Source organism: Vanessa cardui, chromosome 27 (genome assembly GCF_905220365.1).
Source record: "Vanessa cardui chromosome 27, ilVanCard2.1, whole genome shotgun sequence".
NCBI lineage: Eukaryota > Metazoa > Arthropoda > Insecta > Lepidoptera > Nymphalidae > Vanessa > Vanessa cardui.
In genome coordinates, this window is record NC_061149.1 from 6873913 (window position 1) to 6995808 (window position 121896).

General features: G+C 33.9%; 3 protein-coding genes and 11 non-coding genes across 20 annotated transcripts in view; 6 read left to right on the forward strand and 8 right to left on the reverse strand.

Moving 5' to 3' along the window:
• The window catches only part of LOC124541248 (U-scoloptoxin(01)-Cw1a-like), a 23852-nt gene extending 23626 nt beyond the window's left edge, over positions 1-226 (forward strand). Inside the window, exon 5 of the mRNA XM_047119133.1 lies at positions 1-226. This exon is cut by the window's left edge and continues 1186 nt beyond it. The gene's annotated coding sequence lies outside the window, so the exon portion shown is untranslated.
• A 7911-nt stretch (positions 227-8137) lies between these two features.
• LOC124541038 (serine/arginine repetitive matrix protein 1) lies at positions 8138-69604 on the forward strand. 6 transcript variants are annotated; one of them, XM_047118829.1, is made up of 9 exons: positions 8138-8268; positions 33529-33624; positions 56832-56885; positions 59769-59905; positions 62258-62479; positions 62917-63050; positions 64584-64748; positions 65917-65982; positions 66247-69604. In XM_047118829.1, exons 3-9 carry the CDS (start codon positions 56843-56845, stop codon positions 68591-68593), a joined length of 3114 nt encoding a protein of 1037 aa, XP_046974785.1. In that variant the 5' UTR covers positions 8138-8268; positions 33529-33624; positions 56832-56842; the 3' UTR covers positions 68594-69604. The 6 variants fall into 6 exon arrangements, with proteins under 6 accessions (XP_046974785.1, XP_046974788.1, XP_046974783.1 ...); XM_047118827.1 differs by lacking the exon at positions 8138-8268 and adding an exon at positions 30079-30231; XM_047118828.1 differs by lacking the exon at positions 8138-8268 and adding an exon at positions 30112-30151.
• Positions 69605-71980: 2376 nt separating this feature from the next.
• LOC124541200 (androgen-dependent TFPI-regulating protein-like) lies at positions 71981-118950 on the reverse strand. Of its 2 annotated transcripts, none has more exons than XM_047119070.1 (4): positions 118662-118950; positions 76321-76461; positions 73452-73672; positions 71981-72853 (listed from the first exon to the last, which is right to left on the reverse strand). In XM_047119070.1, the coding sequence occupies exons 1-4, from the start codon at positions 118884-118886 to the stop codon at positions 72481-72483; spliced, it is 960 nt and encodes a 319-aa protein (XP_046975026.1). In that variant the 5' UTR covers positions 118887-118950; the 3' UTR covers positions 71981-72480. The 2 variants fall into 2 exon arrangements, with proteins under 2 accessions (XP_046975026.1, XP_046975025.1); XM_047119069.1 differs by lacking the exon at positions 118662-118950 and adding an exon at positions 81687-81961.
• LOC124541315 lies at positions 93526-93687 on the reverse strand. The gene has a single exon (XR_006967228.1). It is a non-coding gene; the product is annotated as a U1 spliceosomal RNA (small nuclear RNA).
• On the forward strand, positions 94660-94778 carry LOC124541288. The gene has a single exon (XR_006967204.1). It is a non-coding gene; the product is annotated as a 5S ribosomal RNA (ribosomal RNA).
• LOC124541290 lies at positions 96032-96150 on the reverse strand. Its single transcript, XR_006967206.1, has one exon. It is a non-coding gene; the product is annotated as a 5S ribosomal RNA (ribosomal RNA).
• LOC124541314 lies at positions 96831-96992 on the reverse strand. Its single transcript, XR_006967227.1, has one exon. It is a non-coding gene; the product is annotated as a U1 spliceosomal RNA (small nuclear RNA).
• Positions 97965-98083, forward strand: LOC124541289. The gene has a single exon (XR_006967205.1). It is a non-coding gene; the product is annotated as a 5S ribosomal RNA (ribosomal RNA).
• Positions 99337-99455, reverse strand: LOC124541291. Its single transcript, XR_006967207.1, has one exon. It is a non-coding gene; the product is annotated as a 5S ribosomal RNA (ribosomal RNA).
• LOC124541308 lies at positions 100609-100770 on the reverse strand. The gene has a single exon (XR_006967221.1). It is a non-coding gene; the product is annotated as a U1 spliceosomal RNA (small nuclear RNA).
• On the forward strand, positions 101694-101812 carry LOC124541287. Its single transcript, XR_006967203.1, has one exon. It is a non-coding gene; the product is annotated as a 5S ribosomal RNA (ribosomal RNA).
• On the reverse strand, positions 102785-102946 carry LOC124541310. The gene has a single exon (XR_006967223.1). It is a non-coding gene; the product is annotated as a U1 spliceosomal RNA (small nuclear RNA).
• LOC124541309 lies at positions 103599-103717 on the forward strand. Its single transcript, XR_006967222.1, has one exon. It is a non-coding gene; the product is annotated as a 5S ribosomal RNA (ribosomal RNA).
• LOC124541311 lies at positions 109382-109543 on the reverse strand. Its single transcript, XR_006967224.1, has one exon. It is a non-coding gene; the product is annotated as a U1 spliceosomal RNA (small nuclear RNA).
• Positions 118951-121896: the final 2946 nt, after the last annotated feature.

Below are 121896 nucleotides of genomic sequence, written 5' to 3' on the forward strand. Positions count from 1 at the left end.
TCGTAAAATATAATGCCAGGTATTTCAACGATTATATCTCTGAATTTTTTGAAATAATTAATTGCCATTTATTTGCCAAATCATTGGTCATTTATTTAGAATAAGTTAGTGAAACATTTTTCTTTATTTTTTTATTAGTTAAGACGAACTGTTTCTCATTCTTAAATCTGTAAATAAAAACTGTTTTTTATATTTCTATTTGTATAAATAAAATAATTTCAATGCATTTTTGTGTATTTATTTAATTGTGTATTTCCATCATCACCACCAGGATTGAATAGATATATTTAACTCAAAAATTTGTAAATTTAAAATTAGTTTTATTAAACATGAACTGTTTTACTTTTTATTAACTTTATATATATATATATACTTTATTTTATTTTTGATCAGAGTTGTCATTTGTGCTCATATACTATATGACTAGATATACTATATGGTTTTCTTGGTTGACATCGGCTCCAATATAACAATAGTCTAATATTTTTCATGTCATTTTACTTAGGAGCACCCTATAAATAAAATTTTAACAAAAAGAAAAACCGACTTCAAACAAAACACTATTTTAAAACAAATGAATATGCACGAAAAAGTAATAAAAATAATTGCGTATTCAACATATTTTTTAGAGTCTTCCTAAGTTAAATGAAATGAAAAATATTAGACTACTTAAAAGTCGATTAACGATTATATCATGTAGTTATAGTTATTGGTGTATTTGGAGCCGGTGTCAGCCACGGTGCCCTTGCCCCAACAATCAAAAGAAAGAAGCGATACGAGCCCCTTGATTGATCCAGTATATTATTGTGTAAAAGGTAATTTGTAAAAAACATATTTGTTAAAGTATTCTCGTATTGTTTTTTGATAGATATACTGTAGGGTTTTATTGGCTGACACCGACTCCAAATATAACAATAATTATAACTACATGATATAATCGTTAATCGACTTTTAAGTAGTCTAATATTTTTCATTTCATTTAACTTAGGAAGACTCTAAAAAATATGTTGAATACGCAATTATTTTTATTACTTTTTCGTGCATATTCATTTGTTTTAAAATAGTGTTTTGTTTGAAGTCGGTTTTTCTTTTTGTTAAAATTTTATTTATTTTTTGATTTTAAGTGAAGCTGATGTTGACTAACTAATTTTTTTTAATATGGATAGATTAAGCGTTCCGTTTATATGAGTCAGAAACTACTTCGAGGACAATTTCAAAGGAAACTTGCGAATAAAGCAAAAATAGACTTTCGAAAATGCGGATTTAATACGTCACGCGGCGTAAACTACAAGGATCCCTCGAAAGAGCTGTAATCGAACTCAGCAAAAAAACTTTGAAAAAGACCAACTATATTTCGTACATCATATGACATCACATCACATACACAAAATTTGATTAAAGATAGTAAGAAATTCTGCCCCATATCGCACCCTAACTGCGAGCCGTATAGGAGTTCCATCACTACATAGTATAAAACAAAGTCGCTTTCTCTGTCCCTATATCGTTAAATCTACGCAACGGATTTTGATGCAGTTTTTTTTAAAAGATAGTGTGATTCAAGGGGAAGGTTTGTGTATATAATACATGAACAATATAGTAAAGAAACACTGATAATTTTAGAAGTTTGCGATGTGATGTCGTATATAAACAAATTCTGTAGTATATTTAGTATCAGTATTGCACCCGTGCGAAGCCGGGGTGGGTAGCTAGTTGATTATAATATTCGACTATGATAATTACATAAACATAACCACATTAGGGAAGGTGACTCAAATATCCAAATAACCTATAAATAAAAGATTCGACCGAGTATCGCTAACGTGCTCCTCAGAATTGTTCCGTTCCCTACCGTTCCGTTACTTTGTCATGGATCATGTGCTCAGAACCTTACCAAACTTTCACCAAATTACCCTTGAAGTATATATTTTATAATAAAATATATATATATAAGAATTATCAAAATTGGTTAACGTGATTTTCAGTTATTCACCTATTTGTCGCGCATATACGTAATGCAAATTTAAGACTTATGTCGTTTTCACATGGATACCATCATCGGAAAAAAAAATAAAAAAAATGGGACCCCACGGGAAGCACTACCTTTCAAACAAAAAAAAAATTATCAAAATCGGTCCACTCAGTGAAAAGTTATGAGGTAACAAACATAAAAAAAAAAAAAAAAAAAAAATACAGACGAATTGATAACCTCCTCCTTTTGGAAGTCGGTTGAAAAAGTATGCTGAATACGCAATTATTTTTATTATTTTTTAGTGTATATTTGTTTTGAAAGTCTTGTTTGATGTCGGTTTTTCATTTTGTTAAAATTTTTATTTATTATAAGTTTAATTATAATTGTTTGTTTCCCAAATAAATAAATAATTTTATTGGTACTGGGTTTCATCACGATGTTCAATACATATGTAAATATGACAATGTTTTGAGGAAAACCACATTATATATACACTGAAATACCTAAATCACAATCAACGACTATATGTTACAAGTAATACTAGGAAATACATGATTATAATATTTTTGAAATGTCAGAGGTAAGGATGATATTTTTAAAACTGGTTTCAACCAGTTATAATCTGTTTGATGGTAAAGGTTTTTCAAGAGATAGATTTAATGAAGAGAAGAGATTCTCCCGCCTTCTACAAACATTTACAAGAAATTTTCGTCTGTCTATGTGTGTTAAGCTTTTATCATTCTCAACGAATGAATGAACGAGGGCAAGCACAGATAAAAAGTTATTAATCGCTTTTTATAATCTATTCTAATATTTAAGAAAAAAAATTTGTTTGTTTAAAAATAAACTTCTGAAAAAATAAATACAGACTAGTCTGTTACTGAGAATTGAAGTAAACGCCATTTTTTTATCTGTTTGTTACGGAGTTTGCGTCTTTATATCTAGCTACAGGATTCTATTTAAAAAAAAGAGAATAGTAGCAGTGCATAATTACATTAAGGAATTACTAATATTATTAACTATTACCTTCTTTTTAAACTTATCACTTATGTTAGACATAGGCCCAAAAGGTTCTGGATCGATCCCGAACTTGTTACAATTGGACTAATGACGCATCGAATAAACAAAAATAAGTTAAGTTACATTAAGTTTCCTGTCACAAGTCGAATAAAGATCCTCACATCCTTAAACATAAAGGGAGAACTTTTAATATACAATTGTATTTTATTAATTAGACACAACTTACAATCAAAATATATTTACTTCAAGTATGCTTTTACAAGCACTTTTGAATCGTCATTTAAAAATCTATATTAAGTGAAGCTACCGATCGAATGGAGATTCCATCGAGAAGAACCGGCAAGAAACTATAATGTAATAATATATCCTGTCTAGAAGTCAAGGTCAAGGTCGGGACAATAATTATGCCAAAGCATTGGCAACTGAATGACCTATGTGTTATGACATACTCTGGCTGACTTGCTGCTACAACACTGGTTGGTCTGGTTTGGTATTAGGAAACCAGACAACATGGACAGCTAGTTAGTAGCAGTTAGTAATAGTTATAGAACCGCGATAGCCGATTGGATTGGATTGGATTGACCAAATTAGTTGTATTGCAATAATTATCATTACATAGTATAAAGCCACGTTGCTTACTGCTGTCTGTCCCTATGTATGCTTAGATCTTTAAAACTACGCGACGGATTTTGATGCGGTATTTTTTAATCGATAGACTGTTTCGAGAAGAAGAAGTTTTTGTATATAATATATGGGCAATATATCAAAGAAACATTGATAATTTTAGAAGTTTGTAATGCATTGTCGTAACATCGTAAAGTAAATTTGTTATCAGCATTTTACCCGTGCGCAGTCGGGGTGTGTACATAGTAGGGGAAGTCCGGGCATAGCGAACAGGCCAGGCAAAGCGAATACTCCCCACTACTAGCAAACTTCGGCCGCGATTCTGTCCGCCATGCGCAGGGACACCCACCCGGTACCCCTCAGTCCTGTACCAATCGAACTAACGAGCGGCCGCGTCTAATTTCGCATTAAATTTAAAAAATCGAAAAAGTGCACAATTGTTACAACATTTCATGGTAAGTAATTTGTTTATAACTATTAGTATATGTTTAGAATGATTATGAGTCGATTGTGTCCTTGAAGTGAATGTATTCAAGTAAAAATACTGAATGATTCGTTCGGTAATTCTTACTGTGTTCGGTTTTAGGTTAGATTCTGTTCAAAAAGTACATGCCGGGCAAAGTGATTTGGGCATAGCGGATACTATATTCGCTTTGCCCGTTGCCTATTCGATTTGCCCTAGTAGAAGTTGAGTGTGACTAAGTAGTATTTATATCTTCAATTGTTTCAGATGGTTTATAAATATAAACGAAAAACAGATCAAGCTCAGTGGAGTGAAGATACAATGATGATTGCTGTGGCAGAATGCAAGTCTGGGGCTCCAGTGAAAACGACAGCTACAAAATATGGCTTACCTTATGCTACACTTTATCGGCATGTGAAAAGTGGTAGTTCATCTGCTCAGCTTGGCCGATTTCGCAAAGTATTTACTGACGCACAAGAAGCCGATCTTCAAGAATATTTAAGAGAGATGGACAGTGTTTTTTATGGATTGACTCGTGAAGATTTCAAAAAATTAGTCTATGTTTACGCAAAGAAAAATAATCTTGCACGTCCACCAAGTTGGGACAAAAATGAGAAAGCAGGAGATGACTGGTTAGCTGGTTTTTTGGGTAGCAATCCATCCATTTGCCTCAGAGTTCCAGAAGCGACTTCAGTTGCCAGGGTTAAAGGCTTTAATCGTCCTCAAGTCGAACGGTTCTACGAGCTGCTGTCGGAACAGGTAGAAAAACACAAGATCGATGGTAGCAGGATATACAATGTCGATGAAACCGGGATACAAACGTCAACAAATAAGCCACCTAAGGTTCTTTCTACTAAGGGTAAGAAGCAGGTAGGGGTCATTGCTAGCACGGAACGAGGACAAACCACAACAATTGTGTGTTGCTGCAATGCATCTGGATCATTTATACCACCATTCATGATATTTGCACATATATGGATGCAAGATCGCCTGTTGGATGGTTCTCCTCCAGAAACACAAGGAACTTGCTCTCCATCTGGGTGGATTAATGGAGAAATATTTTTGGAATGGATCAGGTTTTTTACTTACCATGTACGACCCACTGCAGAGAGTAAGGTTTTACTAATATTGGATAATCATGAAAGCCACAAATTTTATCCTGCCCTGGAGTATGCAAGTCAAAACCATGTAATTCCCTTGTCCCTACCCCCTCACACATCAAACAAGTTACAACCTTTGGATGTTGCCGTATATGGCCCCCTAAAAATATTCTTTGAACAAGAAATAAACCGATTCCAAAAGGCGCATCCAGGAAGGATTGTCAACCAATATGACGTGGCGAGATTGTTCACTCCTGCATATCTGAAATGTGCTACTGCCAACAATGCTGTCAAAGGTTTTCAAACACCCGGTTTATGGCCAATAAATAAAGATGTGTTCGGAGAAGAAGACTACGCACCGTCTTCAACAAGCCTCTGTGATCGTAATGTCGCTAATCAAGATGATGGTCTTCAAACGTTAGCTAATCAAGATAATTCCGAACTCCCTTCGACATCTAGAAAAAGAGCTCAACACGAGGCGGTTGAAACCAACCAATCTGTGACTTTACATGAGGTGGATGATGAAACATCAACTGAAGTTGATAAATCTTCAGGTCCAAACAGTGAGCCGCCAGCTCGTCAGGAAGTAAGTTTGGAATCAAACATTCAAGGATCATCAAGAGGTCCTTCCACATCAAACTTGGTAGCGTTCGAAATGGCTGTTGATGCAGAAAGATCCTCAACACTAAGTCTTAGAAAGTTTAGAAAAGAAAATAAGACTTCAAACAGTTCTAAAGTGTCTATGCCAGAATTAGACAAAGCAACTTTGGTTCCTTCAACGCCTGAAAAAATTGGACCTGAAAAAGATGATTCTACTAAAGATGAAGATGTGGTTTTGAAACGGGACTGTGCCTTGCCTACAGAGATCATATCTTTGCCTGAATTTATTGATTCTACCACAACGTCAATTGTAGATCTCAATGAGCTAGACCCACTTCAAAGCATGATGGATGAAGAAAATGATTCCTGCATGGAAAAAGGTCCAGAACCATCTGCTTCTGCAATTTATTTCAGCCCCAAAGAGATTAAACCCCTTCCAACACCATGTGTGCCAATGAGTACCCGCAAGCGAAAGATACAAAAGTCAGAAGTTCTTACGAGCACTCCAGTGAAAGAGGAACAAAAAGTTAAGTTTACAAAAATGAATACAACTGTATTAAAAAATTTAAACAAAGATTTAGATAAAAAACCAAAAACCAAAAATATAACAAAGAAAAATACCAAAAATTATAAAGTTAAGAAAGCTCAGAAAGAAGATACTAATATAAAATATACTTGTTATTTTTGTGGAGAAGATTATACAGAAATAAACGGACAACCAATAGATGATTGGATCCAATGTAGCTCCTGTAGCCAATGGAGTCATGAAAAATGTACGGCTTATGAAGGAATAGGCTTATTTATTTGTGACAACTGTACTGATTAGTTTTATTGTAGAAAAATTACTTGTGTTCACTTTGCCCTATCATCTTATCCACTTTACCCGGTGGGTTGGGCAAAGCGGATAGATCTCCTAATTTCATATTATTAATAATTTTGACTAAAGTATTAATGTTACGTATTTCTGTTGATTATATTGAAAACTTTAATAAATACTGATTTCTATAAACAAATAATTTTATTTCTATGTCAACTATTTCTGTTTCTACAACACTTCAAACATTAAGGTGTTCACTTTGCCCGGACTTCCCCTAAATATGTAAGGTAGGTAGGTTGGCAAATGGGGCAGCTGATGGTCAACATCGTCAACTATTTTTTCTTTTATTGCCCGTACCTTTTTTACATTATACTTTAATATATTTTGGCATTTTATATCTGGATCTAAGATATTACATATTCTGTTCTCATTTCAAATAAAAGTATTGCATTTTGGCGGGAGAATATTTTGCGATTAGAGGGTACCTACCCAGACGGGATTGAACAAACTACCGTGAAATATATAATCAAAGAAATATTGAATTAACACGCCAGACAATCATGTTACAGATTATATCTAATTAGTAAACGAATAAATTCGATAGAAATTTATATATTTGAAAATATTCCATCAAGACGTCACGTAAAAACATTTCCTTTTTTTTTAATTTATTACTTACTACGATTCGTCAAGACAGCCGTGGTGTTACGTTGCTCTGTCGCATCTCACTATTGTAAGGACGCGTTCAGTATAGTGTAAATATTTAACACCAAAAAGTTTTAATATGACACAATTTGGTTTATAAATATTTAAAAAAAAAAAATTTTGATTCAATATTATTTTCGAACCGGTGTTGCAAAAATTAAATTTATAATGTAAGTTTTCCTATATAATATACTTTTCGTATTGGTGTTTCTTCAACATAATTAAGATATATTTAAAATGTAAATTAAAAAGGGCTTGTAATGGAAAATTTATTTTTTTGGCTTTATTTGTGCTAAGAAGGCATAGATAATGTCGCCAATGTCACGTGCGATGGAAAGGACACTATAAAGATTGAACGGTACGGTCAAGATTACCGTCTAATTCTTTGAAAAATCACTCAATATTATAATTATTGAGGTTTAAGAATTCATACTCAAAAAGACAGATTCACTTACCTGAAAACAGTGATAAATGTAACATGAAAAAATATTTGTCTCGAGATACTTAGTCAACGGAGTATAATATAAAGAAATCGCTGTGTTTTATTCGGTTAAAAATAAATATTCTCTACAATTACCATTTAAACGTTACAGACATCGTACAAATGTCAGGTACTCACTAAATACTCTTTTCAGGAAAGCTAATATGTAATTTAATTAGTCTATTAAATCTGTCAAAATGAAGCACTAGATTAAGGGTTAATTTTTAATGATGTTTTGCATTTTTTTATATTTATAATTAGTTATATTTAATATAAAATTCAAATAATTAAAGTCGCTTTAAATAGCTACCAAATTGAACACGACTTTACAGCAACACTATACCAGTACTGACGACTAAGCAGTCAGTGATTCCAACAGCGCTGAGACGCTTGATCGCGTTACATCACAAGTGTTAAATAAAAACTTTTTCGTTTACAAATTTATAAGTGACATTTCGTGTCGTGTTGACATTTTAGTTTTTTAATTCGGTAAATATATACAGCCTAATTTTAATTACGAATAAATAATTATAGATTAATAAATAAGATATAATTACATTAGAAATTTTATCGTTTATTATATCTTTCTCTTAATTGCAAACGTTTTGCAGTTTTTTATTACAATTTCACTCATGAAATATAGATAAAAAATGTGTTTGGAAAGATTTTTAAATATAAAATGGCTATTATAAAATACTTAAGCTATATCATTATATGTTTAAAGAGTATATATATCTTTTGTATAATTTATATTACCGTTGCATAATACTTTTATGTGTTTTTTTTTTGGTAGTGCAGTATGGACCTGTTCCTTTTTAATGGGGTCGTTGATTTGCATTCTTTTATGGATCTTATTGTTTGGAGAGGTCTTCGTTCGAATTTTAAATTATTTAAATGTTTCTTGGATATACTGTTATGTTTTTTTTTTTTAATTTTAATGAAACGTTTTATTCAATTATGTACGAATATAAACCTCGAAAAGGTCCTCGTTCGAATTTTAACTTATTGAGAAGTCAATTGTTCTTTTTTTTTTAATTTATTCTTAAATCTTATCGGTAGGTTTGTCGTTCGATTTTTAACTTTTATTTATTTGTGTACGAATATAAATCTCGGAAGGTTCTCGTTCGTTTGAGTTACCTTTTTAATTCTGTGTATCTGTGAAATTTATTATAGCTTTATTTTTAATACGTGAAAAGGAGGAGGTTCACAATATCGTATGTGTATAATTATTTTGTTTATGGTCCAATTTTGATAATTCTTGCATTTGATTCAGTACAACTTCTACGAGATTATGTATCATCTCTTCGTGGATTTAATTTATGATTAATATTCTTTTCTTATTTGATCGTTGAGTTATATGCTATAATATATACTATCTATTGTTAAATATGATTTTGAAAGGTTCTAATTTTAAATTTAATAAATCCATTAATAATTCTATATTTTCGTAACTATTGTTATTTTATATAATCTATACTAATATTATAAATACGAGCAACTGTAACTTTTCATGCTTAAACCGCTGAACCGATTTGGATGAAATTTGGTATGAAGATAGTTTAAGTTCCGGGCACGGCAATTACATTTTTTAACAACACAAGAAAACTGTAAGTTCATATTTATTATATGAAATGAAAATAGATTTTCTATTTTCTGTGATTGCAGACTTTCCAATTCGCCGAAAGGCTCTTTCTCGTATAATTGTCAATAATCATTCAAAACTGTACTTGTTTTCATAAAATAAAAACCTAAAATATATACTTCGACGTTTAACGACGTTTTTACTTGGTGGTAGGGCTTTGTGCAAGCCCGTCTGGGTAGGTACCTACCACTCATCAGTTATTCTACCGCCAAATAACAGTACTCAGTATTGTTGTGTTCCGGTTTGAAAGGTTGAGTGAGCCAGTGTAACTACAGGCACAAGGGACATAACATCTTAGTTCCGAAGGTTGGTGGCACATTGACGATGTAAGGTAATATATCTTACAGCGTCATTGTCTATGGGTGATGGTGACCACTTTCCATCAGGTGGCCCATATGCTCGTCCGCCAACCTATAACATAAAAAAAAAAACGAGTAGTGTGTACACAGTTTCATGGTTACGCCACTCCGAGGTCCCGGGTTCGATCGGCCGATGTAGGAAAAGTTCATTAGTTTTCTATGTTGTCTTGGGTCTGCGTGTTTGTACCGTCGTTACATCTGATTTCCATAACTCAAGTGCTTTAGCTACTTACATTGGGATCAGAGTAATGTATGTGATATCCTATATGTAATATATGCTTAGTGGTTATCGTAACAAGCTCCTTACCTATACCTTAATGAATAATTAAAAGTAAGTAAAGTAACTGTAAATTACCCACTGCTGGGCTAAGTCCTCCTCTCCGATTGAGGAGAGGATTGTAGAACGTGCAAGCACATGTGGCAGAATTTCGATGAAATTAGACACATGCAGGTTTCCTCACGTGTTTTCCTTCACCGCCGAGCACGAGATGAATTATAAACACAAATTAAGCACATATATATAGTGGCACTTGCCTGGGTTAAAACCCGAATCGGTTAAGATGCAAGCGTTCTAACCACTGAAAAAGAAAAGATTCGTTAAGATGTAAATTTAAATAAATTAAACTAATGACTGTCACTTCTCAATTTGTTTGTGATAACGTATGTATGCACGCAAAAATATAAATGATTTTCCCAAAAATTGTGACGTACATTCCATTAATACTTGTTATTACATTATTATTATAAAAAGAATAAACTTGTTACGCCTAGTATCCGATTACACAGGGTTAGTAACTCTTTTTTGGGGCAATATATACGTTTTTACAGCAGGATCCCAGAAAACGTTCAACAATATTTAATCATAATATTCAAAAAAATCGTTATAGAGCGTTTGTGTGCTAAAGGATATAACAGCACTAATGACTTTCTAGTTGACTGCACACCTTGGGAATGAGATGATCGCCTCCAGGCTGTTTCAAATAACAAGAATATGTTTATTGCTGTAAATTATACATTGTCATTATAAAAAAAAAAAACCCGCTGAGTTTCTTTCACCGGTTTTTCTCAGGTCTGAGGTATTTAGTCCGAACCGGTGGTAGATTATCGACAATCAATAAGAAAGTGTACACATCTATTTTGAATGAAGGTTTTTGACTTTGACTTTGACTTTGACTGGGCCATCTCAGTTCTCATACTTACAATCAATAATTACAAACTAATAATCCAATTTACATAAAAAATATACGAGAAAACGCATCACGCCCTGTTTCCGCACGGGTGCAATAGTGATACTAGATATATTCTACAGAATTTGTTTATTTACGACATCGCATTAGAAACTTCTAAAATTATCACTGTTTCTTTACTATACTGTCCATGTATTATAAACAAAGTCCTTCCTCTCGAATCACTATCTATTAACAAAACTTACAAATTTTATTTCAAATACTAATAATATGAGCTTTATAATAATGACGAAATGTTTTACTATTTCGCTGTTTTATAACAACGAATTATTACAAAACTAAAATGTTCATTTTTGCAAGCATTTCATTTCCCAATTTATAAATAATTCATTAATTATTTACAACGTCACTTATGTATATATAATTATATATCATAATCTATATAAATAAGTATACTCTATTCCAATCATGACAGGAAAAAGACTAATAGTCAGCATTTGACAGCTAACTGAGGAGATGTTATTGGTCGAGAGCTTGATTGATCTGTGATATTCACTATGGATTTACAAAAAAATGGCGTCTTTTTAAAACTTGTATCAAAATTTTGGAAGTAAAATAAAAGATGGAAATAAGTGGTCAAGTGTAATACCTGTTGACTTCCAAGCAGGATATATTAATATAAATAATTGTATTTAACTAACTTGACTTTGTATTTTTTGTTTTCTGAGTTTCTTGTCGGTTTTTCTCGATAACTACTTTCCGAACCGGTGGTAGCTTCGCTTAATTATAAAATGACGATACAAAAGTGCTTGTAAAAGCCTACTTGAATAAAGTTTATTTTGATTTTTCGATTTTGAGTGTTGTATTATAAATAATGGTATATTAATCATAAGCTCTTACTAGTGCACAATATAGCTGAGTTATTAAAGTTATTAATTTCGGGATATTTACCATGTTTTTTATTTTTGTTCGGTGGAGCTCGATATTTCGACATTGTCTACGAATGTCTTGTTCACGAGACTGAAGTGTGCGGGTAGATGCTGATAATGTTAGAGGTGTCCGTATCGAACTACCTCCTTTCTTGTACGTTTGCTACGTAAACACCGGTCACCACTACTATTGTCACTTTCACCCCTACCATTGTCACTAGTCGAATTTATTTTATGTACACTCGACACTCGATCCCGTGTTTTGCAGACGAAACTCACCGTATCAATTCGCGAATTTTTTATTTTATTTTTATTTTGCGGGGGTTTGCATAATTTTATTATTGGATTCGAACAAAAATAAAAACATGGTAAATATCCCGAAATTAATAACTTTAATAATAAATATAACCATGTTAGTTTAAAATCCTATATAGCTGAGTTATTTTCAAATATCGCGTGTAATACGTTAATCTAAGTTTTGTCTATATTCATCCCTTCTGCGATTGTAGTAGTCTATAGATGTTTTCCTTCCCTCAACCTAGGTACCCATACATCAGATATTCTTTCGTCAAACGGTAGCATCCAGTATTGTTGTCTTTCAGTTCGAAGGGTGAGTGAGCCAGTGTAACAGACACAAGGGACATAACATCACACTGTGCACACGCATTGCTCTTGTAATGGATAATACTTCTTGTGCGCTATTGTCTACGGACGGCGGTCACCACTTACCATCCACCGTATATAATTAAAAATCACATTATTTCTGTATGCACGGGTGAAGCCGGTAGGTTAATTGTAAACGCTGACAGACATAACCACGCGATTGTCAATCTACCTAACGTAATTGATAACCAATGTCTGTCTGTTTGACAGATGTCAAATCAATTATGTCAGAAAGAAAACGGACGTTTAATCATCGTTTATAATTAAAGCGACAGTTTACGACGTCTTCCTACTTAACTGTTTGTTATCCTATAAATTACTAAGTATACTTTTAAATCATCTTTAAATACGTTAATTTAATTGATTATATCATATATAAGGAGTGGCGGATTATATAAATCATTATAATTATATATAAAGCAACCATTTTAAAATGAAACACACTTACAAACATTTATAACTATTATAGAATCCAATAATCATTGGACGTATTATAATATTATGACAGGTATAAAATGAACCGTCGTTCGGTTGATTGTTATTTATGATACAGTTCATGTTATACTGGACATATACACACAAGTTTACTTTCACTGTGGAAGGCCATTTGATATGTTCGCGGTAAAACAAATAGCTTCACGCTATGTTTTTAAATTGATATAAAAAAAATGAAACAGCTCTTTATAAATAGTTCATATTATTCTAGATCTTTCGACATAATCTTCGTATATATAGTGGTTTTAATTGAAATTCTTGATTGCACCACACATCCGCCATGTTGGTTTTATGATTACGAAATAAATACATATATAATTAAATATATATTATTTTATGTATATATATTTGTTTTTCGAAACATTTCTACTTTATAGTAAATTATACTATTTAAAAAAAATCGATAATCTGTTACCTACGCATAGGTACAGCTGGGTCGTTGCTCAGTATTAAATACTAAGGCCATTCGCAAAGGACTAGGAAATTGCCTATAATATTATATTAAAATAGGAGCATAAGAGTACTCTCCATTTCACTCTCTCATACAACCAAATGAACGAGGCTCGATGCTGTAAACACCACGGTACTAAGCGCACCTTATCATATGTCTTAGTTCCCTAAACAGTTTAATAGGTCTGGAGGCCCTAGAGCCACAAAGATCTGGAATCTCTACACTAACCGAGGCGTGGAAACCAAGTAAGCGATCATTTATTTATTTGTATCGGTAACTTTTAAAATATAATAATTCGTAGCATTATTAAAATTTGACTACAAATATATACTTATAAACTCATCGCAATCACTTTTGTTCAAGACACTTGTCCCGGTTAATAAATCCGGCTTTGGCCTTGAGATATATTAACTATTTATTATCTATCTAAAAATTTCACTATCAAAAAATACATTGGTAGAAAAAGCATATTATTCGATACAAGATTTTGTAGATGATAAAAAAGTGTGGAGTTAATACCTGTTGACTTCGAAGCAGGATATATTAATCTAAATAATTGTGTTAACTAACATGACTTTGTATTTTTTAAATGTTGAAAAAGAGTAACTACTGAGTTTCTTGTCGGTCCTTCTCGGTAGAATCTACTTTCCGAACCGGTGGTAGCTTCACTTAATTGTAAAATGACGATTCAAAAGTGCTTGTAAAAGCCCACTTGAATAAAGTTTATTTTGATTTTGATTAACTATTCCTTAAATAACTCTAATCCCAAAGAAAACATATTATTTAAAAAAAATTAAAACTTAACCCAAATAAAATTAAGATACATGTAATATGTATAGAATTAGTAACATATTAATGAACTATCACATTTTATCGGATAATAATTACCTATATAAAAATGTATTAAATGCTCGGCAATACTGGTTAACCCAATAAATGATATTGTAACGCCCTTGAGTTACCGGTTACGGACGCATTTCAAAATTCGTTACACAAGTATCTTACGTAAGCTATAAAACCTATTTATAAGCTGTGGTTTTATAATCTGTGCCAATAATCTTGTAACATGGCGCCTGTCAAATTTTTTTATGTTATTCTGACAGGTAGCCATTCGATTAGGTATATTTCAGTGAAAAGAGATGTATGATACATATCATTATATACAAAAACGATCTCTTCCGGCCGCGTCTGTCAGTATGTTCGATAAACTCCAAAACTACTGAATGGATTTTCATGCGGTTTTCACTGATTGATAGAAGGATTCGTGAAAAAGGTTTAGGTATATAATTTACTAAGTTTTTTGTGTAAATAAGTTGAAATACAACTACAATTGTTAAATATGTCGGAAAAATCAAGCCGTCAGGGAGTTTTCGTATGTCGATTTGACGCGATATCATTGGTCGGTATCATACATATTAAAAAATCTGTTAGACGTAGGCAAACTTTCAATAGGAACTTTGCAAGTGCGCATAAGTCTTTAATTATCTTATTATTTTGTTCTAACTATAACAGGAAAAAAGCTAAATAAACATCATTTGAAAGTAAATTGACGCTAAATCATTGAGAGGTGATTAGTCTATGATATTCACTATGGATTTGCGAAAATTGGCGTTTTGAATGTCGACGAAACTGTTATCGGAATTTTGTAAAAATTAAACTGCAAATAAGTAGTTTTGTTGTTGTATTTGTTGTGTTGCTGTGTTATTGTATTATAAATATAGACATATTAATCACATACTCTTCGTAGTGCACAATATAACTGAGTTATTAGCGAATCGCGTGAAATCGTGAATCTAAGATTTGTTTATATTATTTCCTACTTCCATTAGAATTACCTATAATTATTATTTTGGCAATATAGGTAGGCGGGTTATATATGTATAGAGTTGAGATAGCCCAATATTTAGAACGCGTGCATCTTAAAAGATGATTGCGGGTTCAAATCCAGGCAAGCACCTATGTTTCATGTGCTTAATTTGTCTTTATAATTCATCTCGTGCTCAGCGGTGAAGGAAAACATCGTGAGGAAATCTGCATGTGACAAATTTCATAGAAATTCTGCCACATGTGTATTCCACCAACCCGCATTGAAACAGCGTAGTGGAATATGTTCCAACCTTCTTCTCAAAGGGAGAGGAGGCCTTTAGCCCAGCAGTGGGAAATTTACAGGCTGCTGTTGTTGTTGGGTTTTATGCGCCATCTGATGGTAAGTACCACTCCTCATAAACATTGGCACCAAAAGAACTTTTAATTACTTCTTCCATAGTCAATGCATCAACAACTTCGGAAACAGACTATCCCTTATTACCAATATTTATTTCTTATGTGAATATGATCTTTACACATACGTAATAACTTGTAATATCATATGACCTAATATGTCCCTCAATTTGACACGTCGATTTACATGCACTCGCTTTCTCGGGTTGAACTGACGCGAGAATCTATAGCGATGAATGCTGTCGAACAGCGCGATAGGGAGCTATTTCTATTGGTTGTGTAAATCGGCAGTAATCGGTTTTATTGAATTCGCCGATGCTACATCTAAGTTGTGTCGTATTGTACTTGTTTACGTATAATTAAAACATGCATTTTGTAATTCCCTTAACTAATTATTATGCCTCGTAGCCGAGTGAAAATGTGAAACGGTTCAATCATAACAATATTTATAACTTTGTAATTTCACAAAACAAACAATTTCGTTTATTATATATATCACTAGCGGCCGGCTTCGCACGTTTACGGGTTATCTTTAAGAGATAGACATATCCCATTATTACGATGCATCTAGAGATGACCCAGTGGTTAGAATGCGTGCATCTTAACCGATGATTAAGAAGTAAAACATCATAAGGAAACCTGCTTGTGTCTAATTACATCGAAATTCTGCCACATGTTCATTCCACCAAACCGCATTGGAACAGTGTGGTGGAGTATGTTCCAAGCCCTCTTAATGGAAGAGGAGACCTTAGCCCAGCAGTGAGTAATTTACAGGCTGTTACTTAGTAGGGTTCAGCTAGCGTTTGCAATGTAAGCGAAAAAAGCTTGTTTTTTAACGATATCACATTAGAAACTTCCCAAATTATCACTGTCTTTTACTATATTGTCCATGTATTGTACACAAAAACCTTCCTCTCGAATCACTCTATTACAAAAAAAAACCGCATCAAAATCAGTTGCGTATTTCTAAAGATCTAAGCATACATAGGGACAGACAGCGGTAAGCGACTTTGTTTTATACTGTGTAATTATAATTATACGTAGTTAATTAATATATAATGTTATATAAAAATATAAAAGTGTAGTAATTAAGGTTATTTTTGCTAGACTATATCTTGATGTAGTATCATATAAAAACTAGTTATTTGAAAGAATATAGTTTACTTTTTGAAAATAATAAGTAATAATAAATGTATATATGTGTCATATGGAATCTTATTGCACAATTGGAAACGATTCCAAGGTATGGAATCTTGAAATATTTCTTATAGAGCTACGTGATAGTATTCACATATTTACCTATATTGAATAACTTTTCAATTTGCATGTGTAGGTAGGAAATCAGTCAGGTGCCCTACCTACACAAGCGAATGATGCTGTTGTTGTTGGATGCAAATATTTTTTAAGACATATACATACACATATACAATGTATTATGTTCCTGAAATCATATGGACCACCTGATGGTCACCACAGCCTTAGATAATGGTGCGGTAAGAAATATTAACCATTTACATTACCAATGTAAGCAACCTTGGGAACTAAGGTGTTATATCCCTTGTGCTTGTAGTTAAAGTCACTCACTTTTTACGTGAGCTGAGATGGCCCAGTGGTTAGAACGCGTGCATCTTAACCAATGATTGCGGGTTCAAACCCAGGCAAGCACCACTATACATATGTACTTAATTTGTGTTTATAATTCATCTCGTGCTCGGCGGTGAAGCAAAACATCGTGTAGGAACCTACATGTGTCTAATTTCGCCGAAATTCTACCACATGTGGATTCCACCAACTCGCGTTGGAAAAGCGTGGTGGTATATATTCCTAACCCTCTCCTTAATGGAAGAGGAGGCCTTATCCCAGCAGTGGGAAGTTTACAGGCTGTTACTTTACTTTTTACACAATAATTCTGAGTATTGTTTGACGGCAGAATATCTTAAAAGTAGGTGGTACCTAAACACTACCACGAATGTAACAATGGAAAGAATTTTTTTTTACTGGTGGTAGGACTTCTGGGTAGGTACCACCCGTCTGGGTTGGTACCACCCACTCATCAGTTATTCTACCGCCAAATAACAGTACTCAGTATTTTTGTGTTCCGGTTTGAAGGGTGAGTGAGCCAGTGTAACTACAGGCACAAGGGACATAACATCTTACAGCGTCATTGTCTATGGGTGAAAATAAAACAGGAAATTCAGTAGTGCATCTAGTGATTTTATTTACAAAACCATTTGATTCGATTACTCCACAGTGTTTTGCTCCACTGATCATTGAAGCCGCTATATACAATATCTTCCGTATTGAAATACAAATCTTGTTTAATTTTGTAACGACTCCGATATTCTGTAATAGAACCTTATTAATGATTAATTTTGAAGTAGGCACAATATCTTTGTTCCAAGGTTCTATATATATTATAAATGTGAAAGTAACTCTGTCTGTCTGTCGCTCTTTCACTATCAAACCGCTGTACCGAATTTGATGAAACCTTTTTTTTTGTTTTACGAGGAGGAAAGGCATTTACGCCTCCCGCCCGGCCGGGGGACTGGGACGGGTATGTCCGCGGACTCAGGCCCCGGTTTAGTCCCAAACCGGGGCCTGAGTCCAGGGCTCCGTGCTAGGGCAGAAGGCCCAGTCCTACCCACTAAAACCTCCTCGGGTTTCCACGGGACCGCAAGATGGTGTGACTACGGGAACGCTATAGCTTACTACCGCGGCCCCGCCTGCGGCCGTCTTTCCGACCAATGGCCAAATACTTTGAATGCGTACCTAAGAGCGTGCCTTCCTCCGTTGCCTTAATGCTGGTGGTGTAGCTGATACTAAATTAAACGTAGACTTTATTTATTTGCGACATCATATTATAAACTCATAAAATATTAGTGTTTCTTCATGATATTGTTTATGAATTACATACAAAAACCTTCCTCTCAAATCACTCTATCTATTAAAAAAAAACTCTATCTATTAAATCAAAATCCGTTGCGAAGTTTTAAAAATTTAATATAGGGATATAGGGACAGGGAAAGCGACTTTGTTTTATACTATGTAGGCAGTGATTGATGTTGATTTCGTTTATATTCGTATATATCGTTATAATTATCTGTACTATTTTAATTAAATAGATTTCATTTGTTATAATATATTTTATATTTTTTATCAGCTCCGTGTCGACATATCAAGGGCGCAATTTATTACTAAAGAAAATTATTAGATATAAATTTAATTTATACCCAAGAACAAGCAAGGATAATGACTGTCTATCAGTTTTTTTCAATTAGATCATTATTTGCGGGAATCAACGCCTACTTACAACTTTTGTATCTTTATAATTTTAATATCATTTCTTAGTATAAAACAAAGTTGCTTTCTCTGTGCCTATATCCCTATGTATGCTTAGATCTTTAAAACAACGCAACGGATTTTGATGCGGTTTTTTTAGATAGAACGATTCGAGAGGAAGGTTTTTGTACATAATACATGGACAATAAAGTAAAGTAACACTCATAATTTTAGAAGTTTCTAATGTGATGTCTTAAATAAACAAATTCTATAGTAAATTTAGTATCAGCATTGCTCCCGTGCGAAGCCGGGTCGGGTCACTGGTTGATTATATTTGAGTCTGCCTTATTTTTAGTTTGACATCAATACAATGCAAAAAATGTACTAAAGTTTTCAAAAAACTTCTCAATCTTTTACTATGAGATTCTCGGCTTTCCTTTACTATGACATACATGTATTATACATATAAACCTACCTCTTGTATCATTCTGTTTATTAATGAAAACCGCAAAAAAAATCGAACAATAACTCTTTATATACCTGTACCACCAATAGATTTATGGTTTTTTATGCTATAGGTTTGCGAACGAACATATGTGTCACTGATGGTATGTGGTCAACACCACCTGCCATTGGCGCTGCTAGAAACATTAACCATTACTTACATCATCAATGCGCCACAAATCTTGGGGACTAAGATAAGTTGTGCCTGTAGCTACACTGGCTCACTCGCTCTTCAAACCGGAACACAAAAATACTGAGTACTGTTGTTTGGCGGTAGAATATCTGATGAGAGGGTGGTTCCTACCCAGAGGGTATTGCACAAAGCCCTACCTGCTAGTAAAATATGTATTTGTTTTCGATGGAAGACGAATTTGATAACTAGTTAACAAATAAAATTCCAAATAACATCGGTATTTGAATAGAAAATCAAATAATTACATAATATTAACGACATATGTGTATTTATGTCCGTCGTATAACACTTCGAATACCCGTGACGCAATGTTACTAATGTGCCAAAGATCTTAAACATTTCACAATTTTATTAAAACGACATTTTCTTTTAAAGGTATAAAATCGAAATCATATAGCGAGCACTTTTGAATCGTCATTTAACAATATTAAGTGAAGCTACCGCCAGTTCGGAATGTAGATTTTAAAGAGAGGAACCGTCGAGAAAATCAGTAATTTTTTTCTACATTTAAAAATATAGTCATGTTAGTTAAATACAATTATATATGTATGTAATAATACATATCCTGGCTGTAAGTCAACAAGTAACTCCACGCTTTTTTATGATCTGTATTTTCTGTGTTGAATAATATGCCTTCTTTACCGATGTATTTTTTACAATGAATTTATGAAACGGCAAAGTTAAAAATGTCTGTGGAATTTTAGTATAGAAACGAATACCTTGTCCCAAGGATTTTTATGTGTATTTGTAACCGTGTTATCCCGTCTTTTGATTGGTCGAATTATTAAGATGATTTCGAACGTGCTGTTTGACGTCTTCTGATTGGTAATTTGATTTGATCTTTATTTTATTATTGGAAATATTATCTCTCTATAAAAAAATTGAACGAATAAAAATGGGTTACGTTTGTTTGTTATAAATGAAGCAGAAGTAGTAGTAGCATCCTGTAAATTACACACTCAGGCCTCCTCTTCCATTAAGGAGAGGGTTTGGAACATATTCCAACAAGCTGTTCCAATGTGGGTTGGTGCAATACACATGTGGCAGAAACTCATTGAAATTAGTCTCATGTAAGTTTATTGTTTTTCAACACAAATAAAACACATGAAATATCAACAGTACTGAACTAGAGACAATTTTTTCATTTTATTGTGGGACTTTACGAAGAAGTTTTTACTGATTTTGTGTCTGTGGACTTCCTTGAATGGCTCTTAATTGGTCGTGGAGTTCTTGATTCCTTAGCCAGTCTAAATAGTATTTGACTACTTCATGATAATAATACCATGCTACTTCTAATATGGATTATTACGTAGAATAGGAATACTAATAATAATTAAGCTATTGTGAAATTTCATAGAAATTCTGCCACATGTGCATTCCACCAACCCACATTGGAACAGCGTGATGTTCCAAACCTTCTCCTCAAAGGGAGAGGAGGCCTTTAGCCCAGCAGTGGGAATTTACAGGCTGTTGTTGTTGTCGTTGTAAGCTTTTGAAATATTATAAATGCGAAAGTAACTTTGTTGAACTGACTTTAGTGAAAAAAACTTCAAGCAAGGATATATTTAGTATGGCTGACTCCGTAAAAGCCAGCGAGGTCTTGGCTGATAAATAGTTTTGCACATAAATCTTGTAATGTTCAGTCATAGTAAGAAAACCTTCGTCAGTTTTCAAATTCATTCCTTTATCAAGTCTCTAACTCTTAGTACCTTTTGAATCTAAACGTCAAATCATTGCGACGCAATACGTCATTCTCGATCGGTAAAGCAGATTATCGCTCACACTGAGCACACGAAAATAGATCTTAAGATGACGAACCTTTTCTCACCCCGACTGTACGTTACTGTCTTTGTAGAAATCCAAGATTTCTTAAAGGTTTTTCACGACAATCATTTCAGTTACTCGTGACTTAACAAACAAACAGACTTTGCAATAGTTACATTAATAACTCAATACAAAAACATCCATTTAGTTAGAAAGGATTTTAAGCAAAACGCCAAGGAATTAAATATTGTTTGAAATTGGATCTTATGTGACGTTTAATTTAGTGTGGGACGCGTTCTCGTGTGGTGGATGAGTGTACCACCGTACCTCGTGGTAACGAACCCTTCATTACTTAGTTTGAGAGTTGAGATGACCAGTGGTTAGAACGCGTGCATCTTAATAGATGATTGCGGATTAAATCAATCAAGCACCACTGAATTGAATTCATGTGCTTAATTTGTGTTTATATTTCATCTTGTGCTCGGCGGTGAAGGAAAACATCGCGACGAAATATGTGTGTGTCTAATTTCATATAAATTCTGCCACACGCGTATTCCACCAACCCGCATTGGAACAGCGTGATGGAATATGTTCCAAAACCTTCTTTTAAAAAGCCTTAACCCAGCAGTGGGATTTTACAGGCTGTTTTTGTTATTGTATAAGCTAGTTAACAACTCTATTTACACAATAGCCTTAGTTTTTAAATCTTAACTTAAATTCAAACGTTACTTTAAATTCACTTTCACTGATTACGCAAAAGTAAGGCAGGCTCGCACACCGCATGCTAAGCACTTTGAAATCTAATAATATAACTATTGCTTACTGATCAGGCACGATCTAAGTCTGAAGGCATAAGTGGTTTAATACATGACCAGTCCGAGGATAATAGGCATTTGTTTTAGTTTCATTTTGTTACCGCTAGATGGCGTTATCGGTAGTACTATCGCGCCATCCGACGCTATTCGTCGCTATAGATTCTCACGTCAGATCAACCCGAGAAAGCAAGTGTACGTAAATCGACGTTTCAAATTGACGAATATAATATAATAAATTAATAAAAATATAAATATGAGACAACATCACATACATTACTCTGATCCCAATGTAAGTAGTTAGCACTTGTGTTATGGAAAATCATAAGTAACGACGGTACCACAAACACCCAGACCCAAGACAACATAGAAAACTAATGATAATCTACATCGACTCGAGAATCGAAAACGAGACCTCGGAGTGGCGTACCCAGGAAAACCGGTGTACACACCACTCGACCAAGGAGGATGTCTATAATTGAATTAACGAAATGTTTATACAGGTATATAAGTGGGCAAAACTCTATATGATAAATATGAGTTAGGTATATGTGCCAGGCTTTTATATATTTATATATCCCTTTTTGAGGTTCAAATTCAGTTAGATCCATACAAAAACAATTCAAATTGAGTTCAGTGGTTTGTCCGTAAAAGCGTAACATAAATTACTTTCACATCTATAATATTAGTATAGGTAACAAAGAAACGAACGAACAAAAATAACATTATATAATAAAATATGTCTGTTCGTATGTTCGGAATAAACTCCAAAACTATTAAACATTCTCATGGCGGTTTCACAAATAGATAGAGAGATTCATAAGGAAGGATTAAGTATATAATTTATGAAGGTTTTTGTGTAAATAAGTTTAAACAGAACGTTTTTAAACATGGCGGAAAAAATATGTCCACCCGTCCGAAGCCGGGAGTGGCCGCTTGTATAAATATAACTACGTAATTACGTCACACGCGTAAAGCCTTATAATGTTATTGTCGAAGTGAATTTGTCGTGATAAACGTACAATTGTATACATTTTCCTTTTCTGGTTAATTCAGACACATAGAGTTACACGTACGGACATAATTGTCTATGTAATTTAATATATACGTATTGTTTTTATAATTGTATTGTTTTGTACGAGTTCAATCACCGAACGAAATAATTATAATTTTATAATTATCTTTATATTTGCTTTGTGGTGAGGCTTTGTACGTACCAATTTAACATCAGATATTCTACTACTTAGGAGTATTACTTATTGTTGTGTTCCTGTTTGAAGGGTGAGCCAGTGTAACTACAGGCACAAGGGTCATCTTAGTTCTCAAGGTTGTTGGTGCATTTGATATGCAAGGTATTAATAATATTCCTCCAATTTTTGATTGGTTTGACGTCGGCTTAACGGCCTTACTGGTAAATGTTTGTGTAGTCGCAAGTAGACTTGCTTATTGTTTCTCTTTCTTTCATCAGGAATTTGATATACCATAGAAGAAGACAAAAGTATTATCACATTACGCCTTATAACTGATACTGGCACAATAATATAATTCCAAGATATATCTTTGTGTTGTTGTTTGTTGAATTAAGTACGCTATCCAAAATTATCAATATTTATTTCTTATGTGAATATGATCTTTACACAAACGTACCGTGTAATATCATATGACCTGATATATTCGTCAATTTGACGCGTCGATTTACATGCACTTGCTTTCTCGAGTTGATCTGACGCGAGAATCTATAGCGACGAACAGCGTCAAATCCCGCGGGAGCTATTTCTATTGGTTGTGTAAATCGGCAGTAATCGGTTTTATTGAATTTGCCGATGCTACATCTAAGTTGTGTCGTACTATAATTATTTAACAATTTCTAACTTAATCTGTCAAACGCATCTGTGTTTCTGCACAGTCATGTGTATTATAATTTATCTTACACAGATTTCCTGACTGAAATCTGTCATAACATATCATTATCATAGTTATTTAATCTCATTATTACACACAGGAAAATTCGAGTTAAAAATAACGTTTTAATTAAAACAATTTACATAAGAAAGCTATGTCGTCATAAGACCTTTAACAATGAACAATAAAACTTACAAAATTATATAATGCTGTTTAATTGATGTTAACATTTTTTAACGCCAGTCTTTCAAGGGTTGTACAGTCGGACATAATAATTCATCTTCACCAGTCTTGGGTTTGATACTTTAGACATAAACAACAGTACGCAGTATTGTTGTGTTCCGGTTTGAAGGCTGAGTGAGCCAGTGTAACTACAGGCACAAGGGACATAACATATAATTTCCCAAGGATGGTGGCACATTGACGCTGTAAGGAATGGTTAATATTTCTTACAGCGTCATTGTCTATGGGTGATGGTGACCACTAACCATCAGGTGGCCCATATGCTCGTCCGCCAACCTATTGCATAAAAAAAAATTAGGCGTATCAGTCGATATCTTTGTAGATTTTAAATGGATATAAGTGACTCTATTATTAAGTATGATACTGTACACTGAGGGTAATCTTATATTAATAACTTGAAATCTTCTGCAACACTAAGTTGTAACTAAGCAATACGTTTGGAACATTTAAAAGTAATAATAGAAAATAAATTACTCGTATCACTAATAAATGTCGAGATGTTTTTTATAAGAAAACTAATCAAATGATCTCAAAATAGCCCAAAGTACAGGGTAATTTTATTGGTAATTTGCAAATTATTTTTCTTTAATAAAACATAAATACCCGTTCGTCACAATTATATTTTGGTTTAAATAAATAGTAACACTTGTTTAGACGACATAGGATTCAAATTTCAAGGTCGAACTTGTGTAACGTTAGCAAATGTAACCTTTTCAAACTAAACATTGCCGTCACATACATGAGCACTTGTCATGTCTTTATACCATTATCATTAATAATGATATTAAATTATATATGTATATTAATATAGGCTTAGTAATCATCTGAGATGCAACGGATTGGCAACGTTATACATGCAATATATGTTTAGTCATAGCTGATAATATATATATGTTTATTATACACTAAAAAAATTAATTAACTATAACCTTTTTTTGTAGAGTTGCTAAAATTATATTCAAATACAGCAATGAAAAAATACTCAACAGAAGACATCAACGCGCACGCGGCACATCCAATAAATATTTTTTTATATTGCATAATATATATGTACTTATTAAGTTTTAACATAGTAATAACTGATATATATTAACAATATACAGGTAAAAGCCGGTTCATTGTAAGAAAAAAAATTAAAATTATGTGTCCATCTGTATATCAGTAGAAAGTGCAGCGCTCTACTGAGCACGAATGTCTTCGTCACGTTGTCACGCGACGTGTTTGTATGTTTGTGTATGTTATAATCATTATCTTGGTATGATATAGTGTTCGATCGGACCCCGCTTTACTTTACATATTAGCAGTTAGAACTCTATCATAATAAAGTCACTTTAGGATTTGTAGAGATTTCGTAGTCTTATTTAAAACTGCGGTCTATCTATTTATTTACGGTCGCAAATACTAAAAGTAACATTTGTATGGTAAAGCCTCCCTTTGTTTAATTCCGGTTTAAAGGGTGACTGAACCAGTGTAGCTACACGCACAAGGTACATCATAGTTTCAAGGTCGGTGGCGCCTTGGTAGTGTACCATAGAGTATATTTATATTTTAGCTATTGTCTATGTGTTGTGATAACCACTTTTTTTTAAATATGTATATGTTGGACATCATCACATTACTCTGAACCCAATGTGAGCTAAAGCACTTGTGTTAACTCAACTAACTTTATTGAATAACTTGATTTAAAAAGCATTGCACTTTTTATTAATGGTCAAATTAAACAGTACCACCAGTTCGGAAAAAAACACCCTGACCTGAGAAGAACGACGGTACCAAAAACACCCAAACACGATAACATAGAAAATTAATGAACTTTTTCTACATCGAATCGGCCGGGAATCGAACCTGGGATCTTGGAGTGGCGCACCCAAGAAAGCTTGCGTACACACCTCTATATCAGATATCCCATTCCCTATCAATAGCCTAAAAAGTTGTTACTTAAAGTTTATCTGTTAAAATAAGCTGGATTTATTAATATTCTTAAAATGTTTTACGAATCTGACAAAACTCCAGATAACTTATAAAAAAAAATGAAAGAACAATGAAATGAATAAGAAAATTGTATTCGTGTTCGAAAAAGGAACTAGAAAAACAAGTTCCGTTCAATCAAGGAAATTCAATAGGAAATCACTTATGTAAACTTATAATTAGTTAACATAGGAAATACAGCCTAACACGGCATCATTAAGTGTGTTTATAGGCCAGACTCTAATACACAAACACGCTTCAACGAACATGATTATTTCGTTAATTCTATATTTGATAGTCTTCCTTGATCTTACTTATTTACTGTGTTTTATTATTGACATTTGTAGCTCTATCTTTATTATAAAATAGGCTTTGAGTTTCTTGGTTAAATCCTTGGAATCTCTAATTATTGATAGAGATAGCTGTAGGAGATAAAGTTATCTATCATGTTCTATACTACTTTGTTTTAGTATCGCTTCTGTGTATATATATGTTTATAGAAGATAAAAAGCGTGGAGTTAATACCTGTTGACTTCCAAGCAGGATATAATAATACAATTATGTATTAACTAACATGACATTGTATTTTTTAAATGTTTAAAAAGAGTAACTATTGAGAATCTTGCCGGTTCTTCTCGGTAGATTCTACTCTCCGAACCGGTGGTAGCTTTAATTAATTGTTAAATGGCGATTCAAAAGTGTTTATATAAAATGAATATATAATTACTACATATTATTTTAAAGTCTCGATAAGCCATCATCAAATCGGTTCAGCGGTTTGGTCATGCAGAGGACAGACAGACAGACAGAGCTACTTTCACATTTACAATATTAATATAGATTGAATGATATATCATCAAAAAACGAAGCTAATCTCAGATTGCCTTTAAATCCTGATGCAACAATACACCATGATGTATATGTAAATTATATGTTGTGTAATAAGCAAATTGTTATAGTATGTTAGAGTAAAAAGTTACTACCAGTTACCATCATATCAATGATTTATCTCTGTTACTTTTTCATATTTACAGTAATATTCTATAAAAAAATATCCAAAGAAATACACAAATGTTCATACATTCACAGAACCATTTACGATTAGATTATCCCTATATTAAAAGGATTGGAATATTTAGTATCAATTACGTAATTACATATAAATATATATATACTTACATTGGTATTTAAAAAAATAAATATTCCTCTACATTAGTCATTTATGTATACCAGGAAAAGTTTACGACCATGAACAGTCCCTTGAGGTACTCCAGTTATATTTCTTTGTACATTACTTCCACCAACCCGCATTGGAACAGCGTGGTGGATATGTTTCAAAACTCCATAAAGGGAGAGGAGGCCTTAGCCCAACAGTGGGAAATTTTAAGGTTGTTGTTGTAATTGTAAAAGTGAGAAAAGAAAATTAATTTATTGTTTACCGACTTAAAATAATTTGATAACGTATTTTGATTAAGAAAAATTCAAGCTTAATCAATAGTTGCATATTTACGTATAACCTTGTATGTTAATACTTTAGCCAATGTTTTAAGCTCACATATTTATATGTTATATAACAATCGTGTATCAACCGGTTATAAACATACTTAAAGTGTAAATTCGGAAGAAAGCCTTACAAAAATTTATTTTGATTTTACTTCTATAAACAGTTACATAAAACAAATACATGTTTTTAGAATTATTTACTTATAAATGTTATTCACATAAAAATAATGAAGGTGCTCGATAAGTTATAATCTATACATATAATAAAATTGGAGTGTCTGTTTGTAATACTAAAATAGCCCTTTTTTGCTCAATGTATACATGGTACATATACCAAAATAATATTATTCACAATTTTTGTTTGTCTGTTTGTTCCGGCTAATCTCTGGAACGGCTGGACCGATTTTGACGGGACTTTCACTGGCAGATAACTGATATAATTTAAACTTAGGCTACAGTAATATTATTCTTTGTCAAATTCACAAACGCGTACAAGGTCGGGGGAGAGCTAGTTATATATATGTATAGTATTTAAAAGCTAAAACGAAAATATTTCATAACATTCGTCTTTCAAATAAAACTCAATCGGGCGTCTTATTTATGTTAATGCAAGTTTCTTGCGCCTGCGCAACCAGCTGCATTGTCCGTCGCACGCAATCTAGTAGGATGTTCTCAATTCTTGTACACCGCGGACAGTCCCGTGGAAATTACGTCACAAGATAGAGAAAGTAGGTGTGGAAATATATTTAAATTAAGAACTATTACATATTTAGGTACATAATGTATATTTTTTAATGCGATAATTACCGTCGAATTGATATATGTCAATAGTGATATAGATGTATCTTTGTTTCATAACTGTTGCTATTTATTTAATCATAAATTTGAGGAGAGGTGTTTTAAGAGGTGTTTGCTTAGCGGGTCTTGTAGATTAGCTTAACATATAAACAATTTAAAAAATAGATAAAGATAAAAATATAGATTATAAGTTTATTTTATGTTTGCGTTCTCGAAGCTTCTAGATATTTTAATAGTTTATGAGGAAATATAAATATTCTAAATTTAAATTTTATTTATGATTCATATATTCACATAACATTAAATCTAAACCAATATTTATTGGTTGAGTTTTAGTGAAGGTCAAATGACAATTCTGTGGAAAAAACCAGTCGTATAACCGGTTTAAACCGGTTCATTAATTATGTTTTCGTTTTCATTTTATATGAAATCCTTGATATTTAATATTACGAGGAATTAAAATTGTGTTATATAGATCAATAAATGAAATATATTCAATTGTAATGAATATGAATTAGTATAACTTATTCATGAATAGTTTACTGCGAATTTTTGTATCAATAATATTGCATACAAATTTGTATCTTTTGTTGATATCTTGGAAATTAGTGCAATAATATAATTAAAAAAATAAGGCTGTTTCATTTGTCGTCCAGATAATCTGACTTACGAATCAATAAGGAAACGCTGCTAGCATTCCTGCTACCATTTCGCGCGGTAATGATTTTACAACAGTGTTTTGCTGAATATTAAACTAAATGTTAATTTATTCTGCAAATCTTTGATAAATTATTACATGTGATAAGTTAATAAATTTATCAGAGTGGTGTATTTTAAATATATAAAATGGTTAATAATGTAATATACTTATATATAAACGTTTTGGACTCTCGAGAAAATTGCCCTGTACATATTTATGTCATATACAGTGACTAAAATACTTGAATCTTAACCAAACTGCAGTTTTAACCCAATAAATCGGACTTTCCGGTTTCTTAAATAGTGGTTATATTTTCTTTCGTGTTCGGTCAGGAACGAAAACATTGTAAGGAAACCTGCATGTGTTTAATTTCAACGAAAACACCACCTCGGATTGGAGCAAAGTTGTGGATCTTTGCAGATTTCCGTCATATTTACTGTTATCTTGAATGTAATTTATATTAAAAAAAAGATTTAGTATGTATACAAAAAAAATATAGGAGTTCCTCAAGGGACATTACATGGTCCCATATTTCTTCTCATATATATCGTTGGTTAAGTAGTGCTTCCTTTATACTTCCTTATCTATACAAGCTTGTAATATCACATATGATAAATTTTATAAACGTCCTTGCTTTTATTGAACGACGAATGCGTCGAAATGTCTCCCTCCTTGAACACTTCCTAGATGGTCACCCTACGCCCCTCTCTCTCGCCTCGAGTCGAATCCGCTAGTAGACGGCAAGTCGTTTGAAAGTAAGGTACTGTCGTATTCAAATATAAGACTGTGAAAATGTACTGAGATCTGTGATTTTGAGTGTTGAGTTTGAATTTTATAAAGGTAGTATTTTTATTTGCTTTTCGGTTGTTCATTATAGTTTTAAGGTTTGATTTTGAAACGTTTTTGATATTTTATTCGACGTTTTCCTTTATTATTTGTATTGATTATTAAGGCATTTATAATTTGATATCGTTTTATTATAAATCATTTTTAAATCTGATATTAGCAAGTGTTTAATAATTGATAACAATAATTAAATTTCTGATACATTTATTTAAACAAAATATTTTGTGAATAAAAATTTTATTTGTAAATTTTTATCATCTAAGTACAGACAGACCGTTCAAGGCTTTCGTTCATTGAATTGTTTTTTGTGATTCTATCCACGTACTCACTACTATATTGCCTCAACGCACAGTCAAACGAGTTACTTAAGAACTTGCTACTTTATTTGCGTAGACAATGGAAAACTATAATTTATCAGTTCCTCGTTTTGAACAAATATATATTGGAATTTTAGCGACACAGATTAGCTATATCTTCAGACAACATATATAATTTGTATAACATAGTACATATACTTGTGATAAAACACAATTTATTAATAAGGTGGTCCATTAAATATATTATTGATGATAAAAAAAATAATATATAAAATAATGCCATTCATTTAATGCCATTCATTTTTTAACGTATACATATATAATCATGGGTTATTTAATTTGTCTATCTGTCTTTTTCCTGTTATAAATAAACTTAAAAAAAATCCTTGACAATTTAAAAAAAACTTTTACATACAAAAAAGTTATGAAGTGTCTTTTACCAAAAGATATTTTTTCCTTTTTCTTTTCCAAAAAATAGACTTTTTCCAAAAATAAATAACATTTTATTTGTCTGTGATTTTAAAATTTCGTGACACGGAAATTACTGAATCGATTTTGATTAAACTAGATCAACAAATAGGTTATATTACGATTTACCTATCTGCATTATTTATGTTGCAAATAAGAGGCTTTTAAAAAAATAATTAACTAATAAAATAAGCTCATTAATTGTAGATTGTAAAATCGCAAAGAACTAAATCAATTCTAAATTATATCAGATTTAATAATTACGTGTATATAAGTTGGAAGGAAGTTTGTTTAACGTCCGCCGTATGATTTAGTGTTACTTGTTTCCCCCGGGTTTGCGTAATCAGAACTGCGTCGCGACTGACAGGAGACGCAAAGCCTGACACGGCTTTTTTTAATTGAAGTTCTCTTGGTAGTACCGCGATGGCCCAGTGGTTAGAACGCGTGCTTAACCAATGATTGCGGCTTCAATTCCAGGCCGCTGAATTTTAATGTGATTTATTTGTGTTTATAATTCATCTCGTAATCGATGAAGGGAAACATCGTGAGGAAACCTGCATACCTCATAGGCGAAAGCTGTTGAAAGAAAATATATAATAATAAATGTTGATATTTTTGGGACCAAATGCAAAGTATAATAGTATATTTTTTATTCAAAACAGCAGAAACACGTGTTCAATCTTGATGTCAATATTCAATATTTTAATTCTTAGAAATAACAAAACCATCTCATTTGTCAAATGTTATAAATCGACATATTTGATACGCCATTTTGATTCATGCGTCCTTAAAACATTATAATTAATGGAGTTAATATCGCATATCACCTTCTGTGTTATTTGCGTTAGCGTTCTGCGGTTTCGATTTCATACTTTACGATACATATAGTAAAATTGGAGTGTCTAATTGTAATATTAAAATACTAAATTTTACTTACTACTTACTTTTACGCTTTTTACTAAATGGATCACATATTCTAAAATATCAATATGTTTTTTTTATTTTTGTCTGTCTATCTGTTTGTTCAGCTCTGGAACGGCTGGACCGATTTTGACGGGACTTTCAAAAATGACTTATTGTTAAATTCAAACGCAAAGAGTAAAGTAGCAGCCCGTAATTTTCCCACTGCTGGGCTAAGGCCTCCTCTCCCATTAAGGAGAGTTTTTGGAACATATTCCACCACGCTGTTCCAATGCCGGTTAGTGGAATGCACATGTGGTAATTTAAAACTATACACTATATGTATTATATACAAACGGAAAACAAAAACTAATCTACTGCATCGAGGAAGTAAATGAATACACGTAGAATAATAATAGGTATTAATGATGTTAAAATACATATAAGTGAATGTGTATACATTTGTCCTGCTTTCACACGACTCCCAGATTTAGTTTGGTAATACTTTGATTATATAAATCGATGTAACATTGCATCGTTGAAAATTAACAATTATGTTTTAATACTAACTATGCCCCTGACTTGTTCGCGATTGCTGAGATGACCCAGTTGTTAGAACGCGTGCATCTTAACCGATGATTGCTTGTTCAAACCCAGGCAAGCATCACTATATATATGTACTTAATTTGTGTTTATAATTCATCTCGAGTTGGGCGGTGAAGAAAAACATCGTGAGGATACCTGCATGTGTTTTATTTCATAGAAATTCCGCCACATGTGTATTCCACCAACAGCGTGGTGAAATATGTTCGAAACATTCTATTCAAAGGGAAAGGAGATTAGCCCAGCAGTGGGAAATTCACAGGCTGTTGTTGTTGTTTGTTTTTTGTTGCTTCTGTAGGAATAGTGTCACATATATATTTAACTAAAATGTACACGCTTTGACAACAGTATCCTAAAAAAATGTTTAAAAATTTGTCAAAGATAAAGTTAATTTTTTATTTAAATAATTAACTTATATAACAAAATTGATGTTGATTTCTCTTTTTTTTTAATTATCTGTGCTATTTTCAATTACAGCGTGCCGTTCAAATAGATTCGATTTGTTTTTATTTTATATTTATGATGCAAATCACTACACAGTATAAAACAAAGTCGCTTACCGCTGTCTGTCCCTATGTATGCTTAGATCTTTAAAATTACGCAACGGATTTTGATGCGGTTATTTTGAATAGATAGAGTGATTCGAGGGGAAGATTTTTGTTTATAATACATGGACGATATAAAGAAACATTGATAATTTTAGAAGTTTTTAACGTGATGTCGTAATTAAAAAAAATCTACAGTATATTTAGTATCAGCACCCGTGCGAAGTCGAAACGGTTACTTACGTATAAAATATATTGAATATATGTAATTTTTTTTTAATAGGATATATATGAATTACAGATTAAAAATAATCAATGCAATCAACCGAAAAGCAAAATAAAGGAGCTATTAAAGTACTACTCGATTTCATAAAAGATTTCCTCTATATTTATTTGAAATTTTCTCTGTACGCGATATTTGTTTACATTGTATTTTATTATTATGATTTGTATTTTAGTTAATGTGTAATCTGTGTTAATTACGAGACTATGTGTGCTGTGAAGTGAAAAGTGCGCAAGAAACATATATATTGTGCTTTTAAAGAGATATATCGGTAAGTGTAATTGTTGTTTAATTAATTTTTCATTTACAGTAGTGTACTGGCATTCATTTACTCTATAGTTTGACGATTTCCGTGGTCGAGTGGTACACCGGTAGTGTACACCGGTTTTCATAGGCCACTCCGAAATCCCGGGTTCGATTCCCGGCTGAGTCGATGTAGATTATTAGTTTTCTATGCTGTCTCGGGTCTGGGTGTTTGTACCGTCGTTCTCCTGATTTTCCATAACACGAGTGCTTTAGCTACTTACATTGGGATCAGAGTAATGTATGCGATGTTACCTCATACTGACAGTTATGACATTAGGAAACGTCAAATACAAACATTACATCTCTTTCTGATTATCTCTATCTTTTTCTCTCTTATAGACGTTTGTATTAATTTACGGATTTTTAGATAATCATATTTATTTCTTGACAACTATGTTGATATCATTGTGTCTTTTAAAACATTTAATAAAATAAACAACGCTAATTTAGAAATCGAAACGATCTTTTAATTAGGTGGTCAAAAATGTGGTCACCATCCCAATAAAAATTGACTATGTACCAAATACTAAACATCCTGTCAATGTACCACCAAATTTGGATACCATGTTATTTACGACCGTTATGTCTGTTGTGATATATCACAGCCTTCGAAACAGAAACAGTAATAAGTATTAAGTTTTATGCTGAAATATTTGACTAACCAGAGGACCTTGCACAAAACTATACAACCAAAAGATCAGTGTCAGTAGAGTTAGTAGATATATTTAGTTTTGTATTTGAATTGTTGTCGTTTGGATTTATAATCCTATTAAGAATCTCAAATTGCTTTATTCAATATTGAAGCATTTTTAAATGGTGAAAAAGAGTTGAGTTTCTCGCCGGTGCTTCTCGGTAGAATCTACTTTCGGAACCGGTGTCAGCTTCATTTAATTGTAAAATGACGATTCAAAAGTGCTTGTAAAAGCCTTCTTGAATAAAGTTTATTTTGATTTGATTTGATTTCACTTACTTATAATACACATTTAATTTATTAACATAAGAATTAATAACATTAAATGCTTAAGTTTATACAAATATGAACGATAACATAACTAGACTCTGTATAAATCTTGACCGCGTGCAATGGTGGCAAGAATGCTTGCGGCGTTTCCCCATTGAATCGCAATTCCGATCCTCTGGGCGAGCGAACCAGCCCTCCTGTCACCAGTGGAGGCAATGAGGCGAAGTGTTATAATTATATTACTTACTTATTGATGGTCAAATTAAACACTACCACCGGTTCGGAAACACCCTGACCTGAGAATTACCGGCGAAAGAAACTCAGCGGTTTTTTTTTAATTTAATTAAATACATATATTGAATATAAAATAATAGAAAGAGTTTCTGTACTAGCACAAAGATTTGTGCACTATTGTGCACATATACATATGTCACACCTGTGCATAACCCCCTAGCTTCTGAGTCCTTCTACAAATCGGTCAAAAAGATAAGATAAATATTTCATAAATTATATTTTGTAACGCTTATTCGTTTTTACGATAGTTTTGCAATAACAGTGAGTAAAAGCGTTTGTTAATCGGGCACTAGTGATGTAACGGTTCTATCGATAATCGATTTGTACAGCCGTGTTGATCTCTGATAGAATCTTACGATTGGAGTTTATAATTATTTTGTTAATTTCGTTGATCATTTTAACGATGATAATTTCAATATATATAAAACTGTTCCGTTACTGACAGACAACGCACAGCCTAAACCACTGGACCTAGATACTTGAAATTTGGCACACGTATGCCTTGATTATCCGAGAGGTGCACTAAGAAGGGATTTTTCGAAATTCCCACGGGATAGGGATTAAATGGGATTTATATTTTCGGACCAAAGTAGCTCTATCTCCGTAACTATAATTATTAGGGGTTTCAAATTGAGCACGCAAGTAGGTTATAACAACAACTAAAAGCTATTTTTAGGATATTTCAGAATTCCCAAGGGATAGGGAATAAACGGGACTTGTATTATATAATACTTATAACAAGTGCTGACAGACTGATTATCATTGTCGCCGACCGTTAACTATTAAAGTTAGGGCCTTGAAATTTGGTAGGTAGGTTGGTGGAATGTATATGTGGCAGAATTTCGATGAAATTAGACACATGCAGGTTTCCTCACGATGTTTTCCTTCACCGCCGAGCATGAGATGAATTATAAACACAAATTAAGCACATATATACAGTGGTGCTTGCCTGGGTTTGTTCTGGCTAACCACTGGGTCATCTCAGTTCTTTTAATTAACGTTTTATAGTGTCCATTTTAAGTCTATTTAACACAAAAAAGATATACTAACATATTTTTTTATATATATGTTATTGAACTTGCGATATCTGGCAACAATCCAAGGATGAAAGTAAGCTACGAATACAAAACACTAAAGACAAATAGCGTCTCTTTCATTTAATAAAAAAATGTAGTATGTTAGAGAGAGACAAATATAGTTTGAAATGACATTGGTTCAAGAATTTAACCCTGAGTTCTTTATCAGTATATGAAAGTTGAAAAATGTCGTAAGTCTATTATATGTTTATATACAGAATTGCTAACAATTCCAATTTCGATATGCCATTTGTCATATATACCAGTTTACCAGAGTGGCATAAAATCCCTAGTTCGATTTCCAGCTGAGTCGATGTAGAAAAAGTTTTTTTTTATGGTATAGGTTGGCAGACGAGCATATGGGCCACCTGATAGTAAGTGGTCAACATCACCCATAAACAATGACGATGTAAGAAATATGTGCCACCAACCTTGGGAACTAAGATGTCATGTCCCTTGTGCCTGTAGATACACTGGCTGACTCACTCTTCAAACCGGAACACAACAATACTGAGTACTGTTATTTGACGGTAAAAGAACTAATGAGTGGTAGGTTCATTAGTTTTCTATGTTGTCTTGGGTCTGGGTGTTTGTACCGTCGTTACTTCTGATTTTCCGTAATATAAGTACTAGCTACTTACATTGGGATCAGAGTAATGTATGTGATGTCCAATATTTATATTTATAATGACGTACCAACCCCAAAGCCTCCCAAAGTTGCTTAAAGCCTTTTATTCTTCTTCCTGATTGGAGATACTAATTTGGAGATTAATTAATACTGTACTAAAATGGATTATGAATACAGGAGTTATCATGATATCAATACGTCATTTATATTGCCTTAATCTAAACATTAAAAACAATCACTTCAACAAACACACACACACACGTCAAGGTTGCAAGTAAATACTTACATACCATAATTTCCTTTTTATTCTGTCTTTTTCTATAAATTTAACTTTCAAAATGGCCGCTCGACGGATAAAAATTACCATAAACCGAACATCGATCGTATAGTTTTATTTTATTTGCAAAATGTCATGAACCAGTAAAGGCTACTTGCTCAAGATCGTTCGGACGCGCTATAATACAGACTTACGATTGTTTAGATATTTTATATGTTTAATTTTAATAAAAAAGTCTTTAAGTGAGACTTGAAATATTGTTACTGATTGCAGAATTAATGCATTTTAAACAAACTACATTATATGAAAAAAATCTTAATAATATTATTTTCTAGGTATAAGCTATTTAAATAGCATTCCAAAATCAATAAACTAAGGATTTTGGTTTCTTGAGAAAATCAAAGCTTGGTAATTTTTAAAAAAAACATCTAATAAAAAAACGATTTGGCACTTCTACAGATTAGTTAGTCTCTGGAACCCGACGGCCTTGTTGTCTCAACTAAATGAACGTTAAATTTATAGATCTTATTCCAACGTCATAGAATTCAAAATATCCAACAAATTTTAGTATTTATTTTATTATTTGGACCTTAATCCGTTTGAAATAGAATTCATAATTAAATGTCAATTCATTACAAGTTTGAGATTCACAAATAGATTTGTGAAGTTTTCTTTTACCGAAAGAGTACAAATGTGTTATTTTTCCACGAAAATTATACCTTATTTTTAGTGAGGTTGAGTTCAAAATCTAAAATCATTAAGGCCGTCACTTATGACCTTACGGATATTGTGTTTGATGTATACAGGAAAATTATATAATCTGTCAACTTTCAAGAATTACTGGACGAAAATCGAAATATTTTTAAACAAATCTATTTTAGGATATATCTATATGTTTACTGTATATATATATATATATATATATATATATATATATATATTTGTGTTTAACATATATTGCTTATATACAATAAACGGTTATAATACGAAACGAAATTTTGTAATGAAATATTAACTATAACACAACTTATACGTCAAAAAATCGATGGATAACAGGTTTGAATCTCGAGTAATCAATTTTTTTGTGGACTATTTTAACAGTTAATTCTGGACAGTTCAAATTAACAATACAATGATTCAAAATCATATCACAAAACGCACGTGACGTCGTGAGAGTTATCAAAAGGCTCTCGTGACTGAGACCATATTACATCTCTTTCCCTCAACCAACATATTAACGTGCCAAAAAGAGACGAAGCTACATTGACCTAAAATTCCTAAAACTCGATAATCATCATTAATAAGGAATCGATTCACATATAAACTTCGTAATAACGTCAAAAACTGTCAGCCCATCGGAAATATCGTGTCGAAGCGCCGTTATGTAATAACGTAATTACATAACCTCTATTATTGTAAGCCGGTCAAGAGTTATACTGTAAGGTATTGTAAAATAGGGTTTAGTAAAGATGTTTCGTTAACTTGCTATGATATAATCGAAGATGTAATCGAAGATGTAATCTATGGTTATTTTAATAACTATCTGCACCCCGTTAAAAGGTTATTATTGTAGCCTATGTTATTCCTTGTTATTTCGACTTTCTGCTAGTTAAAGTCCTGTCAAAATCCCGCCCAGCCGTTACTAGAGATTAGCCGGATCAACCAGACAGACAAAATTGTAAAAAAATGTCATTTTGGTACATATATATATATAAAAGTATTTTAATATTACAAACACAGACTCCAACCAATAGAGATCCGAGATGGCCCAGTGGTTAGAACGCGTACACTTTAACCGATGATTTCGGGTACAATCGCAAGCACCACTGGATTTTCATGTGCTTATGATTCATCTCGATCTCGTCGGTGAAGGAAAACATCGTGAGGAAACCTGCATATAACTAATTTCAACGAAATTCCGCCACATGTGAATTCACCAACCCACATTGGTGCAGCATGATAGAATATGCTCCTAGCCTTTTCCTTGAAAGGAAAGGCTTTAGCACAGTAGTGGATAATTAACAGGCTATTACTAGACAATTAACAATATCTAACAGCGCCATTAAGCCATGATTATTTGGAGTTTGCCTTTGTTGCCTTAGTTTGTTGGTGCCTGTAGTCACACAGGCATTCTTAGTACCTGTCAAATCGAAACAAAATAATACTAATTAGTGCTGTTTCTCTAACTATACATATGTAAATTGGATGGTATATAGATGGTCGCTCATAAAGCCTTACCATCAAATAAACAAATGTCATGGCTGGTACTTAGATAAGAGCATTAAAACAGACAAGTTTGTAAGCGAAAAAATAAACTATTTAAGTTTATTATAACATAGATATGCAAAATTATAGAGATGACATTAAGAAAAACAATTAACTTGATGACGTGATTTCTTATTCAGATAAATATGCTAGAATTTAATTAGTATTTTTTTAAGTTACTCTTCATCAACATTTAAACGTACAATCATGTTAGTTAAATACAATTATATGTATGTAAGATATCCTGCCTGGAAACAGTCAAAGAAAGTGACGTAACAGTTGCATCTTTAACGGTCATTCGTTCATTCGTTCGTCCACAAATTGGGTCAACGCAACCTTTTTTGCGAGGAGTTGCTAATTCATTTACCAAACAGAAACCTGTTCAAACATATATTATATAATATTGACATTTAAAAATTGTAAATAACAAGCAATCAACGCGACCTCCTAGCCTACTTCGTAACAGATAGTTATGTATTTATACTTTATGTAAATATACAGTTGTAACACAAAGGCAATTGTTTATTTTATTACATAATGTTTACACATATGTATACATAGATTAGAATGGATGATATACATACAATATTGATAAATAAGATATATTACTCAATACAAGGATAAAGAGCTGAGATGGCCCAGTGGTTATAAAGCGGCATCTTAACCGATGATTTCGGGTTCAAAACCAGTCAAGCACCTTTATATATATGTGCTTAATTGTGTTTATAATTCACCTAACGAAGGAAAGCATCGTGAGGAAACCTGCCTGTGTCTAATTGCATTGAAATCAAAAAAATCAAAATCAAAATAAACTTTATTCAAGTAGGCTTTTACAAGCACTTTTGAATCGTCATTCTACAATTAAGTGGAAATACCACCTGTTCCACAAGTGAAATTCTGCCACATGTGCATTAAAGCAATTGGAACAGCGTGGTGGAATATGTTCCAAGCCTCTCCTCAATGGGAGAGGAGGCCATTAGCCCAGCAGTGGGAAATTTATAGACTGTTTTTTTTACTCAATACAAGATTATAACTAAGATAAAAAGGCTAAGGCTTCGTATTTGTTGATTTATGTTTATAAAAAGTTAATATTGTAACTGAAATGCTGGAATAGTAAATCAACTGAGTTTCCTGCTCTTCTCGGTCGAATCTACTTTCCGTACCTGGTTTAAAATTGAATATAAGACTGTAACATAATACAAAAGTCCTTTTCTTATCTTAATTCAGGATACTTAGATAACGAATATTTTCAAAAAATCTATATTTCTATTAAAAGTGCGTAACTCTTGCTGTCTCTTTGTTGCTCTTACACGACCAAACCGCTGAACCGAATTTGATGAAATTTATTATGAAGCAAACTCCAAGAAAGACCATGGGCTACTTTATAGCCTGGCACATGACAACCAACAGCCTAAAACGCGAGCGACGCTGTAAGAAATATTAACTATTCCTCACATTGTCAATGTGCCACCAACCTTGGGAACTAAGATGTTATGTCCCTTGTGCCTGTAGTTACACTGGCGCACTCACCCTTCAAACCGGAACACAACAATACTGAGTACTGCTATTTGGCGGTAGAATAACTAGTTATTAATAAATTTAATTAAATATCTTATTCTCTAATATTAAATAATAATAATTATCTATTAATAATATAGTATCGCAATTTATTTGGAATTTTTTTAATGATATTTTTTTACATTTCAAAAGCGAATACGAAACGTAAAATCGAATACAAATCTACCAGTAGTATAAAACGACGGTTTATGTTAATACATCAGTAAGGTACCGCTGTATCCGTCTTTTGTCTTCGAATTTGTGATTTTATATTTCAATATGACAGAAAATACAGTATTTGAAAGGTCAGGGTAATCTTGTTAGTGTATAGCACGACGCAAATTAGATGTAACATCGGCAAAACTCGTAAAACCGATCACATCCGAATTAAGTACGCTATCTAAAATTGACAATATTTATTTCTTATGTGAATATGATTTTTACACAAACGTAATAACTTGTGATATCATATAACCTAATATATTCGTTAATTTACACGCACTTGCTTTCTCGGGTTGAACTGACGCGAGAATCTATAGCGACGAATAGCATCGAATGGCGCGATAGGAAGCTATTTCTAATGGTTGTGTAATTCGGCAGTAATCGGTTTTATTGAATTTGCCGATGCTATATCTAAATTGTGTCGTACTATATCTACTCGTCAGTGATTGCACTGTCAAACAGTCATCATTTGTCTGTGTGTGTGTCAATACGGTCTTAAGAGATACTACACAGTTAAGTAAGTAACTCCTGAACTATTAAAATATTGATGATTATATTCACAAATATAGCGCAAATTTTCAAATGAGTTTTTTGGTTTCTAATTTATGGTATTTTTTAATAGTGGTTTTAATACTTAATATATTTGATCGGTGATAGCTCAAATTGTTTAAGGATCTTAATTGATGATTCTGAGTTCAAATCCGGGGGAAGAACTACGGAGTTCATGCTTGATTTGTGTTTATAAATCTCGTGCTTATATTGTAATCTCATCTGTTTACTTATTTGATTAGTGTAGAAGTTAAACAACTTATCACTAAACACTAAAAATCAACAAACGATGTAGGTAACATTCAAAATGATATATTCAATGTTGTTTACACAAACAACATTTTTTTATGCTATTGGTTGCATATGGGCCACCTGATGGTAAGTGGTCACCACCCATCGACAATGGCACTGTAAGAAACATTAACCATACCTTACATCGCCAATGCGCCATCAACCTTGGGAACTAAGATATTATGCCCCTTGTGGCTGTAGTCACACTGGCTTACCGGAACACAACAATACCAAGTATTGTTGTTTGGCGGTAGAATAACTGATGAGGGGGTGGTACCTACCCAGACGGGCTAGCACAAAGCCCTACCATGTCAGTAAATAGAAAGTTTATGATTGCATGTTAAATAAACTTTACGAGTGAGCGGTACACTTCATTAATTGCTAATCCTAATTGCTAATCAGGAATTGCATTAATTAATCATCAAATATCAATTACCTTAATAATCATGACCGCGTGGAATCGTGGCAAGAATTCTGGCACGACTTGTACACTGAGCCGAGATGGTCCAGTGGTTAGAATATGTGCATCTTAACCGATAATTGCGGGTTCAAACCCAGACAAGCACCACTGTATTTTCATGTGCTTATTTTGTGTTAATAATTCATCTCGTGCTCGGAAGTGAATCAAACCTGCATGTGTCTTATAAAGTAATTGTGCCACATTTGTATTCCACAAACACGTATTGGAACAGCGTAGTGGAATATGCTCCGAACATTCTCCTCAAAAGAAAGAGGCTACTATATATATATGTACTTATTTGTGTTTATAATTCATCTCGTGCTCTGCGGTGAAGAAAAACATAGTGAGGAAACCTGCATGTGTTTAATTTCATCGAAATTCTGCCACATGTGCATTTCAACAACCCGCATTGGTGTTTCAAAAGGCGTGGTGCAAAATGTTCCAAACCCTCCTCCTCTCCCATTAAGGAGAGGAGGCCTTAGGCCTTAATGAGAGAGGAGTCCTTAGCCCAGCACTGGGAAATTTACCGGCTACTTGTTGTCTGTATTCTGTCAAGTACGTATACCAGTGATCAGTTGTATAAACTAACATTTTTTATTATATTTTAATGTTCCATTCGATTCCTTTATGAGGAGGAATGAAGACCATGTTGTAAGGACGGTCTTGAAAATGGATGTGGATGGATATAGAGGTAGAGGACGACCAAGGAAACGATGGATGGATTGTGTGAGAGACGATATGGTTAGAAAGAATGTTACTTGTGAGATGACGTCTGACAGAGAAGTATGTAAGTAGACATGCTGTGCTGACTCCAAATAAAATTGGGATAAGAACAGGAGGATGATGATAACAGTTCTTAATGAATATACATTTGTCAGAACACTATTACACTTAACAACTTATATATACTTTAATTTTACTTCCAAACTTTCGATAGCTATTATTAAAATGTATTAAATAGACTTGATTTGACTCAATTTAATTTAAAATACTATTATTTAAAATTAAGTCGTGTTCATGACCTAAATTATGTAATGACGCAATCAAGTTGACAATGAGTAACTTATGATTAAATAATATTTAACCTTTTTTTATATTATAATAAAAAGTAACAGTCAAAGACCTATGTTAAAAAAATAATTAAATTGTTAGTTTGTATAACCATTGTGATTAGTATTTTTTAAATAGGTAGGCTGACTGGCAATTAAGCCTTATTTTAAATGTCCATTGACACCAACCTTGGTAACTATTATGACTCACCACCAAGTGTCAGAATCCGTACACCACCCCGGTGGCATTTCTATAATTATTATCATTATCATAACACAGTTTAAAACAAAGTCGCTTACCGCTGTCTGTCCCTATGTATGCTTAGATCTTTAAAATTACATAACGGATTTTGATGCGGTTTTTTTCAATAGATAGAGTGATTCGACAGGAAGGTTTTTGTATATATCACATGGAAATTATATAAAAGAAATACTGATAATTTTAGAAGTCTATTGATGTAGTAAATAAATAAAGTCGACAGCATATTTAGTATGAGCATTACCCTTGCGAAGCCGGGGCGCTAATTTTACCTATAAAATAATTGTATTTGCAATTACTTTAAAAAAATTTTTTATTTTATTTTTATTAGGACAACCTCACATGAAACCTACAATATCACATGAATAATAAATAACATTTAAAAATTATCAAAGTAAAAGGTTCTACTATTTACAGGTAGTCTCAACGTGCGTATTATTGAAAATATAAATCAAACATTATTTTATAAAATTATATAATAGAAAGTAAAAACATATGATTAAAATTGAGCACAAATAAAATTCTTTATTATTTCATTGAATAGAGGGCGACTTTCGTGACATATGTCTAAATCATTTACTATTATACTGATCGTGATGTATAACAACCTCCTAATTCCTGCTAGTTGCGTTTTCCAAAATCTGGTATAAAAGAAATGGTTATAAACAACAACAACAGTCTGTAAATTCCCACTGCTGGGCTAAAGGCCTCGTCTCCCTTTGAGGAGAAGGTGTGGAACATATTCCACCACGCTGTTCCAATGCGGATTGGTGGATGTTTATAAAACATTTACTTAAAATATGATCTATTATTTTAAAACCTAAGTTCGAACTAAAGTTGAGTAAGTGAACGGCAAACGCGCGCCGACTTTCAAGTGACAAAAACGATTTTGAAACACACCGACCTGAATACGTGAATTATTGATGAAGTTTTGTAATGTTTGTCGCGGCGCTTGATAATGAATACGCCGCTCGATATAAATATTATTAGAGAAAGATTTAAAAGCTAAAATAAATAAATAAATATTGGACAACATCACATACATTGCTCTCATCACTTTTGAATCGTGACTTAGGAAACTATACTAAGTAAAGCTAGCTACTGGCCAGAAAATTAGTAGTTACTCTTTTTCAATATTTAAAAATTAAAAGTATGTTAGTAAATTTAATTACATATGTATATAATATATCCTGCTTGGAAGTCAATAAGTATTAACTCCACGCTTATTTGTCATCTATATAATTCTGTATTGACTACAATTAATTACTTAACAGGCACAAGAGACATAACATCTTAGTTCCCAAGGTTGGTGGCGTATTGGCGATGAAAGGAATGGTGAATGTTTCCTACAGCACTGATGTCTATGGGCGGTCGTGACCACTTACCATCAGGTGTCCACGCTCGTCCTCCAAGTAGTAGCATAAAAAAGCTAGTATTACATTATATGGATAGTTTATTTTAGTGTCTGTGTATAAAAAATGCTATTCACGTATACAGTGTGCTTGCCCTTTTCAAATTATTTTCCTTATACAGTCATGAATTGAAATGCAAATCGAGTAGTTATATATTTTCCTTTGTTCTCAACATAGTATATTTCAAGATATTTTAACGTCGAATTGAATCATTGATATATGTTTCTTCGTTTGGCAATAATTTGAAATGAGACATATCTTGCTGTTTTACCACAGGATCCCAGAAAATGTTCAACAGTATTCAATTATAAAATTCAAAAGAATTGTTAAAGAGCGTTTCTGTGCTGAAGGATATTTCAGCACTAATGACTTTCTAGTTGACTGCACACCTCGGGAATGAGATGATCGCCTCCAGGCTGTTACAAATAACAAAAATATGTTTATTATTGTATATTGTAAATTGATTTTATAAAAATCCCGCTGAGTTTCTTTCACCGGTTCTTCTCAGGTCTGAGGTATTATATCCCGAGCCGGTGGTAGATTTTCGACTATCAATAATAAAGTGTAAACAATTCCATTTTGAATAAAGGTTTTTGACTTTGACAATGACGATATTTTTATCGAATGTATATGATGTCAAAATGGTTATGATATATACGTAAAACCTACAAAATATAGTTATATATACTATCGTATATCATTTTGAAGACTATATATATTGTCAGTTCGGCTCACTAGAATCATTCTTCAAAACATTACAGTACAGTACAGTAATAGCCTGTAAATTTCCCACTGCTGGGCTAAGGCCTTAAGTCTCCTTAATGGGAGAGGAGGAGAGTTTGGAACATTTTGCACCACGCTGTTCCAATGCTGGTGGAATGCACATGTGGCAGAATTTCGATGAAATTAGACACATGCAGGTATCCTCGCGATGTTTTCCTTCACTGCCGAGCATGAGATGTATTATAAACACGAATAAGAACATATATATAGTGGTGCTTGCTTGGGTTAGAACCCGAAATCATCGGTTAAGATGCACGCGTTCTAACCACTGGGCCATCTCAGCTCTTCAAATCATTAAAGCGCCATTTTTGAGTCTTTAAAAAAAACATCAAAATCGACTAAGATTTCGCAGAACACACAAACATAATTAAATGGATGGTTAAAATTGTGTTACTGACCTTCCAAGGTTAAGTGAGCTAGTCAGACGAGGTCACTGGGTCGAGTCAAATATGGCGGTAATGAGCCCTCTACCATAAGAAGATTACAAACGCAACCTGCATAATTTATATCTAGGCTATGTTTATATAATATATTTATATATAAATACTATATTAAAACACGGCTTCGTCCAAAATAAATATAAATATAATTTATTAATAATTTAATTTGAATAATTTTTCATTAAGTTTACTACATAAAATTGTAATTTGGAACATATTTACTGAACGCGCCCGTAAACGTCAAACATGGCCGCCCGTTGAACTGTCATTGTCATTGAATTTTATCGATTTAATGTCGAAATATCTCGATTATACGAATATTACGAATATATGTTTTAATAAAACATCATTATTTTTAAACGATTTATATTTAAGGATAGGTTTCGATCGGTTGTAAGTCGTTTAATTTAATCTTGTAAGATTATTTTTAACAAGTGTTTCTAAAAGCGTTTCTGAATAAAATACCTAAGAAACGATAACAGCAGCAATTCCCTATTATTTTATTCTAACTCTGTGGTAATAAGAGCTGCGATGGCCCAGTGGTTAGAACGCGTGCATCTTAACCGATGATTGCGGGTTCAAACCCAGGCAAGCACCACTATATATGTGCTTAATTTGTGTTTATGATTCATCTCGTGTTCGGAGGTAAAGGAAAAAATCGTGAGGAAACCTGCATGTGTCTAATTTAATCGGAATTCTGCCACATGTGCATTCCAACAACCCGAAGTGGAACAGCGTGGTGGAGTATGTTCCAAACCCTCTCCTTAAGGGAAGAGGAGGCCTTATCTCAGCAGTGGGAAATTTACAGGCTGTTACTTACTTTACTTTACTGTGGTAAAGTACTTGAAGGGCTTTCCGGTTCCGATGAGAAAGGACTAGTGTAACTAAAGGCACAAGTTTTTTGGCGCATTAGCGATGTAAGAAATGTTGAACTGACTACTAGTAAAAAACTTAAAAATAATTTCAGCCATTTTAAACGAATGTCTCCAAAACTATTCAAAGTTAATTTCTCGTCACGCCAATTATACAGTTATGTAACGTGACTGACGGCATACGACGTGATCGGGCTATAACGGCCGACCCACATGCGTGTCACGTTTACAAAATATTACGCCATATAAGGCTGTTTTTTGTTTTAAGAATTTTTAGGATATTATTATAATCAACTCTTAGGCTTAGGTAGGTAGGTTAGGTTAGGTTAGCTTAGGCAGGTAGGTAGCTTAGGTAGGTAGGCTTTTGTAGATACCATTGCAAAAAATCTTTGGACCATACCATATGTATCTAACTGGGATGGTTCCGTATTTATAATAAATTGCCATGCTATATGCGTGTGGGTATAGGGTACATACACTAAAATAACATTTTTACAGATTATTATTCTCTCTGTCTGTATGTCTGTTTGTTCCGAATAATCTCTGACACGAAATGATTTTGACGGTACTTACACTGGCAGATATCTAGTACAAAGTACTCAGGATACAATATTTTAGAATTACATATAAAATAATAATAATGGCACACAGTAACGTTATTTGTTAAATTGAAACTGGCACAAATTCGCAGGCGTAGGTAGTTCTAAAATTATTTTAGTAAGGTATTAATTAGAAATAATAATAATAAATAATGGACAACATCACATACATTACTCTGATCCCAATGTAAGTAACTAAAGCACTTGTGGTATGGAAAATCAGAAGTAACGACGGTACAAACACTCAGATCCAACAACATAGAAAGCTAATGAACTTTAACTCGAACTCTACGATCGAACCCGGGACCTCGGAGTGGCGTACCCATGAAAACGGATGTACACACTACTCGACCACGAAGGTCGTCAAAGTAATAAGCAAGCATTCATTAAAATTAGTTTTAAAACCAGATTTATAACTGAGTATCGGTCTGTTCGCGCTTAAGAGCATTCAAATGAAAAGATTGTTTTTAAGATATCATAATCATGTTAAATCAATATTACTATTATAAATGTGAAAGCAACTCTATATGTCTGTCGGTCTTTCACGACCAAACCGCTGAACCGAATTTGATGAAATTTGTGAGGCAAACTTGAACATTAAGAATGGACATAAGCAACGTTTTTTGCGTAACACGTGACAACCAACCGCCTAAAAAGCCAGCTGCGCCACGGGCGATAACTACTATTATATATAAGATTTTGAAGTCTCGTGAACAAGACATTCGTAGATAATGTCGAAATATCGAGCTCCACCTAATAAAAATAAAAAACATGGTAAATATCATAAAGAGCTCAGATGGCCCAGTGGTTAGAACTCGTGCATCTTAACCGATGACTTCGGGTTCAAACCCAGGCAAGCACCACTATATATGTGCTTAATAGTGTTTATAATTAATCTCGTGCTCGGCGATGAAGGAAAACATCGTGAGGAAATCTGCATGTGTCTAATTTCATCGAAACTATGCCACATGTGCATTCCACCATTCCTTAATGGGAGAGGAGGCCTTAGCCCAGCAGTGGGAAATTTACAGGCTGTTACTTTACTTTCGTAAATATCCCGTATTTAATAACGGTAATAGTATTATATACATATATATAATGCTTTCTACATATATATGCGAACACATCCCATGACTGTTAGTTCATCTACGCGTTACGATATATATCAACAGTGAAAGTGCGCAGTAGAGCGTTGCGCACTGTTTCCATTGCCACGAGAAATAAATACGCATTCGTTGTTTAAAATATTTTTTAAAAGCAATCATTATTGTAACCAAGATTTCGATATTTTATTGTTTATATTATTATTAACTTGTGCAGTGCTGATAATAAATGGTTTGAATTTGTTTATATGCATCACATTCTAGAACACATATACATAAACTTCTAAAATACTCTTCTAAATCAGTGTTTCTTCACTATTGTGTCCATGTATTATATACAAAAACCTTCCTCTCGAATCACTCTATCTATTTAAAGAAAATGCTGTTATATAATTTTAAAGATCTAAGCATAAGTACATAGGGACAGACAATAAGCGACTTTGTTTTATACTGTGTAATAATAATGATTTGTAATTTATAATTTGAATGAGCCAGTGTAATAGTACAAGGGACATAAATGTTCCTTGTAATTTGAGTGAGCCAGTGTAATAGTACGAGGGACAAAAGTGTCCCTTGTAAATTGAGTGAGCCTCAATAGTACGAGGGATATAAGATATTAGTTCCCAAGTTTCCATTCAGGTTCATTTATCCGTTTGTTACTAAAAAAACAGTTATAATTCGTGTAACGTGCAACGGAAACGAATCCCGCACCGCAGTGACCTCAGTCATAGCTAATGCAATAACCTTAATAATATATTACGTCATTTATTGTTACGTCTGTCTATTGTATCACCGAATTAAAAAAAAAACAATCGCCCATTGGTCTAATAACACCGGTTCCGAATGTAGATTCTACCGAAGAACCGTCAAGAAACTCAGTAGTTACCCTTTTTCTGCATTTAAAAATACAGTCATGTTAGTTAAATACAATTATATATGTATGCAATATATGCTGCCTGGAAGTCAATAAGTATTTGGAACATATACACCACGCTGTTCCAATTCGGGTTGGTGAAACACAAAGCATTGGCAGGATTTCTATGAAATTAGACACATGAATTAAAGACTGAATACACTAACGCAACCAAGCGAATCGAAAGCGATGTGAAATTTAATGAGAAGGCCACATCTTTGCAATAATGAAAAAATGTATACAAATCTAATATTTAACTAATATTATGAATATAGATATCGTGTATAATATTTTGTTTTAAATAACTTACTTGGGGGTAATTCTATGATGCACAAGAGGTGGCAGCAATCCCTTCCAGGCAACCTTAGGGTAGAGAAAATATACAGATATAGAAAAAAATAGAAGCGTACAGAGCAGATAAGAACATAATATAAAGAAATATATAAATATATACGGTTTTAGTAAAAATATGTCAAATAGGTATCGAAATTACACAGGATATAGTATAGATGACTATCTTGATGAATCTCAGACTACAATAAGCCAAATCCCTGGCACACATCAATGGCGCCTCCTAGAGTATCAACAACAACAGCCTGTAAATTTCCCACTGCTGGCCTAAGGGCTCCTCTCCCTTTGAGGAGAATGTTCGAAACATATTCCATTACACTGTTGTTGACACATGTGGCAGAATTTCTACTAAATTAGATACATGCAGGTTTCCTCACGATGCTTGTCTGGGTTTGAACCCGCAATCATTAGTTAAGATGCACGTTTTCCTTGAGCAACTTGGTAAATCCAGTAGCATATTGTTCTGTATGTGTTCGAAGACCTTATACCCCATTATCATATCAACATTCTTATTCCCCGTCAGTAAAAGGACGAAGGCAAGGTCAACGACCCACGATCAGATGATTATTAAAACGTCTGGAATTCTCTTATACAAACAATAGGGTTGCCAGTAATAATCAACATATAAATGATATATGTTAAAAAAAAAACGATAAAATATATTATCTTCATTAATCTATCAACGGCTGAATCGGTTTTGATGGTATTTTTGTGTATTGAGTAGTTTAGATTAAATTCCATGATAAATGCATTTGGTGTCGAAACGCTTGACCTTTGAAGTAGTGGTGCAAAAAGCTTCATCAAAAGTATAACACCTCGCCTCATTGCCTCCACTGGTGACAGGAGGGCTGGTTCGTTTGCCCAGAGGAACGGAATTGAGATTCAACGGGGAAACGCTGCTAGCATTCTTGCCACCATTCCACGCGGTCAAGATTAATACAGTAACTAGTTTTAGTTCATATTTGTATATATTTAAGCATTTAATGTTATTAATTATTATGTTAATAAATGTCCCATTTTTTATATATATTTAATTTTGTAATATAAATAACATATCTTTGAGATATTAAACAATGAAATAATTCATGGTGGCATTATACAGTCATACATACGTCCACTTAATTTAATTAATTATTAAAACTAATCGACAACCCTAATTCCTGTGGTTTCCTAGCTTGAATATTTATGAAAGCAATTGTGGTATTCGTATTAATGTACATAAATACATACAAATAGAATACCAGAGGTAAAAATATTGTATTTTATTTAATTAGACTTCGAAGCAAAACTTCGCAGAAGTGAACTTGTTTCTATCATGTTTAACTGTCATGGCGAACGTTATAGAAGAGTACTTGTCGCCCGGCTTTGCTCGCGTTTTAGTGGTTTGTTTGTCATGCGTCAGGGAAAAATGCACCCTATGTCCTTACATGAAGTTCTAACTGACTTCGGTAGTTTAAGAGTTTGTGCTTTATAAGTTTCGCGAGTCAAACTTGGTTTTCCCCCTTAGGGTGGTATACCCCTTAGGGTATATCTGCACTCTATAAGAAACCTACATGTCAAATTTCAAATTTGTATGTGTTATAGTTTCTGACAGTCTTCTAAAATGTTAATTAAATATTTGTATTGCAATATAGTATATGTTGAATTGAATTTATTATATCGATATAATATTGTAAATGTGAAAGTAACTCTGTTTGACTGCCGCTCTTTCAAAACCAAACCGCTGAACCGAATTCGATGTAATTTGGTATGAAGCAAACTTGAACTCCACGAAAGGATATAGGCAGAGGCGGATATACCAATAGGCTAGCTAGGCTGGAACCTAAAATAAAAAAAAAACTTATAATTTATTAATAAAAATATAATTATGTGTATACACATTAAGTCCGTAATCCGTATACTCGTCACTACACAGCGGGTTGGAGAAATAATCTAGTAACTGACTGAAATATCACCTAGTGTATAATCATACTAATAACGGAAAAAACCAATGTAATGAGGACAAAACAACAACAACAACAGCCTGTAAATTCCCACTGCTGGGCTAAAGACCTTCTCTCCCTTTGAGGAGAAGGTTTGCAACATATTCCACCACGCTGTTCCAATGCGGGTTGATGGAATACACATGTGGCAGAATTTCTATGAAATTTGTCACATTCAAGTTTCTTCACGATGTTTTCCTTCATCGCTGAGCACGAGATGAATTATGAAGACAAATTAAGCACATGAATCAGCGGTGCTTGCCTGGGTTCACCCGCAATCATGGGTTTAGGTGGACGCGTTCTAACCACTGGGCCATCTCGACTCGTAATGAGGACGATAGAACACAAATCATAAATGTTACAAAAAAACGTAGGGGATATAGGCTACTTTTGTTTGCCTAACATGACAACTAAAAAGTGACCAAAGCATGGAATATATTTTATTTAACATAAATTACCACATAGCGAACTACGACCAGTTTTTCTGGTATTATATAATGCGAAAGCAATGCTATCTGTCTGTATTTAGAGATTTATCTTATTTTAATAGAATCACCCACACAACTATACATAGATATATATTTTAATAACTCAGTATGAGAGCCGAGATGACCCAGTGGTTAGAACACGTATATCTTAACCGATGACTACGAGGTGAAACCCAGATAAGTACCACTGAATTTGCATCTCGAGTTCGTCGGTGAAGGAAAACATCGTGAGGAAACCTGCATCTGTCTTATTGAATGAAATTCTGCTACATGTAAATCCACCAACCCGCAGTTTTTGACTTCCTAACGGGATATATTATATACTAGCTGTGCCAGCGACCTTGTACGCGTTTGAATTTAACAAAAAAAAATATTGTAGCCTAAGTTACTCCTTATTATATCAGTTATCTGCCAGTGAAAGTCCCTTCAAAATCGGCCCAGTCTTTCCAGAGATTAGCCGGAACAAACAGACGGACAGACAGACAGATAAAAATTGTAAAAAATGTTATTTTGGTATATGTATCGTGTCTATATATGCATTGAGTTAAAAAGGGCTATTTTAATATTACAAACACACGCTCCAATTTTATTATATGTTCATATGTAATAGTTTTTAAATAACATAGCGTAGTATTTTAAATGTTGAAAAGAATATATACTGATTTTCTGGTCTTTCCTTCTCGGATCCACATTCCGAACCGGTGGCAGCTTCACTAACTATAGTTTTGTAAAATGACGATTTAAAAGTGATTGTAAGTCCCTACTCCAACAAAGTATATTTTGATTTAGATTTTGTTGTATCACGTTTAAAGGATAAATGATTTTTCGTGACGGATGTTAGACGCAGCATCCATTTATGTGTATAAGATACGATCATCTCATCTCCTTGTTTTATGGATGCTGTAAACGTGAAATGTTTTGAGGTTACCTTCAAATAAATGTCAAATATTTATAGAATGGTTTTACGATCAGATGTTTTGTTTGATGAAGATTATTTACAATCGAAATTTATAAGAAACATAAAGCTGAGATGGCCCAGTGGTGAGAACGCTTACATCTTAACCGATGCTTGCGGGTTTAAGACGGTTCGGACTGGGTTGCTTGTTGTGATAGACGTAGCATCGGCAAAATTCACACATTTACAAAACTAGAAATAGCTCGCTATCGCGCCATTCGACGCTATTCGTCGCTATAGATTCCCGCGTCAGTTCAAGCTGAGAAAGTAAATCGACGTGTGAAATTGACGAATATATTAGGTCATATTATATTACAAGTTAAAACGTTTGCGTAAAGATCATATTCACATGAGAAATAAAGATTGATAATTTGAGATAGCATATTTAATTCGGATGTAATCGGTTTTACGAATTTTGCCGATGCTACAAATAAGTTGTGTCGTTCTATATATTATACATATACAACGTCATAAATGCTCTTGAGTTTTCAGTGAATATTAAATTTGTGCGCATATATTAAGGTATAAAATAACTTAATAACTAATAGCAAAAATGATATCTGAACTAGTATAGTTGTTCTCAACAAATGCTGTAACAGACAGTAATTATTTATTTTTTAATATAGATTATTTTGCGTATTAAAAAAAATACGTTTATATATGTATGTATTATACTGGATCAAAAAGGACCTTCTGATACGAGTTTTCTATATGACTAGAAGGGCCGGACCTTGTAAACTTAAGAATTGTTTTATATATTAAAATAATATAATAATTATATTTTAAATTTATTTTTATTCAATATAAAACAATGTAGTAGGTATTTCGTTATTACTTAACAAAACGTTTATAAAAACACGTTTGAATCGTCATGTTACAGAGTTAAATTAAATCTAAATCCACCAACGGTTCGGAAAATAAATTCTACCTAGAAGAACCGGCACGAAACCCACTTTATTTATTAAAAGTAAAATAACAGCCTGCAAATTTTCCACTGAGATAAGGCCTCCTCAAATGCGGGTTGGTGAAATGCACAAGTGGCAGAATTTCAATGATATTAGACACATGCAGGTTTCCTCACGATATTTTCCTTCACCGCCGAGCACGAGATGAATTATAAACACAAATTACGCACACATATATAATGGTGCTTGCCTGGGTTTGAACCCGCAATCATCGGTTAACATACACGCGTTCTAACCACTGGGCCATCTCAGCTCTTTCTTTATTTTATTTATTATATAGAATATATATTATATTTATTATATAGTCTAAAAATAAAAAATAAGAAGTCCATGCTTATTTATCTTTAATATAATCTTGTATATTATATCTTTACTGATATATTTTGATTAAGGAAAACTAATAATCAGACGTTCATTATTATATAAGAAGTTTTGCTTCTCGTTTTCAACCGATTCTTGTGAGAAGCGTGAATGTCTTTTGTACAATTAATATACCAAGCAATTTTAAAACATATTGTATGAAATTAAAGATGATTTTTGATTGAACTGATTTCATTTATAGGACTAAACAATGTATACGATAAATAGGTGTTTTTATCCATTCTATTGTTAGAAGGTCATTAGATTCATAGCAGTTTAGTGGATATAAGACCTTTTTAAATTGCAGATTGAAATCTGTGATTTAATTATTTTCGTACTACATCAAACTTTTACTCTGAATAATAAAACAGAAAAATTGAGGCAATAATTTTAATAATATTTAGCTTTAACTTTAAAGTGAAGCTCAGTGATGGTAACCACCTACCACCAGACCTATTACCATATCCACTTGCTTATCTATACATATAATAAAATTGTAGTGTCTGTTTGTAATATTAGAATAGCACTGTTTTACTTAATGCATATGAGTAATGTATACACGGTACATTATTACATTTAAATATCATATTACATTTAAATATAAAAATAACATTTTTTTTTACAATTTTTGCCTGTCTGTCTGTTTGTTCCGGCTAATCTCTGGAACGGCTTAACCAATTTTGATGGAACTTTCACTGGCACATAACTTATATAATAAGGAGTTACTTAGGATACAATAATATTTTGTTTTGTTAAATTCAAACGCGTACAAGGTCGCGGATACAGCTAGTATATTTATAAAACAAAAAATAACTACAATACAAATCATGAACTCTAGAATAGTGTTAATAATGTAAACAATATTTCCTTCCTTTCGTAATTTCGATTGTCGGTTGTGAATCCAATCCATTGGTCAACATAACCAGTGGAAACAAAGAGACAGGTTTGTCAAGACAAGTAATTAGCTTTTACTAGTTTTTAAAACCAGTCACCGATTGAACACATCTTATATGTGTTGGCAAGAATTGTATATGCGACCTCCTTGTACATACATCATAGTATTTACTATGATAACTATATGGAACAATATCCTATAGTGTATAGTTTATCCAACAAATCTTAGATTTATGCCACATGCTTTGCTAATAACTCGGCTATATTGTGCACTATTAAGAGTTTATGATTTCTTTTGTTGTGTTCCGGTTTGAAGGGTGAGTGAGCCGGTGTAACTACAGGCACAAGGGACAACATCTTAATTCCCAAGGTTGGTGGCGCATTGACGATGTAAGGAATAGTTAATATTTCTTACAGCGTCGTTGTCTATGGGTGATGGTGACCATTTACCATCAAGTAGCCCATATGCTCGTCCGCCAACCTATTCCATAAAAAAAATATATAATATTGTAAAAACATATATTTTTCTAAAATAAATAATACTTAACTTACCTTGGTTAATATTTTTAAATTTGATTGTTTTATACTTCTTCTTTTTACCTTTTTTATGTTATGGTAATACTAAAGCTAACACTATTGTTTGGTTTGCCATAAAGGATAAATATCTTTTGATAAAAGTGTTTTCACACTTAAAAACGGGGTCTCAACATTAAAAATACTTTATTTACAATTTTGTAAAAGGATCAGACAACATATATGTAACAATTTATTCATAAATTTACGTTGAACGTTAGTTGTGAGAGAGATGGCTAGAACGCGTGCATCTTAACCGATGATTGCGGGTTCAAACCCAGGCAAGCACCGATGTTTCATGTGCTTAATCTGTCCTTATAATTCATCTCGTACTCAGCAGTGAAGGAAAACATTGTGAGGAAACCTGCATGTGACAGATTTCATAGAAATTCTGCCACATGTGTATTCCACCAACCCGCATTGGAACAGCGTAGTGGAATATATTCCAAACCCTCTCCTTAAGGGAAGAGGAGGTCTTATCTCAGCAGTGGGAATTTACAGGCTTTTGTTGTTGCTGTTGTTAGTTGTTTTAAAAAACTCTTTTTTTTCGACTGATTTCAGATATTAATTTAGTTTTTTTTATTTTTGTTACAGATTAAGACACAATGAAGAGATCACGGCACAGATGGCTGGGATTCAGTATATTTTGTGAGTATATATTTTAACATACAAAGCTCAGAAACATTTTAAGTCAACGATCTGAATGATTATCAAGGAATAACAGAAAATAACGTCTCAAATTCATGACCTTTATAACAAATTATATTACTAGCGAGCCACATTAGAAACATATAAAATTATCAGTGTTTCTTTACTATATTTTCCATGTATTACATACAAAAACCTTCTCGAATCCATTCTATGTATTACAAAAAACCGCATCGAAATCCGTTGCGTAGTTTTAAATAAAGCATACAAAAAACGAAAAACTATCTGGGATTACCATAAGGATTAACATTTCTATAAGATTTCCATCCTTTCATATAAACCTTAGCCTAACATATTAACGGAAATATACCGCTTCATCGTTAGATTTTGCAAATATAGCAATTTATAAGTTAGTTTTAAATGTTAAACGTTGAAATGTCAATTGAATTAAGTCCAAGGCTGCTCGACCAGAATTATACACTGTGAATTTTAAGTTTTTAATTATAATTTTAACTAGTAACCGGCCCGACTTCGCACATTTGATACGTATCGTTATATTACGACCAACTTACATAAAATCATTATAAATAATCTTGGTGGTAGGGCTTCGTGCAAGCCCGCCTGGGTAGGTACCAGCCACTCATCAGTTATTCTACCGCCAAATAACAGTACCCAGTATTGTTGTGTTCCGGTTTGAAGAGTGAGTGAGCCAGTGTAACTACAGGCACAATGGACATAACATCTTAGTTCCCAAGGTTGGTGGCACATTGACGATGTAAGGAATAGTTAATATTTCTTATAGCTTCATCGTCTATGGGTGATGATCATTTACCATCATGTGGCCAATATGTGGCCAATAATTGGTCGATTGAAAAGATTTCCCCGTTATAAATTTGTCCATGCATTTTGTCAGAACTTCAATCATTACTTTCGGGTACCTAACACCTTCCTTATCATTCATAGCAGACAAAGCTGAGGGTAGAACTAGTCATATAAATCAGACGCATTACGGTAAATTCCATAATGTTTTATAAGTAATCTATTGCATAAACGGATTTCAAGTTTTTTGCAAAATCCCAAAGTTTAAAAGTCAAGGGCAGACATTTACCAAATGGTACCTAATTGGAATACATTTGAGAAGCTTTAATGATTATTATCATTATGTTCATATATATTCTAGATATATTCCAGAACAGAACAATCCGTATTTTTGGGAGTGTTCCATTTATCAAATTAGGTGTGTTTTTCGAGAAACCTGTGTAATCTGTTTATATTAGCGGTACTTGCGTTCTGATTTGGGTGAGCGCCAGTGTAATTGTAGGCAAAAGAGGCATAACGTCTTAAATCTCGAGGTTGATGGGTTAAAATGGGTGACCATCTATCAAGTGGAATATTTAAGTTCACCTATTATATCAAAAAAAGATCCCAAAATTCCGACTCCAAACTTCAAGTCGGGACGATAAAAGTTAGGAAGTTTTTCCACGCAAGGTTTCGAAGTGGAAGAGTTATCGTTCCTCGGAAAGAAAGTAAACCATTTGGTTCTGTACTCGAACTTCTAAATTATAAGAATGAGAGGATAGATAGTGTAATATGTCCTGCATTGGTTAATCCCTTAAAATTGGCCACCGTATCCAAAATCTATCAGAACAAGATCAATGTACCGAATCAAAGTTATAAAAATCTAATAAAAGAAATAAATTATGATGCAAATAAAATTTAAGAAACGACCTCCACATTATCCTTTTCGAATTGAATAACAAGAAATCGGTCAATGACATCCAAAAAAATATTTCCCAAAAGTTTTAAATACAAGGAAAAATATTTATGATTGCAAGATTTTTATAGCAAAATATCGCCGCTATGAATTATACGACTATCAAGGTCTTTATTTTGGAATAATATAATATGAGTTAAGAAAATGATACATTTAATAAAATCAATATACAAATACTTTATTCAAGTAGGCTCTTAAATTATTGGAGACTGTTTTCTTAAATAAATTTAATGTCAAAATTTGAGCGATGTGGTAAGATCTTAAGTTATAACGCGTGCATCTTAACCGAAGATTTCGGGTTCAAACCCAGGCAAGCACCACTATGTGTTTAATTTGTGTTTATAATTCATCTCGTGCTCTTCGGTAAAGGAAAACATCGTGAGGAAACCTGCATGTGTCTAATTTCATCGAAATTCTGCCATATGTGCATTCCACCAACCCGAATTGGAACAGCATGATGGAATATGTTCCAAACCCTCTCCTTAATGGGAGAGGAGGCCTTAGCTCAGCAGTGGGTAATTTACAGGCTGTTGCTTTTACTAAAGTTTCTGCTGAGAAGAACTAATATCTAGAAAGGTGGTTACTTTTAGTTATCAGCAAAAATGTAAAATGCTAATACAAGGAGGCTTTTATTCAAGCACTTTTGAATAGTTATGTTACAGTAATAATACCGTGAAGCTAGGGTAAGAAATTTAGATTTTATCGTGAATTAGGAAGAAATGAAGAACTGTGTTCCACTAATTAAATTTCCTACCTATGTTAATCAAATGTAATCAAATTATTAATAATATCGCGCATGAATATCAACGAAAACATTATTTTTGAAATCTATAACATATACCAAAAAATATTAAACATGCTTTATGTATTAACCGTCTTGTTTGAAACGAGATTTGATTTCAGGTAAATGGGATGCATCAGAGTTATTAATAGACATAATCATTTACTTTTAAATGAACACTTACTTGAAATGAAATATATTATTAAGATTAATATTAATTATTAATAGATCACTTGAATACGTGTTTCTATAGACCAAAGCAATGTGACCACAATTTGTGTTGGACATTATGAACTATCAAGTGATATCATGCTTTATCTACTTCCAGGTGTGATAATAGCAGTTTTATCAGTCGATCTCCCCACAACAGCCGCAGTCAGGGCCACATCTCTGATCCATGCGAAGACCAGTACCACCACAGCAGCTCCAAGTGAAGAGCCGACGGCACCAGAAGATGAAACTCAGGTAAATGACAACATTGTTCTTGTGACCTTTTAATATTGAGGTCAAGTTTGACCTTGATGGCAGCCTGCCTGGATAAGTATTACCTATTCATTAAATATAATTAAGCGCCAAATAGAAACAAGAAGTAACAAGAGCAGAGATGGTCCAGTGGTTAGAACGCGTGCATCTTAACTGTCGTTCCAGTTTTCAAACCCAGGCAAGAATTATCATGTGCTTAATTTGTGAAGGAAAACATCGTGAGGAAACCTGCACATGTTAAATGTTCAATTAGTCAATATTTTCAACAGCACCAATATAAATGGTGACCTACAGAACAGTACGCTTACCTATATTAATTATTGCTTTGAATAAGATAATGATCTAGATTTAGCAGAAAATTGAAGTACTAATTATTTATAATATTCAATATCACAGTCGTCGTAACGTATACACTTTTTACAATCAGTTCTATAGTGGAGTAATTTAAGGTCATCGATTTGTGACCCGATTAAAGGGAAAGAGGGAAGGTATTTTTGAATTTTGTCAGCCCAGAACTAGGACACATGGGGAATTCATACAGGATTGAGAAAAATTTGTTTTAAAATAATAGTTATCTGATTTCTGGATATACAAAGGATGTGGAGGGTTGGAAGACAAAATCAATCAATCATAATATAGTTACTATGTTAAGTGAAGCTGTCATAAAATAATGTTATTTATGAATACCTATAAATTTGAGACTAGAGAGCAAGGCGAAATCAAAAATCAAAATCAAAATAAACTTTATTCAAGTGGGCTTATACAAGCACTTTTGAATCGTCAATTAACAATTAGGTGAAGCTACCACCGGTTCGGAAAGTAGATTTTACCGAGAAGAACCGGCAAGGAACTCAGTAGTTACTCTTTTTCAACATTTAAAAAATACAAAGTCATGTTAGTTAATACAATTATTTAAATTAATATTAATTTAATTTAATGACAAATGGAATAATTAATATACATAAATATTCAATTTGTTATACCAACCTAAATAAATGGTATATAGGCAAAATACAGCAACAGTTTCAAATATATTATATTCGTAGATTGTTTAAGCCTCGAATAACCGATAATTACACTGTGAAGGCAAAAGAAAATACCGGAAATCGTGCAACACTTTAATCAAATAGGAAACATTGTATTACTGACACACGTGGCCAAGGTTGATAGCTTTTTCATTTCCTCTTTTACACGATATGGTATATGGCTTCTTGATTTATATAAGGTACTCATTAGCCATTTTTGGTTAATGCATACTGTTATTATAGTAATGTATTGTATACGTTCTTTGTTATGTTGAATTTGTCTAATCTAGGGCACAGGTTGCTTAAGTCTAGATAGGACTGACTATTTATGTCGCGAATTAGAAATACTTTGTATTTTGTTTCGATTAAGATAAATCAGTGTAATTATAAGGAATAATATTTAAAAGGTGTGTTTTGAGACAGCCGATTGTAACAAAATTATTTCATCTGTATAATATTAAATAATGGACACTATGCAATCAATAAATAAGGTTTGATCATAATTTAGAAAGAATATGTAATAAATAATTGTAAGTGTGTTGAATATGTAAAAAAATAGAAAGAGACAGCGAGGTAGTGAATGAAAGGACACTGTTGCCTGATCATTCTTTTAGTCACGTTAAAGATTTCAAGATATTCTAAAAAAACATATGTGGATCATCTCATACCTTAGAGTTGGTAGCTGATCTGGTTTAAGAGTAGGGCTACCGTTGCAACTGCCCTGGGGCCTCAAGAAGAGAGAGACAAAAGACGTTTCAACGTTTTAAGATTCATATATTATTGTTAAAGAAAAGACCTGACTGACTACTGTTTGTTTATAATTTATTTATTTTTTGTATCATAAACTTTAAAGTGATACTTTAAAAACTAATTTATAAATAAATAAGGAAAAGATGTTTTCATTACCGTTTGAACCAGAAATCAGATGTAACGACGGTACAAACATCCAGACCCAAGACAACATAGAAAACTAATGAACTTTTTCTACATCGATTCGGCCGGGAATTAAACATGGGATCTGGAAATGGCGAGCGTATAAAAACCGGTGTACACACAACTAGACGACGGGATTCGTTAAAAATGTTATAAGGTTATAGCCCAGCAGTGGAATTTACGGCTCCAACTACTACATAAATCCGAAAAATTAACGACAATTAGTTAAGCATAGTAATTCACTGTCGTATACTGATTCAATAAATGTGAAAGTACGATAGACCATCCATCAATTATCGCGAAATATATTTTGTTTATGCGAATATTTTGAAGTCGTAACATAAAACCTGTTATAATAAAACTTTCTATATTCTAGGCGGAGACCACGGGAGAGGCAGCTGAGACGAACACGACCAGCAAGCTGACCGGGATACCGCAGATCGATTACCTGCTGGATCCGAACTTGCCCCGGGAACTGAACGGGTACAATCTCTCCGAATACCCATTCTACGAGGCCGTTCCACCTCCAGAAACTATGGACTTCAAATGCGATGGTCTTCATGATGGCTTCTATGCGTCAGTTCCTCATAAGTGTCAGGTATGGCATATAATTATTTTATTGAGAATCTAAACTAAAGACATAATAAAATATATACATAATTAGTTTACTGATTGGGGAAATTTTGTCATCAATCAAAATTCATTTTATTTATATATTTTGTTAGCTATGGCATTAGCCCGACGGGCTTTGCGCAATTCCATTTGAGTTGGTATTACCAATGCATCAGATATTTTACCGCCAAACAGCACTCCTCAATAATATCGTGTTATGATATGAAGGCCAGAACCAGTGTAACTTAAGGCACAAGAAACACAACACAAAACAACAGAAACAGAAAAATATTTCATACTCTGTCATGGTTTATGGTCGATGCTTACCATCTTACGTGACTCCTTACTCGTCCGTCTAAATCCTACCATCAAATATGAATTGTTACTTAATTTTACTAACTTAATGATTGTTTTTGTTTCAAGGTCTATCATCACTGTCTCTTCGGTACGAGATACGATTTCCTGTGCGCCAACTACACGGCCTTCGATCAGAAGACATTCATCTGCCATTTCGTCTCGGAAGTCGATTGCAAGAACTCGCCGAATTACTTTAACAGGTATTGTTTGAGCACCAGTAGGAAACATTTTTGGTAATACTTAGATGGACACGTGATCATATCTTAAAATAATCAATACAAATCATCTTTAGTTACACTAATATTATAAATTTGAAAGTATTTCTGTATGTCTGTCCGTCGCTCTTTCACGACCAACTTTTACTGGTAGGGCTTTGTGCAAGCCCGTCTGGATAGGTACCACCCACTTACCAGTTATTCTAACACCAAATAACAGTACTCAGTATTGTTGTGTTCCGGTTTGAAGGGTGAGTGAGCCAGTGTAACTACAGGCACAAGGGACATAAAATCTTAGTTCCTAAGGTTAGTGGCACATTGACGATGTAAGGAATAGGTAATATTTCTTACAGCGTCATTGTCTATGGGTGTTGTTGACCACTTACCATCAGGTGGCCTATATGCTCGTCCGCCAACCTATACCATAAAAAAAACAAAACAAAGAACCGAATTTGATGAAATTTGGTGTAAAGCAAACTTCAACTTCCAAGGAAGGACATAGGCTACTTTTTTGTCTAACACTTGAAAACGAACGCATTAAAACGCAAGTGATGCCGCGGGCGATAACTAGTTTTACATAAATGTAAGTTTAATAAAGAAGGAAGGTGTTAAAGGGAAGGCTTATAACGGAGAAGAAGTAAACAAAAAAAATGCAAATGTATAAACGGAAAAAACCTAAAGTAACTTTAGAATTTAGATGTTCCACTGTTCTAAACCTTCTTTCCTGTTAGAGGTACATTATCCTTATTTTTTAGCTCGTTTTTCTTAGATTAAAATTTTTGGTACATGTTTAAATTTGATGAATAAATTCCTTTAGCAAATAGCACTGAAATTTGGATTGACATTGTAGTTTTGTTTCTTAGAGATGATTTAGATTTTCTGTAAGTGTATGTTCATTCAGACCAAGATAAAAAGATGGTCTAAGATTACGTCAATTTTGAAATGCAGAATTTGTAATGGGAGTATATGAGAGCACTAACAGGAAGTAAACTAAAGTAGTTATATAAAGTATTACAAATTTCGATTATCTAAGCAACATGATAATATCACTTAGTATACATTTAAAATAATTATCAAATTGAGCACTTAAACAATTAAACATATCAAAATAAAAATGGGTACTCTATAAAATTAAGATCGGCGGTGGCCCAGTTATTAGACCTCGTGCATCTTAACCGATTGAATTGTTATGTGCTTAATTTATTTATAATTCCTCTCGTGCTAGGTTGTAAAAGAAAACATCGTGAGGAAACCATGCATGCATATTTCTACATATTTGTATTCCACTAACCCGCATTGGGACAGCTTGGTGTAATATGTTACAAGCCCACTCCTCAAAGGGAGAGGAGGATTGAACCCAGCAGTGGGAAATTTACAGGCTGTTGTTGTTGTTGTTGTTATTGCTGTATAATTATGCGTGCCATTATGAAAATTCTAGTTTAATGTATTTTGTGTAATATTATCTTCAGGCAATGAATTGGGTTTTCGAGTGTTAACTATAAAATTTACAATTTATAGAAACGAAGCCCTCTACAAGGCGGCTTCAACGGAACCACCGCCGCCACCACCTACCACAACTACAACGACCACAACTACCACCAGACCACCGAGACCAGCGCGTCGTCGTCCACACCCTCGCTATGATTACTATGATGATGAATATGACTACGAATATGAAGACAGGTATAGTATTAATATACCTCACACTCTCCATGCCAGTCTGAAATGACTGTATCAATAATTCCACTCTCACACTTTTACAGAAAGCTGTAATTTTAAAAACATGCCACCTATTATAGTTAGAAAATTTTTAGGCTAACTACCCTAGCTACGCACTTACCTCATGCCTGTGTATAGTTGTATCGTCCTTTTTTCAGAAAAGAAAAGAATTAGCTATGCTAAAATATAGCTAAAATATAATAATAATAATAGCCTTTATTTAACAATCTTACATATTACGTTTGTTTTTTTAATACTAAATTTTGATATTTGACACCAGTTCTTGCTCCCCAGCATAGGCCTCCCATAAAGCTTGCCAGAAAGTACGACCTTGTGTCTTTCCTCTCCACGTAAAACTTGCTATTCTTTTTATATCATCTTTCCGCCTACGACGTTGTCTTTCTTTCTTTCTCTCTTTTGTATTGTGATACCATTCAGTTATATCCTTGGTTCATTTTTTTCTCATTATGTCACCCGACCACCTCTATTTTAGTTTTTTTTTGTATCATAAAAGTAACCAGTTTTAAAAACTTAAAAAAAAACAGTCCATGCATATCATCATCATCTTCCTCCCCTATCCCAATTTTACTTGGGGTCAGCGCAGCATATCTTCTCCTTCCATGCTTCTCTGTCAGACGTCATCTCACAAGTAACATTCTTTCTAACCATATCGTCTTTCACACAATCCATCCATCGTTTCTTTGGTCCTTCTACCTCATATCCATACACATCCATGCCCAAGTCAGTCCGTGTAATAAAAGGAAAAATGTTACCAGAGCTAAAGTTTGTTACGAAATAGCATAATCAGAGGAATTTGTAGTTTTGAGTTGGTAACACTTATCAACTATTTTATCAATTAACAATGTCCATTATTATTTTGTCCGTTCTGTGTGTTTGATGAATGAGTGAGTCAGTGTAACTACAGGTAGTTATACCCAAAAAATACAACCTCTTAATTCCAAGGCTAGTGGTGCATTGATGATGCAAGCATTAACTTAAAATTTAGTCTTACATCATAATTTCCCAAAATTATCTTCGGTATCAGTTATAAGGACGCGAGATCCTGCTTTTATCTGAACAATTATGGTACATACATACATGAAATATCAATAAATTATCTTATATTTTCCAGGGGTGGAAGGAGAACCAGACCACGTAGACCTGGAAAGCGGCGTCCACATGATGATTACGATGACAGGTGAGATCAAATATCAATTTATGTTAAATAACAGCCAAGATACAAAATAAATGAAAAAAAAGCTAATTACATATAATATTTCAATTATCATGCTTATTTTTATAATTACAGTTATTGAAAACAGGATATTTACCATGTTTTTTTATTTTTATTTAATGGAGCTCGATATTTCGACATTATCTACGAATGTCTTAATCACGAGACTGTACTTTATTTAATGAATTACTATATTTTATTTATTATTAATTATAAAATATATTTCAGATATGAAACCCGATCAAGACCACGAGATGAACCTGAAGAGGATTACGAAGATAGGCGGTCCTACGACAGACCACGATCTAACAAGAGACCATATCCAGATAGAGATTATAGAAGACCCTACGAAGATGAAGACAGAAGGCCCTACAAAGGTGGAAGGAGACAAAACAGACCTAGAGATGAAGAGGAAGATAGGTATGTTCCCGATGATGAAGAAGATAGACCTAGAGGAGGTAAAAGGGGCGAGTATCGACCAAGAGACAAAAACCGGCCAAGAGATGATGAAAGACCTAGAGATGATTCTAAGTTTAAAGACGATAATATAAGACCAAGGGATGAAAAAACAAGAGGTGAGGGTAATTCGAGGGATGATATTAAACCACGCGATGAAATCAGATCACGGGATGAAATAAGACCTCGCGATGAAATCAAGCCACGGGATGAAATCAGACCACGAGATGAAATCAGATCACGAGATGAAATCAGACCACGTGATGAAATCAGACCACGTGACGAAATCAGACCACGTGACGAAATAAGGTCTCGAGATGAATATAAATCCAGGGACGAAAAAAGGCCAAGAGATGAAATTAGGCCACGTGATGAGAGACGACCATTTAGGGATGAAGCGACTGAACAAGAAAGCAAACCAAGAGAGAGCAGACCAAGAGATGAACGATACCAATCAAACGAAGGCAGAAGGTTATATGACAGACCTTATAGAAATAGAGATGACAGACCATATTCAAAGTCTGAAAAGAATAGTGATGTAGACGATAAAGTTCAGGAAGAAAAACGGCCAACCCCGACGGCCCCTGAAAATCAACCTCTTGTTAAACCAAACGGACATGGTATATTTAGTAAGCCAAGAATGCCGCCTAAAATTAAAAGGCCAGTTCCAATAAGTGAAAAGGAAAAATATGATTACGTTCCAATAACAACAACGAAAGCACCTCCGAAACATGATGATGAATATTATGACGATTACGAAGATGAGGAAGTAAGGAGACCGATGCCTTCTGCGAAAACAAGTACGATCCAACAGAGGCCGAAATACGAACCTGTTGAAAAAGAAAAATTTAAACCATCAAGACCTCATTACCCTGCAGTTGAAAAGGTTAAAAAGACAAAAAAGCCTATAGATTATGAAGAAGAAGAGTACTACGACGAGCCGCCTACGAGATCTCAGAAGTATTCCTCCAATCCGTTTAAAAGAGATGAACAACCTGCAAAATTGAAAGATGATGACTATTACTATGATGATAGAGAGAAAGCAACAGAGAAGCCGAGAAGAAAGAATGTTGAAGAAGATATAACTGCAAAAGTAAAAGATGTTAGGCCAAACGTCAAAATTGTAAGGAGGCCTTTTTTACCGTCTAGGGGTGGGAGTCCGTATCTTCCAAGAGGGCTACAGCCAGTAGCCGGAAAAGATCTGAGCTCACCACCCAGTACCACCCCTAAACCTACCACTACTTCTACTTCAACCACGACTACTACTACTACTACAACTACGACCACAAATACACCAGAACCTACAACAAGGACCATCCCTACAACAACAACTGAACGTCTGACAACAACCATTGCAACAGAGAAACCAACTGTAACATCTGCGCCCGAAGAAGAATACGAATATTATGATGAAGAAGATATTGAATATGAATCTAAAGATAATAAGGAATCAACAACAACAGCACACGCTACACCTGTTGTTAAAAAAAATCCCCCGCCTCCCACAACAACAACAACAACAACTTCTACTACTACCCAAGAAACAACAACAGACGATAAAGCAAAACTGCTCGCTACAAAAGTTTTAAGAAACTTTAATGATAATTACGAAGCAATTAAAGAAAAACTTGAATCCACACTATCACCGGGCGATTACCTCAAACCGTACCTGAGTCAGATACAAAACCAATACAGAGAGGTGAAAACAAAGAAACCAGAACCGAAACCGGAAGTATCGAAAGGGTACACAGCAACCGGTAAACCGTTGAAAATACCAGATATAAAACAGAATCTAGCCGATTCGATTGAAAACGATTATGACGTCAGGTTAAATGAAGCGTTAGCTCCAAACTTACCAGTGAGAATACCAAGTGGGTTTATAGTTCCTGCTGAAAGAGATTATGCATATTCAAGATTTAGGAATAATTTACATTCAGAGCCTCAATATGCTGCATCAGAAATAAGTCACTACCAAGTAAGGAAACGGCCGACAATATCTGGAGTCAGTATTAGAACCCCCTCTTCCTATTACATCCAGCCACAAAGGGTAGTTTATGATGAAGGTCTAGTGAGACCAGCTCGGCAATTGGTATATCGTCAATTCAGCGATATATTTTAGAAATGTGCTTTAGGTAACCTTTGAGAGATGATGGAAAAACCTTTCAGCATTAATGGAGATGCTCTAGGTTTTGACGAAAACAAATGTAAATGTTACGAGTGTTTTTAGAATATTTAAACGAAGATACGAAACGAGTTATAAACTTACAGTACAGAATTATTATTAGAGAGATTTTGTAAAATATAATTATGTATTTATTAGTACAGCAAGAATTATTTATTCGACCATGAAAATCAATGCACCGTTAAATTATAAATGGATGAGGAGAGAGTGGTGACATTATTTAAACTTACTGATCTTGATCTATTTAAAAAAGTTATTTTCTTTATTGTAAGCCAACATTACTGCCTATATATGCCTTACAGTTTTACTGATATTAAATTGGAATTTCTCTAAATACCTATTTAAAGCAGAAATAAAAACCAACTTCGAACAAAATACAATTTAAAAACAAATTAATATGCACTAAAAAGCAATAAAAATAATTTTTGAGGCCTAAGTAAAATGAAATGAAAAATATTAGACTACTTAAAAGTCGATTTACGATTATATAATGTTTTTATAATTGATGTCGATGTCTAGCTTTCAAACAAAAAAAATATCGGTTCACCCAGTGAAAAGTTATGAGGTAACAAACATAAAAAAAATTCAGACGAATTGATAACCTATTTGAAGTCGGTTACAAAGAAAAGAATTATACAAAACAGGTTAGTAAGTCAAGATATAAAGGCATTAATGAGATCAGTACGAGCAAATAACTGCAGGTTAACAGTGAATATTCTTAGTTACCTATTTTTATGTTAAGTTGATAGTATTTTTCAAAGGTTACCAAAAGTAATGGGGTCGTGCAGAGAATTTGACGACGAGCAAGTTGAGTTTATTTGAGCATCAAAAGTCGTTAAATACTTTGTCGATGTATTGTATGTCGATCAAGTTATTGGTAAACATTCTGTAATTATATTCGTAGTTTAGGTTTTTGTAAAAATTTAATAAATAATTATTATAAAATTATCATTTTCGTTTCATTCTTTGTCGAAGTGAAAAACTTCTGTACAAAATAAAGTTTTCAGCAGGCACAACAACAACAACAACAGCCTGTAAATTCCCACTGCTGTGCTAAAGGCCTCCTCTCCCTTTGAGGAGAAGGTTTGGAACATATTCCACCACGCTGTTCCAATGCGGGTTGGTGGAATACACATGTAGCAGAATTTCTATGAAATTTGTCACATGCAGGTTTCCTCACGATGTTTTCCTTCACCGCTGAGCACGAGATGAATTATAAAGACAAATTAAGCACATGAATCAGCGGTGCTTGCCTGGGTTTAAACCCGCAATCATCGGTTAAGATGCACGCGTTCTAGCCACTGGGCCATCTCGACTCTAACCCATAATAATGGTGTAATGGTCAGCATAGTTGCCTTCCAACCCAAGATAAGCAAACACAATTACTAAATGTGCAGTACAATTCTTTAGTTCGGATCATTTTTGAACCTAATCCATATTAATATTATAAATCCGAAAGTAACTTCGTAAACTAGAAGTAACCCGCAATCATCGGTTAAGATGCACTCGTTCTAACCACTGAGCCATCTCGGTTCAGCAGGCACATTGTGACTAAAAAGTGGCCGAATTTTTTTATAGATTATAATTCCAAACAGAGTAACTTTCATAATTATAATATTATTTTAAAGTAAATAAAACCATAGAAAGATGTAAAATAAAGTAACTACGAGAAAATGCTAATAATCAGCGAAAATCTGTATTGGAAAAAAACTGGAGTTTGTTAGTGTTTTGATGGAACACAGTAGATGGATCTTCTTGGTAGGGCTTTAGATCCTTTTTTTATTTTTTTTATGACATAGGTGGCAAACGAGCTGGTGGCTCACCTGATGGAAAGTGACAACCACCGCCCATGGACATCTGCAACACCAGGGGGCTTGCAGGTGCGTTGCCGGCCTCTTAGAAAGGAGTACGCTCTTTTCTTGAAGGTTCCCATGTCGTATCACAAAGTGGTTGTGCGAGGCAGAAAACTATACAGAGATGGAACTCGAGACAAAACCACGATATTTTTCTTCTTATCATGATTACAAACACACAAGTTCTTGAAAAATCATTTAGCAATTTATATATCTATTATTTGTCATATCTAAATAAATAAAAAAAGATATCAGTCTCTAAAACGTTTATTTTAATACAATTCATAATATTACATATCATTAAATATTGAAAACGTTAAACGATTCTATAAATATAACCAATTATTACCAAGAAGAACAATGGATGATAAATTAACATTGTGATTGTTACACTGTACATAAATATATAAAAAGTAAATAAATTTAATATTGCAGAGATATTTCGATCGAAGTTTTTTTCATTTACAACAAGCACGGAGAAAACCAGCACAACAAATTAGAAACAGTCGGAGTAAGAAAACCTTCGTCAATTTTCAAATTCATTCCTTTATCGAGTCTTAAGCTTAGTACCTTTTGAATCTAAACGTCAAATCATTGCGACGCAATTTATTCTCGATCGGTAAAGCAGATTATCGCTCATACTGAGCACACGAAAATAGATCTTAAGGTGACGAATCTTTTCTTACCCCGACTGTACATCTAATAATTTAAATAAGAAAAACATATTGGATACCCAAAAAATCTGTGCCAAAGTGTTCTTTGAAGCTAGAAATGTTTTTTTTTTTTAACTTAAGACATCGAAATGATCTATGGTTGCTGTTAGAACGATTACCGGACATTTGAAATGCAATTGCTTAAAGATATCTCCCTTGCTCGCGTATTTTTTCTATCTTTTGTCACTCTCATGAACTATAACGTATACTGTTATGGTAATCTCTTGGAGAATGTTATTGATAGTAATTTTGTTATGAGCCTTAAAATTGTGTCATTTAGATCCATTTTAGTTATAATGGTTAGTAAAATCATTATAGATATTCCATTGTGTATGGGAAAAAGTATTCACAGCCAGTCTATTTGGTGTTTTAGGTCCTAACTAAGAACATATAAATAGTCCAAGAAGAGATAATTTTATCCTAAGAGAAGGCTTGATGATTTTATATGAGACATATCCATCACCAGATAAAGAACATGTATTACAATGACTCTTTAAATTACACGTATTATACCAGGAATCTTGGGACAAAGAACGAACATTTATATATCAGAATGTCTTGCACATTTTAATTGTTTTAACAGACATATGTACGGTGTAATTACAATTGAAATTAGGTCGTAAGGCTTATAGAATAAAGTTGTTTTTTGTTTTACTAAAACTCAAATATAAAACCTTTTAGTCCATATCAAGGTTAGTATTAAGATCTGATGTTAATATTGCTTGTATACTTTGTCTTATTCTGTTAATATTAAAGTGTCTAAATAATTGTATATTATTATGCCTGTAGATCATATTGCACCTTATCTTTGTTTAAAACTAAAAGTAGAATCAAGTATTGCAATATAAATCGTTAACAAAAACATATAACTGATTTATTTCGGAACTTTTATTTGGTCTAAAAAAGTTATCAAATCCAGTCTCGACGGGAAAATGATTTATATTCTTTTTTATTTCGATTTCTTCGGATTTATTTGTAGCATCATTGTCTCCTCTTGTATTATATGCATTGGGTAAATTGATTTCATAATTTTTTCTTTGCCTCAATCGTATTTATGTGTCCATTAAATATCTTCATTTTCATGTCTTATAGCTACACCTTGTACCATTTCGAAAACAGCTCCTACAGATATCAAATATAGTCTTCTTCATCTACGCTTATCATATAATCTATTATTGGATTAAATTCTATTATATTATTATTAACACTACATTATTTAATGGCAACACTTAAATATTGATCTTTGTATAAATTGTCGTCACAATCTAGAATTTTCGAAGTGACTTTTGATGCTTCTAAATTTTAAGCTCCAAGTTTTTTTAGGTAACTCTGTTGCGTTCGAATCTGATGTAGTTCGACTGATTTCAGTAGCTTTCGTTTCGTTCGTTGTCGTATCGTTTTCGTTGACTTTATTATTGACAGCATTATCTCTGTCCTGATCTGCTGATTTATCTGTATTTGCTTCATTGTCTTCGGCGCCATGGATCAGTCTGTTGATCGGGAACTGGATTTTGTAGAAGAAGTACGACACCGACCAGATTAATATTTGGTATAAACAAACTTGCCACCAGTTCATGGTACCGAAGACCTGGTAAAGCCAGCGGTCCGTGAGAAAGTATATCGTGTAATATCTGAAAAAGTGAAAATAATAAACAATCAGTATTGTATATTAAGTTTGGATGTTTATGTATTTTACGATAGTTAAATACATAATTTGGGCAGGTTATTGAAACTTATGTTATAGTACGACACAACTTAGACATCACATCGGCAAAATTCGTAAAATCGATCACATCCGAGTTAAGTACGCAAATTCCCAAATTGTCAATATTTATTTCTTATGTCATGTTCTGATGATCTTTAAACAAATTTAATAACTTGTAATATCATATGACCTAATATATTCGTCAAATTGACACGTCGATTAACATGCACTTGCCTTCTCGGGTTGAACTGACGCGAGGATCTATAGATCGCTATAGCGACAAATAGCGTCGATAGAGAGCTATTTCTACTAGTTGTGTAAATCGGCAGTAATCGGTTTTATTGAATTTACCGATTTGTGCCGTACTATACCTGCCCAAGCTGACTGCGGAAGGAAAATAACTATTTCCAATAGCATTGGAATATCTTGTTTCAGTTAGCTGAACATGAAAAGTGGAGTGGCGTGGTGGAGCTAACTTTGTCCACAGGTGGGACTATATTTATTAAAAGTATAAAAAAACTTACACAATAGCGTACGCAAAAGCAACTATCCAGTACAGAATCAGCTCCAATTTTTGGTTTGTGGGGTGTCTTCTCGCTTGCAGCAATGTTTCAATGATGACCACAATGGTTATGTTGGTGTGGACGCAGTGGTTGAACCACCAGGGTACAACCTGGTCGTAGATCCGAGGGAACACCAGCTCTCTATCGATGGCGTAGACAGACCAGAACATGGCCGTAACGAACTGAAATAAAATAAAATAATAAATATTGGACATCACATACATTACTTTGATCCCAATGTAAGTAGCTAAAGTTGTGTTATAGAACCACGAACACCCAGATCCAAGACAATACAGAAAATTTATCATAATCTACATCGACTCGGCCTGGAATCGAACCTGGGACGGAGTGGCGTACCCTTGAAAACTGGTGTTTCATCACTCGACCACGGAGGTCGTCAAATTAATCGTAATTGATATGTAATATTTGTTAGGAGTTTGCACCAAACGTTTTAAGTCACAAAGATACCTGTCTATAAATAATTGGTTCTCTTTATCTATAAGAAAATGGCGCTGAGAGGATTATTAATCACTTGCTGTGCCCGCTTCGTGATATAAAAGTTTTTATAGCCTAAGTTGCTCCATATTACATCAGCTATCTGTCAGTGAAAGTCTTGCCAAAATCGGTCCCGCCGATCCAGAGATTAGTCGGTACTAACAGACAGACAAAAATAGTAAAAATGTTATTTTGGTATATGTACTGTATTTATATATGCATTTGTTTCGTGTCCTGCGGCGACACTTCTAGCGGGCGATCCGCCCTGGGAGCTCGTATATATAGAGCTGGTATACTCGCGGAAGTATACCGGTTCCGGGTCGAGGCGAGGGACCGCGGCGACCGTCCAGGGTCGGCGGAGATCGGGCGGATCAGGGCTCTAACCCAGCAAGCCCTGATCGCCCGATGGCGGGAGGATCTGGGATCTCCCACGGCGAGACTAGCGACAGTGGAGGCGATCCGTCCCCACTTGAGTCGCTGGGTCGAAAGGAAGCACAGCACACTGTCGTACAGAATGACGCAGGTACTTACCGGGCACGGATGCTTCGGTAAGTACCTGCACGGATAGCGCGGCCGGAGGAGTCACCCTCCTGCCACGAGTGTGGTGCGCAAGTGGACACGGCGTTTACGCCTGTACGAGTGTTCTGCGTTGAGGCCCCAGAGGCACATCCTTGCGGCGACTATGGGCGGAGACCTGCCGCTGCCGAGCGTTATCATCGGTAGCGAGATGTGCTGGTCAGAGATGCGGTCCTTCCGCGAAAGTGTCATGTCGCAGAAGGAAGCAGCGGAGCGGGATCGGGAAAGCAATGCCGCCACTGACTCGCTCCGCAGAAGACGACGGGGGAGAAGGAAAAGGCGCTACGCACACCTTCTCCCCCCGCCTCAATAGGCGCCGCAGGGATCAGGGGGGTCCCAGTACCCTGGGAATACCACCTAGGTGTTGGTTATAGGCGGGCCGACCGTCAGGGCGTCACGGTAGCATGCGTAAGCGATCCCGTGGCGTCCGCCGAAAGACGGAGAGGGCACCGCTGGTTTTTTAGTGGGTAAACCCGGTGTGCTTGGGGGCACTCGGCGTTCAGGGCTGCGGGGAGTGCCACCCCCCCTCCCCCTTTTAATCACATGGGGGAAGCGCGTAATGCGTTGCAAAAACAAAATGTATATATGCATTTATTAAGACCTAACAACGTTGACTATTTTGGTGATTTATAGTATATTCTAAAACATTCTTCAAATTATAGAAGTATTCACGACTACGTATGTATAGTCAGAGTAAGAAAACCTTCGTCAGTTTTCATATTCATTCCTTTATCAAGTCTTAAACTCTTAGTACCTTTTGAATTTAAACATCGAATCATTGCAACGCAATATGTCACTCTTGATCGGTAAAGCAGATTATTGCTCATATTGAGCACGATAAAATAGATCTTAAGGTGACGAACATTTTCTAACCCCGACTGTACATCACGAGTGTGAACTCAACTTTTTTTTAGGGTTCCGTACGTCTGAATACAAAAACGGAACCCTTATAGGATCACTCGTGTGTCTGTCCGTCCGTCGCTTACAGTCAATTATCTCCGAATCTATTAAACCGATTAAGTTGAAATTTGGTACACATATCAATTCCTGTAACCCAAATACAGAGGTGTGACGTGAGCAGATGAAATCTGTATATGGGGGTCATTTTTGGGGGGGAAGGGGAAAATTAAAAAAAAAAAATTCTGAAAACTGCATCGTGTGGCATATCAAATGAAAGGTCTTGTTGAGAAGATCTTAAATGTATTTTTTTGTAATTTTAAAATAAATAGTTTCCAAGTTATTCAAGAAAATAGATGAAAATTGACCATTCCCCCCCCCTTATCTCCGAAACTACTGAACCTAAAATTTTGAAAAAAATACAGAAATTAGTTTTCTTCTTATAGATTATAGGAAAACCTATAAGAAGTCCATGATATTAAAATAACATGGTAAATCACTCAATATTGTGCGTACCAACTCACATTTGCAGGTGGAACGTGTGGGAGAACATATTTTTTAACTCCAATGTTAAGTTTTGTTGAAATGGTTTGTAGATGAATATTTAATGAAAAAAATAAGCCCACAATGACCACAAGGTCAGATTTAAAAAAACATGATAGGATCGTACGGAACCCTCTTCACGCGAGTTCAACTCGCACTTGTCCCCTTTTTTTTTTGGTATAGGTTGGAGGACGAGCATATGGGCCACCTGATGGTAAGAGGTCACCATCACCCATAGACAATGAAGCTTACATCCAACCTTGGGAACTAAGATGTTATATCCCTTGGAACTTTAGTGTAATGTTTCAAAAATACTCACCAAAGTAAACGGAACAACCATTCCGCTGAATATGACATTTCTCCAGTATCTAATCTTCGCTGCTAATGAGTTTTCCTGCTTGTCCAGCCACTCCAGGATATCGTGCACCAGAGACAGACCGAGGAACACGGTCTGAAAGGTCTGCGAATAAAAAATTAAAATTAATTAAAAAAATTCAAATTAAGAACTCTATGGCTTGGTTCCAAAACGACGTAAATACATCTTTGAAAATTTTGCTTTTTTTTATACTAATCATTATTACATGGTATAAAACGAAGTCGCTTTAAAATGAAGCAAAGGATTTTGATGCGGTTTTTTTCAGTAGATAGATAGATTCAAGAAGAAGGTTTATATGTATGATACATGCAGAATATAGTAAAGAAACGCTGATAATTTTTGAAGTCCTGAAGTTATGTCGTAAATAAACAGATTTTTTACGCTTTCATTAGCAACGCTGACCGTATCCTATGAGATAGATCAAAATAATGTACCATAGTATTGTGTACCTTAAAAAAGTCTTCAAAAAAGGGCCACGAAGACATATGTCTATCCCTTAAGGATAGTTCACAAGAAGCGTTATTTATATTTTATTTTTTAAAAAAAGTAATGGCTTATTTTCGAATCTATTTTACTTGGTGGTAGGGCTTTGTGCAAGCCCGTCTGGGCTTGAATATTTTCGAAGATATTACAGATTTAAAACGCAGGGATGTATTATCTAATGACTTAAAAAACTGTGAGAATTGTAAGTCATTATGTGGTATATTGAGTATCAGCATTGCACTCATGCGATCCGGGGCGGGTCGCTAATATAATATAGAAAACACATCCGTATTTCCCCAATAAATTAAGTATGTCTGTTTAACTTACGATATATATATCAATCTCGGAGCAATGACCTTAATCACTGTATATTATGTAAATATTTACATAATATAACAAGTGTTTATTTAAGATTGTATACAGCGTATTACATGAGACCATGATACCTTTTAAGCACATATGTAGATAGTGGTGCTTGCCTGGGTTTGAACCCGCAATCATCGGTTAAGATGCACGCGTTCTAACCCATATATGTGCTTAATTTGTGTTTATAATTCATCTCGTGCTCGGCGGTGAAGGAAAACATCGTGAGGAAACTTGCATGTGTCTAATTTCAACAAAAAACTGCCCCATGTGAATCCAAGCGACATTGGTGCAGCATGGTATATGCTTCTAACCTTCTCAAAGGAAGAGTACGTTTTAGCCCAGTAGTGGGAAATTTACAGGCTGTTACTACTATACTATTTATTCGAATCTTAATAATTATATATAGCGGCGCGCGCTTTATTTGTTTCAATCAATCAATCAATCAAAAATAAACTTTATTTAAGTAGGCTTTTACAAGCACTTTCGAATCGTCATTTTACAATTAAGTGAAGCTACCACCGCTTCGGAAAATAGATTCTACTCAGAAGAACCGGCAAGAAACTCAGTGGTTACTCTTTTTCAAAATGTTTTTTGAATAAAATTTATTTTGATTCGATTTGATTTTTATATATACCGCGGAATCCAATGGCTCTAAATTATTGTCATCCGCCATGTTGAAATTATTCCCTCAGTCAGTACGCACGTGGCGCCGGAGCTGTCCCAAGACTAAGAGACCAAGAGCCTTCAACAAAGGAACATACACTGGACAGCCTTTTTAACCATTGACATCTTACCTGACAACCTATAAAACTTAATCATGTTGTAATCTAACAAATGAGGTCGTATACGTGGAAATTCATCACATATAAGTGACTTTTGTGGATGTGTGCGTTACTCACACGTTTTAACTGATTACAACCAACAGCTGATTCCGGCTCAGACCACATGTCTGACCTTTAGGGTAATCTTATTAGCGTTATCATCGAACGATATTATTTTAAAATGACACATGATTAATCCACGAACGATTGCCACACAGACGACCTCTGTTATCTATATGGCCTTCTACGTCTCGTTAATTTAACAAACAAAGTATACAATTAACTAATTTATAAATCACGAACGCCTCGGCTACGCACGGTGCAATACCGATACTAAATATACTACAAAATTTGTCTATTTACGACATCACATTAGAAACAAAAACCTACAAAAACCTTCCTCTCTAATCACTATATTAATAAAAATAACCGCATCAAAATCCGTTGCGTTTTCATTTTATGATCTAAGCATACATACGGACAAACAAAAAGCGACTTTGTTTTATACTATTTACTTTATAATTAATAATATAATTCCACGCGGTGAAGATTTATACAGTAACTAGTTTTAGTTCATATTTGTATATATGTATATATTTAAGCATTTAATGTTATTAATTCATACTGCATGCATGCATGCATACTGCATACTGTCTGTAGAGTGCAATAACGTCGAGCTTTTAACAAATCATATGATATATTTAATTAAGTAAATCTAAGGTATGTTTACCTTTATTTATTCTTCGATTGCAATTGTTAAAAAGTAAAAAAAAATGTTTGACAAAGTAAGTTTGATCAAAAACATCTTTATGTCGAAGAATGAGCAACGCATACTTTAACGTATATAATATATTATTAGCATAAACACCATATACATATATAGTATATATTAGTAGCATAAACACCATTGACTATGGTGGTCTTCGCTTCCGATGATAACATTGTTATCAGAGGGTGTTGAAATCAGCCCCAATCGGCCCTTATCAGCTGTTATCACGCGTCACTCCCGTGACGGAACTTTGGCCGTGTCGTCTGTTATCAAATCCCTGTCTGTTGCTTCACATGCAAGTTATTACGAGTCAATTATATTAAATTGGTATCGTGAGGAGAAACGGTTTATTGTACAAACATGCAATATTCATAATAACATATATATGTCACCGTATTTACAATATAGCGAAAAATAGTACGTTAAATTGCAATCTTATTTCATAGTACACAATATTTCGACAGATTCGAAATGTACATTTTACCAAGAAGACAATCTGTAATTAATTATTTCCAACAATTAAAATACATAAATATATTAAGGATGTTTTAATGCAATTGAATCATATTAATTTATTTCACAAGGATATATTCAATATAGCATCTAAAGATTTGATTTTTTAAATCGAAAACAATTTAATTGGTTGAACTTAATTAAACTTTGTCTAAAATACACTAGTAGGCACCTACACTACACAAAATTCGTTAGATTACATTCTATCCCGTCAGATTGTAATCTAACGAATTTTGTAATCTTACAGTGACAGATACATAACTAGCGACCGTACTGGCTTCGCACGGGTGCAATGTAATGACATCACAGTAGAAACTTATAACAAACTATTTTTAGCGAAGATACTACCGGTTGGGTTACGTAGTATAAAACAAAATCGCTTATTTCTGTCTGGCCCTATGTATGCTTAGATCTTTAGATACTATTTCGAGAGGAAGGTTTTTGTATATAAATACATAATATGTACAGTAAAAGAAACACTGATAATTGTAGAAGTTTCTACTGTGATATAATTTCATTGCACCCGTGCGAAGAAGGGGCGGGTCGCTAGTTAGTTATAAAGTATACAGACACATGCTCAAGAGATAACCTCAGCGTGGGTTATGAAAATAGTATTGTTCAAATCGGACAATTAATTAATTTGTTTAATTAACACGTAGTAAGTGATCCAGTGGTTAGAACGTGAATCTTAAACCATATACAAATAACCAAAATAACGGCCAAGTGGGAATCGGTTTCGAGCATGAAGGGTTCCGTATCGTCTACATAAAAACGATAATCACACACATTTATTGTATGGGTAGGCTCTATAAGTATTATGGATGTATTTGTAGTTATAGTGTCGATTGAAAAACATCAATTTTGAAAATCAATCATGTGTCACGGTTCACGAGATACAGCTGATGGGCAGATAGGTGGACAGCGGAGTCCAAATTGGGTCCCTTTTGACCCTTTGAATGCTCAATAATACATATACATATCAACCAACCATAATAGCAAATCAACCAAAAAAATCCTCATTTGACAGCAAACAGACCCGATATATGATAGACTGAGTCTGCGACCTTGTACGCGTTTAAATTAAAAAATATATATGTTTGTAGCCTAAATTACTTCTTATTATATCACTTATCTGCCAGTGAAAGTCCCGTCAAAATCGGTCCAGCCGTTGCAGAGATTAGCACGAACAAACAGACAGACAGACCGACAAAAATTGTAAAATATGTTATTTTGGTAATTGTACCGTGTATACATATGCATTGAGTAAAAAAGGGCTATTTTAATATTACAAACAGACACTAAAATTTTATTATATGTATAGTTAACAATTATTGTATCATTTGAGACATGTATCAGAATAGCGTAACTCACTCAGCTGTCAACATTTCACGCGTGAGATACAGAAAAGTGAATTATAGAATCGTCCTGCGGGACTACGTAACTTGAAAAAGCCGATTCGAAATACAAGCACGCACCCTTATTATTGAAATTAATAATTAAAAACATATGACATTAGTGTTTTTATTGTTACAATTAATTAGAAAGTGAATTATAGAATCGTCCTGCATATCTACGTAACTTGAAAAAGCCAATTAGAAATATAACAAATACGCACCCTTATTATTGAAATTAATAATTAAAAACATATGACATTATTTTTGTATTGTTACAATTAATTAGAAAGTTTTAGTATGCCTTTAACTGCAGTCTGGACTAGTAGTAGTCGCCGGCTTCGGTCGCGTTTGGTTGTCTTGTGTCAGGCAAAAAAGTAGCCTATGTTCTTTCTTGGAGTTTTGAGTTTGTGTCATACTAAATTCATCAAATTCGGTTCAGCGGTTTCGTCGTTATAGAGCTACAGACAGACAAGAGTTCCTTGCACATTTATAATATTAATACAGACAGGCATTTACAGCACTGTTGAATTAAATAAAAAGCAATTTATTTGGCTAGGTTTAGTATTATTAACATTTATTAAATATAATATGTAAATCTACCATCGGTTCGGAAAGTAGATTCTACCGAGAAGAAACGGCAAGAAACTGAGTAGTCTTTTTGAACAATTCAAAATACAGTCATGTTAGTTACATACAATTATATATGTATGTAATATATCCTGACTGGAAGTCAATAATAAATAATTCCACGCTTGATTATCGTATTTAAAATCTTGTATTGAACAGTCTTCGTTACCAATGTATGTTTTTTAAGTGATATAAATTTATGAAACAGCAAATTTCATTCAGAATTAATTCCTAGCTGAAGAAGAATTTTTCATTTTATGTTTGTTCTGAAGCCAGGACGAGTAGCTAGTATATAAGTATAATGAATTGTAGGTATAAAAATGTGTAGGTACTTACAAAATTCCACCCAGTAAGGTAGGCCTCTTTGAACGTATACAAAATTCGTATATCTGGGTTTGGATTGTTGGCAACATTGAGGCTCGGAGCGGTTATCCCAATGTAACAGTGGTGGAGAATACCGAATATATGAAACACAGTCCTCCAGTACAAATTCGTGTCACTTCGATCGAATAATTTTTCATTTTCCGTTATCAAGAAACACAAAACATTGTAAAATATATTCGTATCACGCCAAAGTTCTTCCATTTTTTTAATTATATATTATTATATTACTATTTTATTATTAATATATTTTGTATGATTATAAATAAAATTTAAACTAAATAATTAAAACTAAGTAACCGCCCCAACTAAGGTTACGGGCGACTGTTTTGTTTTATAAAGAGGGTACGTTGAAATGTCTAATGGGAGTGTTGCCATATCGAAATGAAAATTACCGTTTTTTTAGTCATTTCGAAATTATGTATATTTATTTAATGAAATTGAATAACGTTTTACAAGCTAAAAATAACAGGAAAGTGATTCTATAAAATAAAAAATCGATAAAACAAAAACATATTATTGTTTTTGCTCGTGTCTGTGGATCTACAAATAACTTTTTTTTTAATACATCCACAATCACACAAGCAGAAACAGAAACACATCCATGTTTTCACATCGCTCGTTTGTGCATAAATGACGTTTTGCTTTTTTTTATTTGAATTTGTTTTTCCCTCTATAAATGTTCAAAATGTTCTATAAAGTCTGCTATGCATGTATTTAATGATTTTTTGTAAATTATTCTTTATAAATTTTTGTTATACATATAAATGAAGCATAATCTGAACTAAGCTACACTTTTTATAAAGTATATCCTAATAGTGTACTTAACTTATAATAATATTCAACTAATTGTTATTTTACGTAATTAAGTAATATTTCATCAGTCAATGAATGCGTCGGTCAGAAAACAGCTACTAACCCTGTGTATGCGCAGCATTAGTTATAAATTTATGCACCTTGTATTTAAAAAAGTAAAGTAACAGCCTGTAAATTTCCCACTGCTGAGCCACTGAGGCCACCTCTCCCATTAAGGAGAGGGGTTGGAACATATTCCACCACGCTGTTCCAATGCGGGTTGGTGGAATGCACATGTGGCAGAATTTCAATAAAATTAGACGCATGTCGGTTCCCCACGATTTTTTCCCTTACCGCCTAGAACGAGATGAATTATAAACACAAATTAAGCACATGTATATAGTGATGCCTGCCTGGGTTTGAACCCGAAATCATCGGTTAAGATGCACGTGTTCTAACCACTGGGCCATCTCGGCTTGTACTTAATAATATACATATATACTAGCTGTGCCTGTGACCCCTAAACGCGAACAAAACTCCAGGCGGCAACTAGTATTAATCACTTAGTTATATCAATGAAATAAATTAATACTAACGTATTAACATATAAGCCATTATAACTTTTTAAATTGACATAAAAAAAAATCTCCAACAAAATGTGTAATTATATAAAAAATATATACTGACAACACTGATATCATTAACGTCAACTAAATAAGTATATTTTATCTATATGCATTTACTGATTCGTTTACTTAAAACGTTATCTTAGCTAGACAAATAAATAACGATTATAATTATATTAACTACCGCGTCTGACCAATCAAAACATTGGACTTTCGACAGTCTGCCTTTATGACGAAATGAAACAATTTATCTATACATATAATAAAATTGGAGTGTCTGTTTGTAATATTAAAATAGCCCTTTTTTACTCAATGCATATGTATGTATACACGGTACATATACCAAAATAACATTTTTTACAATTTTTGTCTGATTGTCTGTTTGTTCCGGCTAATCTCTGGAACGACTGGACCGATTTTGACGGGACTGTCACTGGCACTTAGCTGATGTAATAAGGAGTAACTTAGGAGTAACTTAACTTTTTGTGAAATTCGAACGCGTGCAGGTCTCGGGCACAGCTAGTCTACACACACATATATATATGCATATATGCAAGGGCGGGTACAGGTAGGCGGGTGATACATATAGATTATAATCAATCGCGAGATTGTAAACTATCGAAAGGTACTGCTTACAATTTAGTGCATTATTTAGGTAGGTTTTAATCTATCGAAATAAATTTAAGTTAAATTATAAAAACTCTAAGCTAATCAAATGGAAACATTATGACCTACCGAAACTATATAAGTTAAATAAACACAACCGTAGCCTTTCGCCTATTTTGTTTTGTCATCCTGTAAATTTATCAGCCTGTAAATTCCCACTGCTGGGCTAAAGGCCTCCTCTCCCTTTGAGGAGAAGGTTTGGAACATATTCCACCACGCTGTTCCAATGCGGATTGGTGGAATGCACATGTGGCAGAATTTCTATGAAATTTGTCACATGCAGGTTTCCTAACGATGTTTTGCTTCACCGCTGAGCACGAGATGAATTATAAAGACAAATTAAGCATATGAAACAGCTTGCCTGGGTTTGAACCCGCAATCATCGGTTAATTAAATGCATAACATCGATGCTATTAAATTACAACTCTGTAGGAAGTGGTTCAAAATAAACTCGCAAGATTTGATCTGAGCAAACCAACAATGCAACAGTTATATTAAACTACTAAGTTTAGCAAAATATTTTTAAATTTAATTGGTTTTAAAAATAATTTCAATGTTGTTATTTTTGATATCATGCTTCTTTCAGAGCGTTATAAAAATGTTGTAAGTTAATTTCGATTATTATTATATTTATTTTTAAATACGTAATATTTAAAAATAAAATAGTAACACCGAGTAATATATAACTACGCGGTTTTCCCGCGTTTTAGTTGTCTGGTGTTAGAGATGAAAATAAGTATATGTTTCACATAAACATATAACCTAACTATTCAAGATTTGATATACTAAATGGTTTTGTTTTGTATGTGTATTTTTTCTGTATAAATCTTTTGTTTTGATAACATCCTTGTACATTATATAAAAATATATTTCCATGCGAGTCTAGACACAATATAAGTAGATACTCGTAAAATTTTATTTTAGTAAATTGGTGTTAAATAATTACTCGTATTTTATAGTTTTGTTTATTTATTATTTATGGTATAGGTTGGCGGACGAGCGTATGGGCCACCTGATAGTAAGTGATCACTATCACCCATAGACAATGACGCTGTAAGAAATATGAACTATTCCTTACATCGTCAATGCGCCACCAACTTTGGGAACTAAGATGCTATGTCCCTTGTGCCTGTTATACTGGCTCACTCACCCTTCAAACCGGAACACAACAATACTGAGTGCTGTTGTTGATACTAGTTTATATACTAGTACTTAGTAGTTAGTTTATATACTAATTAATGAACGCAGTTTTGTTTGCGTTTAGAGGTCAGTCAGGACTAAAAAAGTCCTTATTTGGGGTTCAAGTGTGCTTTACAACAATTTTAACAAATTCGTTTGTGAGATTTTTGTGAGGAGATGATAATGACAAAATATTTGGTAATTTGTACCAGTATGGCGGTTCTTCGGGGCAATAAGGAAAATGATGGTCATAGCGCTCGCACCGGCGGCCCAGTCGCGTGGCTTTAATCGAACGCGTCGGAAAAATAACGAGTGTCGAACGATTTGTTCCACAAAAATGCTTGTATTTTCAGATAGTCATTTCAAATAGCTACATTGGGGTCAGAGTAATGTATGTGTTTTTGTCCAACACACGCATGCAAAATTCAAATGATTTTTTTGTTTAAATTACGTACAGAAGTTTAACTTCTCACGCGCACAATAGTTCCTTTTTTTTAATTGTAATTGTTATTGTTAACGGAACGTGATAATGTAGTAAACACCAATCGTTTTCTTAATTAATTGAAGTCGAAATACAAGATACAACAACAACAACAGCCTGTAAATTCCCACTGCTGGGCTAAAGGCCTCCTCTCCCTTTGAGGAAAAGGTTTGGAACATATTCCACCACGATGTTCCAATACGGGTTGGTGGAATACACATGTGGCAGAATTTATATGAAATTTGTCACATGCAGGTTTCCTCACGATGTTTTCCTTCACCACTGAAGCACGAGATGAATTATAAAGACAAATTAAGCACATGAATCAGCGGTGCTTGCCTGGGTTCAAACCGCCGGCGTAAGCTGGTTCCACAAAGTGGTTGTGCGAGGCAGAAAATGTCAGTTTTCAAATCCGCAATCATCGGTTAAGATGCACGCGTTCTAACCACTGGGCCATCTCGACTCTAACCCATAATAATGGTGTAATGGTCAGGATAGTTGCCTTCCAACCCAAGATAAGCAAATACAATTACTAAATGTGCAGTTCACTACTTTAATTCGGATCAATTTTTAACCTAATCCATATTAATATTATAAATCCGAAAGTAACTTCGTAAACTAGAAGTAGATTGTACATTATATAAAAATATATTTCCATGCGAGTCTAGACACAATATAAGTAGATACTCGTAAAATTTTATTTTAGTAAATTGGTGTTAAATAATTACTCGTATTTTATAGTTTTGTTTATTTATTATTTATGGTATAGGTTGGCGGACGAGCGTATGGGCCACCTGATAGTAAGTGATCACTATCACCCATAGACAATGACGCTGTAAGAAATATGAACTATTCCTTACATCGTCAATGCGCCACCAACTTTGGGAACTAAGATGCTATGTCCCTTGTGCCTGTTATACTGGCTCACTCACCCTTCAAACCGGAACACAACAATACTGAGTGCTGTTGTTGATACTAGTTTATATACTAGTACTTAGTAGTTAGTTTATATACTAATTAATGAACGCAGTTTTGTTTGCGTTTAGAGGTCAGTCAGGACTAAAAAAGTCCTTATTTGGGGTTCAAGTGTGCTTTACAACAATTTTAACAAATTCGTTTGTGAGATTTTTGTGAGGAGATGATAATGACAAAATATTTGGTAATTTGTACCAGTATGGCGGTTCTTCGGGGCAATAAGGAAAATGATGGTCATAGCGCTCGCACCGGCGGCCCAGTCGCGTGGCTTTAATCGAACGCGTCGGAAAAATAACGAGTGTCGAACGATTTGTTCCACAAAAATGCTTGTATTTTCAGATAGTCATTTCAAATAGCTACATTGGGGTCAGAGTAATGTATGTGTTTTTGTCCAACACACGCATGCAAAATTCAAATGATTTTTTTGTTTAAATTACGTACAGAAGTTTAACTTCTCACGCGCACAATAGTTCCTTTTTTTTAATTGTAATTGTTATTGTTAACGGAACGTGATAATGTAGTAAACACCAATCGTTTTCTTAATTAATTGAAGTCGAAATACAAGATACAACAACAACAACAGCCTGTAAATTCCCACTGCTGGGCTAAAGGCCTCCTCTCCCTTTGAGGAAAAGGTTTGGAACATATTCCACCACGATGTTCCAATACGGGTTGGTGGAATACACATGTGGCAGAATTTATATGAAATTTGTCACATGCAGGTTTCCTCACGATGTTTTCCTTCACCACTGAAGCACGAGATGAATTATAAAGACAAATTAAGCACATGAATCAGCGGTGCTTGCCTGGGTTCAAACCGCCGGCGTAAGCTGGTTCCACAAAGTGGTTGTGCGAGGCAGAAAATGTCAGTTTTCAAATCCGCAATCATCGGTTAAGATGCACGCGTTCTAACCACTAGGCCATCTCGACTCTAACCCATAATAATGGTGTAATGGTCAGGATAGTTGCCTTCCAACCCAAGATAAGCAAATACAATTACTAAATGTGCAGTTCACTACTTTAATTCGGATCAATTTTTAACCTAATCCATATTAATATTATAAATCCGAAAGTAACTTCGTAAACTAGAAGTAGAGAGCCGAGATGGCCTAGTGGTTAGAACGCATGCATCTTAACCGATGATATCTGGTTCAAACCCAGGCAAGCACCACTGAATATGCATGTGCTTAATTTGTGTTTATAATTCAGAAGAAAAACATCGTGATGAAACCTACATGTGTCAGATTTCATAGAAATTCTGCCACATGTGCATTCCAACAATCCACATTGGAACAGCGTGGTGGAATATGTTTCAAAACTTCTCCTCAAAGGGAGAGGAGGCTTTAGTCCAGCAGTGGGAAATTTACAGGCTGTTGTTGTTATTGTTGTTTTTAGGCTATAGTAATTAAACTTACCAGATTCCAATTAGTAAAGAACGCAAACGAATACTTCTTTGTATCCAATATGATCTGTGGCATATCACCATCGTCTGTTATTCCCGCTATCAGCAATAGCCCATAACCCACCACGGTAACCGACGATAGGAATTCAACACCATGTATTATTAACTTTAACCAAAGCAAATTAACAAAGGCCATCTTAAAAACTATTACGGGTCGAAATCTTAAAAAAGACTGAGGCAATTTTGTATTGTTATCCAAAAGTTTGTATTTAAAAATGTACAGTCAGAGTAAGAAAACCTTTGTCGGTTTTTTCTTTTTTTTTATCTGATAGGTGGCAAACGAGCAGGAGGCTCACCTGATGGAAAGTGACGACCACCGCCCATGGACATCTGCAACACCAGGGGGCTTGCATGTGCGTTGCCGGCCTTTGAGAGAGGAGTAGGCTCTTTTCTTGAAGGTTCCCATGTCGTATCGTTATCGAAAAACCGCCGGCGTAAGCTGGTTCCACAAAGTGGTTGTGCGAGGCAGAAAATGTCAGTTTTCAAATTAATTCCTTTATCGAGTCGTAAGCTCTTAGTACCTTTTGAAACTAAAGCACTAGACAACTGCATATAAAATTAAACTTACATAGTATTATAACTCAGTTCAAAATAGTGTAACATCTTTGGGTTACGTCTAGTTTTATGTCAACGTGAAATCTTTTTAATGGCGTAATTCGTTATTTAAATAATATCTTCTACTGAATTGTCAAAATATGTCTGTCAATGTCATATATTCTCGATCAGAAAAGATTATCGCTCACACTGAGCACGCGAAAATAGATCTTAAGGTGACGAACCTTTTCTTACCCGACTGTACATTTACGTTTAAATAAAAAAAAATCAATTATAAATAATATTTAATTAATTATTTGTTAGGAATTGTCTTATAACTCGGGTTTTAATTACTTTAATTATTATTTTTGTTATTGTTTTGAACGCAACTTTGTTCATATTCGAATAATATTTTACCTTTTTATGGTATAAGTTGACGGACGAGTATATGAGCCACCTGATGGTAATTGGTCAACATCCCCCATAGACAATAACGCTGTAAGAAATATTAACTAAATCCTTACATCGTCAATGCGCCATCAACCTTGGGCACTAAGTTGTTATGTCCCTTGTGCCTGTAGTTACACTGGCTCACTCACCCTTCAAACCGGAACACAACAATACTGAGCACTGTTGTTTGGCGGTAGAATAACTGATGAGTGGGTGGAACCTACCCAGGCGGGCTTGCACTAAGCCCTACCACCAAGTAATTACTATTAGTTTATTAAACGAAAGAATCTTTGAACGATTTATATTAACACTAGTAGTCGATCGCGGCTTCACTTGCGTTTTAGTGTTGGTTGTTGGTTGTCATGTGTTAGGAAAAAAAAGTAGCTCATGTCTTTTCTTGGAATTCAAGTTTGCTTCATACCAAATTTCATCAAATTCGGTTCAGCGGTTTGGTCGTGAAATGGCAACAGACAGACACACAGAGTCACTTTCACATATACATTATTAACTACCGAACCGCCCCGGCTTTGCACGAGTGTAATGCTGATACTAAGTATTTATGGGCGCATGTCGCCATCTATCGGTAATGATTGTTAAATAACGATATTTATATTTTAAGTTATCGTTTATATTATTAGATTTTAATTAGATAAATGTCTGAGAAGCGTAAATATGTATTTTAATAGCTATTTGTAAATATGATGATGTTATTTATCAGACTCTAATAATTAATAGAGATTTGATTGTTTTATTATTTGGAAGATGTGAGCTCATGTCGCTATTTATCGGCAATGGTTTTAAAATATTAATGGTATTAATTAATAATTATATATTGTTAATTATCATTTTAATGTTTCTATTTTATTATGTAAATTTGTAAAATACTACAATGTAATAAGTAAAACTAAAATGTGGATTCGTCATACAGCGCCACCTATAATGTGTCATAACGGACTATGTAATAGAAATGTTGGTTTATATTACTTATTTTAAGTAATTCACTTGTATTTGATTAAGAGCTGTATTTAAGAATAAAAATCTTATAAATATTCATTTTTAATATTAAACTGTATTTAAAGAATGAATTTGCAATACTGGCATAAATAATTATAAAAGTTGTAGTTGTGAATATCCGTTTGAATTATTCTAGAAGAACGCTTTAGAAACGAAGATTGTTTTAGCAACGACACATCGCATTGACACTTTTTCGAAGAATTTACTTAATTTTATAAAATTGTTAATATCATGTAATAAATAATATTGAAATGGCTGCGTTTAATTGCAATGGAAGCTGACAACCCAACTATTCTCCGACATATACTATAGATTTTTGACATCACATTACAAACTTCTAGAATTATCAATGTTTTTTACTATATTGGTTGTGTATAATATACAAAAACCTTCCCCTCGAATCACTCTATCTATTAAAAAAAAACTGCATCAAAATCCGTTGCGTAGTTTTAATGAGTTAAGCATACATAGCGATATAGGGACAGATAAAGCGACTTTGTTTTGTACTATGTAATGTATTATACATAGGGGGAGGGAACTACCACCGCCCAGGGATATCGGAGGGCTTACAACTTCAAGAAGTGTTTTTTTTTATTGTATAGGTTGGCGGACGAGCTTATGGGCCACCTGATGGTAAGTGGTCACCATCACCCATAGACAATGACGCTGTAAGAAATATTAACTATTCCTTACATCGTGATTGTGCCACCAACCTTGGGAACTAAGATGCTATGTCCCTTGTGCCTGTAGTTACACTGGCTCACTCACCCTTTAAACCGGAACACAACAGTACTGAGTACTGTTATTTGGCGGTAGAATAACTGATGAGTGGGTGATACCTACCCAGACGGGCTTGCACAAAGCCCTACCACCAAGTGAAAGTTGTTCGCTGTTTTAAAGATCTACTTGACCTGTGTGTATAGGCTTTGTGCCTATATAACTAACGAATACTTTTTGTTACTGATGACTTTTTGCAATTTCAATTTTTATTATTTCTTTTGTCAATTTTGCAAGAGATTGCGAGAAAACGAATCATGAAATTTTTAGTATAAAAATATATTGTGCTATTATATATGCCGGCGCCACTGTATTTTGAGAGCGTCAAGAAACGTCAAAGGCCATAATGACATCGGATAGCGACATTTTAAATTATGGCGGTTTTGACGTCTCTTCGTACTGACGCGACTTCAGTCTCTTTTGTAAGCGAAGCCAAACGGAAAACAATCCATTTGCATCTCGCATAAAAAAAAACGTGCCTGCTGGAGCGTCATTACTTGAGTTGACTGTATTACTGATAATATTTCGTTGTGATAATTAATGGATGTTGTAAAACAATCTCATACACGTGATTTTAATTCTCTTCGCCCGACAACCCACGATCGCTCGGCAGCCACATATGGGTACCAAAAATAATGATAATAGCAATGTGCCGTTATATATTTTGTCTCATCTTCATTGCATTGTTTATCGTATTTTTTATTTATTTCTTTGTAACAATCAAGACTGTAACGTCATTCTATAAAAACAAACTTAGTATATTCATGAAACTTTTTGGTGTGAACCGGAACAATGAACGAATCAATGTTTACAATAAGATCGTATCTCAAATGACATAAATATGCATATGCATATTTATGCATACGTATATACGTACGTATATTTAAAATGTGTTCAAATGTATCTACTCTTTCTTAAACGCATCTTAAAAAAGGAATAGATACAGGCAATCACTCTCATACTTAGTGGGTGTATATTTCTATTCATCCATTGGAACAAAATCAAAATATACTTAATTCAAGTAGGGTCTAACAAGCACTTTGGAATCGTCATTTAACAATTGAGTGAAGCTACCTGCATCGGACTTTATTCAAGTAGGCTTTTACAAGCACTTTTGAATCGTCATTTAACAACTATTTTAAGTGAAGCTATCACCTGTTCGGAAAGTCGATTCAACCGAGAAGAACCGGCAAGAAACTAGTTATTCTCTTTAAAGGTTGAAAAATACAGTAATGTTAGTTAATTATAATTGTATATTTATTTAATTTACCCTGCCGGGAAATCAACAAGTATTAATCCCACGCTTTTTTGTCGTCTGCATAATCTTATACTGAATAATATGCCTTCTTTGCCAATGATTTTTTACAAATGATTTAAATCTGTGAAAGGGCAAAGTTTAAAAATGGCAGAGCTAAGGTGCACACCACGTTAAATTATTATCGGTATGCATTAGTTGAGTGACACTTATACTTACAATTTTCTTAGTGTGTGTGGCGCGTATGTACACATCATCGTCATCATCTTCCTGCCCTTATCCCAATTTTATTTGGGGTCGGCGCAGCATGTCTTCTCCTTCCATACTTCTCTATCAGACGTCATCTCACAAGTAACATTCTTTCTAACCATATCGTCTTTCACACAATAGGGTATTTGACTATGCGAAAAATAAGTTGTGAATTATTGTAATCAGTGTATACTATGATTTTAAAAATGGTTATTTACTAACGAACCTTGAAAATAATACTTAATCAAAAATCAATAAATAAAAATGCATTTTTTCAAACGTTTATCACGTGACACAAAACGCTCCTGATTGGCCGGGCTTATGATGAAATCATTTTCTTGTAAACCTTGCTTTCCTACTATATGTACCTCAGATTAAAATACAGCAAAGTGACGTCACCAACCCCATTGCAGCGCCATATTGTACAAGTAGCGTTTTCGCGCATTATTTAAATATGAAATTTTTAATGTGATATTTTTCGACAAATATGTGGTACAAATAAAAATAAACAACTTTTACTGGGTTTAAGGAACCCAACCTAAATAATATAAAATGGATTTTAAAAACCAGTCAAATGGCCTATCCAACCATCGTTTCCTTGGTCGTCCTCACAATATGTCCCTCATTCCTCCTCATTGTGCATGAACACATATAAGTACATAGTTTGACTATGAGTACGTATATAAGTTCCATAAAAAATACAAATTAGATTAGGTATAATTGTTAAGTTTATTTTATTAAACATTTCTCTCTAGGCTTAGACCGCTTGCTCCCATACTCAGGTATCTTTCTTGACTTTGAACGATTAAAATTCATACGAAGTTGTCTGAAAAAAATGTTTTTTTTGGGGTCGATTACATTAAAAAATCAACCATTTATCAACATTTTTACGGCTCTGAATCCAAGTTATCAATTACCAAATATACGTTATCAACTATGATCCCTTTGGAAGAGTACACCAGTCTAATTTCTAAATATCTTGATTTAGACGTTCAGAAATTGAGAGATCTTTTCGGCGATTACTGGAAATTTCGCAGACAAGAAAATTGAAATTTTGTAATGTATTAATACAAGGCGTTAGATTTCGAAAATGGAAATATGTTAAGACAAGCAGAGCCACTATTGAGCAAACCGTAAACATACTTTAACACACATGTATATGAGAAAGTCTTTAAGCATAAGCATTTAAACATTTATGAAAGACTTATGAAATAAACTTAACCAAATTGTGCGTTTATAAAGTACAATACAGGTAAGCTTGTCTGTAATCAATACTGTCGGTGGACAATCATTATTACCAGTATCAAGTAAGAAATGATTGATATTTTTAAGGGGGACGGCGCGTACGCAGTCCCCACTACCAAAAATTACGCGTCCGAGTTATCCGCATTAGGGATAATCGCAGAGGTCAACCCATCCGCAGTGCAATGGATAGGTCTCGTTCTGGGGGAACCGCCTTCATGATCACGGTGTCCCCTACGCCAGGTAAGTATGCTTTGCTCCTCGTGGACCACCCTTACATATCAACGGCAAGCGAACTTTGTTAGCGCGATCTATTGTACTACTAGCGACATCTATCACCCGAATGTCGTAAGCATAACTTTTTTTTCTGATCCAAGCAAGCTCCAATGGAATTGTTGCCTATTTTACAGACTTTATTGTTTTTAACGTAAGCATGTCACATCTAACATAATGTACTCTTAATAGATAATATTATTATAATCACTCATGGATAATCGTTGTTTTACTAATATGATTAATCTTTAACGTCGCAGTTGTCGAGTACTAGTACATCTATCTGATATACTTTTATTAATACGCTTTAAGAGTGCCATGGCTTACTGACCGTCATGCGGGTAGTGATGTAAAGAGTCCAAGGATCGATCCTGCCCCCTAAGCCTACTGACGTTCCAACTTCCAACCGAAATAATAAAAAGGAGTAAATAGTAATATTAGTTATTATATTATTCAAAAAGCACTTTTGAATCGCGTTAAAACAGAATATGAACCCACCGCCATTTCGAAAAGTAGATTCCACGGAGAAGACCCACAAGATACTTAGTAATTACTCTTTTCCAACATTAATTTAATTTCAAAATACAACCGTAAAGTAAAATTATTTGTTATGTATCCAACATAGCAAGTAATCAATTCTTGTTCCAACCTTCTTATATTTTATATAATAAGCATATTTGTCAGTTAATCAATTGCTTTATTTCACACTTATCATATCAACAGAATTGTCAGTCGTGTGTTTCATTGATGTAGATTAGAAAAAGATACGGTGCTAAAACGCTACCTTGCGGAACTCCTTGAGAATGTTAGCCTATAGGCGAACCTAATTCGTTCTTTGTTAACTACTTTTGTTACTCTACGCATTATTCTGATACGATTTAAAAAATAATCGTCTCTAAGTAACTCTGATAAGTAAATAGTTTTAAATCAGAGTTTTTAATACGGTTATCGCCAACGTCCATACCATGTCGAATACACCGGTTCTCGTCCGATCACCGAAGTTAAGCAACATCGGGCGCGTTCAGTACTTGGATGGGTGACCGCCTGGGAACTCCGCGTGTCGTTGGCCTTTTTACCGTGTGTAAAATATATCTTTATCCATCAATAAAGTCTTTCTTATCACTATGTCGGATTCGAAAAGCACGGTCGACACATGTGAAGAAACTTGATACAAAAAGGGAGCCTACGACTTTAAGAAGCGTGTGCGCTCTTTTGAAAATTACCTTGGGTTTTGTGCTAAAGGCTTAGTGCCTTTGTGATAAACGAATAGCTTTGGTGACTGGTGACTTTTTGTTGGATACTTTTAGTGTCAATTTTACAAAAGGTTGCAAGAAACTATCACGAAATTTTTAGTACAAGAATATATTGTACTTCAAAGTGCTGCTAATAATAAATATAAATAATATTATTATTATAAACGTGAAAGTCATTATGTCTGTCTGTCGCTTTTTCACGACCAAACTGCTGAACCAAATTTGATGAAAGAAAGGACATGGGCTACTTTTTGCCTGACAACATGACAACCAACACCCTGAAACGGGAGCAATACCGCCGGTGACTACTATTTTTATATATTCTGCCTCATCTGGATTGCGTTATTTATCTTATATATTTATTTGTAACAATCAAGCATGCTGTGCCTCTCTATACAAACTAAGTGTACTCATGAAACTTAGAAAACTAATTCATATATATGTCACCGTAAGATTACAAAATTCGTTAGCTAACAATCTATCTAGATAGTCTTGATAGATCGTCAGATTGTAATCTATCGAAATATTGTGAACCGTGAAATATGATTGCAATTTAACGCATTATTTTTCGCTATATTGTAATCTGTCGAAGTTAAACTGTTAGATTACAATCTATCCCGCGTCAACTTGTCAACTCTCGAAAGCTGCAACACCATTTTGATTTAAATATTATAGTCAATGTTGCCACTTCTGATTTTACAGTCGTATCCTATAGTTTCAAGTGTATTTTCTTAGAGAAAAGCTCCACATTTGACTAATGGGTTTGATGTCAATATTTTAGCAAGTGGTAATTAAGTGTAGAACATCATACAATTGTAATCCTTTTTTTACACACAGAAGAGTACACTCAAACAGACAGATAGAAAAGAACTACTACTAAGTTGTGTCGTACTATACGCCCCCACAGGTTATGTATTATTATAAGCACCACTCATACTTGCAAATTTCTTAGTGTACGTGGCACGTATATACTAATAGCTTAACTATCAGTTCGCATATAAAATCCACCATAAAAAATTCCAAGTTTAACATTATGGACTCAGAAGTTGAAAAAAAAATTGATAAAAAAGGCCAACGACACGCGGTGTTCCCAGGCGGTCACCCATCCAAGTACTGAACGCGCCCGATGTTGCTTAACTTCGGTGATCGGATGAGAACCGGTGTATTGAACATGGTGTGGACGTTGGCAAATTGCGGTTGAAAATACACAAACAAAAACCGTTAATACAATTATACTCGTATCCAATTATGACTAACATAAGATGCACGCGTTCTAACCACTGGGCCCTCGCGGCTCTTAACTCTTTAGCAATATTTTTACGGCTCTGAATCCAAGTTATCAATTACCAAATATAATAAATAAATCCAAAAGGAGCATAGTTGATAACAACTATGCTCCTTTTGGAAGAGTACACCAGTCTAATTTCTAAATATCTTGATTTAGACGTTCAGAAATTGAGAGATCTTTTCGGCGATTACTGGAAATTTCGCAGACAAGAAAATTGAAATTTTGTAATGTATTAATACAAGGCGTTAGATTTAATAGCACACTGGCGAGAGAATAGCGTCAGAGCTACGACAGGTTCTTAACAGCGGGGGTGTAGTTGGAAAATGTTTTGTTTCGAAAATGGAAACATGTTAAGACAAGCAGAGCCACTATTGAGCAAACCGTAAACATACTTTAACACACATGTATATGAGAAAGTCTTAAAGCATAAGCATTTAAACATTAATGAAAGACTTATGAAATAAACTTAACCAAATTGTGCGTTTATAAAGTACAATACAGGTAAGCTTGTCTGTAATCAATACTGTCGGTGGACAATCATTATTACCAGTATCAAGTAAGAAATGATTGATATTTTTAAGGGGGACGGCGCGTACGCAGTCCCCACTACCAAAAATTACGCGTCCGAGTTATCCGCATTAGGGATAATCGCAGAGGTCAACCCATCCGCAGTGCAATGGATAGGTCTCGCTCTGGGGGAACCGCCTTCATGATCACGGTGTCCCCTACGCCAGGTAAGTATGCTTTGCTCCTCGTGGACCACCCTTACATATCAACGGCAAGCGAACTTTGTTAGCGCGATCTATTGTACTACTAGCGACATCTATCACCCGAATGTCGTAAGCATAACTTTTTTTTCTGATCCAAGCAAGCTCCAATGGAATTGTTGCCTATTTTACAGACTTTATTGTTTTTAACGTAAGCATGTCACATCTAACATAATGTACTCTTAATAGATAATATTATTATAATCACTCATGGATAATCGTTGTTTTACTAATATGATTAATCTTTAACGTCGCAGTTGTCGAGTACTAGTACATCTATCTGATATACTTTTATTAATACGCTTTAAGAGTGCCATGGCTTACTGACCGTCATGCGGGTAGTGATGTAAAGAGTCCAAGGATCGATCCTGCCCCCTAAGCCTACTGACGTTCCAACTTCCAACCGAAATAATAAAAAGGAGTAAATAGTAATATTAGTTATTATATTATTCAAAAAGCACTTTTGAATCGCGTTAAAACAGAATATGAACCCACCGCCATTTCGAAAAGTAGATTCCACGGAGAAGACCCACAAGATACTTAGTAATTACTCTTTTCCAACATTAATTTAATTTCAAAATACAACCGTAAAGTAAAATTATTTGTTATGTATCCAACATAGCAAGTAATCAATTCTTGTTCCAACCTTCTTATATTTTATATAATAAGCATATTTGTCAGTTAATCAATTGCTTTATTTCACACTTATCATATCAACAGAATTGTCAGTCGTGTGTTTCATTGATGTAGATTAGAAAAAGATACGGTGCTAAAACGCTACCTTGCGGAACTCCTTGAGAATGTTAGCCTATAGGCGAACCTAATTCGTTCTTTGTTAACTACTTTTGTTACTCTACGCATTATTCTGATACGATTTAAAAAATAATCGTCTCTAAGTAACTCTGATAAGTAAATAGTTTTAAATCAGAGTTTTTAATACGGTTATCGCCAACGTCCATACCATGTCGAATACACCGGTTCTCGTCCGATCACCGAAGTTAAGCAACATCGGGCGCGTTCAGTACTTGGATGGGTGACCGCCTGGGAACTCCGCGTGTCGTTGGCCTTTTTACCGTGTGTAAAATATATCTTTATCCATCAATAAAGTCTTTCTTATCACTATGTCGGATTCGAAAAGCACGGTCGACACATGTGAAGAAACTTGATACAAAAAGGGAGCCTACGACTTTAAGAAGCGTGTGCGCTCTTTTGAAAATTACCTTGGGTTTTGTGCTAAAGGCTTAGTGCCTTTGTGATAAACGAATAGCTTTGGTGACTGGTGACTTTTTGTTGGATACTTTTAGTGTCAATTTTACAAAAGGTTGCAAGAAACTATCACGAAATTTTTAGTACAAGAATATATTGTACTTCAAAGTGCTGCTAATAATAAATATAAATAATATTATTATTATAAACGTGAAAGTCATTATGTCTGTCTGTCGCTTTTTCACGACCAAACTGCTGAACCAAATTTGATGAAAGAAAGGACATGGGCTACTTTTTGCCTGACAACATGACAACCAACACCCTGAAACGGGAGCAATACCGCCGGTGACTACTATTTTTATATATTCTGCCTCATCTGGATTGCGTTATTTATCTTATATATTTATTTGTAACAATCAAGCATGCTGTGCCTCTCTATACAAACTAAGTGTACTCATGAAACTTAGAAAACTAATTCATATATATGTCACCGTAAGATTACAAAATTCGTTAGCTAACAATCTATCTAGATAGTCTTGATAGATCGTCAGATTGTAATCTATCGAAATATTGTGAACCGTGAAATATGATTGCAATTTAACGCATTATTTTTCGCTATATTGTAATCTGTCGAAGTTAAACTGTTAGATTACAATCTATCCCGCGTCAACTTGTCAACTCTCGAAAGCTGCAACACCATTTTGATTTAAATATTATAGTCAATGTTGCCACTTCTGATTTTACAGTCGTATCCTATAGTTTCAAGTGTATTTTCTTAGAGAAAAGCTCCACATTTGACTAATGGGTTTGATGTCAATATTTTAGCAAGTGGTAATTAAGTGTAGAACATCATACAATTGTAATCCTTTTTTTACACACAGAAGAGTACACTCAAACAGACAGATAGAAAAGAACTACTACTAAGTTGTGTCGTACTATACGCCCCCACAGGTTATGTATTATTATAAGCACCACTCATACTTGCAAATTTCTTAGTGTACGTGGCACGTATATACTAATAGCTTAACTATCAGTTCGCATATAAAATCCACCATAAAAAATTCCAAGTTTAACATTATGGACTCAGAAGTTGAAAAAAAAATTGATAAAAAAGGCCAACGACACGCGGTGTTCCCAGGCGGTCACCCATCCAAGTACTGAACGCGCCCGATGTTGCTTAACTTCGGTGATCGGATGAGAACCGGTGTATTGAACATGGTGTGGACGTTGGCAAATTGCGGTTGAAAATACACAAACAAAAACCGTTAATACAATTATACTCGTATCCAATTATGACTAACATAAGATGCACGCGTTCTAACCACTGGGCCCTCGCGGCTCTTAACTCTTTAGCAATATTTTTACGGCTCTGAATCCAAGTTATCAATTACCAAATATACGTTATCAACTATGCTCCTCTTGGATGAGTAGACCAGTCGGATTTCTAAATTATCAAGATTACTAGGTTCGAACATTTGTTTTTAATTTGTTCGTTTGGTTTTACGTTGATTACAATAATATGGCGAATAATAATAATATTAATTTATTTTTCCAAACAAAAATAATCTTTATAGACAGTTACATGGTCGAACTACGACAAAAGTCGCAATGTATTATAGCATATTCATCTAAAGAAACACAGATCAAGTATTGGCTATCCTAGATAGGCTAATTAAATAACCTGTGTTTAAATAATGCGTTAAATTGCAATCATATTTCATGTCATATCATGTTAGTTAATTACAATTATTTATGTATGTAATTCGTCCTGCCTGGAAGTCAACGAGTATTAATTCAAAATCTTGTACTGAATGATATGCCTTCTTTACGAATGTATTTTTTACAAATGATTTAAATTTATGTAAGGGCAAAGTTAAAAATGGGTAAAGGCTAATTTGCATCCCATCACGTTAAATTATCGATGTGAATTAGTATGAGTGACACTCATACTTACAAATTTCTTTGTGTGTGTGGCACGTACAGCCTGACTGAATACGTATAATAGTGTCATAAAAATACAAATTAGATTAGGTATAATTGTTAAGTTTATTTTATTACATATTTCTCGCTAGGCTTAGACCGCTTGCTTCTATAATTAGCTATTCTCTCGACTAAATTTGCAATCATATCAAAATTTGTTAGATTACAATCTGTCTCGTCAGATTGTAATCTAACAAATTTTGTAATATTACGATGACATATATATGTTAAAGTTTTAAACGAAAAAAAGCATTTAAGAGTTATTAAAAATGACCTATGAAAAAATTAACCAATAAGTTCGTTGATAACTTTAAATAGTTAAACTTAGATTAGAGAATTAAGCCATTACAGTAGATGTATAATCATACTTATCCGTAGTTAGTGATTAATAATGCCAATTATAAAGGGGGACGGCGCGTACGCAGTCCCCACTACCAAAAATTACGCGTCCGAGTTATCCGCATTAGGGATAATCGCAGAGGTCAACCCATCCGCAGTGCAATGGATAGGCCTCGCTCTGGGGGAACCGCCTTCATGATCACGGTGTCCCCTACGCCAGGTAAGTATGCTTTGATCCTCGTTGGTTGCAGTTATATATGAACGGATAAGGAACATTGCTAGCGCGATCTAATGTACTAGTAGCGACATCTATCGTCTCGATGTTGCGACATGAAAAATCTTGTGTGTTATCTTAGCTTACAACCTCGACCTGCGCAGAAGAACAGTTTTAGGTCTCTATAGAGGAATGAAGGAACGCGGTGGCCAAGACTGCACGCGATTGGCCTATCAGTAGATGCTTATCATTTATTGGTCCTCTCATTTGTCATTCGGCTACCGTACACTTCCGTGCAACTTAAGTAACCTACCGAGATATTATATGACTAGCTGTAAATCGATTTGCTGAAACAAAGATTAGGGGAATACTAAAAGGGTAAAAACATAAAAATTAATATAAACAGAAATACATATTATATACTACTAGCATACACTAGAAACTTAGAACTACTCGCCGATTAGTAACGAAATCTCAGAAGCTATCACACAAATACTAATAATACCTACCAACTGCAAATTTGTCAGGTAGATTAGTGATTTCTAGGCTCTTTCTCTATATTAACTTGGACTTTGGCCAGTCTCAAAATCATTTAGTATATATTGTATATACTAAATGATTTTGAGCTAAAGCTTTTTTTAGCGTAATAATGAAATAACGAAATCTTTATTATTTATTATCAATGACGCGACTGAATTAACGGTTTTTGTTTATTATTTTTTTTATTTATCATCTGAATAGAATTGTTAGTTGTGTGTTTCATTGACGTAGATCAAAAAAATATACTATGCTAAAACGTTACCTCGCGGTACTCCTTAAGAGTTTTACCTATTGCCGGACCTAATTCGTTCTTTGTTAACTACCTTTGTTACTCTACGCATTTAAGTAAGTCTGATAAATGAAGAGTATCGTTTCAGTGTTTTTTGATCATTATTTCGCCAACGTCCATACCATGGTGAATACACCGGTTCTCGTCCGATCACCGAAGTTAAGCAACATCGGGCGCGTTCAGTACTTGGATGGGTGACCGCCTGGGAACACCGCGTGTCGTTGGCCTTTTTTGCTTTTCATTCAACATTGACATTTACAGTTTGATTTCGGTAAATATTGACGTGAAAACCACTCATGTTATACTTTAGGTATGACAAGTATTTACTTTTGGTTAAATTAATCTGAATTTATATAAATTCAAAACCTTCAACTATTTCAGCTACAAATTTGTTTCTATTTCAAAGTGAGAATTTTATGTGTTCAATAATCATCGTAGGAGATCAGAAAATGAAATGACCAAAAAATGCTACCTTGCGGTACTCCATATTCGAAGAATCAATAACTAGATGGAAAACGTCTTCATTCCTTAGTAGCTGTTCTAATCTAGTATTATATATAACATATCATTCAAATAATCCCTGCCTTCCTTGATGTTAAGATGCAAAGAGTTAAATAGATAGATAAAATAAATCTATTATATTTGTGTTTTTTGATTATTTTCTTGCCAACGTCCATACCATGTTGAATAAACCGGTTCTCGTCCGATCACCGAATGTAAAATTTCACTTTATTATTTTTTTTATTAATTTAATAGCATTAAGAGTCTCATTTTTATCATGTCAGATTCACAGAACACGTCCCACACATTTGAAGAGATTTCATACACGAATAAATGCAAAAAAAAAAATTAAATGGTATAATAAAGTGAAGCCATTTTCTTTCGAATGAAAGGGTACAAAACATTCAATTTCAGGTAGTTGATTTCAGGGGTTAGATTCCATTATTATATTCTCTAAAATATTAGCTGAAGATAAACCAGGTACCTAACTTAGGATTCTATACCTAATTCAATGTAATGTAAAATATATACAATTTCAAAATTTGTAAATCCATAGTAATTATTATACACTAATAAAACACTCGACCAATGATACCGCGGCAATTTGCTGTTCGTTTGACTTTACTCCTGTCAGGGTTGGAATAATTTATAAACTTCTGCAGTTGCTTATCGATTTATGTAATACATATAGATAATAAGGGGGACGGCGCGTACGCAGTCCCCACTACCAAAAATTACGCGTCCGAGTTATCCGCATTAGGGATAATCGCAGAGGTCAACCCATCCGCAGTGCAATGGATAGGCCTCGCTCTGGGGGAACCGCCTTCATGATCACGGTGTCCCCTACGCCAGGTAAGTATGCTTTGCTCCTCGTTGGCCGCGCTTATGTATCAACGGACAGCGAACTTCGTCAGCGCGATCTATTTATTATACTACTAGCGACATCTATCACCCCAATGTCATAAGCATAACACTTTTTTTTCTCGTCCAAGTAAGCTCCAATGGATGTGTTGTCTACTTTACAGACTGTATTGTGTTTAACGTAAACAATTTATGTTATATGACATCTAACATAATGTATTCTTAATAGATAATATTTTCACCGTAATATGCATGTTTATCATTATTTTACTAATATCTTTACTCTTGTAGTGCATCTATCTTATACACTTTTAATAATACGCGTCAATAGTTCAATGCATGCCTTATTGTGTTAATTGTTAATAGTTAATTGCTTTATTTCACATAATTATCATCTCAGTAGAATTGTCATTTATGTATATCTTATCTCACTATATTTATGTCTATATCTGGCATTTCATTGATGTAGATCAGAAAAAGGAACGGTCCTAAACCGCTACCTTGCAGTACTCCTTGAGAATTTTACCTGTAGCCGGACTTATTCGTTCTTTGTTAACGGCTTTTGTTACTCTACGCATTATTCTGACACAATTTAAATAATAAAACCACCTCTAAGTAAGTATTATATCAGTGTTTTTTGGTTCAATTATCGCCAACGTCCATACCATGTTGAATACACCGGTTCTCGTCCGATCACCGAAGTTAAGCAACATCGGGCGCGTTCAGTACTTGGATGGGTGACCGCCTGGGAACACCGCGTGTCGTTGGCCTTTTTGCATTTTATTATCAATAATGTAAAAATTCAATTTCAGTATTAATTTAGTCTGAATATGAATGATACAATACATTTATATATATACATATACATTTTTTTTAAATTATAATTTTTTATAAAAATCCCAACAATCTTATAAAACCTAACAATCGTTACGATTGAGGCGTTACGTGTCGACTGCCCCTATTGTCAAGGGGCCTCTTAAAGATTTACATTGTATTTTGTACATCCATACTTTGTATTGTAGTGTTTTCTTTTGAAGGGTGAGTGTGACATTGTATCTACAGGGACAAGAACCATAACATCTTAGCTCTCAAGGTTAATGGCTCGTTAGTGGTGAAAGGAATGGTTTGGCTTATAGCTCCCATGGCCGTGGTGACCACTTATCAGCTAGCTTATTGTCACCTACATAATACATAAAAGATTCCAAAATATATATGGTACATACCAAAATATAACATATCGAGTAATAACACCACTCAGTATAAGTGGTTGGAAACCAGACAATAGGTTGGCTTCATTTTGATTGAGGGGGCCATTAATAAGACGATTTATAGGGGGAGGGGCCTCGAGGGGTGGATTTTCTTTTGTCTTCTTACAAGTGGTGGGAAGGAGTTTCGATAGTCGAACCCGGGTTTGACCCGGTTGCCTCTTATTATTGTTTCTAAAAATAGGGGGTCAAAAACTAGTGAAAATAGTCTACTAATACTAATGTCACTTCTGATTGTATGATTATGATAACAGACTTGTCACCCGTCTCCAATAAAATAATTGTAGGTGATATCATCAGGTAATTATATGCCAATTATATTGATTAACATACAATATTCATTTTTTATTATTATCCACTTACAATGCAACATTGTGTATTATGTACATAGCAAGTTGTTTTATATGTAAAGCATGGTCACATTATGAAAGATGAACAAACCTTATATTAAGGTGTTTCACGCGAAATTACTCAGCAATATTGCGAACCACTAAGAGTCCATGATTAATATATCTTTATTCATAATATACAACAACAACAACAGCCTCTAAATTCCCACTGCTGGGCTAAAGGCCTCCTCTCTCTTAGAGGAGAAGGTTTGGAACATATTCCACCACGCTGTGCCAATGCGGGTTGGTGGAAAACACATGTGGCAGAATTTCTATGAAATTTGTCACATGCAGGTTTCCTCACGATGTTTTCCTTCACCGCCAAGTACGAGATGAATTATAAAGACAAATTAAGCACATGAATCAGCGGTGCTTGCCTGGATTTGAACCCGCAATCATCGGTTAAGATGCACGCGTTCTAACCACTGGGCCATCTCGACTCTCATTCATAATTACAATTAAGTAAATATTTCCACTTTAATTTTATTTATTACTTGGTGGTAGTGCTTTTTGCAAGCCCGTCTGGGTAGGTATCACCCACTTATCTGTTATTCTACCGCCAAATAACAGTACCTACGCAGTCTTATTGTGTTCCGGTTTGAAGGGTGAGTGAGCCAGTGTAACTACAGGCACAAGGGCCATAGCATCTTAGTTCCTATGGTTGGTGGCGCATTGGCGATGTAAGGAATAGTTAATATTTCTTACAGCGTCATTGTCTATGGGTGATGGTGACCACTTACCATCAGGTGACCCATATGCTCGTCCGCCAACCTATTCCATAAAAAAGTCCATAAATCCATAGTGAATATCATAGATTAATCAAGCTCTCGATCTCGGATTAAGTTTGGTAAGGTAAAAGATAGATCTACTTCCGCATTTATAATGTAGGTAAGTATAGATTTCTAAATACTTCACGGTTCAGGGAACTTTATCTGCCGAAATTGTGCTAATTTATCTACTATCTGTAATCTATATTATGTAAGTGTTGTACTTCTATTTTTATATTCGAATTGTTAAATTTGTTTGTTTTTAGAATATTAATGAACGTGTTATTTCCTTGTTAATTCATATTGCAACACTGGTGGTCCGATTGACATGTCAACAACAACATTGAATTTAAAATATTTGAATTACAGATAGTTTTGAACTTTAAAAGTTACTTGATGTGGTAAATTTAATTTAAAATTGCTCAAACGAGTGTTAATAGTGTTTATTTGGCGTTAAAGTAACTTATCCTCAAGCATAAATATTGTCGATTTGACTGATGAATTTCAACGACTGAAACTTCGAATTTGCTATGAAAACTCGGGAAGTATTTTGTTTTTAACATATATGTAGGCGCCTTTTAACTTAAAAATCCTAGTGACGCAAGGATTACGTACTATAAACAAAATATCTCGTATATTTTTCATATAACTCGAAAGTTGGAGATTTGAACATTGACCTCTGATGATTTTTATAATCCGCAGACTGCATAGAACACAATTTATTGTATAAACCGTAGTTCGTGTGCATCAAAAATGCTTTGATATCTTGTTCAACAGATTGTGAAGTCATTATATCCCCTCTTATAACCTGGGTGCCTTCATACGAGGCATCGAAGGCGTGAAGAGGCATCTTGGCGGTATGGCGAGGGTGACTAGTGCAGCTCATTATTGCTGTGCGTACTAGTCGTTTTCGCGATTCCATTTCCACTTACCATCAGGAGTGGAGTCATATGCCTACCCGTATAATATAAAAAATAAATAAATGTATGTGATATGCACAAATAAGGTTTGAGTCACAATAATGAACTGAAAATTGAGCTACTGTCTACCCACAACTTGTTTATAAACCCTAAAAAAAAAGATATCCAATGATTGAGAATGAGTTAATTAAGCATAAGGATAATTTGAATGCCTCATCGACTGAGCCACATTATTTACCTTAACCAGGATGATTATCACTAAACAAACCTCATATATATGAGCACATAATAAATTATAATATATTAAATTTAGTAAAGATACCAACAGAACTATAAAAATAATATATTTAAAATATTTATAATCATCAATACATCTAAATTTAAAAAGACTGTTTACATCTTTCACTCTCAAAGAATTGTAGCAGCTTGCAAGCTTAACCAGATCTGTTGACTGGTCTTTAGGTACATAATATTAACAAATTAATGCAATTACATTTAAAGCAGAATTAATTTCAATCAAATTTAAAAATTGTAGTAGTATCTAAAAAAATGCAACAGGGCTTTGGTTCAACTCTCAATAGATAAAAGATATAACACATTGCACCCTTAGGCATAAAGGCACAATCCAAAATAGTATCTTTTTGGAAAATCCATAACAGATATTTTTTTTTTAAATAACATTTTTATTATTTAAGTTATACATATGAAATAGGGAGCAGGGAGTGTGAGAGAGACAAATGTAATTACAGAGTTATTATGATTCTTTTTCTCTCTCTGTCAGCGCTAATCGGTGGTGCATCTCATTCTGTGCCCTTAGCATTTAAAGTCAGTTTTAAAAAATTTTGACTTGATTCCTTATATTACTAAAGGTGCGACATGTTTATTCAGAGTACAACATACTACAAGATTAATTCTATGAATCTGCATTTAAATACTAATATATAATAGCAGTTATCTATAAACACAAAAATTATAAATAAAAATTTTAATAAATATAAAAACAGTAGAAAATAAAAATTCATAATTTGTGCATTTCTGAATTCAAATAGCCTAATAGATGCACAGAATCATATGTATGTATAATCTTAATTTATAAAGATAAAGAAATAGGTAAAGAATGAATAAATAAATTTAGAAAATTTCTAAATCTTAATTTATGTATACTCCATTATTTGACTTACAAGTAACAGCCTGTAAATTCTTCTCTAAAGGCTTCTCTCTCTTTAAAGAAAAGTTTAGTAGCATATTCTACCATGCTGAGATTGACTATATACACTAATTAAGCACATGAAAATTAAGTGATGCTTGCCTGGGTTTAAACCCAGCGATCATCGGTTAAGATGCATGCATTCTAACCACTGGTCCATCTCAGTTTCGGACATTTACAATAATCTAATTTCCATAAATAAATTTGATTTTGGTAAAAAACACAAAACTGCTTTTTTTAGATAAATATTGTACAACATATATAGGGCATAGGTGAAAAAGAATTGTTGGTGTATTATAACATTAATGTATTGTCTATGATAGGGTAAACTATTTTTACGGAAGATTAATGATCTCCAATCTCATCCAGGAGAGATAATTTTTTTTATGGTATAGTTTGCTAGACGCGGACGCTGGGCCATCTGATCGTAAGTGGTCACCATCACCCATAGACAATGACGCTGTAAGAAATATTAACTATTCTTTACATCGTCAATTTGCTACCAACCATGGGAATTAAGATGTTATGTCCCTTGTGCAGTTACTACAGAGTTACACTGGCTCACTCCTCCTTCAAACCCGAACACAACAACAGAGTACTGAGTACTGTTATTTGGCGGTAGAATAACTGATGAGTGGGTGATACCTACCCAGACGGGCTTGCACAAAGCCCAACCACCAAGACTGACTGACCACAAAGTCGTATGCAATGCTGTACCTTTCCAACGTTTCAGCGATGCATTATAGTTTGTGTGTGCCGTCGCTTTCTCCCCGAAAATTTTTGTTTAATATGAATTCACTATATTATATATGTTCTTGAACTATTTGTAGAATAGTTGAATTTGTTTGTGTGTGGTGATTTCAATATTGACTGATTAAAACTCAAACGAGCTGAGATGGCCCAGTGGTTAGAACGCATCTTAATCGATGATTTTGGGTTCAAACCCAGCAAGCACCACTATATATATTGTGTGCTTAATTTGTGTTTATAATTCATCTCGTGTAATTTCATCGAAATTCTGCCGCATGTGCATTCCACCAACTCGCATCGGAACAGCGTGGTGGAATATGTTCCAAATCTCCTCTCCTTAATGGAAGAGGAGGCCTTAGCCCAGCAGTGGGTAATTTACAGGCTGTTACTTTACTTTTATTTTTTAAAGCTCAAACGTTACGGTATTAATGACAAAAATATTGATCATGAGATCATAGATTTCAAATTCTATTCATGGAATTAAGTCTTCTTGATCTGTACTAAAAATGGGCGTTCCACAAGGATCAATTTTGAATCTTTTTCTATTTTTGTCATATATTAATGATCTTCCAACAAATAAATTGTTCACGGTGTTTGTGTGGTATTATTATTAGTTTACAGTTTTTCGAGGAATCACTTTAGGCTCAATACTTTAGTAGAAACCTCATGTATCATGTCTGATAGAGAGACTGCTTCATAGCAGTTACAAAAGTTAGACAACTAACTGATGTTGATAATACAGACGAATTGATAACCTCTTGAAGTCGGAAAGAGCAAATTAGGAAGTTCATGGACGTTACGAATCGGGCATGTTTGACTTTTAGGTATTCCAACCGGCGAATTTTATTTGATGTTTCCAGTCCGTACTGGGTTAATGTTGTCTTAAATTTTCTCGATTATTACACATTGAAATAAAACTAGTATAAACGGATTTTAATCGCTTACATTAATTATTTTTAACATACCGACGTTTCGAGCACTTAACGTTCATGGTCACGGGTAGACTGTAAGCGCAAATTAGTACGTTTAGGTCCCCGATCTTTGACGCCTAACACGAGTATATAAGTTATAAGCACATAAGTATAATGATTCGCTCTATGGTTTTATTTAGATGACACTCTAGTTTATTATTTCAAGGGGGACGGCGCGTACGCAGTCCCCACTACCAAAAATTACGCGTCCGAGTTATCCGCATTAGGGATAATCGCAGAGGTCAACCCATCCGCAGTGCAATGGATAGGCCTCGCTCTGGGGGAACCGCCTTCATGATCACGGTGTCCCCTACGCCAGGTAAGTATGCTTTGCTCCTCGTTGGCCGCGCTTATGTATCAACGGACAGCGAACTCCGTCAGCGCGATCTAATGTACTACTAGCGACATCTACCATCGAATGTAAAAAACGTTACAGCCAAATAGTTCCGTGATGTACTACTGGAGCTTTTTACAAATTACTAAATTAATCGTTATGAATTTTTATAGTAATCTTTGATAGTCTTAAGTTAAAATAACTTCAATGGGAAATTGGTCCATGTCTACCTAAAAATAGAGGTCATAATCGTATTCAAATAAATACTAAAAAGTCTTATTTATTTGCGAATGTGATTGTATTGCTATGTTGAAGATCATGTGAGGGAAACAATGTAATTATAGGCTCATACATGTTAATTATCACGGTCCGCTGTGCACCAGCCGATTATGAACGAGTGACAACAATCTGTAGAATGATTCTAACGACAAAATCGAAATTTACTACGGAATATGATCATTAAATGTTACAAGCTATATTTATTATGAAAATCATTGGATATATGTGGGTATAGCCTATTCAATTCAATGGAAATAGGAAGAATGATAAACAAATCTTAGATTTACGTTTTTCATTTGCTACTCAGCTATATTCTGCATAACTATGAGTTTATGATTGATATATCTTTATTTATAATAAAACGCTATTACACTTATCTACTTATTTCCACTTTTTTTTTCTTTCAAAATTCCGAAAAAAAAATCCGTCGAAGTTTTTTCGCTAATCCATAGTGAATACCATTGATTAATCAAGCTCTCGACCTATGATTTGGCGTCAAATGTTGTTATTTTGGCTCATCATAACTAGCTTTTCGACATTACATTAATGACTCATGAAGAAAGTTCTTACAAAATAGCACCTCTGTACTAGAATAATGTTAGATTTTAAATTAACATGGTTATTTTTATTATTACAGTTATTAACTACGGGATATTTGCCATGTTTTTTCTTTTTATCCGTTGGATATTTCTCGTGAACAAGACATTCGTAGATAATGTCGAAATATCGAGCTCGAACGGATAAAATACATAGTAAATAATCCGTACTTATTAAATGTAGAATAATGTTAAAGCGAATTCATCGTCTGCATTTCGAAAAAGCATAAAAGAATTCTTTAATAAATATATAGGCTTTAATTGCCAACTTCCACGCGAAACTGCCAACGATTTTCCTTCCACAATAGGTTGTTAACAATAATTTCATTCTTCCTATATAATTATGATATCACAAAACTATAGTTTCTGTATTACAGAGCATAAAACAGCCTCTTAATCGTCTTATGTTTTATTTTCATCAATTTTCCTTTTATCGTACAACACACTTTAGTTGGCTGTCGTGTAACTTCACTATAGAGTACTAGATGGCGCCACACAGAAATATTTATATTTCTACATCGCGATGGCAAGATTACCAACTGGTTTAGACTAGTACGTTGAAAACCAGTGTTGAATTTGGTGGTAGGGCCTTACTCAGGTCCGCCGGGGTTAGTACCACCCACTCATCAGATATTCTGCCGCCAAGCAGCAGTACTTGTTACTGCTGTGTTCCGGTTCGAAGGATGAGTGAGCCCGCCCAATCATAACTGAGATACAAGAAATGCGTGCTATGGATATTGGTAGGTGCCAGTGTCTAAGCGACAGTGACCACCTCCAATCCGGATTATATTGGTACCGTCGATACCTCTAATTTTCCATAACACAAGTGCCTTAGCTACTTTTACATTGGGATCAGAGTAATGTATGTGATGTTGTCCAGTATTTATTTAGTATTTTTTATCATGTACCAGCTTGTCTAACAGTTTAAATCTAGTTTACATTCACATTAAGAACATTTCAGATTGTTAACGAGAATATAACTTTTTTTGACAACCTTTACCCAAACAGGATTGGGATACCCTAACTTTGAGTTTAGATTTCAACCCCTTAATTATTTACGGGAAACTTAATAACATGCTATATACGAGTATAACTATTTACTGACATAGTAACTTAAAGTAAATCAAGTTGTATATGTCATATCATTTCATATCAGCTGAATAGTTTTAAATTATAATTCGGACTTCTCAAATTACCATAAGATGTATATTTCACTCGGGTGTTGAATTATTAAAAAGCTATAACATATGTCTTCTCTTAAAAGTAATCCTAAAGACAAACCTGTCTATCCATCTAATTTTAAAAATGTTGAGTCTTTAAGATAATAATTGAGATTTCTCAACAATTTTTCAGCTCAATACCTTGCTTAATTTTCATATTCCTAACATCAGGGATTACTTGGTAGTAAACAACAGTACGCAGTATTATTGTGTTCCGGTTTGAAGGCTGAGTGAGCCAGTGTAACTACAGCCACAAGGGACATAGCATCTTAATTCCCAAGGTTGGTAGTACATTGACGATGTAAGGAATAGTTAATATTTCTTACAGCGTCATTGTCTATGGGTGAAGGTGACCACTTACCACCAGATGGCCCATATGTTCGCCGCCAACCTATTTCATAAAAAAAGTAATTTTATTACAGAAACGGATACCGGTTTAAACTGTGCATTGTATGTTAGCCAGTCATTTTAATTTTTTTATTAAAGATATTGTATAATGCAGAAACTTTTAATCTATTGGAACCACAAGAGGACAAAAGTCAAATAAACAACATTTGACATACATTCAAATGAAAATGTAATAAAAAACTCCTATTCATAAGGTGTATTACGCAAATAAGGATATATGCCATTATATTGTTATATATATAAAACTATTTGACGCTCCTGATAAAATTAAAATGACATGGAAAATTATTAATTGCAAAACTGGAAGAGTCAACAATAACGTCTCCGACATTAGTTTTTATCTATTGATAATAATTTATTTTCCTCAGATCAGGATGTAGCAAATATTTTTGAAAAAGTTTTTGCTGACATTCCGTTACTACTAGCTCACTAAATCCCTCTCCCACCGTTGCTGAATCATTATTAAAAAACAACGTGAAAGAATGTAATATAAGTTTTAAATTGAATACAGTAGGTCTAAATGTCATAATAAGTTCTTTCAGATCACTAGGTGTTAAGAAAACTGCCGATCTGTGGGGGATCTCTGTTAAGGTAGTCATAAAGATATTATAAAGATATAAAATTATTTGTTGCTTATTTTTCGTTCAATTTAATCTATTCATACAAGAACTACCCTCTTCTCAGCCTGATCCGAGCGGAAACACATAAATACAGCAGAACGCTTAGTAACAGTTTTAATGTTCGTTTGTCTGTCGGTCGATTAGGTTCGAGTCTGTTCGTATCGATCGTGATATTTATTGTTCTTATATACGCATTGACCTTTTATATGTATTACAATATCGTGAGCTGAGATGGCCTAGTGGTTAGAACGCGTGCATCTTAACCGATGATTGCATGTTCAAACCCAGGCATGCACCGCTGAACATCCATATGTTGAATTTATTGTTTTTTTTTACTTCATCTCGTGCTCACAACTGAAAACATCGTGAGGAAACCTGCATGTGTCTAATTGCATAGAAATTCTGCCACATTTGTATTCCACCAAATTTACGGGCTGTTTCTTAACTTTACTTTACTTTATATACTGATTGGTAATTGAATTCGATTATAAATAAATAAAGAACTGAAAGTATAGGTTAGTCACTCGTGTTATTTTTTCTTTATTTAAATTAATCATACAGTTTGTTAGACCTTTATATTTCCAACATAACATTTGGTGCTCCTGTTTTCCCCACAGATAAGAAGATGATACATCTTATCACTAAACACAAATCCAATCAAACAATATTTCAAAATTATATCTATTTACTATGGCCAATTGTTAATTAATTGTTCATCGTGTAATAACTGTTGTAATTATATTTGAATAAATAATGAGTCGAAGGTCAGTTGTTATTATCACGGAAGTTAAAAGAGTAATTATTATCATTTTTTAACCGACTTCAAAAAAAGGAGGAGGTTCTCAATTCGTCGGGGCCTTTTTTTTTTTTTTATTTTTTATGTATGTTACCGAATTACTCGAAGATGGCTGGGCCGATTTTGACAATTCTTTTTTTGTTTGAAAGGGCATGTTTTACAGGTGGTCCCATTGTCAGGAGATCAGGATCTGATGATGGGATCCTGGAGAAATCGAGGGAACTCCTCAAATTTTATAGGCACACCTATAGTGATTTCGGTTTTATTCAAAGTGCCTTGGTTATATGCTCACGAAAAGTGACATTTGATGAAGTGGAACTGATGATGAAGACCACAACTAGTAATCAGAACCTATTAGTAAGTAACTATTTTACGGGCTTAGTTCTATTTCTTTAAGATAGTCGTCAAGCAATTGATGTTAGTAAACATGCCTATGATGAAGTCTAACTGATGGTGGACTACCAGGAGAACTCCTCAATGATTAACGGCATTAAAGTGAATGACAAACACTACCAATTGTAATTATAAATAACAAAACAACACTGAAAAGCAGTAAATAAATTTTTATAAATAAAAAAAACCGCCTTCAAAAATTAACTAAAAAGATAAAAATAATCAGTTACATCCATATCCAATTTACGATTTTTTAATCACCTTTTGAAGGCGGTGCCAACAAAGTAAATAAATTCCTATATTGAAATCATTTAATTTGTATCGATAGTAAGGTTTGTCTAATGGTGTCATCTATACGATAAATAGATTTAGTTTTTGTATGTATGTATTATGTACCTATATGCATATATAGCAATGTTGGCACCGACTTTGAGAGGTGATTAAAAAATCGTAAATTGGATATGGATGTAACTGATTATTTTTTTCTTTTTAGTTAATTTTTGAAGGCGGTTTTTTTTTATTTATAAAAATTTATTTTAATTTTATACGTCTACGTTAGCCTCTTTACTGGTTTTTTGCTGGCTGACGCCGTTAAGTAAATGGATCACAGACATACTAATTATGCGCCTCCGATCTTTGGAACTGAACATACCTTTCAAATCAGAAAACAATCATACTCACAACGTCACTGCTTTGCGGTAGAATCTTTTGGCTGTTGTACCTACCCAGACTGGGTTTTTTTTCTCGGTTTGTATTATAACACATGAGACAAAAAAACCCGCCGAGTTTGTTTCGCCGGTTCTTCTCAGGTCAGGGTATTTTCTTTTCCAAAACGGTAGTGTTTCAGTTGACCATCAATAAGAAAGTGTAATTTAAAGCAATTTTAATTTGATATTCACTGTGGATTCGCGAACATTTTCGCGACGAAACTGTTATCTGAATATAGGAAGTGAAATTAGAGTGGAAATTAAAGTCAAAGTCAAAAATCTTTACTCAAAATAGAAGCGATAACTTTCTTACTGATAGTAAAAAAATGTACCACCGTTTCGGAATTTAACACCTCAGACCTGAGAAGAACCGGCGAAAGAAACTCAGCGGGATCAAATTTTTTTTTCGTATCCTGTTACATATGCAATATTTATTTTTAATAATAATACAAATATATTTTTGTTATTTGAAATAGCCTGAAGGCTATCATCTCATTCCCAAGGCGTGCAGTCAGCTAGAAATTCATTAGTGTTGTAATATCCTTTAGCACACAAACGCTCTATTCTATATTTTTTTGAATTTTATTATTAAATATTTTTGAACGTTTTCTGGGATCCTGCTGTAAAAACGTATACATTGCCCCAAAAAAGAGTTACTAACCCTGTCCAATCGGATACTAGGCGTAACAAGTTTATTCTTGTTCCTTGTATTAATGGAATGTACGTCACTTTTTTGGGAAAATCAAAAAAGGCACTCCAATTTAATTATACATATGTATAGGTACCATGCAATCATCCAATTTATTTCCGTGACAGCTTATTTTTAATAATATATGTATTTAATATATGTATTTGTGCCTGTCTTAAATATGCCACATATAAGATTAATTAAAATTCGACAAATTATCAAAAAACTAATTACAACGATGATTTTATAAGTACATAATAATGTGGAATAAATAGTTTCGATTAAAATCATTATACGTAATAATTTGATATAATTATCCTATGATGCAACACCGTATTGGTTGGGGCTAATAAACGTTTAACATGACTTAATATAGTTGTGTTCCAGTTTGTTTTGTGAGTGAGCCAGTGTAACTACAGGCACAAGGAATATATTGTTACGAGAGTAACCTTAACGTTCAATACGGTGTTATGACATTTGATTCTATATCATAATTTATATCACATTATTATTGCATATTATTAATACAACATTGAATTTACTATATTATATACAATTATTTTTGTAATTAATTGATGAATAATTTGTAAAACTGTAATTATTATTATTTTATATAACATAGCATTTAATACTGGCATGTAACACTATTTCTTTCAATTCAATTCAATTCTTGGTTTAATGGCTTTTAGTTGTGCCGACAGGGCACAGATTACACTATTTCTTATTTTAAATATGATTGAGCTGTCATTAGAAAACAATTGGATGATAGCGGGGGATTCTAACAAAAGATAGAGAGATTGGAGCATCATTGTAAAACGATAGTACTTTTTATTTTGGCCATCCCGAACTACTGAAATTACAATATCTTAGTTTAATGAGCCGGGGTAACCGCCATCAGCTAACATATCATAGTCAGTCAACCTTTCTACTATAAATAAATAAAATGTTTCTTTTAAAAATGTATACAAATGTTTAATTACAATTTATACTAATATTTTAAATCTATCTCTCTGTTGTTCTTCCACAGACAAATCAATCAACTGTATTAGATGAAATTTGATATGAAACGAGTTCCAAGAAAATACATAGGCTACTCTTTTATATCCCTTACATGAAAAAAACATCGAAATCAAAATAAACTTTATTCAAGTAGGCTTTTACGAACACTTTTGAATCGTTATTTAACAACTATATTAAGTGAAGCTACCACCGGTTCGGAAAGTAGATTGTACCGAGAAGAATCGGCAAGAAATTCATTAGTTACTTAATAGTAGTTTTTAACATTAAAATCAAAATATACTTTATTCAAATAGGTTTTTACAAGCACTTTTGAGTCGTCATTTAATAACTATACTAAGTGAAGCAATCACCAGTTCGGCAAGTAGATTCTACCGAGAAGAACCGGCAAGAAACTCAGAAGTTATATGTATATAATTTATCCTGCCTGGAAGTCTACAGTTATTAATTCCGCCCTTTTTTAGTGTCTGCGTAATCTTGCACTGAATAAAATATGCCTTCTTTATCGATGTATTTTTTACAAATGATTTAAATTTATGAAACGGCAAAGTTAAAAATGTTTGTGGAATTTTATTATAAAAACGAATACCTTGCCCCAAGGAGGATAAAAATTCAGTCATGTTAGTTAAATACAATTATATATGTATGCACAGAACGCAAGAGAAGACTACAATTAGTATTAAAAAAATACTATAAAAACGAGTTATTATTTAACACGAATGTACTAAAGTAAATTCTTTTTACAAGTACCTACTTTATACTAATTTGTATCGAGATTCACATCAAAACACATATTTTATAACGTACGAGGATGCTAACAAAAAACCAGAGATTTTTCGAGAAAAAATTAATTGCGTACAAAAACAAAACCGTTCAAGAGATCAGATCTTAAATAATAATCATTAAATTACTAAAATGCTTACGTAACACGTCCTTCCAACTTAAACTATTTGGATTTTATCAAAAAACGAGAGCTGAGATGGCCCAGTGGTTAGGACGCGTGCATCTTAACCGATGATTGCGGTTTCAAACCCAGGCAAGCACCACTGAATTTCCATGTGTTTAATTTGTTGTTTTTTGACTGAAAACATCGTGAGGAAGCCTGCATGTGTCTAATTTCATAGAAATTCTGCCACATTTGTATTCCACCAACCCGCATTGGAACAGCGTGGTGGATATGTTACAAACCCTCTCCTTAATGAAAGACGAGGCTTAAAAACGTTATTCTATCGTACGTGTACCCTTAGCTTATAATATAATGAGGAAATGATAATCTCTGTAATTTAAATAAGTAACAAAACAAAAGAACAACTGGCGCGTACATTAATATCTTGTTAGTATTTTTTTTAATAACGACATAAATAGCATTATAATTCATTGTAAACTCGACCGTATTTAATCTATAATATAGTATATAGTTCTAATTAACAACTAATGTTTGTAACGACGCATTAATATAAAATAAATTAGTTTTTGTAGATGTAGAAAAATATATTATAATTTTCAAACCGATTTAATAAATTCCGACATTATTCAAACCCAATTTAATTCTTTTTTTATGTAATATATTATATATTTTTTTGTCGGACGATCAAATGGCGTTGTTTTGGCACGCACAGCGGATATGGAAGGCTGTAGATATTTATGGTAATCCTGAGTGTTCAAGCTTGCTTCGTTCAAAGTTTCATCAAATCCGCCCCGACTTCGCACGTTTGCAATACTGATACTAAATATACTGCAGAATTTGTTTATTTACGACATCACATAACAAACTTCTAAAATTGTTTCTTTACTATTGTCCATGCATTATATACTTCCTCTCGAATCACTCTATTTAAAAAAAAAAACGCATCAAAACTTATGTTTTATACTATGTAGTGATGTATCGATTCCTTGAACAGCCAATGCCCCAACATTGGTAACAAGATACCCCTATTATAGTTAAGTATTATAGTTCAATCACCCTTCGACCTATCCTATTTTTTTGTAATATCTTATCTACAAGATATAATATAAGAAATCAAATATATCGAAATTCTTTTGCGATCATTTTTAATTTTATCTAGAATATTTTTACTGACCAAATATTTAAAATTAATTTAAAAGAATCATTTGTTAAGAATACTTATTAATGCAGTTATTATTATATATTTATTAAACACATGTTCTGCTGTTCTATTTTTGCTCATAAAAAAAGTGTAATCAATTTTACAAAGTTATTCTTGGCTTTATAAATTAATGCAAGATGTTTTCCCGCGTAAAATAAAAAAAAAGGATTTAATATAAATGAGAAATTATCGACAGTTTTGACATTTTACCAGTGTATTTTTCACAGTTATTTATTATTATTAAAAAAAAAATAACAATATGTAAAAGTAGGTACTTACAAAATTCCAATTCGTAAAAAAAAATGGCGTCAATATCTTCAAATCCTTTAGTATCGGTTCCTTCATGTCAGCTGCGCTTATCGTAAACCATATCTTACACCCCCACGACAACACTACCACGAAGCCAACGAAACAACATCCGTGGAATATCGACCTTAAACACAAATTTATTTTCGAACATTGTCTTAATTTACGCTCTGGTTGATTAGCCTCGATATCACTCATTTTTAAAAATGGAACACGTCAAAATCGGCACTAAACAAAAAAGTATTTAATGTGTCATTAATTTTTTTTTTTTTTAAATGTGTTATTTTATCTGTGTTAATTTGAACCGTGCGTTCGCGGTAATACCAAACACTTGTATGTCATTATGTTTCCAGTTCCAGCGACCTTGTCAGCTGGGTGTTAAGGCTAGGAATGTCTCGATATTCATTTATGTAGATATATTACTATATAGTTATATTTTAAATGAGAATCGAAATTTGATCCGATTAAAAAAAACATTATATATGGCCAGTTTCTGAACGGCTATTGACTTTGCTGAATTGCTATTAAATTTGTCCAGTATAGCTTATCTAGGCTGATACTAGTAAGGTTTAAATTCTTGATCGGACTAAGAAATGGTGTTTTAAGGAATAATTAATAATTCTTACGGTGTGGATTACTGAAAATGAGGTGGCATATTATCTGTCCACCTACAAATTAATGAAGTAAAAAAAACAATACAAATGAGTTTTCAGCACTGATATATCGTCAGAATATATTGCAAGTTAGATGCAGATGTTTTCTTAAAGCTAATTAGGAGGTTGAACATCATGTAAGGATTGAATTGAATGGTTCCTGATATTCCTCTAGAAATTAACTAGCAAATCATTAAAAAAAAATATTAGGATTATTTGGAATAATATCGGCAATAAGTTGCTGCAGAACTAATATCCAGAGAAGCAGAAATTTGCCACAGTCTTAGTGCACCTTCCGAAATCTATCATCAGACCTACATCCTCCGTATGTACCTAATTGTATTTAACTGACAGCACTGAATTTTTAATTGTTGAAAAAGAATAAATACTGACTTTCTGGCCGTTTCATCTCGGTATAATCTACTTTCCGAACCAGGGGTAGCTCCACTTGATATAGATTATTAAAAGAAGATTCAAAAGTGGTTGCAAAAGCCGACTTGAATAAAATATATTTTGATTTTGTGAATAAGATCACGTTTTTGGATTATACACATTTTATATTTTTCCAACCAAATAATAAAATAATTGTATCAATTAGCGTCGATCGAAACGACAATACGCACGACGAGATTTTGCACAAACAGATCAGCGATCTGCATAACAAGATAATAATTCTTCTTTTGACTGGAGAGCAAAATATCAAAATATAGATATGCGTTTTTCAAGAAGGTTTTTACGTGCACTTTTAATCATTTAACAACTATAATAATTGAACCGGTTCGCAACGCAGATTCTACCGAGATGTACTGGCAAGAAACTCAGTAGTTACTGTTTTTCAACATCTAAAAATACAGTCATATTAGTTAAATACAATAATATATAAAATATATCCTGCCTGGAAGTCAACAAGTATTAGCTAAACTTTTTTCTCATCTATATATAATCTTGTATTGAATAATATGCCTTCTTTACCAATGTATTATTTACAAACGATTTAAATTTAAGAAACAGTTTTCTATCGGGAATATGTATTCAGTTTTTTATGTTGTAATCGTTTTGTTTCTAAATTATAATGTTCAGGACGCTCCTTCCGCCTGTTACAATTTGAGATTACAAAGTATCCTTATACTTTTTCCTTGATCTTAGAGATCACTTATTACCATAACTGGTTATATGATTCTTGAATTAAATGTCTTTTTTATCCGACTTAACTAATACTGTTAATGTAAAGGCAAGTTTGTTTATCTGTTTCTTACGCCTTCGCGACTTTACCACCTAACCGATCAACATAAACTTTTGTCATCATATTATCAGGACTAAAGAAAAAAGCGTTATTTACCTGATAAACTCTTCCCCTTCTTTTCACATTGGGATGAAGCCGGGGGTAAACATGACAATAAAAACAAAATTGAATAGTATTGATTTGAAATGCTACATACTACAACTACTACAACAGCCTTTAAATTGCCACTGCTTGGCTAAAGGCCTCCTCTCCCTTTGAGGAGAAGGTTTGGAACATATTCAACCACGCTGTTCCAATGCGGGTTGATGGAATACACATGTGGCAGAATTTCTATGAAACTTGTCACATGCAGATTTCCTCACGATGTTCTCCTTCACCGCTGAGCACGAGATGAATTATAAAGACAAATTAAGCACATGAATCAGCGGTGCTTGCCTGGGTTTGAACCCGCAATCATCGGTTAAGATGCACGCGTTCTAACCACTGGGCCATCTCGACTCATGCTACATAAGCGACCTTTATTTAACGAGTTATGTCGAATTATCTAAGCTATACTGTTCTCCTGATATAGTAGTAATAGTTGAAGATGGCAACACATATAGGTGCGTTATCGGCCTTTTAGTTAAAATACTAGTCTTTACTATCAACCATTTAGTATATTGGCATCCAACTCATTTCCTTGAGAGAAGAGGCCAACGCTGGCGCCCAATATTGGAACCATAACTAGATATACAAAGCACAATTCGTGCGTCATAAAAGTAATAAAATTATTATATTTATTGACGACCTCCGTGGTCGAGAGGTGTGTACACCGGTTTTCATGGGTACGCCACTCCGAGGTTCCGGTTTCGACTCCCGGCCGAGTCGATGTAGATGACCATTAGTTTTCTATGTCGTCATGGGTATGGGTGTTTGTGGTCCCGTCATTCCTTCTGATTTATAACACAAGTGCTTAAGTTACATTGGGATCAGAGTAATGTATGTGATAGTTGTTTTACTGACATACTGTAATTAAAATGGCGGAAAGGGTACCGGCAAGGTTCTTCTCAGTAGAATCTACTCTCCGATCTTGGTTTCACATTTAATTCAACGCCGGAGCATGATTATCCAAAAACGCTTTTATGAGCCTATTGGAATAAAGAATATTTTCATTTGCACTTGCTACTTACGGAATCAAAAGACTACGATCAACTGTTAGTGAGATAAAGTTAATAAAATAAGTAAGAAGATAACAAATGATGCCATTTAGATAATTGATGACGACCTCCGTGGTCGAGTGTGTACACCGGTTTTCATGGGTACGCCACTCCGA

Excerpts from the sequence above, each read along its gene's own strand:
- LOC124541038 (XM_047118829.1), top strand. The coding sequence starts at position 56,843 with ATGAAGAGATCACGGCACAGATGGCTGGGATTCAGTATATTTT. Across the intron at positions 59,906-62,257 it reads CACCAGAAGATGAAACTCAG|GCGGAGACCACGGGAGAGGC; the intron begins GTAAATGACAAC and ends TCTATATTCTAG. Across the intron at positions 63,051-64,583 it reads TCGCCGAATTACTTTAACAG|AAACGAAGCCCTCTACAAGG; the intron begins GTATTGTTTGAG and ends TACAATTTATAG.
- LOC124541200 (XM_047119069.1), bottom strand. The coding sequence starts at position 81,935 with ATGGAAGAACTTTGGCGTGATACGAATATATTTTACAATGTTTTGTGT. Across the intron at positions 76,462-81,686 it reads ACCTTACTGGGTGGAATTTT|ACCTTTCAGACCGTGTTCCT; the intron begins GTAAGTACCTAC and ends TTTTATTCGCAG. Across the intron at positions 72,854-73,451 it reads GCTTTTGCGTACGCTATTGT|ATATTACACGATATACTTTC; the intron begins GTAAGTTTTTTT and ends TCACTTTTTCAG.